The following is a 141,988-nucleotide window of genomic DNA, read 5'->3' on the forward strand; positions in this document are numbered from 1 at the left end:
AACCATGAAAGCAGAGGGCAGAGCTGAAGCTAATGCCTTTTTACTATGGTATACAGATCCCTTACTATCTGACAAGAGGGGCCAGTGCTTCCTTAATCACCTCTTAAGTTCCATAACCCAAGATTGGGGTCTGTCTCTGGAACTCTGCTAGACTGTTAGACCTCTGTGCCCTCTCCTAGGATGCAGTGCATTCTAGGAATCTGCACACTTGCTGCTGCTTCTGTTTTTGTGAGATGCCTTTACTTACCCATTCCACCAGTCTTGATGTGTATGGTAATGACATTTGGCCTTTTTGCCCAAGGGCAAGACTTGGCTTTTGCTTTTGGGAGGTGGGACTTTTAATGTGCAAAATTACCCAAATTTAAGAAAGATATTCAAAGATGCAGGATGGCTCTTTGAATATATAGAATATATAGGATATATTCAATGATGCCAAGATGGACAGATATGTACTACCTCTAGTAAATGTTAATTCATAATTAATTTCCCCTTTGACTTCTATACTGGTTTCTATTCCTGCTGATTCCGTCGTCCTAGGGTAGTGGGTTTTAATGACAGGCAATGGGCTTGTGTCTCAGTTCTGTTACTACCAAAACCATGCAGCCTTAGGCAATTAGCACTATCTCTTAGAGTTTTAGTTGTCCATTTGTGAAGTAAGGAAAACTAATAAGGCTTATATTCAAGGAAATTGTTATGATTAAATGAAAAACAAGTCAACACATAATAAACACCCCGGAAGTACAAGCAATTCTTATAGGAAGGCTTCAAGGAAGGGAGTTCTATCCTGCTCCATTTTCTTTAGGTCTCAGTCTGATGAAAATCTTCTCTGTTCTGTTGCTAACACTCACCCTAAAAACTCAGTCCCAGGGACAATTTTGGTAAATTTGTACTTCATCAGAGGAAGGGTGAAGAGGAAAGGACAGGAAAAACATGTAAGGCTCATGGATGGCATTGCACTCATGAAGACCACAGCTAGACAGCAAGCGTCATTCATTTGAATTCCAAGAGTGCACAGCAGCACTGTGCCTGGCAAAGTGGGTCTTGGGATCGTGACCCTATGTTGGATTCCAGCATTTCTTTTTCCTGGTTGTACAACTTTGGCCTTGACCCTTGAGATCCACTCATTTGCTTATTCAGCCAGTCACTCAGTTGACAAAAATTTATTGATTATCTACCTGTGACAAATCACAGACCAATGTAAATGATACAAAGAGCTTTTTAAGGGAGATAGACATGGTGGCAACTACTCATGATTCATGGATGCCTGCAAGATATAGCGATGGCACAGAGAAGATTCAAGTCTACCTGGATGGAGGGAGGACTAAGAGCTGTTCAGAATAGAAATGTTGCACCTGAGTTTTAAAGACTTAATCAGAATTTTCAAGACAGAAAAGTAGGAGAGGCACATTCCAGACAAGGAGAAAAGGCTTGTACTCTACAACAAACTACTCCTGCCATGTGGCAATCAGAGGACCTAAATAATCATGAATCAGATTTTTTTTAAATACGAAAAGCTTTAACAACAAAAATTCCATATCATCATCAAGAACAACCACCACTGAAGTAACAATAAGCTGTTTAGGTGCACAAGTCCAGCCCAGGCAGAATAGGTGTTCTCTGTATTCAACAAAGTTTCATTCTGGGAGAGGATGTTGAGTCATTTTGTCTAAGACTATGGAGCTCTCACATTCCCACTGTCAGTATTATATGTCAATGAACATCATACTGGAGTTCCGGGTCTTCAGGAAAAGCTAGATTTTTAGGGTGGGAGGTCTAGAAAATACAGTAATTGCTATAGTATAATAAAGTCAGAAGGGAAAGAGTGGGCTACATAAACAAAATTATAAGCTATAGCATTAATATAAATATTTATGTATATGTGTGTGTATATATGTGTGTGTGTATATACGTGCATATACATATACATATATGAATGAGTAAACCAATTATGCATAGGTAATGTTTTATTTAGCTCATACTGCCATAACAAAATGCTATAGACTGGGGGGCTTGAATAACAAAACACTCAATTCTCATAGCTCTAGAGGGTTTAAGTCTGAGGTCAGGATGCCAGCATGGTCAAGTTCATGATGAGGGCCTTTCCTTCTTGTTCACAGATGGCTGGCTTCTTGCTATATTCACACATGGCAGAAGAGAGAGAGAGAGAGAGAGAGAGAGAGAGAGAGAGAGAGAGAGAGAGAGTACTACAGTCTCTTCATGTAAGAGTACTAATTTCACCATTGGAGCCTCATCTAAATTTACTTAATTCTCAATGGTCCCTCCTCTAAATACCGTCACACTGGGAATTAAGGCTTCAACTGGGGATTAAGGTTCTGACATGAATTTTGGAAGGACACAAACATTCAGTCCATAGTAGTAAGGCATAACTCAGGATAACACAGAGAAAAAATAGAAAGTGCATCCCTTCTCACTCAGGTGGGCTACAGCATGAGAAGCAGAGACACAGCCAGCAGAAAGCATGTTGTAGTTTTTGGTTTTCCCTCTTTATAAAGTGCACTCTGATATGAGGCCTCAGAAACACACAGCTACACATAAGAATGCTGTGGGGGTGAGGTGGATGGCATTCTGCATGGAGCTGGAGGAAAGCTGTAAGCCCAAAGAAATCCCGCATGTCACCTCTTACCAGATGCCATAGGAGATGGCTCCAAAGCAGTGGGAGGAAGCTTGAGAGGTGAGTAGGGAGCTCTGCTCTGTGCTCTGATGCTCCCCTGTATCCTAGTGAGTAGGTTCACATTCACTGAGAGGGCCAGAGGACCAGAGCTGCATAGAGTCAAAGAGGCCCCAGTGTGCAAAGATGTCATAACTAAGTAAAGGTGGATGTAGTAGTGAGGACCAGTATTCCAGTTCAGAAGGTTTATTGGCCTAAGTCATATGCCATCTCAGTGCTCACCAGCCTAGAAGCTGAGTAGATCAGACATATTTTAGCAGAGACCTGCGAGGACCTCAAATCTCACTACTTAAAATTGGCCAAGGACCAGCAGCATCAATATCAGCAGGATCTTGATAGTATGCAGAGTCCTAGGTGCCCCCTCACACCCTTGGGATCAGAATCTAAACTGTAACAAGATACATAGGCAAGTCACATCACACTGAAGTTTCAGAAGCACTGATCTAGAAGACACTGCATGGATCCAAGGGCTCTGTCTTACCTCTATAACCCACCATGATATCACATACCAGCCACCCACAATAGGAAAAACTGAGCTCTAACCAGAGACTCAGTTTAAAGAGACTGGGTTGGACCCAAACTGACAACACAAGATTAAATCAGAGGTCAAAAACTGTGAAAGGGCATTTTCTTTATCCACTTGAGAGTGGTTGAGTCAGTCTCTAAGCCCTGTCATGAAAAGATCAGCCTATTTGGAGGGTGCACAGAGCCTGTTTTCCTGATTTTGTTTGCTGATTTTCAATAGTCATGATTCTTTCTTGGTCAGGGAAAATGAACATGGCATACATTTTGTGTTTTCTCATTTGCAGAGTCATATTCTTTGCTTCTCATTATAGCCTTTTGTGCATTTGACTTTTTCAAATCATCTCTCAATGAGTGGATACACAGCTCTGTGACATGCAATAGTTTTATTAATTTGCATGGTGAGAGACAGTTTAAAGCCTGACTTATTTTTGGTTTTGCCTTGGGATTTCTTCCAGTGTAGACATGCCTTCCAGCTGATAGAGGAGGCTGGCAAAGTTCTCTCCCCTTGAAGAAATAAAGACCCTTATGATAAAGAATTCATCTTAAAGGAAGAGAGTAGAGGTCAAGGAAAAAGCATTTTTTAATCTCAAAGTATATGGTAAGTCTTGAAAATGAGGCTTCTTTTGTTGTAAAGGAGTTTCTAAATTCTTTAGCCCCCATTCAATAGACTGAGTGCCAGGCCCCCGTGGGACTTGATTATGCTGACGGAGGCATAACTCAGGATCTGACAGGGGACAAAAAGGCCAGCTTTTCTGCCTCAGTTGGTTTAAGGATAGTGAGAAAGGGTCAGAGGGAGGGGTTTCATTCTGACTCCTACTTCATCAAGGAAATGGGGGCCCATCAGGCACAACTTCCTTTAACTTCCCAGCATTCTCTCTATATTTCTATGCATCCATGGCAACCTTTCTCTTGTCTCAGAGGATGCAACGTCACACCTTTTGTAAAATATCTGTGCCCTTGACCTCATCTCTTCTCACCTCTTGTGGGACCTGATACAGGCAAAGAGAAAAAAACCTGTCCTCTCCCCTCCCCAGTTTAGTTGCTGGGAACCTGCAAATTAAACTAACAAAAGCCAGATTAACAGGACAAAGGTGATACACTTTTATTAATAATTATGTACACCGCAGTTCACTGAAAACTCAAAGAAGTGGGTAGACTTGGGGACTTATATACAATTTCAACAAAAATCAGGGAGTTTGGCCTTCAAGGGACAATATATATATTTTGTCTATATATATCATGGGGAAGTGACTAGAAAATCCTGGGGAAGTTAATGGAAGAGAAAGGTTATTTGTAGTAGTATCTGTTTATGCAAACTCATTTTGGGGTCAGCTCTCCGTCTCTGGCGATCAGAGTTGCTCTTTTTTTTTTTTCCTGGTGTTGGGGAGGCCAGCTTCACAAAGGGAAATTTTATGGCCCGGGTTTAAGCAGATAAAAGGGGAAGGCAGAGAACTCTTCCTGTATCTGTTGATTCTGTTTCCTTCAGCTCAAAATAGTCCTATGCCAAAGTGGGGTAGAGTGGTGTGGTAGATTCTGACTCCCTTCACCCTATCAAGTACACCCTCCTTCTCTCTGTCATGGCTGCATTTCCACCTGTCAACACTTTTCCTCCCTTCCTGCAAACATGTTCAGGGTTTTCTCATCTCAATGATCCTTCCATGAGCCCTTCCGTATCCATTCACAGTAAAATTCATGAAAGGTTTACAGGAACACTTGTTGCTTTAGGTGTTGAGGGTATCATGAGTGAATAATAGAGATGCAGTCTCAGTCTTCTTAAAATGGATATTCTACTGTCTCCATTCTCCTCTAGCTACCATTTGATTTCATTTCCTTCTCATCTAAACCTCATGGCAATCTACGTTGCCTGCTCTTTCTCCTATAATGTCTTCGTAAGTTAGTACCATCCTATTTTCCAAACTAGAAGCCTAGGAATTCATCCCAGCTTCCTCCTGCTCCTCATCCCACATATCAGCAAATCCAGTTGATGAGTCTTAAATTTTAAAGAGCAATTGCTCTCCCCTTCATCCCTCCCACTATGTTTCCAGACTGGCTTTGGGCATCCTTGGTTCATAAGTGGTCATTATAATTGGTCTTCCTGTCTCTGGTGACGGCTCTATCAAACCCGTCCTCTAGATGGGGCTGTAGAGCTCAGGCTTATGCTGTCATCCCTCAGGGACTTCATTTTCTACAAGATCAAGGCTGGGTTTCTCAGGGGAGGGTGTCACATTTTTGTCACCGCTTTCCCTGCAGCCTCACCTCTCATCACTCCCAGACTTGCTGTGTGCATTTGCAGGTCTCCACATACAGTACACTTGGTACGTTTATGTCCTTGAGCTTATAACTGCTTAGAACACCCTTTCCTGGGGCCTTTGTCCACTGATACCTAACTAGATCTGCCTGCAGAGGCTCCCAACTTTATTCTCCAAGGCTCAGCTTTTTGTTTCTTATTCTTAAAAGCCTTCTCAGATGGTCCTCTTTTCTGGAGGAAAGGATGGGATGGTTGATCTTCTTCTAGCTTCCTGTATTTGTCAGCCTTTTGTGGTTGTGAACAAAATATCTGACAAAAACAGCTTGGAAGAGGAAATGTTTATTTTGGGGTCATAGTTTCAGAGGTTCAGTCCATGGTTGGCAAATTCCATTACTCTAGGCCCAAGGCAAGAGGGAACATCGTGGCAGAAGGGTGTGGTGGAGGAAAGCTGCTCAGCTCTTGGTATCCAGGAAGCAGAGGGAGCGTGAGGAGGCAGGACAAGGCATATAATCCCCAAAGGTACACCCCCAGTGATCTACTTCCTCTAGCCACACACCCCCTGCCTACAGATACCACCCAGATATCCATTCAAGTTTAATGGATCAGGCTACAGCTCTCATAATTGAATCATTTGACCTATGAACATTCCTGCACTGTCTCACATAAGCTTCTTTTTTTGGGGGGGGGACACCTTATGTCCACAACACTTCCATATTGGCAGTTATATTATTTTGTAACTCATTGTCTGTCTTTTACATGAGACTGTGACCTCCTTTATAAAAGTGATTGGTGCATGGTGAGTACTCAGTGTTTGTAGAATGAGGTGCCAGGTTAGGCTTACCCTGAGCTTTTCTGTGATTGGATGAGATTCCCTGGACAACTGACATGGGTCCTTGTCCTAACTGAGGTGTTATCCTCAAGTATCACTGGAAGTTTACTAGCTTCTCCTCCTCCAGAGGAGACATTAATGACTCTACCGTAGCCTTCCACTCACTGCCCCATTAAGTCTGTTCTGTGGCGGGAAATTAGCTTTACTCAAGGCTGTGAGAGAAATCCCATGGTGCACAGTCATTATCACTTGTCCTGATCTTTTCCCAGAACACTTGCTTCTCTCTCCATGTAGACTACAATGGGACATTTAAAGGTGAACTCGGGGGTTAAGCAAACATACGAAGATACATTTAGGAAAGAGATCCTCTGTATAACATGCCACTGAACCTTCATTGTTTAAGACCTAAAGTTTTATTTATCCCCTTATCCAACTAATTTTTTATATAATGTATATTTACCAATAAATCATCTTTTTAAAGTCACTACACAGGTTTACTAAGGTCACAGAATGATGCTTCTTGACTATGGGTGTCATGGAGGTATTTCAGTCCCTACAATGGGGAGGAGGTCTGCACTTAGATGTTAGGCAAACTCATCTGATGAGGAACACATTCTCCTTGTAATAGCACAGATACAAATGGCAAAGCTGGAAAGGGCCTTAGGAATCAACCTAAATTAGACAGATGTAGAAACTGAGTGCTGTGTTTTGGTATAGTTTGAGTGGCCCTAAAAGGTTCATGTTCTGGAAGCTGTATCCAATGTGGCAATGATAAAAGGCAGTGGAACCGTTGAGAGGCAGGGCCCAGTGGAAGATAAGTGGGTTATTGGAGTCCCCTGGAAAGAATTAATGTAGCTCTTTGGGGGCTCCAGTTAGTTATCACAAGAATAGGTTATAAAAAGATTGAGCCTGGCTCCTGAATCCCTCAGGTTTCCTATCTCACTATGTGATCTCTTCTGTACATTCTCCCTTCATTGTGACACCACCTGCCATTCAATCCTTACCAGCTGCTGAACAGATGAAGCTGTGGATCTTGGACTTTCAGTCTCCCAAATTGTGATCTAAATGAATCGCTTCTCTTTATAAAGTACCCAGCCTCAGGTATTTTGTTACAGCAAGAGAAAATGGAGTAAGGCATTGAGTCTATTAGAGGTTTAAGTAATTATTCCCATATGTTAGTCTGTGGATGATTCTGGGTAGTATTTGAATGTCTTGGAAAAACGGTTACAAATATGAATTCCCTGTTCCCATTCTACTGGCAGGAATTTAATCCAGGTATAGTTTGGAAATCATCAATTTCAGTGAGTTGCCAAGTTATCCTGTCACAGTCAGGATTGGAACATGGTTCCTCGGCTCTCTACAGCACAACATTTAATTTACTTCCATTTACAAAATAATAAGTAACCCTCTGTCCCCTTTCCAGTGAGTGCATGTGAGACCCTCACTCCACCACACAAATCTCTTGCTGTTCCTCCCAGCTGTGTGATGTTCATAAATTAGATAAATAAATCATCTTTGTTTACAACCTTTTAGTTTATAAAATGTTCACAAAGACGAAACTAAACTAGAGCCTTTTAGCTCACATTAGAGCATCTGATGGTGGATCCCATTCCATTAACCTGCATCCCTTTGGGATTCTTCATTTGCCTAATTGATCACCCTTCCATCTGAACTCCATTCAGTCCTTATTTCTTTATCTTGTCCCTAAACAATATCATGGAAGACACTGTCAAATGTCTGGCTGACATCCAAAACCACAATATTCAACTTTTCTCTCAACTCATAGGCTTTTAAAAAAATAATGATAAAACTGTTCTCTATTTCTTAATATTCTCTCTTTCCTTTTCCATCTCTCCTAATTTTCTTCATACCTCTCTGACAATTGCTTTCCTAATTCATTGTTTTCTCCCCTTCCTATTTTCTGCATCTTGGTTTCTATCACTTGTATGTACGCACACCATTCTGTATCCTCTCATCAGGTTTCTCATTTAAACCAGTGATTTCAACCACATCTGTTTGCTAATGACTCCAAGACTACCACCTCTCTGAGCAATACGTAGGTCCCATATTCTCAGCCACACCCAGATGTTTGGTATAGCTGTATACCAGAGATGCTAGTCATTTTTGTCTGCAACATCACCTCCTTCTGTCTTCTCATGTCCCAAGCTGAGTAGATCACTATGTGTCTTCATCCCTTGGGCCACAGCTATTTTGACTGACCGATACAAGCTGGGCCAATCAAATTCCCTTGCCTGGGAATCAATGTCCTGTCAGTGGGCCCTAGAAATCTACCGTGAAATGGGCTTGGGACCTTGTCCTGTTGATAAATAAACAGAGAAAGCAAAGACATAGGGAGACTTCAGAGACAGGAGCAGACAGGAAAAGAGAAGCAAAGAAAAGCACAGCAAGAACTCAGGGAGAGACGGAGGGGTGGCTGAGAATTTTCTAGTGCCAGCAGGACTCTGCTCTATTAATTCTGATGCTCTTGTTATTCTTAAATAAAATTAATCATTCATTTCTCAAATATGATTTGACAACTTATTTTATGTCAGAAACTTTGCTAGGTGTAAGAGGTATTTTTTTTGAGTGAGATAAACACATTCTTAGACCTCATAAATCTACATTTGAATGACTCTTACAGTAAATTTCTATTTACTTGCATATATTTGAGTGAGTTTGTTTCTTACAGTTCATTGATTCATGATTAGTATAAAACTGAATTCTTAATATAGCCCAGATCAAACTTGTCTTCCTCACTATGCCAACTCCTTTTCTACAGAGCCCCCAGTCTTGATGAGTAGTGTTACCACACTACTGCCCAATTTTCAAGCCCAGAGCTCATAGTTGCCATTTATCCCTCCTCTTCCTCACAACCCCTCTGGTCCATTACCAAATGCTTTTAATTCTAGCTCAAAATGCCCTTCCTTTTAGATCTTTCTTTTTATTGTGCCTCAAGCTAGATATTTAAAACTTCTCACCTGCAATATTTCAGCCACTTCTGTCAGGTCTACCTGCTGACCATCTTCCCTTATGGCTAATCTTCCACAGTGTCACTGGATCCCTTCCTATGATCCACATAGGATCCTGACACATGCCTCCTAAACACATGCATTGGCTCCCCACTACTCCAAAGGCAATGAACGTTCAGACTCCTCATATAAAAGACTCAACTTGACCTGGTCCAAAGTTCCTCTCCATTGTTTTTCTCCCATGATTTAAATTCCAATGATTTCCAATCAGCTTAAACAGATAGCATTTTTTGAGGCTGTATTTTTAAATACACATTTCCTTTTGTTTAAAAAGGCTCTCCCTGGGTCTCTTCTTGACAACTCAACTTTTAAGATCAGTTCGAATATCATCTCTTTTGACCCAGACAAAACACGTTCTCTCAAGGCATCTTCCACTCCTCAGAAAACTGGCAATCTCATCAAGGGTGAGAAGAGATAACAACAACAACAACAACAACAACTATGACTTTTGGTCACCAAAGTTATCCCATTGAAACCATTGACTCAGACAATGAGGCAGGAATGCATCCCATTTCATAGATGATAAAAATAGGCTGAAAGCAACACATCAACACATATTCTGACCAATATTATGTGGTCAGTCAAAGATAGGACCCAGATTCTAGAGCCAGAAATTTTAACCAAACCTGGTCACATAAAAGATCTGAGCCCAGATACTTTGGGAGTTCTGTACACATTTTGTTTGGATTTCATTTCAAAACACATTTTTAGTAATTTAATTTAAAATATATATTTTTTTAGGAACCACCATTTGACCCAGCTATCCCTCTCCTTGGTCTATAACCAAAGGACTTAAAAATAGCATACTATAGGGACACAGCCACATCAGTGTTTATAGCAGCACAATTCACAATAGCTAAACTGTGGAACCAACCTAGATGCCCTTCAGTAGATGAATGGATTAAAAAATGTGGCATATATACACAATGGAATATTACTCAGCAATAAAAGAGAATAAAATCATGGCATTTGCAGGTAAATGGGTGGCATTAGATAATATAATGCTAAGTGAAGTTAGGCAATCCCAAAAAACCAAATGCCAAATGTTCTCTCTGATATAAGGAGGCTGATTCATAGTGGGGTAGGGAGCAGTAGCATGGGAGGAATAGATGAACTCTAGATAGAGCAGATGGGTGGGTGGGAAAAGGAGGGGGCATGAGGTTAGAAATGATGGTGGAATATGTTGGTCATCATTATTCAAAATACTTGTATGAAGACACGAATTGGTGTGAATATACTTTGTATACAACCAGAGATATGAAAAATTGTGCTTTATATGTGTAATGTGAATTGTAATGCATTCCACTGTCATACATAAATTTAAAAATTAATAAAAATAAATAATCTAAAAATAAATTAAACATATTTTTTAATAATTTAAAAAGCTGGGGGTTGGGGCTGTAGCTCAGTGGTGTAGTGCCTGCCTCGTACGTGTGAGGCACTGGGTTCAATCCTCAGCACCACATATAAATAAACAAATATTTTTTTTTAAAGTTGATTGAAAGAAAATTCCTATGACATGAAATTAATTTACCATTTGACCATTTTTAAAGTGTGCAATCCAGGGTTTTTTAAAATGTTCAAAGTGTGCTGGGCAAAGTGGCACACACCTGTAATCCCAGTGGCTCAGGAGACTGAGGCAGGAGGATTAAAAGTTCAAAACTAGACTCAGCAACTTAGAGGCCCTAAGCAACTTAGCAAGAACCTGTCTCAAAATAAAAAGTACACATAAGGGCTGAGGATATGGCTCAGTGGTTGAGAGACCCTGGGTTCAAACTCTTGTACCAAAAAAAAAAAATTGTTTATAATGATGCATACTATCACCAACAGCTAATTCCTGAATATTCCCATTACTCTCAGAAGAAAACTCTGAAGCTCCTAATTCATCCTCCTCCTGACTCCTTGGTAGCTATGTTCTTTCTCTATGGATTTGCCTATTTTAAAAATTTCATATGAATGGACCTTTTGTGACTGACTACTTTCCATGAGCATAATGTTATAAAGTATTATCCATGTTGTAGCATGTGTCAATACTTCATTCTTTTTATTGTTGGAATAGTCCATTATATGGATTTATCACATTTTGCTCATTTATTCATCAGTTGATGGCTATTTGGGGATGTTTGGGGTTTTGGCTATTATGAATAATGCTACTATGAACATGTATGTATAAATTTCTGTGTAAGCATACATTTTCAATACTTTCCAATATATACCTCGGGAAAAAAATTGTTGGGTTGTGCAGTGAATCATTCATTTGCATATTTGAAGAATATGCAAATTTTTTTTCAAAGCACTACATCATTTTATATCCCCACCAGTAATAAGTGAAATCTCAAATTTCATATGCTCACCAATGTGGTATCATTTTCTGGTTGATGATGATAGCTATTCTAGTGGGTAGGATGTAGTATGTAGTGTCTCATTGAAGTTTTTTACTTGCCTTCTTTTAATTCTTAATGAGCATCCTTTCATGTGTATGGCCATTTGTATAACTTCTTTGGAAAAATATCTGTTGAAACTCTTTGTTCATTTTCTGATTGGATTATTAGTCTTATTATTGAGTTGTGAGAGTTCTTTATGTATTCTGAATAGTAGTTCCTTATCTGATATATGCTTTGTATTTTCTCTCATTCTATAAGTTGTCTTCTCACTTTCTTGATGCATTGAAGTGTTTAATTTTGATAAAATTCAACTTATCAATTTTTTTATCTTGCTGCTTGTGCTTTTGATAGCATATCAAAGAAATTGTGACTGAACCATAGATCATGAGCTATGCTACAGCTGTTTCCTTATAAGAACTTTATAGGTTTATCTCTAACTTTTGGATTGATCTTTGATCTACTTTAAGATAATTTCTGTCTGTGGCTGAGTTCAAATCATTTTTTTTTTGCAAAAGAATGGATAGTCAGTTGTTCTAACAGCATGCATTGAAAAGACAGTTCTTTAATATTTACTGATCATATATGTATAATTTATTTCCAAACTCCCAATGCTGTTACACTGATGTATATATGTATGTCTTTATTTATTTATGCCAGGACTGTATTTTTTTGGGGGTGTGGTACCAAGGATTGAACATCATATCTCTCTACCTTTAGGTTTTGTGATTTTCTTCATAAGGGTCATGTACATGGGCTTATTCCCCAAGTTTTTGTGTGTCCTATTACATTGTGAATAGGACTATTGTGTTGTTTTTCTTCTCAAAATATATTCTCACTGATTTGCAATAAATATTTCAATTTATAGTTGTCTGTACCTTGGTGTGGTGAGCCGCTTCTGCCGTTTCTGCAGACTATGGTCGCCATTACGAGATGGCGCTGGCTCCGCTGTGGTATGTGACAAACAACTCCTTATCTGAGAGAGTTGGCACATGATTTTTCACCACCCTGTGAGAGAGTTCCACGCGGCAGCTTTGCATTGGGGCTTGGGATGCTTTATTAAGGCTGGGAGGGCATCCGGGAAGAGGAAGAAGAAGAAAGAATAATAAATATCAAGGGACCTGAATAAACTACTGAGAGAAGATTTCGGAGTTGCGTCTTCCTTGCGGGCAAGGGGTCGCGACACCTTGGTAATTTTCAGTGGATGCTTTGGAATGTTACATGCTCTTATTTGCATGTTGTTATTACGTTGTGTCTTCATTTCCATTAATGTATCTCTTTTATTTTCCACTGAGCCACATCCCCAGCCCTATTTTGTATTTCATTTAGAGATAGGGTCTCACGGGGTTTCTTAGCACCTCACTTTTCCTGAGACTAGCTTGAAATTTCGAGCCTCCTGCCTCAGCCTCCTGAGCAACTGGGAGGACTGGGTTTTGTTGATTACTGCAATTTTATAGTAAGTTTTGAAGTTGGGAAGTGTGAGCCCTCCAACTTTGTTCTTATTTAATTAATAATGTTAAGGCATATCTAAATCTTCTTCTAAAATAATTTTAGGGTAATATGTGCTTATGTTATACAACTTAAATTTCTATTTAATAAGTTAGGAAAATAAGGGAGAGGCTTATAACTCATTGTCAATCTACTATTAACCTTTTGAAGCATTTTCTTTCAGTTTTACAAATGTGTCTACATGTAATACATATATTCATATATAGAGAAACAGGTACATAGTTTTGTAGCTTGCTTTTTTCTAGATAGAATGATGAATAATTTTACATGTCTTTAAATATTCTTATAAAATGGCATTTTACAACTGTATTTTGTTATATGGGTGTTTAGTTATTTGTTATTATCTTCCAGCTGGTCATAAAGGCTATTTTGAGTGTTTTCCTGTGATATACATATGTTTATCATATCACGTGTATACGTGTGTGTGTGTGTGTGTGTGTGTGTGTGTGTGTCTTTTTGGGCATCTCTAGTACATTTTGTAGAAAAGATATTTAGAAGTAGACTTACTGTGTCAAAGCCTATTTTAAGACTGAATTCTGTGACTAATTCTATAAAATTCCCGATGAAGTATATGAATTCTAAGTTCTTTATATACAGATGCAAATACTTACCAGTTTTATTTGTACAAATTTTCTTCTTCTTCTTCTTCTCCTTCTTTTCCTTCTTCTCCTTCTCCTTCTCCTTCTCCTTCTTCTTCTTCTTCTTTGGTCTGTACTTAATTTTGATCATTACTTTGTTTGAACTTACAGATTTTCCATTAAGTAAAATCTTCTCAGTTTTTCCGCTTTGTATTTTCTTTAACTGCTTGCTTTTAGGTTTGGAATGTCCTTATCCACAAAGGAATGACAAAGATACTCATCTCTCTCTCCCTTCGGGTTTTGTTGTGTGTGATCTCACTTGGACACTTGAAGCTTACTTTAATGGTGTATCTTCAGGAGAGATCTAACTTGATTCTTTCCTAAAAGCTTAGTCATTTCATTTTATCTACTAGGGCTTCAAGTTCACATCTGGAGGCCAATCTGCATTGATCAATCTTTCTTCTTGGGCCTTTTGGTCTTTTAATGTGCACTTTGCCTGTAGAAGAGCTTTATCATTACATTGTTAAATTTAAAAAAACCCATTGATATTTGGGTTTGGATTGTATTAATCTACAAATTCATTTATTTTCAAGGATCATTTTCCTATCTCAAACATCTTCTCTACCTTTAGGAACCTCAGCTAGGTTTTGTGATTTTCTTCATACAGGTCATGTACATAAGCTTATACCCAAAGTTTTTGTGTGTCCTGTTACATTGTGAATAGGACTATTGTGTTGTTTTTCTCTTCAAAATATATTCTCACTGATTTGAAATAAATATTTCAATTTATAGTTGTCTGTATCTTGGTAATTTTCAGTGGGTGCTTTGGAGTGTTACATGCTCTTATTTGTATGTTGTTATTACATTGTCTCCTCATTTCCCTTAATGTATCTCTTTTATTTTCCAAATATTAATGGATGGCTTAGAATTTTAAAGACAATGTTGAAACCAAAGACCAAATATTTTCTCTGATAAGCAGATGCTGATCCAAAATGGGGCAGGGGGAGAAGAATGAAGAAACTTTGCATTGTGCATAGGGAAGTGAGGGGAGGGGAGGGGGTATGGGGATGGGAAGGTGGTGGAATGAGACTGACGTTATTACCCTGTATACACGTATGATTACATTGCTGGTGTGACTGCACCATGTACAGCCAGAGGAATGAGAAGTTGTGTTCTATTTATGTACAATGTGTCAAAATGCATTCTACTGTCATGTATAACTACTTAGAACAAATTTTTTAAAATTTAAAAAAGAAAAAAAGGCAGTATTGAGTCACAGGGGGGACAAAGAATATTTTTATCTGATTCCTGTTGGTAATGAGAATGATGCTAGTGCTTATTTTGCTGTTAAAATAAATATCCTTTTTTATGTTAAGGAAGCACCCTTCTATTTCTGGTTTGATATATATATATATATATGTGTGTGTGTGTGTGTGTGTGTGTGTGTGTTTACCAGGATTGAACTCGGGGCACTCCTTAACCACTGAGCCACATCCCCAGCCCTTTTTGTATTTTATTCAGAAACAGGGTCCCACTGAGTTGCTTAGAGCCTCAATAAATTGCTGAGATTGGCTTTGAACTCAGGATCCTCCTGCCTCAGCCTCCCAAGCCACTGGGATTACAGGTCTGCACAAAAACTGTGCCTGGCAAAAGATATTTTTAAATAAAGAATTAGGGTTGGACTTTCTTATCATCTTATCATTGATCTTCAAAATAAGAACACATTGTTTTTCCTTCCAACAATGGACAACATGTGTGTGTGTGTGTATGCATGTCATACTACAAACCACCTTTATATTCCTGGGGACTATTTTACTTGGTTGTAGTGTATCAATTATTAAACTTCCTCCTGAATTTTATTTGCTCATACAGTATTAGGGATTTTCCATATCTGTATTCATAAGAAAGTCTGGCTGGCATTTTTGTTGCTGCTATTTGTTGTTATTAATGTCATCTCTTGATACTGCTGCTTTGTATTTTCTCTGCTCTGAAATAGCTTGGGGTGTTTAGATTCATCTAGTGCAGTTCCTTCTCTCTTGTTCCTGTGGATCATACTCCCCATCTCAGGTTTTCACCCCCTTTCCACCTAAATTTCTGTGTGGGACCATGGGAAGTCCAGCGATGAAATGCAGGCTGACACTGTCTGCCTGCAGCCAATGAAGACCGTGTGTGTGTGTGTGTGTGTGTGTGTGTTTCTCCAGGGTCTAGCTGTAATGCCATAAAAGGGTCTCAATTCACCATCTTAAAGGTGCTCACCAAAGCACCATGTCAGTCAAGGGGGTGATCTAAGTCAAGCACAACAATTGAGAAGGCAGCCAACGTGACCTGACAGATGCTAGATCACCTGCCTCAGGGGAGCTGCCACTATAGGGGTCCCATTGGAAAATCTCCAAGGAAACCAAAAAGTCCCATGTTAAACGGTCCAACGACTGTGCAACCAGCACATAGAGGGTCCTGCTGCCATATTCTGCTGTCCTGGGCAGGGAAGATAACTCAGGTTTCAAAGGTCCCTCCACCCTTCCCCAGGACCTGAAGTTTGAGCAGAAAGAAGTTACTCAGGTCTCTTTGCCTGAAGTAGGGCAATATTGGAGGAAGGAAGAAGTTTAAAAGAAGTTTATAGTTTTGATATTACTCTGGATGGAATTTTAATTATTTAACAGTTTCAGGAGAACTCTTATTTCTAGAAAGCACCCAGAAAGCTGTGAATCTACTAGAACTCATATAAGGAGGAATGAGCAGAGTTAGAGGAGGTTGTGATGCGTGGCTTAGCATGATACATGGCTGGCTCCCATGGGCTCAGCCTAGTGGCCAAAACAGGGTCCCAGATGGGCATTTAGAGACCCACCACTGACTGGAGCCCTTCTTTCTTACAGTCACACTCAGGAGTCCCTACTTCATTGTGCTCTGAGAGGTGCTGATGACACACAGTTTAACCCAAATCTTGGACATTGTGATTTATACTGATAAAGTCTTTAGTTGAAAATAAATGGCAGGATAAGGAAAGACATAAAAGAGTGCAATTAAATGACTCACATGGGATTATGGCAAAAACATAAAAAGAGATCTAGATGCCAAAATATATTTAGGGCCAAGTAAAAATATAATTAAATACCATAATAAAATTTGTGGGAATAATGATTATGAAATGTGACATTTTTTACTTTAAACTGGGTATTTTTCAATGTTCTATTAATTGAACTATTTATTACCTTTTAAATTGGAAAATAATTTAGGTCCTTGATATAGTCATGTGACGTTTGATGCATTTTTTTTAAAGCTATATACAAGGACAAGTGTTTGTTTAATAAATTCCCAAATTCCTTAAGTACAGTAACTTAGAAATAAATTATCTCCTCCAGTTATCCAAAATTGTATCAAATCATTTGGGAGACTTGAGATTTCTTACAGATTGGTTTATTTTGTGTGTGTGTGGGGGGGGCAGTACAGCATAATAGAAAGAAATATGATCAGTTTAAAGATAATTCTCATATTTGTCAATGATGTAATTTAGTACTTATGATTTTTCTTTTTAAATTTTTTTCCTCTTATTGGTTCTTTTTAATTGTATATAACATTAGGATTCATTCTGGCATAATTATAAAAACATGGAATATAATTTGTTCTAATTCATCCCCAGTATTTCCCCTTCTCCTCCCTTCCTCCCACTCCCTGTTCCCTTCCCTCTAACTCTACGGATCTTCCTGCTATTCACTCATTATTGTGTTTTTTGTTTGTTTGTGTTTGTTTGTTTGTTTTACTTAGCGTCTTGTGAATGTACATGATGGTGGGATTCACTATGGTATATTTATATATGTACACTGGAAATTTAGGTCAGATTCATTCCACTGTTCTTTCCTTATCCCATCCCTTCTCTTTCACCTTTAATCTCTTTCATCTACTTCACTGACCTTCTATTTTATTTTTTTACCCCCCTCCCTTATTTTGGATTAGCTTCCTCTTATCAGAGAAAACATTCAATCTTTGATTTTTGGGGGCTGGCTTATTTCACTTAGCAGCACTCATGATTTGTCTAGCTGTGAAGTCCATATTCCGTATCTGAGGCTGGGTCCCCTGGCCACAGCTCTGGAGACAGGATTTAGGTTCAAGTCCTTTCTTGGGAGGAGAAACCAGGAAGTACTGTTATGGAATTGATTAAGCAAGACAGGGAAAGGAAGGAAGCCTGCACATGGCATATTCAGGACCAATTTTCCACTGTGGGCTGACCCACTGGGTGCCTCTGAGGACAGCAATGGCCCCATCTCCAGTTGGTTTCCATCTACCCTCTCAAGGAGGTTGTTGATTGAGAGCTGCTGGGCAAGAGTGGATATCAGTTCTCCAGTACTTTCCACGAGTTTATGTGTCAAGTATCTGGAAACAGAGAGTTTTTAGGCAGTGAAGCACTATGAGACTTCCTACAAGAATGGGGAGTTCTAAGGTATGTACAGAATCTTCAATGTTCTGGAGCTGGATTTGGGAGATAGAAAACTGTAATGGAGGCTGAGGTTGTGGCTCAGTGGTAGAGTGCTCACTTAGCACATACAAGGCACTGGGTTTGATCTTCAGCATCACATAAAAATAAATAGATAAAATAAAAGTATTGTGTCCAAGTAAATATATATTAGAAAGCTGTAATGGGAATATCACAACTGAGATAAAACTGTGTTCAAACTGGATCTGCACCTGCTCATCTATGACCTTGGGCAAGTTATTTACCATCTCAGTGCGTCAGTTGCCTTATTTGTAAAAAGAGATAATAATATAGCTAACTTTGTGGTGTTGCTGTGAGGATTGAGCCCATAGAGGTGAAAAACTTTAAAATAGTGTTGACATATTGGGTGCTATTTATTCACATTCATTAGTTGAGGATTCCAAAGTAAATTAGCAACCTGTTTCCAACAGTGCACCTGTGGTAAACAGCTACTATTTACCTCTTTTCTCCTCATTTTCATTAATGACAAGGGGGTAGCTGTTTATAGCTTTAATACTTTTAATAAGAATTTTTAACTTAACATGCCATGTGCAGTGCTGAGTAATCAAGTCAATCAAAACACAAAGTCTATTTTCTATTCATACATAGAAACATATACTCATCATTTTGGGAGAGCATTTAAATCCCTCACTGGAACATGTTTTGATGAAGTTTAGTTGAGCTTGTTTTTCCTTAGAGTTATACAACACTTAGGCACACTCCATCCCAAGGAAATCAACCGTAGAAGTCTCTTTGCTTCTCTGGCATCTCTGTAGCTGCCTTCTTTGCTACTTTGCACACAAGAATTTACAAGCCTCGCTGGCATGTCACATTATGGAAAGGATATCTATTATTTATATGGAATATTAATTTAATATGATGGTACTAAATCACTTTTCAAAGTGATCAAGAGGGAGGGAGGAAAAAGGTTAAGAAGACTCTGTGGACATAAGACACAAATTTAAAACAGAAAAAAAGAAGACCCTTCTAGCCCCAAAATGGCATGTTTGAGTGGGTTTTAAAGCTCTTTCAACATGCCTTGATTCATCAGTTTTTATTCAAACACATTTCCATGTATGTTCTTTCCCCCAAGAAATGTAGCAAATACAATTGGAAGATCTGAGTTGCTTCTGCTGTTTCATAAACAACCATTTAGTTTTAAAAACATAAACAAATAATTTGGAAAGTGGAAAATTTACTGTTTCACACAAAAAATTTTATAAGCTATCTCCCTAAGTATAAAATTATTTCAGGGAATTTTATTTTTTCTGCTAGCTTATCCCTATGTATTTGAGTCCATGATTTTCAAGGGAGTCTAAAAAATCTTTTAACAAATTGCAGGAACTTCCTGGGATGCTTTTTAAAAAGCAGCCATTTACTATTCTTGCTTGATTTGGAGGAATTCAATAAAATCTTTTTTATGTACCCTATTTATTTTCCTAGACATCTAAATTTTTCATGCCTGCATGCTCAATAATTCAAGTCGAGTTTAAAATGGCCAGGTTTTACTTTCCATGGATTATCCTTGGGGACTGAGGGTTTAAAAGAATGACAGCCATGAAAAATCCCAGGCCTCCCTCCAGCTGTGCATACAGAATGCTATCTCTACCAAAAAGTCACCTCTGCCTGCTCCACAGCGAGCATCCCAACAGTCATTGTAAATCACGGCACATTACACACCTAACTTTAGAGCAACAGGGCCATCTAGACTCCAAATGTGGAAGTACTGAAAAGAAAAATCTTTTCTGGAATTCATTTCCAGAGCTTCCTTGTGCTCTGGATATTGAGAGAGCAAAAAGGAAGCTTGTATATGACCAAGTTTCTTTAACAAGCGATTGGAGACAATACAACTGCATGCTAACTTTTTTCCATAGAACACATTAAATATTAACTCTTAAGTAGTTATGAATTAAGGATTTTAACTAATAAAATTATATCATATGAAAGTTTTGTTTTAAAGATGCATATATTCCTGTTATATATGCAAACATTTTATTCAACCTAAAAGTTCAACTTCTTCTTTTGGTTTTGGAAGAAATGAGAACATTTTCATGGGACCTTGAAAGTCTTATGTGCCTTAGGGACTGTACCTAGAGGACAATGCAGCCCAGCCAGCCCACACAAGGGAAATGAAGGGTTCAGAAGCCCTCCCTCCTTTATGCTTTTAAAATGTACTGAAAGGTGTCCAAGCATGCTCACCAAAGGACATAACAGATTTCCTTGCATTTTAAGCATTTGTTTCACACTTTAATGTTTCTTTTAATGCATGGTATAATAGATGACACATTTAACATTATAGCACTGATTCTCTTGTTCTCTAAAAGCCTTCCTTGAATTAATACTTCTCCTTTAAGTATGCAACGTCTAAGAACGGAGGACATATGATACCCTAGCCATGATCAAGATCAATGGTCACCCCTCTCGAAACCATTCTCTCTACCCTCCCTCTCCACCCAGCCACATAATAAGAGGTGACTCTTTTGCCATTTGTTACCCAGTCTGGGAAGTCACACAGCATCATCACTTCTGCTGTCCTTGGTTAAAGCAGTTACAAGCCCAGTCACATTCATGGAGGAAGGACAAGGACACATTGAAGGAGAACATGTGGGAAGAGGAATGTTGTGGTGGCCACCTTTGGATAATGAAGTCTGCCAAACGTCCTTCCACAACAGCAAATGATAGAGGGTTGGGATCAGTTCTAAAGGGAAGAGGGTAACAAGGGTGATGAACAAAGAGAAAGGGCCTTTTGCCATTTGCTAATTCAGTTGTGCCACAATCACCCCTGTAGGGGGCAGAGCAGCTGTCTATGTAGCTTCTTTAAAGAACAGAGAGACACACCCAGGTGCCCACTTGTCAACTTATTTATGAAAAGACAGCGCAGCCAAGATGATCTTCTCAGTCACCTGGGACATAAAAGCTCTTTTAGGGTGGTTGTGCTATTGTCAGCCCTAGAACCAGATTTCAGGTGCTCCCATCTTGAGGGCTCTTTCAGAGAATTCTAACACTACCTGTCTTGCTGTTGCCAATTGTGTCCTATGTTTTTCTGTTTCCTTTTCCATAACATCAAGAGTGTTGTTTTGGTTAGGTTTCCACCACTGATCTGGTCAGCTGTACCCATAGGTGGGCTAAGAGCTTCCAGACATCTTCCCAGAAGAAGCTTGAGAATGCCCTTTTCCTGTGCCTTTCTCCTGGATTTTATCTATGATGTTGGGGCACCTGGGAGGAGGGTGAGAATGGGAGCAGTCAACCTTCTTTGCTCATTTCATGGGTGGTGCCATAGAAAATTCTGTTAGCACACTGTTGGCTGCTGAAATTTTTTTGAAGTTGGATTTGCAAGACCCCATGTGAGATGCTACTGTGACTCTAATCAGCTCTCATGGGCATCAGTGCTTCGGGAAAAGGCTTCTATCCCAACAGATTTTACCCCATGAGCCAACAGGGATCTGCTGTCATTTAGCTCAAGGTGAATTCCTTTCTCTGTCTATAGGAGATGGTTTCTTGAGATTGGTCTCAGGGTGAAAAATGGATAGAGAAGAATACAATCTTTGAGGGCAAAACACAACTCAACGTGAAACAAGTTCTTCACCAATGCAACCACTAAATTCCCTAGCATCTTTTGCTCTCCATATTTGGGGGAGTCGATCATCTGTCCTGTAATTGCTATCCTTTGGCTCATTTGGCTCCTGAAGCAAAGAATTGGGCTTTGAATGCAATAAACACAGAGCTAACCCAAAGTCTTTTGACAGTTCTAGGCTCTGCTGTCTTGAAGATCAGACTTTAAATGAAGTCAGTTCTACAGGGTCTTTGGCCCCAGGGCAAGCCAATGTATCAAACTGGACATTTCTGCAGCACATAAGACCTTCATCTCCTGCACCAAAGTAAAGCGTGCCTCATGCACCATCACCCACAGTGGCTAGTGAGCTGTAGTCCTGCATAGATGTGCTATGGAACAAATACCCAATGTTCTATATGGACTGGTCAGGCTGTACTTTAATGTTCACCCAAAGATAAATACATTTATGGTGACCCAGAAAGAATGCAGAGGAATGTAGAGAAAGCAGTCTGCTTTTTAGATGCATAAATTAAAAATATAAGCACAGAAATGGATTTTTGAGAGTTGGTATTTACTTTATTTTTTTCAATTGTCATTTCTTAAAATCTAAAGCAAATGACGTTTGGCATTTGTTACCCTGTCTGGTAACAAATGCCGAAGGTCATTCATTTGTGATTATGATAAACATAATCACTCGGGGTAAATGTAAAAATTTCTAAAAGTAAAACTTTACTATGTATCTGTTTTATTTCTAACACCTTAGTTCTTGATGCTGAAAACCCCTACACATTATAATATCATTCAGTGAACACCAGTACCAAGATTAGATCATTGGGAATTTCAAATATTCCATAGTCGAGAATGGGGACAATCTGCCGAGTAAAAAAATGCTCAGAACTTGCATTATGTGTTTTTCACAGGAAAGCTAATTATTAGAGGAGGCTAAAACTTGGGTTTTCCCCACCCCAGAAAGTGGATGCTGGCCAGTGAACCCATACGATATACTTCCTGCCTTCTCTTCTTGGAAATTTAAAGAATGTTTGGCTTCGCAGAGAGTGTCAGAAAACGGAACTAACAAATAGTCTTTATTAATAAAGGATGGGCTTTTCCTGACAGATTTTAATCGTGACTACGCACGTGAATCCTTTTAAAGAAATTGCTAGGGGCCTGGGAATTTCCAAGTCCAACTTCCGTTAGCCTGCAGCCTGAGCAAGGCACACATCTGTTCCATAATTGCACAATATTTCGAATCAAAACAAACTCTTCCACGGAAGAGGGTCTTGTTGTTTTTGGCTCAGGTTACCCTTTGCGTTGTTGACTGTGTCCCTTCTTCATTCCCGGAGGTAGCGATGTTACCGACATTTCCCGGTGTCAAGATCCGCGGGAATCTGTACTGCAGCTACCCATCGCGACCACTAGATGGCGAGAGAGGACCGAACAGAGGCCCAGGCGGCGGCTCCGTTCGCCCTGCAGGGGGAGGAACACTTTTGTCTCTCTGCTTTTTCTTCCTGCCCCTTTGTTTGACTTCACCATTTTCTGTCTCCCTTTCTCTCTGCTGTAGTTCCGTGGCTCGCCTTTCATCAGGCACCTCAGTTCAAGGAAAGTCTTGTCTCCGGCTGCTTAGGCTGGGATCGCTCCGGGCTCTTGCAACGACCCGGTGGTCCTGTGCCAGCTGCCCTGCTGCCAAGTGTAAGCGTTCACTCCCGGATCCCCCGAACAATTCTTTTCATATGTCATCTAATCCGTGGCCAGGTGCGCATAGCTCATCTTGAGTCTACTGCTCAGCTCTGCATAACTTGGGGGACGGTGTTATGTCTCTGCAGGTATTATCACAAAACAGTGAAATAAAATGAAAACCGCTTCAGATGATGTGACGCCGAATAGTCAAATATTGTAGTCCTGTGATACTAGATTAAGAGAAAAAGAAAATTATATTGAGGGGGATGAAGAATTTACAATTCCTAGACTTGCCATCTCTCAGTATTGTACCAGAACTGGTCCTTCATTACAGGGAGCCAGAAAGAACAGAAGGTGCTGGAGAAAGCCCTTGGCTAACTATCCTAAAGAGCAGAGGAGTTTTATTTTATAAAAGACTTAACAACCTGAGATACCAAACCATGGAGAGGCTGGAGGAAGAGCTGCTGCCAGACCTTTGCAACTCCCCAGTGGAGAGCAGTGGGGAAGGGTCCCACAAGCAGAGGCGGCAGAGGGAAATGGGGTCTCCCAGGCCTCTTTTCATTGCAATTAGAAGTCTTATGATCCCCTGGAGGCAGATGGGAGCCCATAAAGTTAATAGGATTTATGTTCATCTAGAGTGGGGAGAAGCCACGGCTGGGTTCTGTTTAGGAGGGTGTCCACCCAGCAGAAGTCTCTCTCTGGGACTTGGACCTTCCAAAGCATCAGAAAGAACCTCAGCAGGTGCCCTTCATCAGGACTTCCACCCTCTGTCCTCACCCTCTGAGGGATCCCAGACCAATGAACACCCAGCCCCTTCTATGACCTTTGAAGAGAGGTTCCCAGTGCCTTAGGCTAGAAAATCCCTGGGCAGTCTATCCAAGGCTTAGTATTTGGGCCTGGAATGGACACCTCCTAAATTCTAAGAAAACACAGTGCCTGATAGAACCATATGATGAACACCCAAGTGGATATGCGAAAAAATCCCTGTGCCCCATCCCACATGTAGGTGGGACCAATTAGACCAAGATGGGTTCAGTTTTTCATCTCACCTCTTTCAGTGACCTAGTAGTGTGATTTAGGACTGAGGAGAGAGAGGACCAAACTCAGTTGTTTCAGTTGAACTTCCCTGTGAGTTTTCGGGTCCAATGAGGGTATGAACAGAATCCCAAAAATATCTTTTGAAAGCCCAAGCACTGAGCTCAGTAAGGGATCCAGCCAAACCAAAGTTCCCTCCCTCCTGGTCTGTGATCCTGGAGTTCACAAAGAGTCTGCCACATCTGAGCCCCCTGAGCATGCTGAGAAGGGTTTGCTGCACCTGGCTGGGGGCAATGGACCATTGTTTTTCAGCAGCAGTGACTGCAGTGGGCCTCCTTCTCACCCCTGGAGCTGGCCCTGTGCCATCGCCCTCAGAAGCCAGGCAGGCTTTTGTTCTGGATACTTGTGGGGCGGGTTACACAGGGAAAGTGAGGCTTGGCTGGAAGACTCTCTGTGGCATGCCCCAGGTTTTCCAAACTCCCACAGTCAGGAAGCAGGTTCCAGCTCTTTCCAGACCCCTGCCTTCTAAATGGAAGAGCTGCAGCAGCACCTCGGGCTAGGCATGCATATGCTAGAAGCTTTTCTCTTAAAAGGGAATTGTTAAGTGTCTCTTTGGAAAGTCAGTAGGGTTTCCTAGGAGATTCTGACATGATGTACTTAACAAATAGAGTGTAAAAAGATAGTGGGAGAGGCCTCTGGTCAGGGAAGAAGGTAAAAGGCATGGATATGGGGACCAAGAAGACCTGGGTTCGAGTCTTGGTTCATCCTCAGATCTAAGTGACCTTGATAAAGCCAATTGATCCCTATGAAGCTTCTCATTCCATTACCCTTTGTCTTACCCTGACTAGTCCAACATATTTTGTAATTTGTGTGTTTGTCAGGAGAAAAGGCCACAATAAAAACTTGGAATTATAATTATCATAATAAGGGGCTGGAGTTGTAGCTCAGCGATAGAGAGTTTGCCTAGCACGTGTGAGGCACTGGGTTCAATCCTCAGCATCACATAAAAATAAATAAATAAATATAATATAATTATCATAATCAGAATTAACTGAGCACAGTGCTCAGCACTTTACAGTAATTTCATTTAATCTTCAGAACACTTTTGTAAGGAAGGTATTGCTTCAATTCACAGTTTACCAGGGAAGATACAGCTTTAGGGAGATTGCTAAAGACTTAGAATGACCTTTCTAAAACTAAGACTGGTTGTGAAAGTCCTTGGTTTAAAAATCCAATTATGGATTTATCTATAGGCTGAAGTACCTTGTCCCCTCCTTGGTGTAACCCTTCATGCTTGGTATCTAACCAGCCATCTGATTTCCTGACTCACAGCCCACCTCTGACCATACCTGGCCTTCCATGGTGACTGAGGGGTTCCTGCACCTCTGCCTTCTGCATGTTTTTTTTTTTCTCCCTTTTGCTCCTTCTCTGCCTGGTTAACTCTAACAGCACTTCAAGGTGAGACTCAAGCAACCTTTAATCGAGAGAGTACCCCCCAAGCATAACTGAGAGTCTGACCCCAGCAAGCATGACAAATGTCTGCTCAGTTCTTTGTCCCCACTCTTAGGTAGTAGCAGGTGATGTGTTCTTTATCTTTGTATCCTCAAGGCCTAGCACAGTCCTTGGCACATAGTAGGTGGTCAAAAATATTTTTGAATGAATAATTAAATTTTAAACAAGGATAGAAGTGAAAGGAAGGTAGGTTTGAACTCTAGTTAAAGAACTTTCTAACAGAGCTCTCTGTGGGTGGCAACTCCAAAACTTAAAGAGATGATAAATTCTAAGCTAAAAAATCCATGATCTACAAAATCATCATTAGCAGCAGCAATAGCATTTATGTTCATTGAGCACTGGCTATGGACCAGCTATGTGCTAAGCACTTTTTAAGTATTATTTTAAATATTGTAACAAGCAAGCAGTATCCATGTAGCATTAAACATTAATGCCCCCACTTTGCAGACCAAGAAGTTGAGCACAGAGAGGGTGAGTGCTGGTGGTCCAGCTACCTGGTGCTCTGACTGCAGGATATTTTCCATCAGGTAGGCAATGAGTATTAACAGGAATTGGTAGGGAGAACTTGTGGTCATTTCATATTGGGAAAAGGTGGTGTCCAGTAAAACTCAATCCTTAGAGATTCTGGAAGTCTTGCACTGGAAACGTGTTCACTTCCTAGCTCAGTACTTCCAGCTCATTGGCCGTAGCATGTTCTTGGTGGGTAAATACCTGCTAACACATCTCAGGTCACTGGAGTAACAAGGAACCCAGCTGAACAAATGCTATCCTGTAACAGTGATCCGTACCCTCTTTCCAGATCAGCTTGCCAATCTAATTCCATGTGATCATCCCCAAACAATATGTTCATCAAGTCACTTCCTTTCTCAAAAGGTTAACTCTAAGTCTTTAGCCTGAAATGTAAGAGAAGTCCTTTTGCTGCTGTTACTCTGGATTCTCCCCTGCTGCAGCTCTTCTGCAGCTGGGAGTCCAGGCTGCCCCAGGTCTCTGAGCATTCCACGTACACCCCTTGTTTTAGAAATGTTGATATATTCTGCCAAATTATCTTAAATATGTGAATAAAAATCACTTTGGAAAACTTATATATATTATCACTGGCCCCAGAGTCTTTCCACTCTCCACTTGGCTAAGGAGTGCCCAATCATTTTAGGTCAAGAATTGCTTTGAGAATAGACCCTCCTGGGGAAGAGGTGCACAGATAGCTGTTCCCCCAATGGATTATAATTTCAGGAAGTTCATAGACATCCTTCCCATACTACTTAAGGACCCCAGGTTAAGAACCCTGAGAAAACCAAACTCTTTCATGCATAGCTAGGGGAGAGGGTGTCAGAGACTTCATGTATTTCAGGCAGCCTGTGAGTGGTGGAGCTGGGATTTGTACCCATGTTTTCTGACTCTTTATGCCTGTGTCTATTTTTAAGGATTCTAATGAGGGAAATTGTATTAATTTTACTATATACCACAATACATTAAACATGCAATGCCTATCTCTTGTACTTTAGCATTAAGATTGGCTTCAGCAGAATTCTTTAAATTTGTGCCACACTGGCTAACAGTGGTTGATACTTTCAAGAAAAGTCATTAAATAACAATGACTGCAGAGTGTTAATTATAAGGTAGGGAAGCAAAACCCCATTAAACAAATAAACCAGATACTCTACAGTTGGGAAAGAGTGACAGCATCAATAGTTAGAGGCCACACCAACCCAAGAACTTAAAACTGAGTAAGACAATCAAAAACCATGTATGGCCGGGTTGCAGTCTGCATCAGCTGGGCATTCAGAATGAAGCCCATGAAGTTGTCAAAGTGAAAGCCCACAGGAAGAGAAATCATAATTGAGAATCATGGAGGTAAAGACCCACATAATTTCCACTTTCCACAATGTGATTGAGAAATAACATCCTTTTTCATAATAATTGTATACAAAGTAATATATTTAACCCCAAACAAGGGAACAATAGCAATTCCTTTTCATCATACAAAAATTTATTTAAAATGTACAGGATATCAATTCCTCTCAATGTCTTTCTTATTTTAATTAAAGCATACGAACATTACAGTGACATAGATCATTTGTTTACTTACTCAAAAGGAGATAGAGATGATAGAAAATCTAAATAGACTTAAACGTCTGTCAAAATGTTTAGATTGAAGTCATAGACAAAATGATACATGCCTTCAACTTATAGCAACCAACTCTTTTAGTTTGCCAGGACTGAATATTTCACATTACAGACCAAGGTGGTTATTTATTTAATTTAGTTTCTTTATTTATTGAGATTTGACTTTTTTTCTTTATTTAGGAAGAGAATCAATGTTGTTAATTTAGTAGGAATACATCATTTATTATGTATCAGCCATAATAGTCAACAACTAAAATTCCCACAGTATACACATACTACAATTAAGAGCTCCATTAAACATGAGAGTATAGGAGCAAACAAATAATAGAATAAATTCATTTAGTGGAATTCTAAAAAATATTACTGAACCACAGGAGAAAAGGAAATCATTTAAGAATGGTTTAATTTTATTCTGAAATGTTTATTGTTTCTTTTTCTTAGCTAAGAGAGTGCTGAGATAGAAGCTTGGGAAGGGGTGTCAGAATTCCTGGTACTATTACTAATTCATTACTGAATAATATTGGACAAATTATGTAAATCCAATTTTGTCTTGTATGGATCTTCTCTAATATGGTAGTGAAATTTAACCTGTAGCAATATTATGAGCCTGAATTTGTCTGCTAATGAAAGAGATGTAAACAACAATAAAAACAAAGGTGAGGAAATGTGTATTAAATTCACACCTTGCATTTCTTTATGACTTATAGCAATATTTAATATATATTGTGATTATCTCAATTTTATCCAGTGGGTGATTCAGATCATAGAATTGACCTAAGTTCACTGTGCTGGTATGTAAAATTCGCTGTGTTTAGATTTCTTGAGGCCTTTGAGGATCTGATGACAGCTAAATACCCTCGTCTTGGGTTGGGGGGAACATACATGGGCATGTGTTCTTTTCTAACTCTTCCAATACCTGGGACAAATGGGGATCTATATACTTAATGCCACAAGATTTTTCCCTTATCTTATCCACTCTCACTCTGCCCATAATACACTGTTTCCCCCATTATTGCTGATATCACTCCTTTAAGTTCTTCAGAAAAACAGAAAGCTAGATGGTCAAGTTCAAATTGAGAGTTTGGGGCCTATTTGGAGTCACTCACTGGAAGATGGTGGCCTTCCTATCTAAGGCTTCATCATGAGGACAAATTTGGGGAAAAGGTTTAGAGTTTTTAGGCAGGGGATCCTGGGTTCTAGGAGCAGAACCATCAGCCAAAAAAACAAAAACAAAAACAGAGATAACAGTCTTGTGGTGGTCACACTCCTTTGACCCTGGAAAATATGTCCTGTTGAAAGAGGCATAGCCAGAGCAGGCCACTCCAAAGCATCCTTTGTGCCTGGTCTAAAGACCATACCATATATGCACATACTCAGTTCTTTCTTTTGACAATTTATTTAAATTTATTTTAAACAGATACATAAAAATATGAAAGTTTTATATACTTATGGGGTACTACATGATGTTTTCATTCATATATAGGTTATGTAATATTTAAATCAGGGTAAAAATATGTATCTCTTCAAGCATTTATTATTTCTTTATGGGGACAACATTCAAAATCTTTTCTTCTTGAAATATGTAATACAATATCATTATTAATTAGCACCTATTGTGCAATAGAACACTAGAAGATATTACTCCTACCCAACTACACCTGTGTTAGTCAGGTTTTGCCTTGCTGTGTCCAAAAGACCTGACAAGAACAATTTCAAGAAGAAAAGTTGATTTTGGCTCACAGTTTCAGAGTTTTACTTTATGGTTGGCTGACTCCACAGCTCTGAGCTGGAGGTAGGCAGAACATCATGGCAGAGGGCATGGCAGATGAAAGCAGCTCAGGACATGACAGCCAGGAAGCAGAGTGAGGGGTGGGGGCGGGGTGGAGAGAGTACTCCACTCACCAGACACAAAATATAAACCCCAAAGGCACACCTCCAGTGATCAATTTCCTCCAACCACACCCTACCTGCTGACTGTTACTGCCCAGTTAATCTATGTTAGTGGATTAATCCATTGATAGGTTACAGCTCTCATAATCTAATCATTTCACCTCTGAACTTCTTGCATTGTCTCATCCATGAGCTTTTAGGAAACATTCACACCAACCTTTCCTCATCACTCCCTCTCTCCTACATCCCCTGGCCTCTGTAAACCACTATTTCACTGTCAATTTCTATGAGATCAGATTTTTTAGATTCCACGTATGGGTGAGATCATGTGGTCCTTGTCTCTCTGTGCCTAGCTTATCTCACTTAACACAATGACCTCCAGTTCCATCCATATTGTCAGAAATGGCAGGATGTCATTCTTTTGTAAAGCTGAATAGAATCCCATTGTGTATATGTACCACGTTTTCTTCATCTACTATCAGCTGATGGACACTTAGTTTATTTCTATTTCTTGGCTCTTGTGCCTAGTGCTGCAACAGATGTCTCTTGGACATGCTGATTTCACTTCCTTTGGATATATACCCAGTAATGGGATTGCTGGATTTTGTGGTAGTTCTATTTTTAATTTTTTAAGGAAACCTCCATATGTTTTCCCTAATGACTATACTAATTTACATTCCTGCCAACAGTATGCAAGGATTCCCTTTTCTCCACATCCTTGCCAGAACTTGTTATCTTTTGCCTTTTAGTTAATAGCCATTCTTTCTGAAGTGAGGTAATATCTTATTGTGGTTTTAATTTACATTTCCCTGATAATTAATGATAATGAGCATTTTCTCATATACCTGTTGGCTATTTATATGTCTTCTTTTGAGAAATGTTTGTTTAGATCTATTGTCTATTTTTAAGTCAGATTATTTGTACTTTTGCTATTGAGTTTTTTGAGTGTCTTATGTACATATTCTGGATATTCACCCTTTGTCAGATGTGTAGTTTTTAAATATTTTCTATTCTGTAGGTTGTCTTTTTATTTTTGATTGTTTCTTGGAATCTTGTCCACAAATTCTTGCCCATTCCAACATCTTCAGGTGTTCCCCCAGTTTTTTATTTTTTATTTTCCTAGTACTCTCATAGTTTTAGGTATTACTTCAAATATTTAATTCACTTTGAGTTGACTTTTTAAGCTGGTGAGAGATAAGGGTCTAGTTTTATTCTTTTGCATGTGGGTATCCGATTTTCTCAGCAGAATTTATTGAAAAGACTGTTCTTTTTCCAATGTGTTCTTGGCACCTTTGTCCAAAATTTGTTGGTTGTAGGCGTGTGGGTTGACCTCTTTTCTATGTGTTCCACTGGTCTATGAGTATGTTTTTATGCCAATGCTATGCTGTCTTGACTGCTACAGTTTTGTAGTATGTTTTAAAGTCAAGTAGTATAATTCTTCCAGGTTTGTTATTTTTGCTCAATATTGCTTTGGTTATTTAAAATAATTCTATATACTACTTCTGAGGTTGACAACTGTCCTATAGCTTTTCCATTGATCGCAGTTTAGGAATTTATGATCACTTAAGGATAGCTGTAGGGCTGGGGTTGTGGCTCGGTGGTAGAGCGCTCTCCTAGCACCCTTGAGGTACTGGGTTTGATCCTCAGCACCACATAAAAATAAATAAATAAAACAAAGGTATAAAAAATAAAAAGAAAATTATGACATTTTGAGCCCAGTCAATAATTTTTTTAAAAAAAATAATAACTGTAAAATCCATATGTATTGCTTTAAGAGATAAAATCCTTTTATGTTCAAAAGAAATCTTATTAATTTGATACATATTTTCATTCATTTATTCATCCATCCCATTTATCAACTTATCAATAAATGTAGCAATATAATAGATAAATGTAAGAAATAAATAGAAAATGCTATAATAAACAAATGTAATAAATGGCTAAACTATCAACTGTGGTAGGTAAAAACATCATTTCAAGAGTTTCCTTGAAGTTACCTTAGGACCAAGGAAATACCACTCCTAAGTCTATACTCAAAATATGTCTATTTGAAAACTTATAAAAGTTTGTCCCCAAAGTAGAAACAACCTAAATGTTCGTCAACTGATGAAAGATAAATAAAATGTGGTATAATTATAGTGGAAAACTTAACAATAAAAAGGAATGTAGTACTGACACATTCTATAAAGTGAATGAATCTTGAAAATGTGATGCTAACTGAAGGATGTCAGGTCCCAAAAGCCACGTACAGTATGACTCCAATTATACTAAATGTCCAGAATGGACAAAATCATAAAGACAAGAGTAAGGAGGCAGGAAGGAACGAGAGTGACTGCTACTGAGAAGTTTTCTGGGATGTATGTGAATATGTTCTGGACTTAGTTGTGATGGTTACTTATCTTTTAAATATACTAAAAACCATTGAATGGCATGATCAAAAGGGGTGAATTTTAAAGTTTTCCATTATACATTAGGGGTCCCCCCCATTGTTTTAAAATAAAATAGATTTAAAAAACAAACCGGGTCTCCTCCTTTCTTTGAGGAAGCCCATAGTCTGGCTCAACATGAGGCCTCTGCACCCTTTAACGCATGTCCTAGATCGGGTGCTTGGTTCCCCGTAGCAGGCCCATCATTTTATGCGTCCGGGTCTCCACGCGCTGAGCTCCTGAAAGGCCAGTAAAACCGGGGTTCCCTCTCCCAGAGCGGGTTTCCGGGCCGCCTGCCCGGCCAACTTTCCTGCGGCAGGGGCTCAGCACTCTCGCCCACGTGCGCGCGCAGCCGCCTGGGGCTCTAGGGGCTCCCGAACCTCCAGCGCTGCCTGGCGGCGGCGCGCGCGCACGGGCCAAACCGGCGGCCCAGCCTGTCTAATTTAAGTGGTAATTTCCTTCGGGGCTTTCACTCAAGTGCAGCCCAGGGAGAATCGTGGCGAAGAGCTTTCCGAGAGGAAATGTTACCCTGGACTTCCCGGAGAGTTTCGGCGCTGGGGAACTTTCCCTTTGGCTTAATGAGAGCCTCTTAAGAGCGGTTAATTAGCCCAGGGCAGGGGGCGCCCCCTCGCGCGGGCGCAGGGCGGGAGCGCGCCGCCACTTTCTGCTTTCTTCTGCAGCTGGAGAAGAAGGAGGTGGTGGCGAAAAGGAATTTAAATGTGGAGGTCGGGATGGAGGAGGGCGGGGCAGTGGGGATCGTATGGACCTAAGGTTTGGTCTTTCTGGTGGTCAAGAAGAGGTTGGTTTCTTTCCGTGGGGCCCATTACATTTATTATTATTATTATTTGGTTCCCCCTTTAGTCATAGGGGTGGGGTCGGAACTGGGTAGGGTGGAAAATATTTATCGATGCTGGGTCCAAAGATGACTGCGTTTCCATCACTCACGTTGCTGTAGTAATAGAGGCTCCAGCTTCCATCCAGCTCAGTTACTAATTGGAAGTCAGGGGTGTATGTGTTTGTAAATGGGGGTGGGGTTCTAGCACAAGAATGTGTATTTTAACCATTTTATTAGGTAATTATTACCCAAACCAAAATTTAAGGTATGCTGGACACAAGGTGCCTCCAGTTGAAGAGTTCACACTGGACACATCAGTCACATCTTGACGGGCTAAGGGATGTTCAAGAGGGTTTGAAGGAACCCAACCAGCACAAAACCAAAAGCCAGCCAATACTCAAGAGCAGCACAACTGAGAAGGACTGGGTCAAGAATACCAACTCTTGGTTCAGTTTATTTATTTATTTTTTTTTACAAATTAGAAAATCAAAACTGTCACCTGTCCCCACCTCCATGCAATCACAACTCCAATCATTCACTAGCCTCTGAGTGCAAGTTTGAATCTGGGGCAGGGTTGATTTTTGTCTCTAATAATAGCAGCCCTTGGGCTTGCACTCCGGACCTGGCTAACCATCTGTCCAGTGCATGGCTGTGGCGAATGGCATAGGAGGCTAAGTCCACTTGCTGCTGTTGAACTTGCCTTTGCCTGAGCTATTGAAAACTGTCTTCTGTGAAGTCCCCTTTGTGTCTGATGTGTCCAACCCATCACCCATCACCCTGACCCACAAAGCAACCTTCAGAACGAAGGATACTAGGAGGAGAAAAGCTTTCCTGTGGGAAAGAAGTACTTAATAAATGTAGTAAACATTTTAGAGAAGACAAACTGAAACCTCAGGCTTCAAGTAACCACAAAAAGTTCTGAAAGGATTTTGCTTGCTGTAGGTGGATGACTGCAACTCATTGTTCAAGCACAGTTTAAGCTCAAATGTTAAGCTTAACTGTAAATGAGGCTGAGCCCATAATAAAACTGAGAGCCTGACACAATGTCTGAGGCCTATGGAGCCTGTTACCTTCCTTTATGTTTTCTAGGACTCATTAACTATTTAGCTTTGTTTTCTTCGTGAGGTCTTTGGCCTTATTGCTCTTGCATTTGTGTTGTTTTTACTTTTTAAAATGAAACAGCTCATAATTGTTGTACAATTGATTAAAGAGATTGGAGTGGGAGATTCTGATTAAAAGGTTTATATATATATTTAAAGATGCAGAGGTGAGAACTGTAGAAACAAAAATAACAATAAAAAGCACTTGCAGAAGGAAGAAGTTTAGAATAAATGAACTAAATTCTCCCCCTTCATACTAAGGTGTGTAGAGATAATATCTCATGTTGACAGATGGAGAAAAAGAAGGTAAGGCTCTTATCTAGATTTATGGAGATAAGGAGATAAATGCTAAAAGAACCCAAAATGAACAGAAGAGGTAGAATAAGGGGTGGAGGTGGAGAGCAAAGGGGTAGGAGGCTGCTGCTCATCCCCTTAAATTCTGTCCTCATTGATTTGTTCCCACACATGTGCATTACTTTAGTAGTTTTTTTTTTTTTTTTAAAGCAAGAGACAAAAAGAAAGGAAAACATGGTGGGAACATAAAATTGAGTCAAGAATTAGGTTTAAAAACACATCTCACATTGCCTCACACATTTGCTGCAGCTGGGCCACACATTTGGCTTTGAGCTACGCAAGAGCAACTGGAAAAGGGACCCTTGATCAATCCATTCATAATATTCTCAAGATGAAAACAGACCGATTGTTTGGGAGAATTTTGGCTGTTGTTTGCTATTAAAATGTCAGAGTGAGATTTTTTTTCTGGAGTTCTTCCTAAACAAGGCGGATGTGATTATATTCTCAATAATATCTTCGAAATGTGTGGAATATTGGTTTTCTTTTTTTCCCTCTTGACTATTTCTCAACCCAGATTGCTGGTGTCACACTCAAGTGCAAGTTAAATAAACAATTCCATGGGAACGCAATTCCTGATGGATCTAGGTATTGATTTTAGAATATTTGGAAAAGTAGATTTAGTTTTGTAATAACAGAATTGTTACTTTTAATTTAAAAAAAATTGAATTTCTCTCAACTGAACTATGGAAAGTTATCAGGTGACTATGAGGTCAAAACTGTATTTTCTAATGATCCCCTAGATTATAGCTAATGAAGGTTGTCTGTTGAAATAGATCTATGTACCCTAACAGCCAATCAAATTGAGAGATTTTACATTTGTATTTAGCAAACATAAGAAGTGTTATAAACAGGGCTGGGGATGTGGCTCAAGTGGTAGCGCGCTGGTCTGGCATGCGTGCGGCCTGGGTTCGATCCTCAGCACCACATACAAACAAAGATATCCGCTGAAAACTGAGAAAATAAATATTAAAAATATTTAAAAAATTCTCTGTCTCTGTCTTTCTCTCTCCCCCTCTCTCTTAAAAAATAAAAAAAGAAGAGTTATAAACACAACTAAACACATGTACCCACATTTTCTGTGCCTATCTTTGTGTTCTTTCTTTTTAGAACATTATAGTTATACATAATAATGGGATTCATTTTGACATATTCATAAATGCATAGACCCTAGTTTTCTCTGTTTCAATCTCCTATACCCCCTTTCCTCCACTACTCTCTCCCCTGATTACAGTTCTCTATTCTATTGCACTTCCTTCTACTTATTTATTTATTGGTACATTATCATTGTATATAAAATTGGAATGCATCGTTGTATAGTCATACATGTACCCTGTAAAATTTGGTCAACTTTATTCCCCAGTTCTTTCCCTTTCCCTCTCTGCTCCATTCTACTTGGCTATCTTTGTGTTTTATGCTGTCTTCTGGGTGCATGTGCTGGGATCAGTCTTATAGATGAAATGTTGCATTTCTGGTACTTCAGTAATTAGGTAACATTGCAAAGAAACTCAGATTTAATTTTCACACTAACAATTATGGTTTGCTTATTACAAAATCAGTATGTTTCTTAAAAGTGAAAATATATTAAAATAGAGCAATTGTTGATAGCATCAACTATTAACCATTTAGTGATTTTTTATGCATATATGTATATAGCTTAAAAATGAAATAATATGGTTTATAGACTTACATTCCCCTTGGTATAGTGTCTATCTTTCCAAATCATTAAATATTCTTGCAGAAAATCTTTTTAAAATTCTACATAATCCATTATTTTAGTGTGCATTTGGGGTGCTTAGCCATCCATTTTTAAAAACATGATATAGAAACACAATTTTTAAGGTTGAATTGTTAGGCTCTTTAATATGCTATTTCCCAAAGGAAAAAATCTGAGAAAACTGAAAGAGATTCTAAATAGGATTGGAATACTTCCAGGTCCTGCTTGATTTATATGGGCACAGTTTAAAGGCTTCAGTTACCTTCCCAATACTTGGCTACTTTCTTCCAGTTTTGAGAGAAATTTCATGGTGATAGAGTTATGGCTTATTAAAATATCTTAAAGACTTGACTATAGACCCTGAAATAGTTTCTTTCGATTACATATTTTTTAATGATCTTGGTTAGGGAAGATGTTTGTTTAAAATCACCTGTATTTACAAATCTCTGGTTCTCTTTCCCTTATTTTAACACTTAGATGACTAGAAAATAGAGCTTCCTCTGGTTGTTAACCCTCTTTTACAGTGGTTCTCAAATTTTCTATGGATCCTGGGTGTTTATAAGCTGTATTGAGATGTTTTCTCACTAAAATTCAATAATATGAATTTTCAAAGTTTCCAGGGGGGGAAAAAAAAGTTACCAGACAGAATTTTCTCATTTTAAAGTTTTCACTTTACAAATTTTATTTTAAAATTTTGGTGTTTGCTCCAGCTTGTCTCCTTGAGACTACTTACAAAACAAAACAATCTTATAAACAAGTAATAAACGGATGGTGATGAAAGATGGGAAATTTTATAAGGAATCTGCCGTCTCTAGTTCTACTATTTTCTATCATGGGCATGACAAATTATGGTAGACATATACATAAGTCTACGTCTTCTTCTAAGTAATCTTGTTTCTGGATTCCAGTTTTTGTAGCAGAACTGAGTGTATCAGCGTATCCTGGTGTTCCACAAAGAGTAATGGCACCACCTAGGTGCTTGGCCCTTTACACCTGAGAACTAATACTGAAGGTAGAACATAAGCCTGCCAGCCCTCAGTGAATTACAGCTCTGCTAAAAATTCATGACTTCTGCCAAAGCCCTTCTCCAGAAAGTCCTGGCCCACTCAGATAAAATGCTCCAACTCATGTAGAGTGTTTTGCAGTAGCACATGTCTTTTCTCTACCCAAGGCTTTAACAATAGCACTTCAGTTGATGGACTGCTTCCCTGTGCCAGCTATCTCCCTTCTCACTGGTTGACTGGGGCTCCCTTTCCAATTGTATCCACGGGGAATCGAAGGCATAGAGGATAAGAAGCTTGTCTGAGGCTGCAAATCTTTAAGTGCCACTTTTTGAATCACTTTCCTTTATGGTTTTTCTCTGAGGTGCACCCAGCTCTTGTCTGAATGTGGTAGTACAAGGTACCTGATACCTCTTGAGTATGAGATTTAGGGAATAATACCTGACAGGAGAATCAAGAGGCTTTTTTGTTCCTTGTTACAGGTAAGCATAGAATTAATAGCTGAAGAATACTTTTTTGGGGGGTACCAGGGATTGAACTCAGGGGCACTTGACCACTGAGCCACATCCCCAGCCCTATTTTGTATTTTTTATTAAGAGACAAACTCTCACTGAGTTGCATAGTGCCTCACCATTGCTGAGGTTGGCTTTGAATTCACAATCTTCCTGTCTCAGCCTCCCAAGCCACTGGGAGGAATATTTGAAGGACAAGGCCAGCTGCGTTTTTGAGGCCCCACTCTGCTTCACACATTAACCTAGTTCTGGGCTCCGTTTTTCGCACCTACTTGCTTTGACCTGGATAAGTTCTATATTCTTATTGGGTATAAATTTACTCATTAACAAATTTTGGGGTTCCAACTATATTAGGGCTTAAGACTCTCCCAAATCCAACTTCTCTGACACTGCCCATCACCCCAGTGCTCACTCAAGCCTGTAGTGTGTGTGTGAATCTTACCATATTTTCACAAGCATCTCAGTGGGCTTACTTTTAGGAGTCTGCGGAGTCAACTGTGAGGCACTGTGACCTAAGGTCATTTGTCTCACCCACACTAACAGTGAAAATTTGCAAAAACATGACTGTATTTGAGATGGGCCTCTGGTCTATAGTGCCTGGGTCCAAGGGTACCCCTCATTGCCCAGTTCAAAGCATACCCTAATGCACATGATGATCCCAGTGTGGCTCTTTCAAAAGCCAAATGCCACTGACAAAAAAATGGGAAAGCTTCTCTTATTTTTATTGTGTTCCTGGTCATTCCAAGAGTCATTTCCTTTCCTTTCGGGGAGATAAAGAGACATATATTATGTGGGCAGAAGATGCTGTGTTCTGGTCAATAACGCAGGCCACAGAGGTCAATGGCTTTAAGCCAAGCCTGGCTGAAAGCTGCCATAAATTTCCAAAGGTGGGGGAGGAAGATTTAGAGACTGATGTACACTGGCTGAGAGGAGGAAAGACAGTGGGCATAAATGGCCCTCTAAAAAGAACAGAGTATCAGTCCCATAAAATCCTACCATGGTCTATATAGGGTCCTTGGAATGGGGAGAATTCTGCCCACCCAAGTTTTACTATGCAGCAGAGACAAATAAAAAGATCTGAAAATAAATCTCTGAGGTCAGCCCCATCCCTTGAGCCCAAAACTTGCTGCCTTCTCTGATTTTTCAATTCATCAGCATCTTTAGTGTTTTGAGCTCACTTTAGGCCTTAAGGCACAACCCACAGGACCTCCATTTTGTCTGGCCTTAACTCGTCTGTCTCTTTTTCAAGGTTGCTTTAGGCATCACCTTAGTATAGATACATTAGATATTCAGACTTATCCAGCTTTCACAAAACACCTGCTTTTGAAAGTCATCACATTTATTTACCAGCTTTTGGAGAGGACCCAGACTATGTGTGCATATGTGTGGGCGTACATGTGTGTAGAGTGAGAAGGGGTATGCTGTGGAAATGAGGGGTAGCTTCATCTCTTCTGACCACATCTGATTCAAGTTCCCATCATATAGCATTTATAATTTCACATTTACTAGAAGCACATGATGAATCATTTCTTTAAATAAAAACTATTAAGGATATTGTTCATAACAAGATATTGAATGAATTTGACTGCCACAAATTTTGGTTTCCATTCCATGAAATACATGATAAACACAAAAGAACTACTAATAAGGAGTCATTACTAGGAAATTTAATCTCCCAAAGGATACTTGCTTGTGGCTGTGTGTTTGTGTGTGTGTGTGTGTGTGTATATATATATATATATATATATATATATATATATATATATATATACACACACACATATATATTACATGATTATGAGTACAATGAGGATTTCTCTCAAAAGATAAAAAATGAAAATGTACTGATTTTAAACAAAATATAATTACTTTAGGGGCTTAAAAAATCTTATCCTATATTTTATAGTCAATATAATCAGTATGACTCTTCTCTTTGGTTGGCAATTTGTAAGCTTTCCCATACCTCTGAATAGTTTTCCAAGTCTTATGCATATTTTATCTCATTTCGTCCACCCTCTGAGAAACTGTAACTCAGTCAAAGTAAATATCTTGTTCAACAAATTTCAGCAGTAGAACTGGGGAAAAAATAATAGCAAACCCTGATGTTGCATTTGTACGTGGCTGAGTCCCTGCTAAGCGTATTATAAGTGTGAACACATGATCCTCCCAATAAATCTCAGAGATGCAGGCACTATTATCATTGCCATTTTATAGATGAGAAAACTGAAGTACAGAGAAGGTAGGTAATTGGCTCAAAGGCCAGTAGCTGATCCTGGGTTTATGTCCAGGTAACATTGAAGTCATGTTTCTTCTAGGATGAATTTGAAAAGCAACTGCATTTTTGAGTCACAGTTTGGGCTGAGGTTACATTTATATGAGCTACCAAAGAATATAGGAATTTCCTAGGGGAGAGAAAATGACAACTTAACATGGTTAAGTAGCCCATTGAGTTTTTAATTCATCCTAACTAAGACAGTTGACTTGTCAGCTGAGTATTTAGAAGGCTGTATCTATAATCAACTCCCCTGGAGTGTCCTAAAGCCCCATTTATGCCCACACAGCACTCTGCCCAGGAAGATGTCACGGCCTCACAAATTTCCTCTGTACTCCCAAGAAGAAATCGGATGTAAGGGAAGGTGAAGCTCTTTGTGTCCATAACCAGGTGGGGTGCCCAGGTGTTTACAGCACACCCCGGGAACTGATGAAGCAGTAGAACTTGAAGTTATAAATAAAATTTACTATCCCAAGTGAGCTTTCTAGAGAAATCTAGAAATCAATATCAGGAAGTGAATTAGAAATAGAAAAGATCCTTTCAGAAGATGAAGAAATTTTTGGTCATCCACATGAGGGTCTTGGAATATTAAAAAATGAAGAAATGCTTAAATATGGTTTCCACAATTATGGTGTGTTTTAAATGATGACATTTACTTGATTAATGCTTTTAACACATACCCGAAGTACAATGCACTACAAATGTGCTACTTTCAAAATAATTACAGGACATATAAAAATATTAATTTACAGTATTCCATTGGGGGAATATTCCATTAATGGGACCCTCACTTTGTATGATGAATGCCTTCTTTCACTGTATTAAAAAGAACAATTAAACCTGGGCTTTCATGTACTCTCTCCTAATTACTTTCTACCCTGGAATAATTTTATTCCAGAGTCTGCTATTCTAGCTCTCTTTCATAACCTGCTCCCTGGAGGAAAGTTGGAAGAGGAAGAACTATTTATTTTCATTATATTTCAAAGGTCCCTTTTCATTAGCTCTCTTTTTCACCACAATTCTAGCAATCTCCTTATTGTTTTACAGTATATACAGTGTTTGAGAGCCTTGCCATTGCCCCAAACACACCATTAGTTGGAAGCAAAAATCGTACTAAAAAAAAGCTCCTGAGTACATTTATTCCTTTTCTCTGAAATTAGGTAGAACACTTTATAGATAGTTTTCTGCTGATCTATGTGTGTGATATATATTTTGGCTGACCCAAGACACAGAATAGTATTTTCAACATTCCACAGTTTTGTGGGTGTCTCAAACAAGAAAGCTGCTATCTTCTCTTTAAACAATGTTTAGCCTACTTTTGTTACTGACATTTGACAGTTACTACATCTTTACTTTTTATTCATCAAAAATAGGTTGAAAACACTTGGTGTAAGGCACCAAGCTAAGAATTGGCAACACAAAACTGATTTTTAAATCTCTGTTCTTAAGGACCTTAATCTGACTCTGCATTTTCCTAACAACTTAAACAATAGATGATTTGAAGGAGGAAGAAATTGAGAAGGAAAGAATTTCACCAATCAAAACAAATACGACTTAGAAATTATTGATTAATATAGAGTTGAAATAACTTTTAGATTACGATATGATCCTCTTCCCATTTGTAGGAATGTATTTCAAGATAGAAATACAATTTTCCAAAATTCTTACCCCTTTGAATTTTATGGGACGGTGCCATTCTGAAGCTTTGGAGCTCTTTTGTTTCTGTCAGACCATGAGGCATAATGCGTACTTACCCCAGTATCATGCACATGCAAGTGGTAAGGGTCTGGAGAGGCTGGAATCTGGAAGCCTTATTTCACTTACATTTGTCTCATGAATCTGTTTCTAGAGGTGTGCCTAGGGAACTATACATACAGTTGATAATTATAGGGCAAAAAGACAATTTTGAACTGCTCAGGCTTAAAAAGACAGATTTCCATTTTAAGTAAAAGATTGTCTTCTATTTGAGCTCCCGCTATAGATCCTCTCAGTAATCTCTCTAATCTTGGTGAACTGGTCTTTCTTTCCACACATCCCTTTTATGCATACAGAATGCTCCTGATCAGTCAAATCATACACATATAATGGAGCTGCTCTTCTTTGAATTAAAGAACCAAGACGCCAAAATCAAAAGATTAGCAAGTTCAATACAGCATTGAGTTGTCACATATAAAAAGACATTAAATTGCCCATGTGACTGGGATAATTTTATTTGAAATTTTTCTAAATCAGGGACAAGATGCCTTTGCTGCATTAAAGAACATGTTAGCAGGACCAAGCTCTTCTAGCACAAAAGGGAAAGGAGGAGAGAAAGGAGGTGGGGACAGAGGGAAAGAGAGAGTGCAGGGAGCACTGGGGTCAGAAAGAGAGGGCAGATCTGGGGAAATAAACTCCCTGAATTACGTGACTACCTAGTCCCACCATAGCTGTTTACCAGACTAAACTTCCTGAGGCATCTCACATCTTTGTTTCCTTTTTTCTTTTCTATTTTCAATGATACACAGAGCTCAAATTAGAAGGGAAGAAGAGTCATTTCCCCTATATTGTAGAGCTTGGACCCGAGAATAACTTTCGTTTAATCTAATGCTTAGTAAATTCTAGGCACCAAGTACCCTACATATATCATAACATGGAATCCCCACATCACCCCCTTGGTGTAGGAATCATTGTCCTTGTTTTAGAGATGGAGAAATGGAGACTCAAGGATCTCACAGGAAGAAGCAGAGTCATGATTTCTCAAAGCTCACATCCTGAGTTCCCAGTGCTCAACTAGTTGCTGGTAATTGAAATGGAAGTTTCTTCTGATTACTAAACGAATACACTGGTTTTACCAATATGTCCCTCAGGGACTTGGACACGAAGAAAAATCCATCTTTTCCAAAGAAGATTGCCATACCAGCTGTAACTGTGGAAGTAGCCTGGTATTTTAGGGATCCCCTGTGATCTGGGAACCACCTCAAATAGAGTGGAGAAGATTGCACCCTAAGGTCCCAATCAGTTGCAAAAGTAAAACTGCTAGGACTTTGGATTTTCAAGTTTATTGTGGTCAGTGGTAAAAATTGGTTACCACTGTCTGCCTGCTACCCCTTGCCCCCTCTTAACCCTCATTTAGTGGTTAATAATTGGCCACAAGCAAAGGCGGACGTTCCCTCTTGCTGAAGTCTTCCCTCCCTTGAGTACTGCTGTTAAGTAAAACTGCTCAATAGTTTAAGTGGAGCCCTAATTAATGAGCCTGATTCCTGCCTGACACTGGCTCATTTTTAACCTGGTAAACTCATTAAACCTCTGCTCTTCATTTAGCCACGGGTGACCAGAGTATCATAATTTCAACTAAGTGCGCTCAGTGATTTAATGGGCCTTGAGTTTCCCGCATTCCCATAGTGTCCCATCTGAGAAGCTCAATCAGTATCCTTAGAAGTTTATTTAGTGCAATGACAGATCTCTCTGATCTATCCTGAATTCAACTGAAAGCTTTAAAGATGAATGAAAGCAAACCGCTGTCTCCACAATTTCAAACGACCCATTTTGCTTTAACCGTAAATCAGCCAAGGGGCCTGAAATGCAGACAATTTCCAGACAGACCAGGTCATCTCCTGAGTTAATGAGACAGGGCCTGCTCAAGAACAGTCCTTACCTTTACCAGCAGATGCCAGCACTTCCTTTTCCAGGAGAAGGAAGGGCCCAAGGGTTTGGTCTCCACTCCACACATTCTGAAATTTTAAAATAAAGGCAGATTCAAAGCATCAAAGACAAACAACATATGGGCACACGTGCATGCCTGTGCAAACATACACGCGTGCACAAGAATGTTCTATATCTGCTCTCATTCCCGGTTTCTTCCCAGTCCATCATATCAAAGAGAAACATCAGAAAGAGCTGTTTCCTCCTTGTTACTACTATGTGGTTTGAATGTGTAGATATATAAAAAAACTGCTTCCCTCTCCCAATATAAAAGAATTTTCAAGAACTCAAACAGGCCAGGGTTAGCTGGTTCCTAATTTTAATGGGTTCTCATAAAACCCCTGTCAATAGCAAGCTCCCAGTAAGTGTTTTATAACAGTGACAGCTTTGCAAATACTGTAACATATGTAACTTGGACTGGGTCAATACATGCAAGGGAAATCAGACTGCGAGATGGTCGAGCTGTTCATTTTGGCTGTCTTTACAATCAATCAGCCAGACCAACTGAGCCTGCAGTGATACTCACTGAGTATTGAAAAAGCTAAAACAAATGGATTGGCTATGCCGTCTGCCAAGGCCCACTCAATAGCTACAACCTGTGTCAAGATACAGATGGGTGTCATCTTTTGAAAACCAAAGTTATTAGGAATAACTCCCAGGTCCATGAAAAAGTGAGCCTGTATTTTGCCAAAAAAAAAAAAAAAAAAAAAAAGGAAAGAGAGAGAGAAGGATTGGATTATTTCAATAAACTTTATTGGGTAGATTTTTCAGACTGACCCATTTCAGAAAGCCAGTTTACAGGCTTTGGTGCCAGGCCACAAACAATAATAATTTCTACTCCATCCTGGCTTGCTTTTCATTTTCTTCCTTAGGTATCTTTTGCTTTTGTATTTAATTTAGAAGGGTGTAAACAAGCAATTGTCTCAAAATATATTTCTCAAGTGTGAATATAAAATTCTAAGACAAACAAACAAAAATTCAAATTCTAGAAGTGAGATATAGGACCCCATAGCCCTTTCTTTTAACCTGCACAAGTGTATGGATTTATTCAGCTCCCAGAGTTCCTCATTGCATTCTCTACTTCCAGCCAACTCATCCATGACTGCAGGAAAGATAAGTATATTGTGTGAGTTGTCTAATCCAAATGTCTCTGAGTTGCTTGCTAGGATTAGGCCAAAATGTTTCAATAAAAATGAAGGCTGTCTCTCAGTCTTTGCCTGAACTTGACTCAAATCACATTTATGTGGAATGACTTACCTTCACATTATTTTCTTGGGGGACCTCTTCTGCTTGTAAAAGAGATAAGAAAACAAAGTTGCTTATCAACATTTCCAGTTAGAAAAAATAAAAGGAGTACTTAGGCAAAATAAACCTTTTTCAAGGACAGTACTTCCAACTTCACTGAGTTTCCTCAAGGATTGTAGAGATTGAAAAGTTCGTGGGCCACTAAATAAATATAAGTAAAGAAAGAGGAGGGATTTCAGAAATGTATTATATCTATTATTTATCATTCTGAGCTACTGATCTTTGGGGTATGCAAACGTTGACTGACCCTTTCCACTTTGTCAGAGCTTTGGAGGAATCAAATTAAGGGAGGGGACTCAGTAGTAAAGTGGGGTTTCCTAGACACAAAGAAACACATGTGAAGGTCAATCACAGAAGAGAGAGGAAAATGTATATGCACATATTAGGAGGAAAAACAACAAGATATGATGAAATAGTCAAAGGCTTCCATATCACTGTTTCAGAGGCCAGGCAGTAGTCTCACCAACCTTCAATCTTTCCTTTACAAATTTTTTTGGCAGTAGGATTTCCTGAGTTTTAACTGAGTGGGGGTCCAGTTGTGGAGACTGCATTTCTTATCTTTTTTGCAGCCAGGTGTAATCTTATGACCACATCTGGCAAGTGCACAGTGCACACAAGTGAAGTATAACTTCTGGTCATATCCAAAAATGGAAGCTGCTTACTTTTCACTTTCTCTTTCCTTCTTCTTGAGGAATGTATATGTGGTGATAGTTCATTATCAACCATGTGGATTAGGGCAACCCCTAATGCATGATGAAAAGAAAGAAGGCACTTGGATCTGGAAACATCCCACTCTCCTGGACTGTCAGCCTGCTTAGACCTTTATGAGAGACTATATATATATATAAAAATTAGACTAGATATATAAAGTTCTTTCCCTTTATAGAAGAGGGAAGAACTTTACTGATCAATGAGTGGTTCTTAGGCCAGCGGCAGCACCTGGGAGCTTACCAGAAACAAAGAATCTCAGATCTGTTGAAATACATTCTGCCTTTCAAAGACATTTTCATCCAGATAATTTGTGGACACAGTAAAAGTTGAGTAGTGTGGATGGAGTGGTTAAAAACATACATTCTAGAACAAGATTGTGGATTCCATTCTAAATCTGTGACTTAGTTATGTTACTTTGGGCAAATTACTAAAACTCTCCATGATTTGAATTTTCTGTAGAATTGAGGATATTCATAGTTCCCTCATAGGGTGGTTAGAAGGAGTATACCAGTTAATATATATAACCGGTTGGTATAAAGCTATAGAAGAGCTTGCTATTATTATTACTATAAAAATTAACTGCTACTTTGTTTAATTCATTTGATCTCTGATAAAGCTATTAAATCCAGGTCTTAATAATTTCCTTCTCTGATAAAATAATGGATCTGGGTAACAATTTGGAAAATGGGAGAAATTATGTCAATTCTTATAATTAAGACAACTGTCTTGGTTCTCTCAGGATGATATTACACTAAAATTAATTCATAGTCATCACATATACACTAAGTATGTACTATGTGTCAGGTATTTTTCTAGTTGCTGGGGATGCATCAGTGAGGAAAACAGATAATACTATCTGTTCTCACAAAACATATATTATTGGAAGAGTGGGGAGTGGTTTGAGATGGGGATTATCTATCTAGGTTTATTTATCAAGTTATGGTTTGGATGATGATTTCTAGTTACTAGTTTGAAAATTTTAAATACCATAATAAGAGGAAGTAAAAAATTGATAGATACTTCTTGTGGCCTATGAAATTGTGATTACAATACAACTTATCCAAGGCTAGCAAGGTTTCTGCATAACAGAGAGACATGGTGACCTCAGGGAATCAGCATTTCAAAGCAAGTCCGAAGAATGTTTGAAATAAAAGGCCCTACTAAGTATGGAGTGGGATTGGTCTCTAATTAAGCTTCTGATCAGTCTCACCTATTTATTTTTTTATTTATGTATTTTAGTCCTAGGGATTGAACCCAGGGTTGCTTAGCCATAGATCAACAATCCCAGCTTTTCTTATTTTTTTATTTTGAGACATATTCTTGCTAAGTTACTTAGGAGCTTGCTAAATTGCTGAGGCTTGTTTTGAACTTGCAATCCTCCTGCCTCAGCTTCCTGAGTCACTGGGATTACAGGCGTGTACCACCATGCCCAGACTGAGTTACATATTTATAATTACACCAATATCACATTATATTGATTACTATGGCTTTATGATAGGTCTAGAAATGATATAGTGCAAAACCTCCAACCTTGTTCTTTTTACAAAATCATCTTAGATATTCTAAGTTCTTTGCCATTTGATATCAATTTTAGAATTTTGCCATTCATTTCTTTTTAAAGCTCACAAGGATTGTAGTTGGTATTGCATTTAATCTATGGATCATTTTGAGGAGAACTGGGAGATCTTAAAAATATTGTTTTCCAATCCATGAACATGATATATCTCTATTTGTGTATGTCTTAAATTTCCTTTGGCAAAGTTTTGTAGTTTTTACTTTGCAAGTCTTGCAGATTTTTGTTGAAAATATTTACAAATATTTTATTTTATGATTCTATTACACAAAGTTTTTTGAATCTTATTTTCTAAATTTTCACTGATAGTTTATAGAAACAATTTTATTTTTATATATTGATTTTGTATCCTGTATCTTTGCCAAATACATTTGTTTCTAGTAGCTTTAGACTTCTTAAGCATTTTCTTTAAACATGAATATGTTATGTGCAAATAAAAAAAATTTGGTTCTTCTTTTCCAATCTGTATTCTTTCTTTCTCATTCCTTATTGCATTGGCTACAACTTGTAGCACAATATTGTACACACACACACACACACAAAAAAAAAAACAAACTAAGAGATATGGTTTTCTGTTATTTATTTATTTATTTATTTTGATCATTGTGACTTAAGTACCCTGATTAGAACTTGGAGAAGAAAAAATGATGTATTTTGAGCTCTTGGTTTTAGAGGTTGAGTACATGGTTAGCTAGCTCCGTTGCTGCTAAGGTGCCAAGGTGACTCAGAACATCATGGCAAAAGAAATAGTGAAGGAAATGTGCTCATCTCATGGTATCCAGGAAGGAGAGAGAGAAAAAGATGAAGAGGAGGAAGAGGAAGAGGAGAAGTCCATATTTATGTTATGGATCCCTATTTCCCCTGAGACATCAGCACAGTCCTGGGGATACCTGTATTATAATTTAAGAAGCTATAGAAATAAGATAAAATACATGTGAGAGATTAACCAATAACCCACAGCACCTAATGATAGGAAGGAAGTAATGTGAACATATAATGTATGTGAACATATAATGTATGGTCTTAACAGAACATTTCTGAAACTGAACATGTGTAATGTCAATGGTGATGTTGTGAAAACAGGCATATACATAGGCAAGCACATACATATGTTCCCTCAAGAAGGATTGAGAATCATTGATTTTTTGAGAATTTAGCGCGACTGTGCATGTGTTCCCTCATACAACAGCAAAGTCAATATTATGTGCCTCTCTGGTTCTAAGAATATTAAAATATTTCTGTGGGTAGGCTTTGAAATCACTCTTCTGGAGAAAACAATGCAACTGTGTTGTGTCTCTTGCAACTTTGAAGCTTCTTTCAGTGAGCAAGAGTTTCCTTCCTCCTTCAAGAGGTAGAATCAATGTCTGTTTCTTGGGGGAGGTTCTGTTCTTTAGCCCACGTCCATGAGAAGAGAACTAACACAATTCTGTCAGTTATTACCACTTTGTAAACTAGCAAACTGAAGTCCAAGCAACTCAAACAAAGTCATGCATCTAAATGGTAATGCTATCTTCATTTTTACAGGGAAAAGGAGGAGGTTGCTGTCTCTTTTTATAGTTCAGATCATCATTCTAAACATATATACATTTCTAATCCTGGGAAAATTATTTCATTTTTCTACATTTGCAGTTAACCCCTTCATCAATTCTAAGACACTGGCATCTTCACATTATGCTCGCTCTGAAATCAGGACGTGTCCTATAATTATCACTAATTACCATTGGCTGCATTGTTTTCTGAAGAGCAATACATAAAATTCTGTGAATTTTAATAGTTAATGATATCTTAAATTTAAAGAGACAAAGTAATTCATCTGTAACTTAAAATGGTAGTATTCAGGTTGGAGTGCTGTAAGCTTCAACAATAAACTTGGATTGTAGGAAGTATGGAAGAGTGAATGAATACAAAGCTGGGAGGAGAGTAGGAAGTCTCAAAGTATCAGTCTCAATTTTATTTTTCCCTCGTGGGGAGGTAGTAAGGATTTTTATTATCAAAATAAATTAAGAGAGCTAGGAGTGGTATATCCTAGTTGCCTGTAATCCCAGCAGCTTGGAAGGCTGAGACAGGAGGATTGCAAGTTCAAAACAGCCTCAGAAACTTAGTGAGGCCCTAAGCAACTCAGCAAGACCTTGTCTCTAAATAAAGAATAAAAAGGACTAGGATTATAACTCAATGGTTGAGTGTCATTGGGTTCAATCCCTAGTACCAAAAATAAACAAACCAACAAATAAATAGATATATAAATAAAAATAAAGTAAATGAAACCCTAGCAGAAGACACAAATAAATTAACTGTTCTTTACTATGGGAAAGCCAGCAACTTATTTAGATTAGACACTATCCCAAACAAAAAAAAACCAATGGTATTTGATATAGGTTTCAAGACATGACCAAACATGTACAAAGTATACAAAAATAAAAAGTAATTTTCCTATTTCCTTTTTTTGGAAGGATATGGATATGTGTAAAGATATGAGGCTCATTTTGGGCAGAGAACACTTTTACACAGAAAAATCTTGATTTTCTCCAACCTCCAGGTTTTAGGCATTGAGATAAAGAAAAAAATCAAAACAAGATGACACTAGTTTCATATGAGATTCAAAATTACAACCTAAACATAATTACCATCTTCTTTACTTTAAAAGAGTTTAACACCCTTTGTTTTATACCAAGCCAGTATTAGATTTTCTTCCTTACAAAGTTTTCAGTCTAGTTGAAATTAATCTGATATCATTTTAAAATGCAAGAGAGAATACAGAAGACTAGTGTTTGTTCCATGTGACACACAGAAGGGAAGCATCCCTTGGACATCACTGGCCCAAGAGGCACCACTTTAAGAACTGGCACAGGACAAATCGATCCACTAAGTCTATCAAAAGGCAAGGGGACAAAGGTTTCAGCAGAGAGAAGGAGCTGCTGCTAAGTTTGGCTCTTCATTGTATCCAGATCTCAAAATAATTCATAGGTCCCCCTAATGAACAAAGCCAGAAGATAGTATCAGCAAAGTGTCAAGAGGGCTAAAGCTATCTTAACTCATCAGTGAACACCCCTAATCTGCGATTTGTTGATGCCCATACTGATAGTGGTAAAGGCATCAAGAAACCTGTTTTTTTTTTTTTTTTTACTCACTTGCTATAGACTGAATATCTGTGTCCTCCCGCATTCAGGTGTTGAAACCTAATCACCAATGGGCTGAAGATTGGAGGTGGTACCTAATGATGATTTAGTCATGACAGAGTAGCCTCATGAGCAGGGTTGGCGCCCTTACAAAGGAGCACTCCCTTGCCTTTTGCCAGTGAGGCCTCAGCAGAAAGACAGCTGTCTATGACCAGGAAGTGGGCCCTTACCAGACATCCCGTCTCCAATGATTTGCTCTTGGATTTCCAGCCTCCAGAACTGTGAAAAATAAATTTATATTGTTTATAAGCCACTTAGTTTATGGTGTTTTGTTTTAATAGCCCAAACTGACTAAGAGAACATTATTTACCAAGTAATAAATGATCAAAGTTTTTCTCTGGGGGTAAATGATACAAAATGTCATAGATCCCCTACTAAGGTGATTTAGGCTGAATTTAAAGCAGAACAAAATGGCTTTCTCCCTGTAATGAGGATACGTTTTGCACTGAGGTCTCTTAAAGTTCAGTTATGTCTACATTTAGTTTAATGAATTTTTAAAATTATAACTTTCCTGTGTCAGAGTCAAGTTAAAGCAGCAGAGAGCAAAGCACCCTTTATCCAGAATCCCTGGCATAGAAGATCTCCAGAACCCAGTAGTTATGAGCACATTTAGGTTTGAGATTATGGTCTGTGGCAATCATTTCTTCTCTTCTACCTTTGGGTTGTTTATATCATGACTTGAAGGTTGCCAGCTCCTCAGCCATTCAGGTGGCCTGTACACGGCATGGTCACAAATCAGTTTAATGGAGGAGGGCTTCTGGGCCCCATTGTGGGCCCATGAGGAAAATCCTCCAGAATGAGACTCCTGGAGGGATCTTGGGTCAAGGAGGATCCATTTATCTGAGGAGTTTCTGTCCTTATCTCCACTTATAAAAACCATGTTGATGGGATTTGGGGCCAGTTAGGACTGTGGAACAAATCAGAAGTGAACCAGCCTCTTGATTTCTGCTTAGGGGAGAAGTAAGGGAAGCTGCTTAACAGCATACCATTCAGTCTACTTCTTTCCTTTTCTCTCTCCATCATGTGGCTGTAGTTTGTGAAGTGCCTCTTCCACTCAAAGCAACTTGATCTCAGTGGAAAGATTTTATGGGGTATGCAGCCTGCATATCTCAGCCTTTCCTGTTGCTCAAAATGTGAATTCTCTCCTGGGTGTGTTTGTGACCCGAGAATTCATGGTGAGGTAGTCTAGCTCTATTCTTCACCACTGGGAGCTTGTCCATACTATCAGTGGCCTAGGGTCATGGCAAGTGGCACACATTATTTTCTCCTGACTCCACCTTGGCAAGGTACTGATGATACCTTTTTCTGGGATTTCTGGCTTTCAGGGGACATGCTTCCAATGTTGGATGAAAGGTGGTTATGGCCTTAAAAAATGAGGGTCCTCGAGGGAATTGCCATAGCTCAATGTCTAGCACTACATACATCATGCCTGGGGACACACTAGGCACTTTGGGTTGTCCTGAATCTATTGAAAGACTGGGATCCAGATTCTCTTGAACTGAATCTCTAAAATCACAGCGAAATGATGTGATAATTATGCTAACAGATGTTAATAAGGAACATGTCCATCTTTTACACATCTTTTTCAGGGAGTAAAGCTCCCTGGAAAATTCTACCCTGAGGTCTATTTCTCCACAATTGTGGGAATGCTTGTGGTCCAACTTCCAGTGCTAAGTAGGCTCTCCTGAGACACTGTGGCATGGCCAGGACCCATAGTGTCAGTGGTGCCATGCTGAACACCAGTCATATCTGGAATTCAGGCACAGGCTGATAAGCACAACTGGCAAAGTGATATGGGGCAAGGTGCACTCTCTGAGCCTCAGTTTCTCTGTCTAGACAATGACAATCAACTACCTGCTCTCTACCTTATGGGATTCTTGCTACATCAAATGATCCTTGTTCTCACTGGTCTTCTGAGTCAATGGGAATATAAAATCAATATGGGAAACAAAAGACAATATGTGTGAAAATCATGGTATAAATTTTAAATAGTGATTTTTAATTATAAACGCAGGGTAAAATATCACCACGTTGTTATCATCTTTGAGGTCCTGCTCTAATATGATTCTTTGGACTGTAGTGTTAAATTATATGCATACACTATAAATATGAACTTTTTTTGTATGTGTGTGGTAAACTCAGAACCCCCTGACAAAAACCAAGGGTGTATGGTAAAGAATTAGAAATCAGTATCCTGGTATATTGTGGGCTTTTCTCCTAAGACCCACACTTTGCTTTTTCTTCCTGCTAACCCACCTCTCATTGGAAATGTCTATTAAAAAAAAAAAAGTGAGTCCCATAGCTCAGAGCCAGAGATAATTGGCAAAACACTGGAGGAGAATCAGTGATGGAGGGAGGGGGTGAGAGAGTAAAAGAGGGACCTGGGAATTGGAGAGTAGAAAAGACAATGCACAAAGAAAAATCAATCCTCTCGAATGTGGCATGTAGAGAGAAAGAACCAAGCTATAAAAATGGAAAGTGGAGACCTCAGATTCAATCAATTGGATGCCAGGTGGACATGGCTTTAAAAAATGAGGCTATTATCACTGAGGTTCATGTGACAGAGCTTAGGTGTAAGAGTCAAGTGATGATCACTCTTGTCCACAATCATAAAATAAAGTACCAGGGTGATTTATCAGTCTGCTTTTCTCATACATCCCAACTTTAAGAAGTGTCTATAAATTTGGATCTCACCTTTAAAAAACTCTTAGAATGCCATTATAGATAAGCCCAGTTTCTGGCACAAGGGAGGTATTCAATCAATGTTTTGAATAAATGAATTGAAAGAATGCAAACCTAGTTTTTATGTTTTCATGTTGAAAGATTCAAGACTGAAAAAGAATACATTTCCTCTCTCACTTTGGAACATGAGTGTCTGATTTTTTTTTAATTCCTCCAGTCTAGGCAGAAACAATAATAGATGCCCCTTATTGAACAATCACTGTGCTGGGCTGTATTAAGTAGTTCACATGGTGCCATTCAACCCCTGCAATAACCTGTGAGCACGTGATTATCCCACTTTCAGAGTGGGGAAAAGGAGATGTATAGGAGATATGCTTAGGTCGCACCACCCAGCCTGAGGTTAAGCAACTAGCCAAAGGTCACAAACCTAGTTAGTAGGGTCCAGGTTAACCAGTTACATATTTTCTTTAGTAATTATATTTTTATAGGAAGGGCACAAGGAAGTGGCTCAAGAATTATAACTACAATTTTAAGTTCTGAATAAAGCATGTTCGTTGAGGGTAAGCTACTGGCAGTGACACAGAGCAGGGGCATTTGGCTGCTTTTGAATGGCAACCAAGGCAAGAAATGCATCTTATATCCTGACACTTACTCTCTTTCACTTTCATACACACACAGCCACACACAAATATATACCTAACTGAAATAAAACTTTCACTTATCAATGCTTATTGTCACTATGTGGGATGCTTATTCATATTTTCTTTCCCCCTCCCTTCCATTCTATTCTACTTTGGTACTTTAAGTGCTGTTTAGGAGCTACCTATAATTGATTTCTCTAAGCACTTAATGGCTAGTGGTCCCACAGTTTGGAAACCACTAAATTAGAAGGCAATAAAGGTGGTGAAGCAGCTTGGACTTTTGATTTAGCTGTGGGGCTTGCATCCAGGGCTTATATTATATTAACTATAAAAGACAAATCATGCAACATCTTCTTTGCACTCCAGTTTCTCATCCATAAAATGGGATAATAACAATTACCTCCAAGGGTGATGGAGAAGAGTGAGCAATGAACACAGGCACCTACCCTAGTACCTCGTGTGTCTGCCAGAAGTACAGTGGCAGCAGGTGATCAAGGCAATGCAGTGCTGGTCAGCACTAACCAGCTGTTAGACAAGTCACCTAATCTCTAAGCTTCAGGTTAATCCTGTGTGAAAAATGGGGACACAGTAGTATCTACCTCTGTGGCTGCTGTGAGATTAAGTGTGATAATACATATAAAGCCCTTTGATTTGGTGCTTGGTGTTTATTAAGTGCTTAATAAATTATCATCTATATTAGCAACTCAACAAATGTCTTTTACTATTATCCAACACTGTAGAACTAGTCTGGAATTGTCTAGACCAGGTTATAATATCCATTTCAATGAGACAAATTTGGGGTTGGAGGTGCATGTGTGAAATCAGAATTGTTCTGTTTTGCTCATTGGGATTTTCTGGAGGCCAAATCAAAGTTGGCTGCAGCAAAGAAAATTACTTTAATAAAGAAAGGTTAGGTCCAGGGCTGGAGTTGTAGCTCAGTGGTAGAGTGCTTGCCTAGCATGCACGAGGCACTGGGTCAATCCTCAGCACCACATAAATGTAAAATAAAGATATTGTGTCCACCTAAAATTTAAGAATAAATATTAAAAAAGAGAGAAAGATTAGATCCAAATTGAATTTCTTCTCTTTGTTCTTCTTCAATGGCATTTCCACAAAACCTAATGTTTGGCTTGATAGGCAAGGCCTATTTTTATTGAGCAGACTTCATAAAAAATTTTTTAAAGTGAATAAAGGAAAAAAATAAAGAACATGACTTTACATACTAAGTAGTAGGAAATGAATTGAATTCTATGGAGGCAAACTAAAGAGTTCTATAGCATGGTCTTCCCCCCTAGAACCTTCCGTCCTTCCAATCCATTACAAGACAGGCACTAAGAAGACCTGATGCCTCATGGTATTCATGATCTGTGCAATCCTCTCCTCCTGTTGGGTGTGGGCTAAACCTAGTGACTCACTTCCAATTAACAGAATGAGGTAGAATTGACAGTGGATGGCTCAGAAACTAAGTCATAGAAAGCATTGTTAGCTTTGTCTCTCTTCCAGAGCTTTCTTTGAGAGAAACATGCTGTCAAATTGTAGCAGCTACTTGGAGAGTCCCATGTGAGGAGAAACTGAGGCCTCCCGCCAAATGCCACATTAGTGAGCTTGAAAGCTGATCCTCCAGCTCCTTCTAAAGACTATAATCGTCCTAGCCAATAGTTTGACTTCAACTTCATTAGATACCATAATCCAGAACTCTCAGATTACTCACTTCCAAACTCATGACCCTCAGAAACTGTGAAATAATAACTGTCATTTAAGATGCTAAATTTTAGGTATAATTTGTTATATCATAATAAATGGCTCATACTCTACCTTCCATCTTGTTTCCTAGAGCACCTCTGTGCTAGGTCAGTTAATTAATTATTTCTTCTGTCTTTCATTTCATGAACTTTTATAGACTACTTGATGTTTCTAGTAGAATAAATACCTTCAGATCCCAACTTGAAGGAGCTTGCAGTCTAATGGTGGATATACAGTGAGCAGGCTTATAATTAAAATGGTAGGAACATGCTAAATACAATCATGTGGTTTTGATAAGAGAATCTTGGGGACTCTGAGGAGGGAATGAGAACTTTCTGACCTGGGCAGAAAGATGAAAGAATATATGGAGAAGCTGGCACTTGATCTGAGCCTTTATACTAAGGTGTGAAGGTTTTATAATGGGTCCACTTGTTTGGACAGAAATATATTTCCCAGAATTCCTTTTCTTCTGTGTTTCTAGTTACAGTGGATCATAAGGATATATAAAGTGGAAGGAAAGCACAACAGCCATGACCAGGTGTATGCGTTCAGCTTGTTGAGAAAGCACTTTGGCTTCTGAGGGATATTCTGAGCCAGTGGCTAGTCCATCATGGCCAATGAAAATGAACTGACTAATCAGGATAAATACTGAAGTTGGGTCTTAGAGAGAAGTGACTGTATTCCTTTTACTAACCCAATCATGAGGACTTACTGGGGAGAAGTCTAAGTAGCTCTTGTGATGCTCTGGGTATGGAATGGGGGTCAGAGATACAACTATTTAGCAACTGGTACAAAAATGTTTTAATAATTAAATAACTTGCACTATCAAACTAATGCATTCCAGCTGAATGGCAGCTCTAAAAAATACACATGGAGTGTGTGATGAAGAGTGAGTTGTTTGACATGATGGGGACATTGGCTGGCCTGGTGTATGTCTGTAGTTTTAAACCTGTTACTCAATTCAATGGAATTGATTTATTTCTTTGGTGGCCACAGTCAAAACAGCACATTAATCAGGAACAGAGAGAAATATTAAAATATAGCAATTCCAGAGACCAGGATCCTGTCTTCTCAGTGAATTAGGGGTTAGAAAGCAAGAATTTTAGCCTTTGTCCTGCTGTTACACTCTGACCTTGACAAGTCACTCACCATGACACATCCTGGAACCAGAAAGTCATGACCTTTCTTGGGCTTTCCTCTATATAATTTTCTGGAGACCTGAAATGATTCCTTAGAACCATAGACCGTAAACCTTCATGTCTAGAGTGAAGAGGCATTTCACCCAACAATCCTGCTCTGCCACCTCATTGCCTTACCACCAAAAACTTAGTCTGTGGTAGTTATTTGATATGAATTGATCTATTCTTGCCTGGCTCTCTTTAGATAGCATCACAGAGGTGCAGTTTATCTCTCCTTTTGATTGCCTTCCTCTCCTAGCAGATACACATCTTACTGGCTAATCCTATCATACCTCATAATGTACCTTGGCATCTAGAGCTCTGCATACAGCAGGTGCCAAATAAGTTCTTAAAAGTTCATATCTCATTTTGGTAAATTTCACAGTTCCAAATAAAAATCAAACAGGACATTCTAAACTAAAATATTTAAAGGGTTTGTATTGTACATAGCTCTGTATCATTTCTGCCTCCCATCTAATAGCATGAGTAATTGGGAATACAGTTGGATCATGCCCATAGTTGTGTTCATGCCCATACTAGTATTTGTGTGCATTTAATTAATGGTGTATAAATTAACATTTTTTTGGTTTCAAATGAAAAGCCAGGCCCAGTGGATGATGAGTTGGTGGTGTAAATATAAAATCATTTTGGCATCCTCCAAGCCTTGCATATCCCTTGCATATCCCAAAATGCTTTAAATATTCCTATCTTTAGAGAGTTAGGGAAGTTGGATTTAATTTGCTGCATCCTCACTAATAAAATGGTCACTCATTATCCTTTTGGAAGATGAGAAAGAAAGTTGAAACATTTCATCAGGGAAAAATAAAAACAGGAAAATGTTGAACTATGGCCAGAAAACAAGTTTCTAAATTCCAACAAAAAGTGGATATGCAGACTAAGAAAATGGTGGTGAATGAAAGTGATTGCTGAGAAAACAGAATTTCAAATACAAATTTTTTCTTCTCAAGCAAGTGAATAACTAGAAAACATTACTAAAAATCTTAAGGCTTTTGACAGTACTACAAGGCAAATTTTACCTCCTAAACCTGGAGACACACACACACACACACACACACACACACACACATATATATATATATATATATGGAGGTAGGTTTTTGATCCTTTCTGCTTGACTCATTTTCCTCTTTAGCACATATATATTTAATTGAACTTGAAAATGTTTGCTGTACCCATGGGTGAAAAAAAATTAACATATACATTTAGCCTGACCTTCTAAGGTATACAAGACAGAACAGAATAAGTGTTTTTTCCTCTCCAGTCTATTTCCCTGGAATTAATCATGAATTGTTCCACTGTTATTAAACCATTTTTCAATAGTTCAGCTCCCAGCATTAGCATTAATACATTTCTCCTCTCAGTACAGAAAGCAATTCACCGTTTTCTTTAACTCCCTTAACAACATCCAATCCTTCAATAAGTTCACTTGTTTATTTACACATGCAACCAGGTGTCTATAATTCTTAATTCTGAGTGCTTTTTCTCATTGCCAGGTAGATAAGATGTCTCCTAATCTATGCCAATACTCTTTGGTCAGAATTGGTCTTCTGAGCCCATATTTTGCCTCCTATCAATTTTCTTTCATAAAGAGCACTGCAGAAGCTTTATTCATTAACATTCTGAGTCAGTCCTCTGACGTGGGGGTGGCTCTAATGCAATTTATATTTAGTTCTTCCTGTACAGCAAGCTTTCCTATTAGCCCTGAGGATAAGTGAGCCAGTTGGAAAAGGTTTTGAACCCTTGGCAAATCTCATCATAAAATACACCAAAAAGCTATCATCTGAATGCAATCTTCATTAAACATTTCCGCCACCTGCTTGCTGGAGCTGCAGTGCAGCTCCACTCACAATCACGGTGCCGGGGGCAGCATTAGTTAACTTCGCCCGACAAATGTTAAACCTCCTTGTGTGTGTTCATTAGCACCAGGTGGCAAGATGCTGGCATGGAACTTTTTGAGTTGACTCACGCTTGTGCCTCATTGATTCAGCCAACGTTCTGAGCATACTAGAAACCCCCAAAAGGCTGGAATAGGAGGGATTTTCCTTTTTTTTACTTTCCTTTTTCTTTCTACCCCCAGACACTTAGAGGACAGTATCAATTTCTACTTTCGCTAATGACAGTGGAAAGAAAGCATTCTTTCTTAACCGTGTGGCATTGACCAAGTTGCTTAACACTGTGTATCTCAGCGTCCTCATCTCTAAAATGGGGTTCATAATTTTTTCTACCTTAGAGGATTGATATGAGCATTAAATGAGTTAATACAGATAAAACATTTGGAACAGAGCCTGGCTAGCTTTTATCCTCATTCTTGTCACCACCCTCATGTTCATTTTGCTAACTCTGCTTTACATTATTTATCTGAATACAGGGGAGACCACAGTGACTCCCGTGTACCATGGAGGGTGATTTGACTGAAGTGTAACAGCTTTTCTTTTTAAATCTACATCCTTGGAACATTTACTAAGTTCCAGCCACTGTGCAAAATGTTTTGCAAACACTTTTTTAATGCAAACCTCACACAAACCTAATGGGATACATAATATAATTCCATTTTATAGATGAAGAAATTGGAGTTTGAAGTAGTTAATTTGCTTATAGAGATAAGATCCACAAATGCTAAGAAGTGGATAGCCTCATTATATTTCATATTAATTTTGTTCTCAGTGTTATATTTAGTTGAAAACTAATTATAATGCGAATTTTTAGAGTTGAAATGGCCTTTACCTTCCATGTAGTCCACATGAAGGGGTTGAGGCTCAGAGAAGTTAATGAGTTCCCTCAAAATCACAGCCAGTTGTGACCAGCCTGGAGTAGGACATTTGCAGAATTCCCTGCTTCTACAATGCTTTGCTTTTATATTCATATTATTTTGCCTTGTTGATTGTGAAAATATTTGAACTGTTTTCTTGGAGCATGAATTTCTTCAGCAAGGAAATAATATATTTACATGGAAAAATTAATTGAAGTGAGAAGAGATATATTTGGAATAGTATTTTTTTAAAAAAATTAATCTAAAATTACACAGTTGCTTTAAGTAAGCAACATCCTAAAAGATGGCATTGAAGTCATAACCAAGAAGCCACAAATATGATAATAAAAGGTTTGCAATGCCTGTTTTACCAGACATTCTTCAATCCCATTTTCTTTCCAGTGTTTATAACTAGCACAGAACTGACGGAATTAAAAACAGCCTTTTTTCAGCTTCTCTAAGTCTTCTGTTTTAAACCTGAATTCCTGGGGGCAAAAGGGAATTCCCTATCCCTTGCTTCTGCCACCCCAGTTGCTGCTGCACACACAGGCGCAGGCATGCATGAAACACACACACACACACACACACACACACACACACTTCCTCTCCAAATGAAATCTACTTTGCTTTTCTCATCTATTCTTTCTCACAACTTCTACTCCCTCCCCTGAAACCTAAACATCCGAACTTGGCTCAATGACATTCTCTCAAGATCAAAGTCAAATGATAATTTCCATGAAAATCAAAGTCATTTCAGTCTCATTGCCTCTCTCACTGAAAGTCCAGGGTCTCATGCCAGTGAAACACTAAAATTCCACACTCTTTCTCTCCCAGATGAAATACCATGTCCCTCGTCCTTTCTTCTGGTTTTCTTCACGCAAACACATTACTGCTTATCTACAGAGATGTCTTCAGAAAATTTCAGCATCAAATTGGAGATTTAGCTCTTTAGTGGCACCTTCCCACTTTCTCCTGATTAAGCAATGCCTATGAGGCTTGAGGTAGAAAAGAGGACCAAGAAGCAAGGGGTTAGAAAGTGGGAGCACAGAGAAAGAAAGGAATCGGGGATGAAATGGGGGTGGTAAGGAGTTTATATTTAGTGACTCTCTACACGTCAGTTATCACTGTAGGTTTGAGAAATATATTCTCATTTTACACAAGAATAACCCCAAGTTCACAGAATAATTTCAAAATTTCAGGATCATAGAGTTTGTAAATGGCCTAGTTAAAATACCAAGTTAAGGCAGTCTGACTATGGAGTTCAAATTCTGTGGAAGAATGTGAGGTCAGTGACATAAATATGGGGACAGGCTCTGTGCAAAATCATGTTCCTTCCATTACCCACTTCTGTTGACTTACTTCACACATCTTCAGGAGGAACTAGCCATCGGACCCTATTCAGCACAAATAATGAGGCAAAATTAACTGCAAGCAAGCTCCAGTCTAGACAAGGACCCTGGCCTCCCATTCATGGAATCATGTATATGCTCAGGCAGCTCCTCTGTTGCAAGTAAGATGAGGAGGTTTGGATTTGCCCTTAAAGTAAAAGGGAATCCTTTCTGAAATCAGTGATGTTTTTTCAGGAAACCCTTCCATGAAGTCACTAACTAGCAAGTTAACTGATAATAGAGGGATATCAGATTTCCCTTTGTCTAAGAAGTCACCTAAGAAGTTTTGTGCAAATTAAAACAGTTTTCCTCCTCAAGAAATGTAAATATAAATTCTCTACTTAGTTAGGAAACACATTCAGAAAAGAAAAATATAGTGCTTTTCCCTCCTCTTATTTGAAAGGAAAATAGAGGAAGATATCAAATTCCTAAAACAGGAAATCTCCCTAGAGTCTACCTCCAGTAGGGAAGTTCATTTTATATTTTGCAAGTTTTATTAAGAAAAGCATTCAACTCTAATAAGTAGCTATTTTAGTATTATTCCTTGAATGTTAAATTCATTTGTTGAGAATACCATAATACCCTGGGATGAAGACTGGTCCCAATAGGAATTATGAACTATCATAGGGATTATGACATGAAATGTTCATATATCCATTATTAAAAATGAATCTGTTTTCTGTTGCTACTTTTCAGCCCAGGAGGGGGAAAAAAAAGAAAAGAAAAGAAAAAGAAAAAAATTAATCTACATATTCCATTTTTAAAAATGAACAAACCAAATCCTGCAGTGCATATTCTATAACATCTTGGCTTAGTATAAGACCCTGAATTGGTATCTGAATCAGCAAATAGCTTTTCTGATAAAGTAGGGAAAAGAACACAGGGAACAGAATAGGGAGAGGGCAGAATTAAACATTGAATGAGCACACTATCCATGCCCACTGTCATCTACCTTAGTCATGCTTTCCCAGTCCTATTCTGGGCTCAGCCTTATGACTTGCTTTGGCCAATGAGATATTACCAAATGTGGTACAAGCAGAGACCAGAAAAGCACTTATGAGTTTCCAGTTGCTCTTGCCTCTGTCATGGTCATGAGTTCAGGTCTGTGTTGGTCTTCTGGGGGTTAAAAGATACACAGAACAGAGCCAAGTCACCTTGGCTTAGACTATCTGTTTCATTCAACTTTCTGTCACTAGAACAAAATACCGGAGATAATTAACTTCTGTAGAGAAATGGTTTATTTTGGCTCATAGTTTGGGAGGTTTCCATGATCAAATGGCCCCGTTGCTTTGGGGCCTGGCAAGGCAGCATATCATGGCAGGAGCTTGTGGCAGAACAAAACTCCTTACTTCATGGACACATGGTGAGGGTAGCCTGGAGTCCTACTACCCCTTCAAGATAGTTCAAAAGTAAACACTCCCAGTGACCTAAAGACCTCCCCCTATGCCCTGCCTTCTACTCTACCACTTCCCAATAGTGCCACTTTGGGAAAAAATCTTTAACATATGTGCTTTTTGGAGGCATTCAAGATTCAGGTTATGCCCATCCGACACTGATCAATAATCAGCAAATCCCCAGAGATATAAGCAAGTCTGACTGACTCCAGAAGAATTGCTTAGCTGAGCCAAGATCAGCAAAGCCTCCTAAAACACCCACCATGTGCATGGATAATAAATGTTCCTTGTTGTGTGATTTCTGGTGGCTTGTTATATAGCATCACTGTGGTACTATATGACTGATAGAAAAGCTGCTGTAAGGAAATGGTTTCTACCTACCAATATCAAAATGTATTATAAGTTATATTACAAGTTCTGTGAGAACTGTAGTAGGGACATGCAGACAGTTGACCTATATAGTCAAGTCACTTCCAGGTAGGGGGAAGATTCTCATGTAACAGATAATATTATTCCTGGTAAAAATTACTCAGGTAAAAAGAGAATCTCCCCAAGTAGAAATTGAATCTTAAAGTATGGATCTCAGTCAAGTGGATGATATGACTGGGATTCTCCTGGGTAGGAGACTTTGTTTAGAAAGTTGTTTCTCTAGGGGGCCATTCAGAATTAGTTCTGCTGTATGGAGACTGAGCAGGAGCTGAGAGGCTGAAGGACCCAAGAGATTCCTCATGATGCTGCTGCTGATGATGATGATAATGATGTTAACACTGACTGAGTAGGTTGCTTACTATATCCCAGGTACTATACTCAGCTCTTGGTGTTTATCAGCTCATTTAATCATTGTAACAACTCTATGAAGTATTTATTACTTGTCCTCCATTTTATACTTGGGGAAACTAAAGCCCGGAGCATTATGTGACTTGCCAAGGACAAATAACAATTAAGGAAGAGATCTGGGTGGTCACCAATCTGGCTCACAAATTTCCATGCCAAAAGGTTTGTGGAAACAAACAGCAAACAAACTGGTTTACGACCAGAACTTTATACTGTAAGTTGGGTCGATGATGTTCCTTATTATCTGCCCCTGCTTGGTTGCACATATTGTCCCACCATGAGGCTAAAATCAGGGTGGTAGCAGGAAGAGAACTGACAGAGAGACTTAAAGGAGGGAGGGGGAAAGGGAGCGAGAAAGGATAAAATATTGATATAAATGCAAAGTTGGGGGACAACTCTTAGTCGTGGTTTTACCTGGTGCCCACTTTGCCCAGGAGATTCTGTACCGTCCTAGTTCTATTTCCTTGGAAGCGCTAGGTTTAATTTTATCGAAGAGAGTGACATTTTCTTACATTTTGTGCGTGCCAGGCATTTTTTTTTTTTCTAAGCTCTTCACACACATTATGCATTTGGATTCTAATAACCACTCTCCAAAGAAGAAAGATGTTTTCATCCTTCATTGTAAAGATCAGTGCTGTTTAAAGTGTGGGCAGACTTGAGACTCTTTCCAGTCTAGGATGAGATGATATAGAAACTGAGAGTAGGTGTTTAGAAACTATTAACAATCAGAAAATTGTTCTGCCTATTGAATATAATAATCTAAAAAAAATGAGTCTACATTTTTATGTGTCTGTTTCCTATGTCATTTTCCTGGAAATTTACTTTAAGGTATGTTACAAAAATGTTTTTTCTCAAATGGATTGAAAATTTTAAAAATACAGTTTGAGAAGCACTGTTCTAGATAATGGAATTGAGGCTGAGAATTATTGTGTAACTTCCCAAAGACACTCATTAAGAGGCAAGGCAAGACTCAAATTCAAATCTTAAACCAATTCCCATCAAATCTTTATTTTTTTTTAATTTGTAGATGGACACAATATATTTATTTATTTATTTTTATGCGCTGCTGAGGATAGAACCCAGTGCCTCATGCATGCGAGGCAAGTGCTCTACCACTGAGCTACAACCTCAGCCCTCATTTTTTTTTTTTTTTGGATTAACATGAATGTCCAATTTGATTAAGGCTGTGCCTGCCTATTTGCCTATTTAAATAATAATGCTAAGCTTGAGGTTGGTGGGTGGGAAAGGGGGAGCACTGGGTGTTTCTGTTGATGATCAGGTCATTACAAAGCATAAAATAGAACTTGAAAAAATCAGAACAATGGGTCTGGGGATGCTCAGTAGTGGAGCCCGTGCTTAGCATGTGTGAAGCCCTGGGCCCAATCCTCAGCAGCACCACCGTAATAAAAATACATAAGTGATGCTACATGTGTGCTCCTGCAGAGGACACAGCCGCGGCAGTTGCCCAGGAGGTCAATCCTGCAGCATGACTTGGAACTAACAGCACAGCCCTCTCCTTGCTCCTTTAGCAACTCCTTCAGGGAGCAAAATAGGAAATACATAAAATTCTCATCTAAGAAAAATGGTCTAACAGATCCTACATTTAGGGAAGCAGTTCATTTTGTGGTTTAAAATTCAAAGGAATTTCTTTCTATCATCTGTTAAAATAAAATCATGCTGTGATTACAGCAAGGAGCAGAAGATAGGCCTGGGCTTTGGAGCAAGACACACTTGGATGTGGGTCCTGCCTTTTCCATTTTCTTGCTCTCTAACTTGGCATCGTGCTAATATTTCCAAACTTTTCCCCATTTGTAAAATGTGAATAATTCATACTTCATGGGACTTGGGGATAATTTAATAAGGTAACTCATCTAAATGACTTTCATGAAAAATGAAGTACAAGGATAATCACATTAGATACCCCCAAACCAGATGCATTTAACCAGCTTGTCTGATCCTTTCCACTGCTGCGGATGTTCAGTTTCAAAATAATTAGCTAACAGTCATGTTTTTTTAAATTCAGCCAGTAGAGTCTTTTTTTTTTTAAATGAGGAATAAAACAAGGTTATTCTACTTAATTTTAAAAATTGAATAATTGAATTAACTGAATGATTTGCCCACTTTTGTTTCTAAATGGAGTCTAATAATTTAGAATGATAGTCCAGTTAGTTTATCATACATTGAAAACTGGCTTCATTAAATTTTTAATTTACTCACTTTTATAGATTATTGATAACATTATCTCATAAGGCTGTTGGGTGAGTCAGATCATGTAGCATATGGTTTCTGGTACGTGATAAGTATTGAGTAAATTTATTTCCCCCTTATTTTACTTTATTACAAGTGCCACAATTTTTAGGTCAAGGCAACCTTATAACATCTAATTATATCCAATGAGTACTAATTTTGTAGATTTTTTTTCCTTAAGACTTAATAGAATGAAATCATTTCTACTTGGAAGGTAGAAATATGGGTTCCAATGATATAAAGCTACAATAATTTTGCCATGAAACCCTAGAGTGAAATTTCTCCAAATGAATGACAATAAAATCTCTATGAGAGTGGATTTCCAAGGCCTGAACTCCGAGTTTTTGAAGTGATGTGGAGGCTTTGGCATTTCCTTAGTAATTGACCCCTAAATCGCATCAAGTGCACTTGTACACTTGATCGCTTTGCCTAGCCGTTTTTGTCTTTAACCATCCCAATGTTCTTTTCTGAACAAAACACAAACCTGTGCTTCAGAGCATGAATTGATTTTCTTTTCAACATTCAGAGGGTCTGGAGTTCAAAGCCTCTTTCATGAGCTCATCGGAGGCAACACTGGAAATGATTTCCAAACTCCATACAGGATTAGTTAGAAAACTATCTGGAAACATTTGGTACCTTAATTTCTACCATTAGGCTGTCACTTGGGTTGAATCTACAGATTCTGAGATCCTTCTAGAGCACATATTAACCAGTTCACAGGACTATTTAAACATGAAATGAGATGAAGAATCACTTTCCAATTAGCAACAATACTCAAAGGCTATATGAGGGTCAGATATGTTACTCCACAGGATGCTCATATTTTTATGGTTCCTTCATGGTCACCAAATACTGCCACAGTCAAATGCCACATATTCACCAGGTCAGTATCCTAAACAAGAAGGAAAGAGGGAAGGCTTTGTCATATTTTTCTTTCATTTTATCAGGCAAGAAGCCCCATGCCAGTAGATATACCTAAAGTTTTTATTGGCTGAAACAGCATCACATGCTAACCCCTAAATGAGGATAATGGAATTGCCAGTCTCAGGCAAGCAGAAATAGGGTTTCCATGATTGGCTTAGGCCAAAAGAACACAAATGATCTGAGTTAAAAGTCTGTGATATTGAGACTCTTGTTTCAAAAGCCCAGCTCAGCATTTTTGGTCTATCTTACTTGTGGGCTTCCTACTTATTCCATATGGATTCTTCCATTTACTATTCCTTGGACATTTGGACTATGCATTTTGGTTTCCTTCCTTCAACATACTTATTTCTACAAAGGAAATGTGACGATATCAAAAAGTCCTCCAAGTATGTGGAACTCTGATACATGAATTCTTACATGTTCATCTCCCTCTCTGTGTCTCTCATGCATCCAAAACAACATGGAATTGTAGGGAAATACAACTTGGAATCAGCTGGACCTGAGTCCAAGTCAAGGCTCTATCAAGTCTTGGTTTGACTAAATTATGAAACCGTTTTACATCTTGTTTCTTCATCTGCAAAAGAAAGACAGGTTTAGTAGAGGATTAAAAAGTTCCTGGGGGGCTGGGATTGTGGCTCAGCAGTAGAGCGCCCCCCTAGCATGGGTGGGCCCTGGGTTCGATTCTCAGCACCACATAAAAAAAAAATAAAGGTATTGTGTTGTGTCCATCTACGAAAAAAGATTCTCTCTCTCTCTCTCTCTCTCTCTCTCTCTCTCTCTCTCTCTTTCTCTCTCTCTCTCCCCCTTTAAAAAAAAGTTCCTGACATATAGAAGGCATACAAAAATAAATGATCTGTTTGGTTTTTATTTCCATTATCATGCCAGACATCTGTTCCTATGGTTGCTTCATTTCTAAGACTGAATCCAGCTCTTCACTTGGCTTGTTTGAGATGGAGGCTGTTTTTCGTTGTTGTTATTGTTTTGGGGTGTGTGTGTGTGTGTGCCTTTTCCTGGTTTTAATCCTGTAGTCCTTAAGGACACATTCATTGCTTCCAGTATTCTGTTATTTGCCTTTTAATTTTAACACAGCTATAGATTAAAAGATGCTCAAACCCCTATACCCCAGTCTGAAATACACAGCAACAAAAAATATTTTGAAAATAAAAAAAGAGGATCTATCTATTGAACATACAAGAGAGGGCAATAATAATCAGGGAAGCTTATTACTGCCCAACAAAGGCTGGCCACAAGGCTCACTGCAATGAACAGCATAGTCCCTGGCAACATGACTAACAACAAGGGTAGTAGAACCGAAAGGTCATTAAGATCCAGTGTGGCACAAGACAGTACAGAAGCAGGGATTAGGAAAAAGCAACAGGTCAATAGAGAGGACTTGGGCACAACCCAAGGCATGCTGGTAAGTGAACTGTGGAGAAATGTCCTAAAAATCCTGAAGATATTTGCATTCTGTACATTTTCTTTAAAACATGATGAAATATGTATAGTCAATTGCATTTGTTTAATTTAGGTGCAATTTTCAGTGTAATTTTTTATTGGTATATGTATGGTTATGGCAATTATTTATTTATTTTATTTTATTTCAATTTTGGATATATCAATTCCCAAAAGAAGTCAATAGTATCTCTGGAATATCCAAGTTGGCTCAATCTGGAGCTTCTGAACTGATTATCCCTACCTAGATTCACCTGTGGCCTGCCCACCAGAGACTGGGCAAGGTACAGCGTCTCACACAAGCTTACCTGTTCTCACCTCTTGTGAAGATTGCATTCAGAGCTTAACCTAGGAGCCAAGCCATCAGATGCTTCTCGGCTGGACAGATTGGCCACTGATTTCAAATCTTTGTGTTGGTGTTCCAGACTGTCTACTTGGATTCCACACATGCTAGTGTCACTATGCGCCTAACCTTGGCTAGTCTAGATACTGGCTCTCTGACCCTCTGCATTGCCTGACAAAACAAATGTTTTGTTTTGATTTATTCTGTTATGATTTGATTGTAAGACACAGTCTTCTATCTCTATTCTGGGGAGAGCTGCTCTTATAGCTTTAAGGATAACATTTCTTCTGGCTTCAAGTACCATAATGCAGTCCTCTTTCTATCACTCTCAGGCTCCAGACTTCTCAGCCCAGTTTCTTTTCTGACTTCTGGTCATCAACTCATCCAGTGCTTTAAGGACCTTGCTCTGAGGTCTCAGTTTACCTCCAGGTCTCATTTCCAGCTTCACACTCTAAATTTGACCTCCTGGTCCGTCAGTCCCAGGTATCATGACCTGCCTCCCCAGATCCTGAGCTCTGTTTAAATGCAGCCTCCTCTTTCCAGTAGTGAGAAAATGGAGAGTGGAAGAGAAGGAGGCAGCTTCCTAGCACTTCCTTACTTTCTTGGACTTCATAGTCCTTGAGGGCAGGGCCCAACATTGAGAAGGTGAGGACAAAGCTCTGCAACCAGGTGGTGGTTTAGAAAACTTCCCCTTTTTCTGTCATTAGTGCACTCAGCTCTCTGTATCCTTTAAAATAAATACAACTCCCAGATTCAGAACATGATTGCTTTCTTCTGTAAACTGCAGAAAGTAGCTTTAATTTTATGAAGTTAAGTAATAACAAACTATTATTTCAGGCATTTGAATATTCTTTGTTAATATTTTGTTAATTAATATATACTCTTCATGCCAACCCTGTGAGGTGTCATTTTTATTTCCACTTTACTGAATAAGAAACTAGGAAAGAGAGAGGCAAAGCAACTTGCCTGAGATTACAAATAGTTGTCAGACAGAATTCACATTTATACATTCTGTCTCCAGGGCCTGAGTTCTTAACCATTATGCCACATACTTCGAGATCTGTGTTGTGGCACTTGGTAGAAATATTCAACAAACCACAGAGGATATGCAAGTTATGGATTTTGATGGAATTTTCTTAAAAATGTTTGGTGGAGATTTAAAAAATATTTTGGATATAAAAATAGTTATTTTCTCCCTTAATCAAAAGGAAGATGTATGGAGAAGTGTATTTAAGTCCAATATGAAGCCTACAGTGTAAATTTGGTTGTGTAGCCTACACTATTACGGATGTAAGTGTGCTTCGGAGGCCTTAAACCGAAGGAAAACACTGGGGGGTGGGGGTGTAGAAGGGTAGGTCTGTGATACTGTTTCCAGCGTCAGCTCTTCTCAGCAATACTTCTTTTAATGATTATGATAGCTAATAGCGGTCATAACTCCCCTTGTATATATGTAGTACTTTATGGTTTATAAAGCACATTTATATGATTTGCTTTCCATTTTGTCCTCCCAGTAGTCATTTGCAAAATAACAGGTCAAACAGCTCATTTAATTTAAAAAGCAAACTGAGGACCAAAACATTTAAATGACTTGTTTACACCACACCAGTAGTGATTGACAGCATCAAGATTAATTCCCAAGCCACAACCCTGAGTCCATGCTCTCATGACTAGACCATTATCAGGTCTCAAACACTTCCAATATCTGGAAATAAAATAGAATAGATGAATAATCATGGAACCCAACAGTCTCATGACTAATTTAAACATTACTACAGGAGTTTTCATCTTTAGAGTCATTTCATGTCACTGTGAGTTTAGACCTGCTCTTCATGTTATGGCACACACTCCCCTTTCTGTTAAGTAGAAGACATAATACTGTGAGTTAACAAATGAGAGGTGAATAAGAGAAGGTATTTTCAATGCAAAAGAAAATGAGATTATCTTTTGGACTATACAAAGAAAGCCAACAATCAAGAATAGGACTCTAAATAGGAAAATGGCAAAGGACTTCAAGGAAAACTTTAATCACAGGGAAATTAAATGATTAGCATTTGCAGAAGAATTCCAAACTATTGGAAATGCACTATCCTCTTCAGTTTGGAAAAAATGAGAGAACTGCATAATGCCATAATCCTGTGAGGACTCAGAGAAAGGAGTCGCATACACTTCTCTCAGCTAGACTAGCACAGTCATTCAGAAAAGTAGTCCTTGGTGAAATTAACATATGTGTACTTTATACCCAGAAATACTGCACGTGGGTCTAGAGCCCAAAGAAATCCTCAGTCAGTTCCATAAAGGAAGAGGCATTGGAATATGTATTATTATCAGTTTGAAGATTTAACTTTAATGAAGATGAGTAAAATGTGAGTGATATGCTCAATAACATATGATGACTTAGCTAAAATCAATAAATAGATCTAAACAGTAATAGGAGGAAATCTTAGGGTTGAATGAAAAAAAGAAAGATTTAAAGTTTAAATTCATTTATGTAAAGTATAAACACACTCACAGATGGCATTAGAAATTATCAATAGAGCTAAATTTAATAGATGAAAGTTGGCTAGGAAAACAGGATATTTATACAATCTTAAAATATTCTCCCATAAATTATTTATTAGTCACAAAGAGGAGAAACTTGATATATATCGCATAATCAAATGACAAAAATATCCTGAATTTTAAGGCCAACCTATATCATGGGACCCTAAAATGATGCACTAAAAAACACTATTAACCTAATGTTATTCCTGTTCAAAACTGAAAGACAGTTTATAAATTAATTGTCCCATACTCTTCAAAAGTTTCAATGTCATGAAATCAAAAGCAAGAATAAGAAACTGTTCCTGACTGAAGGAGGTTCAATAAAAATGAAAAAAAAAATAAGTATAAAGAGTGATCCTGAATTGGATCTTCCCAGAGAAAAATTGTAATAAGGAAATATTGGAAAATTGAGTGAAATTTGAAAAAGGATGTTGGATTAGATACAGTAATGTATTAATGTCAAATTTCTGATTTTGATAATGGTACTGTTGTTATGTTAGAAAGTATTCTTATTCTTAGAAAATATATGCTGATATATTCATGGGTAAATCTCTGAGGGATAGGATTTGACATAGGAATAAAGGAGAAAAATAATGAAATAAAACCAGGGTGGGAACTTGCTTGGGCTGCTTGACATTGGTCTTAGGTCATAAACTAAAGAGAATAGTGGCCTTTCCTCTCTGCTGAAAGTTTAGAAGATGAACATAGAGAGAGACAGAAGCTCTTTGCACAGATAGTAGTCTGAATGTGCCTCTGGGCTATAAACTTGGAATTGACTTACTAAATGTTTTCCTTTCCCAGGCATTTCAGGCAAGTAGCTGGACCCTTGATATTCCCTTGCTTTGAGGATTTTAGCAGGGCAGAGAGCAGCAGCTATTTGAAGACAGCTATATCTCCCGTCTTTTGTAAAAGCTAAACCCAATGAGATTTAGCTGAGGAGTACATTTAAGGATATTTAGAGAGAAGACAGAGAGAGTTCACTTAGAATAGAAAGGTCAGAGAAGAAAGAGGCAATCAGAGTAAGTGGCTCTGAACATGGAGCTTCTGGCCCCATCACACGGTCCTATGTCCTAATGGGACCAGAAAAGATCACGTGCCTAGGATAACAGGTGTCTCAAAGGTGGACAGATAGGTGATGACAAGGAGACCTCCCTGATAATAAGGTTCTGGGTGAGACCCTAAGAGATTTGCACAACCCCTTATTAATAACTTGCATTTCCTGCTGGGACAGGTAGGTGGGTGCTCAGAATCATGTTTAATTTGATTGCAGAGACTAAAAAAACTGACACTCTTGGATTTGCTGATTAAAATTCTAACCTGCCTCAAATGCATGCTCCTATTTATAAAATCACCATATACTAAGCTGGTTTTCCAACCATATAACTGTATAATACCCTGTAAAATACTATGTCACCCACTTGTATCATATGATCATTTGATGCCATCTTTAGCAAAAGGATATATGAGACACTTTTCATTATTTTCTTAAGAAGAGAGGCTTAGACAGAAAAAGCAGCAGTGCACTTTTTCTCTGAAATCACCACTAGTTGTTATCTTTAGCTTGCTCCAAATGCCACTTTTTTTTAAGTTAAAGTACATGTCACTCTAGTAGATAAAAGAAATATGACCCTAGTGTAACTTCTATAGTCTCAAGAAAGCTAAGGTGGGCAATAATAGAAGAGGGAAAAAAAGAGATGGTATCAGTGCAGCTAACCCATGTCATTCTTTCCAAGACAAATTTAAGGAAAGGAAAGGGCATCAGTTTTATTCAAAGTATTTAGAAATTTTAGAAATATTAATTGTTCCCCATCTTCCCCTGCATGAAGCAAAACAAAAAAGACAGATATCTACATCTAAATACTTAATAGTGGGGCATTGAAGCAGATAAAAATTAATCCTATGAGTTGTCAGAATTGAGATGAGTGAAAAGTTATCTTCTTGCTAACCGAGTGGCTGGGGAGGGAGAGAAGAGGAAAATTAGACAAGGTAGAGAGAGAAAGAGGTAGATGGATAGCTCTATTGAATGTAAGAGACAAGTTTTTTGACATGCTAAGAAAAATGACTATGTTCTGGCAGAGGAAAACTTTTAATATCAGTCTGGATCTAGAGTGTCAACAAAGGTTCAGCTATGCTCTGTGGGCTGTGGTAAAATGTGTGCATGATCTTTCTCAAGTGTTTAGAGAGCTCTTTGTCTATAGGCATGTGAAGAACAGAGGGGTGAGATAATGAGTCCAGTGAATTGCAGGTAACTGAAGCGTCTTTTTTCCTGGCAGATTTCCAGTAATTTGAATTTAGACCCGACCCAAGAGCCTGTGCTGTCTGTCATCCCTGGAATGGTTTATTATTTCTCAAAACTTCCTTGTACATGTGAATCACCTGGGGTCTTGAATAAAAATGCAGATTCTGGTTCAGTTTGTCAAAGGCGATGCCTGAGATTCTGCATTGGTACTATTTCCCAAGTGGTTTCAATTCTGCTCTTCTTCAGACTACACTTTGAGTAGCAAGAGGCTTGAATACACAGTCACACGTACATAATATATCCAGATATGCAATATGTACATACACTAATTTAGACACGTTGGGTACAAAGGCATTCATTTATTTTTCATATAGACACATTTTGAATGCATTGTCTTAGGAAAGGCACTGTACACATACAGACACGCACACACAGGAAACTCAGTAGGACTGATCTTTACAAATGGACCTTAAAAATCACAAAAGATTTTTTTTTTTGTTTCGCCAATGCATTCCATCATTCTCCAGCATTAATCTCTATGATGACCTTGTTCTCCGAGAGCAAGTTCTCAGTTATAAACTGACTTTAGAATGAGCAGTTGCCTACCTCATGTTATTTATGTGTGGAAGACAATCCCAGTATCCTAAGGTGTTTCTCTTTCTTTGTCTGAAATTCTTAAAATTGTTGCATAATATAGAGGGGAGAACATGAATGTTGAAACCAGGAGGACTGTGTTCAAATGTTGACTTTGTCACTTACAACACAACTCTAACCTCCTTGAGCTCCAGTTTCTGCATTTGTAATATGGAGACAGTAAATTGTCCCACTTGGGGATGGCTAGTCACCCCTCATTCCAATATCTATTGTAGCTTGATTGCCTGCAAAGGACATGGAAATGAAACTGATTCAGTACCTGGGGTGGGGTGATTCTGCATTCTAACAAGCTCCAATTAATACTGATTATGTTGGTCTTGGGACCATTCTTGAAGAAAAAAGGTAGTAGGATACTCTAGGTTAAAGACATATCAGCACAAAGGTGCTGGTGAGAAGCAACAGGGCAGGTTTTAGGAACAATAGCAGCTCAAATGGTTGTGGTGTGAAGTGCTGGGAAGGAAATGATGGAACCCCATGGGAGAGTTGACAGAGTTAGAGCAAGTGAGAAGTTCAGGAAAAGACATATGTGCCTTTTCCTGGCAAATAACGGACACTCAGAAATGGCTCATTTTCTCTACCTGTGTGGTTTAAAATTTGACCAGTTAGAAATGAATAAAAGGAATACTTAATGTGAGAGACATGGCAAGATGTTTAATTTTTCTCAAAGCCCAACTGTACTTAATTCATGGACTTTTCCAGATGGAGAAACCTCCAGATGTTTATTTTTACCTGCCTTAGAGGTAGAAGTTCATCCCCAGGCTCCCACAGATATGCTGGAACCACTTCAGACAGAAAGCCAAGTAACCTACCAAGATAAAAAATGTCGAGAGTTAAATGAGATAATATATGCAGTTCCAGCATCAGGGGTAAATCTTTTCAATTTGAAGAAAGAGGCCCTGTCTGTATTGTGACTTTAATACTTAGGACTTTAAATAATGAGTGTTTTATTGATTAAGACTGTATATCTCCCAAAAGAAAACATCTCCAAGAGGCTGACACTTGTTTTTATCATATATCTTTCATGACAAATACCTCTCAAACCAATGAATAGACCCTGATGATGTATGAAGATGAGGAAGATGCAAAACATACAAGTAAGGAATTATTTATTTATTCATGTTTCAAAATGCCAACAATAGATACCTTAAAAGCAAAAGTATGTTGAATGTCCCTAAAATGACCTTAAATGTATGCAGCCAGCTGGCCCTGAGTGCATACCTTCATTATTCAGTTATTCTTACAAAAAAACCCAAAATAATAAATTGAGCACTTAGGATGTGTCAAGCATGGTTCTAGTCACTGATGTACAAAGAACAAAATAGTCTCAGACTTCAAGGTTCTATTAATAATGCTGCAGAAACTATCTGTAGTATTTTGCTTCTCTTGTGAAAGAAATAAGACCTAAGTAAATATAACAAATGTGAGAGAGAGAGCAAAATATTTAATTTCACTCAAGGACTGAACTATTTAATTCATGGACTATTCCACATGGAAAAACCTCCAGATGGTCCTTTTACCTGCCTGCCAATTCTGGATGTTGGTACATGAAACATTTGCTGTAACACTCTTGGTAATTTTTGGAATCTCTTAAAACAAAATTATATTTTTAAAAATCCCCTGTGTCAACAATTGCCACAATAAAGCTATGTGAAAAGCAATTTCCAAATGCAGCCATAGGTAATCTCATCTAGGTTTGTCTTCCCTGGGTGACTCTTCTCTAAGCTGTGTCACTGGCTGCACTGAATTGGGTTTGGGTCTACTCCAAATGTGTTCATTCTGGGTCTGGGCTAATAGGACACCAGCTACCTAGGAAAAGTTGTTTTCAAGATAGTGGAAATCCACATGCACAGACACATTCTGGGTTACTATGCTTGCATGATGTTGCTGACAACAAGTCATGTGATCAAGCCCAATGTCAAGGGAAAGGGAAATAAACTCTTTCTATTTACCATATGACTAAACCAGTACATGGTCAAGCCCAACATCAATGAAGGATGCAGAAGGAAGGGGTGCCTATTTTTAAAGTATCTGAAATCAATGGAAGAATCTGAAAAAGATACCCCAAAAGACTGCAATGAAAAAAAAATAGTGCAGTTGTCTTATTCTAGCTTGGGGAGGGTAAGTGTCTGGGAAGATTTCATAGAGGAAGTTATATTTGTGCTAAGTCTTAAAGGATGAGGAAGTGTTTGCCAGGTGTCCAAGACAGGCAATGGTGTACAAGGTAAAAACAAAAATAGAACGTGCAATGGTACCAAGGCCCAAAAGAGCTTGCTTCACATTGGAAAACAAAAGCCCTTCCTTGTAGATGGGAGTGAGAGTATATCCATGCTGTTGGTATGGAGCAGGAGATGTGAAGCATTGGCAGGTACCTAAAATGGCAGTGGATGAACCTAGAGAGGTGAGTAGAGGCAGTTTATGAAGGTCCTTCAACATCATAAATATGAGTTTGACTTTTACTCTACAGAAAATTAGGAACAATGGAAGGGTTTATAGCAGTGGTATGATTTGAGATGACTGGTGTTTTGGAAGATCACTATGGTTGTAAGAGAAAGAATACATTCATGGTTTTGGTATCGGGTTAATGTTGTGTTAATCAGCTTTCTGTTGCTGTGACAATGCCCAAGAAAGTCAACCTAAAGGAAGAAAGATGTATTGTAATTCAGAGTTTAGAGATTTCGCTCCTTTATCACTTTACTCCATTGCTTCTGGGCCCACGGTGAAGACAGATTATGGCAGGGAGCATGTGATGGAGCAGAGTGGACTACCTCATGATGGACAGGAGATGGGGGTAGCGGGGAGAAAGGGGAAGAGAGAGGAAAAGAGAGAGGTGGTGGAGGAAAGGGATGGGGACAAAATAAACCCTCAAAGCCCTACTTTGAGGGGAACTACTTCTTCCAAATGGACCCTACCTCCTAAAGTTTCTGCTACCTCCCTAATCTATCAATAGGCTAATCGACTAAAGGTGTCAGGTTCTCATGATCAGTTACATCCCCAAGGCCTCATCTCTGAACAATGTTGCATTGGAAACCAACCCTGTAACACACAAGCTTTTGGGGGACATTTCAGATCCTCCCTAAACAGAGAGTGTTGATTCCAAGAAGAAGGAATGTAAAATTGCAGTTGGCCTGGCATCACTGGTGAACTCTACCAAACAATTAAAGAAGAATGAACACCAATCATTTTTAGACTCTTCTGAAAATTCAAAATGAGAGAGAAATGTGCAACTCATTTTATGAGGCAAGTACTAACCTGATACCAAAACCCTGACAAAGACACTAAAAAAAAAAGGTACAATCACAATATTACTTTTGATTGCAGAAGCAAAAATCCTAAACAAAATATGAAAGATGGGGAAAAAAGAAAATCCAACAACATATAAAGCTATGATGAGGTAGGATTTATCCTTATAATTCAAGGATCATTCAATACAAGAAAATAGATCAATTTAATACTTCACAATAATAGAAGGAGAGAATAGGCCTCAGAATCATTACTGATGTGGAAAAAGCATTTGATAAAATTTGACATCCTTTCATGGAAAAAATATACTCAGAAATGTAGGAACAAAACAGAATGTTTCCTACATGATAAAGGACATTTGTGAACAAGGTAATGTTAGCATCATACTCAATGATAAAAGACTGAAATCTTTCCTCCTTAGATCAGGTATAAAATAAGGATGCCCACTTTCATCATTGCCATTTAACATTGTATTGTAAGTTTAGCTGAGGAATTATAGAAACAGAGAAATAAAAGGCATCCAAATTGGGAAAAAAGAAATAAAACTATCTCTAACACAGATGATCTTATAGATACAAATTCCCAAAGAATCCCCCCACCAACCCCATACTTACTAGAGGTAATAAATGACTTCAGTGAAATTTCAGGATGCAAAAAGTTCAGGATACAAGAAAAACAAACAAAACTCTTTCATATTTTCAGTATAATCATTATGAGAAACAGTATGAAGTTTGCTCAAAAAAAAATAAAACTACCATATTAGTCAGCCACTACTGAGTATATATCAAAAGGAAATTAAATCAGTATATCAAATAAATACTTGCATGCCCATATTTGTTGCAGCACTACACACACTATTCAAGAAAAGGAACCAACTGAAGGGTCCATCAATGAATGAATGGATAAAGAAAATATGGTCTATACACAATGGAATATTATTCAGCTATAAAAATGAATAAAGTCTTCTCATTTGAAAAAAAAAAAAACATGGGTGGAACTGGAGGGTATTGTGTTATTCATTTGACACAGGCCAAGAATACAAAAAACAACTACTGCATGTTCTCACTTATATGTAGTAGTTTAAAAATTGATTTCATAGAAGAAGAAAGTAAAATAGTAACCATTAGAGATTAGTAAGAGTAGAGACAGTGAGGATGGAGGGAGGTTGGATAATGGGTACCAAAATACAATTATAACAGAGGAATAAGTTCTAATTTTCTACTATATAGTAGAGTGCTTAAATTTCTGAACAATTTATTATATATGTTATAAAGTACTAGAAGACAGGAATTCAGAGAATCCTGAAACAAAGAAATGCTAAGTTTTAAGGGAAGGCTAATTATCCATATTTGATCATTACATATTATATCCATACATTGAATTATCACAGAGTACCCCATAAATAATATATAATTTTAATATGTAAATTTAAAAAGAATTTTAAAAATTACATTTTTCATCAGAAATGACCAATCTGAAAAAGGAACTTAGAAAATAATTGCATTTATAATTGCATGAGAACAAATATAGTACTTAGAAATAAGTCTAAGGGGGTAAAAACCTTGTACCAAACACACCAAAACATTGCTGAAAGAAATTAAAGAAGTAATATATAAATGGAAAGATATACTATGCTCATGGATTGGAAGACTTAATATTGTTATGATGAAAATAATACCCAAAGCAACACCCATGTGCATGCGTGCATGCGCACGCACACACACACACACTCACTCACTCAAGGCAATCTTTCAAAATTCCAATATCTTTTTTGAAAAAAAAATAGAAAAACTTTTACATAAACACATATAGAATTGCAAAGGGCCCCAAACAGTGACAACAAAATTGAAAAAGAACTTGGAAGACTTACATTTCTTGATTTCAAAATTTAATGCAAAGCTACAATAATCAAAATAGTTTGGCACTTGCAAAAGAGAAATATAGACCAATGAAACAAAATTGAAAGTCTAGAAATAAGCCCAAACATCTATGGCTAATTGATTTTTAACAAGGGTGCCAAGACTGTTCAACAGGGAAAGAATAGTCTTTTCAACAAATGGTCCTGGGACAATTAGATATCCATACTCCAATGAATGATATTTTATCCCTATCTCACACCATATGAAATATTTAAGGAGATGGGAAAGAGGAGCATATGTGAATTCTCTGTACTTCCTGTGAAATTTTCTTATTTTAATCTAAAACTGTCTTAAAAATAAGTATAACCAAAAAACATATAAGGTATTAATGCACACTACTAGAATAGTTAAAATAAAAGAAGGTAGACAATAACAAGTGTTGTTAAGGATTTAGAGCATCTAAAAATCTCACACATTGCTCTTGAGAATTGAAAATATACACCCACTTTGGAAAACAGTTTGGCAATTTTTTATAAAGTTAAACATACATTTACCATATGACTCAGCAAACCCACTTCTGGGAATTTATCCAAGAAAAATAAAAACATATGTCCATAAAAAGACTTGTTATGAAATCTGCATAACAGTTTCATTCACAATAGCTCAACACTAGAAACAAAAGTCCATCGACTGGTGATGGGACAGACAAGTTGTTGCATAAATGTACAATGGGAGTACTATTTAGAAATAAAAAAGAAATGAATTACTGATACAAACAACTTATGTGAATCCTCAAAGCGTTATTATAAATGAAAGAGCCAGAAGCAACACCTTATGCTAAATTATTTAATTTATATAAAATTCTAGGAAAAAAAAAAAACAAAACAAAAATGTATTGACATAAAGCAATTTAGTTCTTGCTAGGGGCCAGAGTCAGAGAGGTTATTGACTCTAACAAGAAGCAGGGGACTTTGAAGGACAATGGAAATGTTGTAAGTCATGATTACTGAAGTGGCTATGTGATAATTATACACTTGTGAAAACTCACCAAGAGGTACACTAAAAATTGGTAATATATATAAATTATACTTTGAGAAATATGATTTAAAAAGCATTTTAAGAAAGTCAATCATTTAAACACAAGAGCTAATACTATAAAACTTTTGGAGAACATAGGAGATTATGACTTTGGGTTTGGCAATGGATTCTTGGATATGATACAAAAGAAAAAAATAATAAGCTGGACTTCATCAAAATTAAAAACTTTCCCCCTCTTTTTGTTGATGCATTATAATTATGCATAATAGGAGGATTCTTCATGCCATATTCATACATGTACATAAAAGTTTGATTTACCTCATTCCCCAGTACCTCCCTTTTCCCAGCCCATCCTCCTTCTTCTTAAAAACTTTTTTGCATCAAAGGATATTATCAAGAAAGTTAAGAGACAACCTATAGAATGGAAATAAATATTTTCAAATCATATGTCTGATAAGGGTCTAGTATTCGGAATATATAAAGTACCATTACAAAATGACAAAAAATAATTTTTTAAAATAGGCAATGGATTTAAGAAGAACTTTCTTTAGAAAAAACACATACAAATAGCTGATTCGCTTATAAAAAGATTGTGAACATCACTAGTCACTCGGTAAATATAAGTCAAAACCACAACTGCCTGTTACTTCTACCCCTAGAATGGCTATAATTAAAAATTGGGAAATAACAGGTGTTGGTGAAGATGTGGAGAATCTGGAGCACTCATACATTGCTGGTGGAAATGGAAATGGTTCAAAAGAGCCTGGCAGTTCCTCAAAAAGTTAAACACCAAATTATCCTATGACCTGCTGATTCCATTTCTAAGTACCTACCCCCAAAACTACAAACAGCTAGCCAAGCAAATACATGTGCCCACATGTTCACAGCTGCAGTACTCACAATAGCCAAAAAGTGGAAACTGGCCAAACATTCAAAGGATGAATGGATAGACAAACTACTGTGTATAGGTACAATGTAATGTCACTCCCCCACACCAAGGAATGAGGTACTTAGTCATGTTACAGTGTAGAGGAGCTAGAAAACATTATTCTATGTAAAAGAAGTCGGACCAGATGTTGTATGATTCTATTTATATAAAATGTCCATAATCAGTAAATCCCATAGAAACAGAAAAACAGACTGGTAGTTGTCAGGGGATGGGGGAAGAGGAAATAGAAAGTAACCATTTGATGGGAATGGGCTAATTGTGGGGTGTGGAAAATTTTTGAAATTAGAAATGGTGGTCACACAATATTGTGATTGTAGTAAATGCCACTGAAATATTCACTTCTAATGGTTAATATTATATCAAATTCAACTCAGAAAAGAAAAAAAAATTCTTCAAATGATGCTGAGACTGGTGAAAGATAACGAGGTTGAACTGCACCAGAGGCAGTGATAAAGAGGGGAAAGAAGCAGACGGTGAGTGAAGGGCCGGCCGGTGGAGAGAGAGAGAGTTGGGGAGGAGTAAAGGGGTGCTGAAACTTCTCCCCTGGAAGAGCTGATGCTCTATTGCTGCAGATGAGAACATGGGAGGAAGACAGGTTGGGGTGTGGGAGCAATGTATTCATTTGGGACTAGAGAATTGGAGGTGCCTGTGAAGGTGTGTGGGTAGAGCTGAGTCAGTCGGCTGGACCTCTGACCACTGGAATGTGGTGGAAAAGAAGAGCTATAGATTACCCTGGTGGACAGACCTACCTAGTAAAACTCCCTCCTGAATCAAAATATTGCCTTCCTACTAGTTCAACACAAGATCCTTTTGGTAGATTCAGTTTTGCCATTTTCATCGACTAGTGAAAACTGAGGATTCTATCTTAAGAATCCATGCCAGAGCCAGTTCTTTTAACATCAGCCTCTCGGCATTCCACTTGAACAGCACATGTGCCTGCATATGACAGCATATCTGGTGGATTGGCCTTCCAGGGAAATATATCTATTTCATAAAAGTCTCTGCAATTCCAAAAAGTTAGCCAGAGCAGGTTTCAAAGCCACACTTCCTTTGCTGTGGGGCTCCTGAAGCAGGGACACCAGCTCTCTAAATATTTACCACCCCCACTATGTTCATGCCCCGTAAGCTTCAAGTTTGGAATCCACCAGAAATGTCAATTTCATCAGAAATAAAAACACTGTTGTGAAAGTGTGCTAAAGGCATTCAAGAACTCGAGAAAGAAATTATGAATGCTACAGATAGAGCTATGTAGTCCCATCTGGAAAACATTTGCTAGGGCCCAGGGAAGGATAGATGAACTGCAGGTATGCATCCAAATGTAAGTTTTTCTCCCCTCTTCTTGAAGCCCATTCTCTCTTGGGCTACTCCTTAGTCTTCCCAGAGAAGCTACCTTATAGACCTGCCTTTGCAAAGTTCTCCCATTCCAATTTATTCTCTTTCCTCTTTTGTAGCTGATTTGGGGCCACACGGCCCAGATGGTCAGTCTGGGAACAGACACAGGCTTTTTCAAAGATGCAGTATTGATTCCCTATAGACCCACAATGACTTCTTTCTTCTACCTCTTCTTACTCCAGTTCACAAGGCTTTTAATCCCCACTGAACACAGCATGTCAATATGGGTCAGAGGATGGGCCACAACTCAAAATCAACTGTTCTGATACAGGAAGCTTCGCCTGGCACAAGCAGTGTTCCATTAAGCAGGGTCTGGTGCCATTGTCTTTTACAAGGCTCTCACCAGCTGGTCTTGCTATGCTTGGCTAAGAATTAGACAAGGGAGGGAGGATCTGGCTTGAATAGGAAGAGAGACAAGGGCTGGCTTTAAAAGGTGACACCCTAAGGACAAGCTCGAAGGAACAGGGAATAGGCAATGTCCCCCACAGAGTTGGTTCTGCTTTTATGGAAGAACCCAGACAGGCAAGAGAGAAACAAGCTGACACATGCTTCTGTGGCCCGCAGACAAAACCAAAATCCGAGGAGCACTGAATCCAGTTATTTCCATTGCACGTGTCCTCCGGGGCTGCAGAGCTGGGGAAACCTCCTGGGAGGATGTAAAATAGAAAAATTTTGGTTAAAACTTTGATTTTCACAAGAGGCATGTGTAGCACAAAGATGCTGATAGCTATTACATTTTTTTCTGGGAAGTTAACTTTTTTAAACATTTAAAAACTAAGTCATGCTATAAAAATAATACTAAGATACATCTCAATTGTACATATTAATTATAATAAATATTTATTGGTATTAGTCCATACCTGTTAAAGTAGAATTCATCAACCATAACAGCTTATAAGGACGCAATTTTATAAATGGTTGGGATCACCAGCTCTAGAATCAATAGATCTCTGCCACTTGCTAACCAGGTACCTAGGAAATCTTTTAATCTCTCTATGCCTCATTTTTCTCATTTGTAAAATGTAGAGTGGGGTTGATAACACTATCTACAGTCAAAAACAATAGGAAAAACATTTAGCCTAATGCTGGCACATAAGCAATTACTTCATAAAGGTGATGTATTATTATTGTAACTACTGATTTTTTTTCTTTTCCTTTTTTTTTTTTTTTTGGTACTAGGGATTGAACTCAGGGATGCTTAGCCACTGAGCTCCTTTTACTTTGAGACAGGTTTCACTAACTTGGTTAAGGCCTCACTAAGTTGCTGAGGCTAGCTTTGAACTTGCAATCCTCCTGCTTCAGCCTCCTGACCCACACCCAGTGTAACTACTAATTTTTGATGATTTAGAGTTCTCATAAGAATACTAATCTTTTTTTTTTTTTTTTTTTTTTTTTTGTCCTGGGGATTGAACTCAGGGGCGATCAACCACTGAGCCACATCTCCAGCCCTACTTTATATTTTATTTAGAGACAGAGTCTCACTGAGTTGCTTAGTGCCTCACTGTTGCTTAGGCTGGCTTTGAACTTGTGATCCTCCTGTCTCAGCCTCCCAGCTGCTGGGATTACAGGTGTACACCACGGCGCCCGACAATTTTGCACCTAACCCAGGCAGTCCTTTTTGTTAAAGTGGGCTTGAATTTCTAGTATCCTCATGGACTATGCTTTATGCTAAATAATCTTTTTTCTGGGCCTGGTCCTCCTGTTTCTTAGTTTTTGCTTCTGGCATGTTATCTTATATAGAGTCCCTCCCTTTGCTGCCTGTAATGGGATCTCTCTGCCAACTAAGAACTCTTCTTCCCTCACTCACGAAGGAACCTAGAAAATCATTTGTGCTAAATCAGTAGGTTTACATTTCTACCCAATTCTAAGTAAGCTGACCAAGGCTTCCAGAGTGTCCTGTACAGAAAACTTTGTGAGCTTTATGACACTTATTTCAAGATGCATAGTAGCCTCTTGGACAGAAAATGTTTTCAGTACAAAAGCAGAGACTAGTAGTGTGCAGAGAAGAGATAGAGCATGCAAAATTATGGAGAGCAAGGGCCTGGCATGTTGAGAAGGAGGTAGATATTTACTGTAGCTGAAACACAGATAATGAGACTGGAGAGCTGAGGCTAAGTTTTTTAGTGTTAGTACCAATAAAAATGACTGAAATCAGAAGCATTTTCAATATTGTAGGTGCTGTATTGTGTTGTACAAGCATGATCTCTTACCATAACCCTATATCATCTGTAATATAACTATGCAAACTTCATAGATGAGGAAACTGAGTCTTAGAAGGACTAACTAACTGTCCCAAGACCTGTCAAGGACTATTGGATTCCAAATGCTGTGCTTGTAACCACCATCCTATACTTTGCCCTGAGAATTAGTGTTTATGAAAATTGTTTTGGTGAATTGTGTGGACAATAGGAATTCATGAGATGTTTTAAGTAGAAAAGTATTATGACTAAATTTATTTTTAGGACAGTAAAATGATAAATTATAGAGGAAAGAGACTAAAAGTGGGTAAGACAGTCTAGATATTCAAATTAGACATAAGAAGGATGTAAGCTAAGGCAGTAAAGGTGAAGAGGTGGGTCAGGACTCCAGAGACATTTCTTAGGTACAAGCAATAAGACTTCATGATCATCTGGATGAGGAACAAAGTAGAAGTAGGGTAAGTCACCTGGGTTTCTAAACCAGTGGATTGTATGGCCCCTATCTGTGTTGAAATGGCATATCTTGTTTTTCCTTCCAGGAAACAGAAATATTAATGTTATTACTTAAAAGGGGGGACATCAGCAAGCATGATTGGGCAAAACAGAATTGTTTGGTGCAGGACTTTTCAACACCTTGAAATGTTATTGTGTACTGAAACTCTCCAAGGGTGTAACACCATATGCTTTGGAGTGGGGCTCAAGAGAGATGGCCTGGAGATAGAGGTTTGTTTTCTTCATGAGACATTTAATGACAGCCTTTCTATGTTTGCTAAGTGTTTGATTAACTTAATATGTGTTGCTGAATAATATAATTTAAAATTCTGAACCTGGGGGCAATGCATCATGAGGTAGAAATGCAAAGTGGGTAAAAATTAAAATGTATCCATCTCTGGGTAGAAACAAATAGCGCTACGTACAAACTGTGACATCCAATTCAAATTGGTTAGCATTTGGAACCATTGGAATGAAATGTTCATCAACAGAATTAAAACAAAAAAAAAGTCGGAGCCAAGATTTGGTTAATTATTTCACATGCCCCTGGAAGACTCAGGGGAGCCCAGGACTTCACTGGAGCAGAGGTTCAAAGGTTCAGAGCAAAGTCATTTCAGTTGACTGGGTACTTACTCATCCCACAGGAAAAATCACCATGCTGTTGTCACATCAGCTGCTTGTACATTGGCAAGAATATGCTCCCAGCTGCTCAAGTGTGTGGTTTCTCTGGTCATACAGTAAAGTACTTGTGACCTTAAGTAACCCACAAGGGTTTGAATGTCAAAGCTGGAATCCCCTTCCTTTCTGGGTTTCCCTTCCTGGGAACCTCAGACCAATCTGTTGACCTATCAGTTTTCATCAGTGTGGCATAGGTGACCACTCTTGCTATTAAAGACCTGCAAAGCCACCCAGAGCCACCGTGGTTCACTTAGTCAGCAACAGCCTCCAAACTAATGGCAACCTCATTTTTTTCTTTAATATTTTAATTTAACCTTAACACATGCCAAGTGTGTTTTAAATGTGTAATAGATGTTAACCTTCAACTCCAAGGCAGCATAATAATTATTCCTATTTAATGAATGGGGGAAATGAGGCACAGGAAGGTGAAAACAACTACTCAAGATCACACAGCCTCGCATAATAGAGATTCTTTCCACCCAAGGTTATTTAAAAATGGATTACATTACTTCCAGCAAAATTTGCCAAACTTCATCCACATACTGCATATCCACATACGGACTTAAATATTTATTTAATGTATATGAAAAATGAATACATTTTTGAAACTTTAGCTTTTCTTCAAAGAACATAATATATAAACTCACAGAATTGACATAGTAATTTTTTCTTCTAACCCCATGCAAATAAATTCATAACAGTTTTAAAAATGTATCCTTGTCCTTCCTAAAACACATTATCTAACCATCCTTGCACACTTGCTTTTCCTCTGAACAGCTTACATCACAAACTATAAAGTTTATTTATAAACTATTTATTCCAACCATTAAATATGTGCAAACATTCAATACAATTAACGTTTATTGGGTATCTGCTATAGTGTTCAGGGCAGAGGGCCTTGTTAATACTTCACTCCATGTCACCTCCTCCAAGAGGCTGAGCCTGATAGCCAGAGCCCACATGGATGCCCGCCTAGCCTGGGCGGAGATGGCATAAGGTGAATGTCATTGCAGGGTAGATTGCCCTGTTCTCAAATTATGTCTTCTCTCCTGGAAGAATGTTAATCCCTCCTGAATATTGTCATTATATCCCCTGTCACCACTAGTAACAGAGCCTTGAACTTCATGCTCACTAATTAATAAAGCACAATTATTAATGCCCACAGTGAACATAATCACATGGTGAATAATATAAGGCTGCTCAGCAATCATGGTAGCTCAATAACTATCTTTCAAAGACACAGTTACTGAGCCCCCACAATTGTTGGGCATCCTTCCATCATTATCTTATTTGCTGGTAATTAATCTTCCCAGCAGCCCTGTATGGTAGGAAACAGGTGAAAAGAGGCCGAGTCAATTGAAGAAGTTCATGCAGCTGACAGGTGGCAGAGCTGGGAGAAGAACTGAGATCCAACTGACTCCAGGTGAGCTGCTCTCTCCTCTGCAGGAGCCTACTGCACTCAGCTTCTAGTGGAAAAGGACACGTTCAGAGGAGTGAAAATAATCTCCTGCATTAGGGAAGACACTATGATTTCTCATTATCTCAAAACATGAGTCTTCTGCTGCCAATTACTAAATTAAAAGACAGTAACAAACTGTGACCACTGGCAAGAGGCTCTGGAAAGAAAGCTTCAACATAACTAGGGTAATTACTCACCCACACAGCAGATCCTGTGGGCAAGAGTTGGTGAAGACCACACTGTCATCCTCTGCTCTGACTCACAGTTCCCAGCTAAAACACAGCCAATTGGTTTATGTCCCAATGGATTGGACACCCTTGGGTCCAGCAGCTGCAGGGTTGTTCATCTTGGCTCATCCACGGTGGATTAACAAATCATGACTGGGAGGGATTGCTGACCAGACCCTTGACAATGTTCAAGCCCCACTTAACACTCTCAGACTGAAAGCCAGGAGCTGGCATGCCCAACCTCAGGGAATGCCCAACCTCTGAGGGCCTCCGCCTAAGTGAGCCCAGAGCGCTGGCTGCCACCTGCTGACCCGCAGACACTGAGGCTCCAGGTGCTGAGCTTCAGCTGCTCTCCCAGCACCTGGAGCCCCTTTCTATAGTCTGCCATGGAAGCCGTCTATGCTGCAGAAGCCCTTCAGTGCGCAGCAGAGAGGGTTAGTTCAACCTAGAAGTCCCTTCCAACAAGCAGGGAGGGGGTGGATTTGAGGGATCTGTTTCCCAGAGAACAGAGATTTCATTAATTAAAAATAACTAAAAAACCCCCTATGCCATCTTGAACTTCAGTAGGAGTAAATGCAACACAACTTGGGGAATAGTGAGGGGATTTAACTCCTGTGTGAACTAATATTTTAGGTCTTTAGGGTTTTTTCTCTATGTAATGATGATTATTTCCTTTATGTAGGGCTATTATGAAGCTTAAGGTTTGAAAACTGGCCCATTAGTTCTCAACAAGTATTGACTCCCTTCTTTTATTTTTTATTGCATATCCTTTATATGTTGAGACCAGAATTTGGTATGTGAATCTTAACACAATTAACAATTACAGTCTCAGCCAGGTGCATGGTGCACACCTGTAATCCCAGTAGCTCAAGAAAGCTGAGGCAAGAGGATCACAATTTCAAAACCAGCCTCAGCAACTTAGACCCTGAGCCTGAGTTATTGAGACCCTATCTCAAATAGATAAATAAATAGGAAACCAGGTAAGAATGCCTGGTGACCAAGGTCTTTTTCATCAGGACACTAGGTTTTTTTGAACAAACCCCTTCCTCTTAAACAAGGAGTGCATAAGAATGGTAATAGCTAATGTTTATTTTGTCAGATGCCAGACAGTCTTCAAAGCATTTAACATGTGTGAACTCTTTGCCTGTCTTTACAGAATCATTATCCTGCTATAATCTCCATTCTGTAGGTGAGGAATTTGAAGCAGATTCTCTAGCTGTAAAGTGAGGGGGCTCATATGTGAACCTAGGCAGTGTAGCTCCAGTGTCTGTCCCTCCACCGCCCATCACTGTTGCCTACTGTTCAAGAGATGGTTTACCAATTTGATACAGTTCTCAGTCCAGGGTCAAGGCCTCTCTGCTTTAGAGATGAACAGACACACGTGCTTTGGTGAGCTAACCTCTTGGAGGCCACGTGGGAAGACTGTTGAATTGAGTTCTTTGGGTAAGGGGAAGGAAAAGTGGAAGGAAACCACCACCCTCCAACTTTTGAAAGAGATGAGTGCCTAAAGACAGGTGTTTCAGAGACACAGAGCTGGAAGAGTAAAAATAGCAGAGGCTTGTAACTGATATTGCGCATGGAGTGGAGGAGGGGGAAGAGAGAGGCAGGAGAGAGGAAGACATCCAATCAGCACACTACCTATTATAAGCAAAAGATGGTGTAAAAGACCAGAAAGCAAACTGGATGTGCTTTTGAGAATAAGAACTAGAGGGAGCATACAGCCTTTTCCTCAAGACTGGAAGAGATATCCAGAATTTAGTCTAGAACAGAATCTTTACTAGTTCTTCTTGATAATATTTATAATCGGATTTTGATGCTGGATTCTCCATAGTCATATTAGACATGTGGTTAGGGCACCAGCAAAGCAGGGGCACAGAAAGAAAAGGTAAGAGGGAATTGATAAAGAAGATTCTGCAATTCCAGCTTAGAGTTAAGCTTTATGTCACTTTGAAAGATGAATTTGTTTTACAATTTGATACTGTTCTCATTTTGACTTTCATATGGGAGTGGGGGTGGGTACCATCATCTTTCAGATTATAAAGATCTTAAAATCTTAGTCTTTCTGTCTTTGGCAGAAAGGGAAACCTAAGTCACCTCTGTAGGACTGCTGATAGGAAATGGCACAGAGAAAGAAATGTGCTGAATTGAATGATTGCAGTTATCAAAAAACAGGAATATTACAAAAAACAGTTGAGAACCTGTTGGGAAAAAAAAAGCAGTTGGGAACCTGGCAGATAAACTTCTTGTCTTCACAATTCTGCCCAGGTTCAGCTCTGTTTGGCTTTTACATGATGACATGGTTGGATACAAGCAACACATTGTATCTGCCAGTGAAAACACTAATTGAGTACACGGTTAATTTGCGTCTGTCTTTCACAATAGCAGGAGCATTTATTTCCCTCCCAACTTCAGCCAGATTTGAATCCAAATTTTATCAATAGAAGATTTATCATCAATTTTCCCTGAATCTTTCCAACAGACCCTCTGAATTTCTTTTAGTTTATATCTGGCATTCTCCTCATTTTCTGGCAATAAATAAATAAGGGGTAACCTTGGGGGAAAACCATACCATAATAAAAATTATAGTGGTCTCAGATATTTAGCACTTACTCTGTGCCAGAATCCATGATAAGTAATTTACATTTCATTATCTGAACTGATATCAAGACAAAACAAGAAGGGGTGCCTTCATGATTGTCTCCATATCAGTGATGAGGAAACTGAGACTTAGAAACTCGAAATGGGATCGAGATCCTGGCAGATGAACTCTCAGTCCCTCTCACCTGTAGGTCACATGGGCTGCTGTCCTTCTAGAAGTTTGGGTCTCCCACTCAGGAAGTAACATGGCTAGAACTGGCCCACACAACCCCTTTTTGGAACTCAACTTCCTCTTGACAGTAGTCCTTTCTGAACTTGATCAAGATTCACTTACAGGTCACCTCTACCTTCTGTGAATTGGGAATGCATTATAAATGCCAGGGCCACATTCATTCATTCTAGCTAGCTACAGCACTTCTTTTCCTGAAGACAGGCTATTTTCATCAGGATTAAAACAGCCTTCGGCAATAAATATTAAAAACCACCCAGTGAAAAGAACAGCTTCCTCAGAAGCTTATGAGGATTAGAATTTTTAAACAGGCCCTGCTTCATATGACCACCCCTCTTCTCCATCCCTTTGTGTGCTCCCACATGGGTGTGCTTTCAGCATCAATCAGATTTGGTGTTTTGCTCAAATCCGTTCTTACTAATTGCCTGCCCATATTGCTGCAGGCTCTGGATAGAATGGACAGGGGGAAATAGAACCTTACCCCTTCTCTCACCCCTGGGGGGATTCAGATTTCTTGTGCTTGATCTTTGTTGGTGGCGAGATGAAAATACTTGCTATACATAGCAGCTTTCCTCCTTCATGTCCAACGGTTTCCCTGATGATGGGGGACCTCAGTCATCCTCTTTGTTACAAAGCCACCCACAGAAAAATCAAACCAGCAAAAGCCAGGAATAAGCTAGTTCAGGCTGTAAGTCTTGTGTACGGTGATCTAGCAGAAAGACTTGGGGAGGTTAATCATTTTCAGTACGGATTGTGGTTCTACTGCTTTGTGGTGTAAGATGGTGATCCCCAGTTTATTCATTTGTAAAATGATGATGATAATACCTACCCATAGGGGTTGTCAGGAGAATTAAAGGAACTATATAAAGTGTTTAATGCAAAGCTTGGCACAGGGGGATACTCTGTGCCCTGTCTGTCCACTTCCTCCCTTCTCTGGCTGCCATCCTGAATTGTAGGTGAGGTATTAGTTATCCATGTTCAGAAACATCCCCAAAGACTTGTGGTTTCTGCATTAAAAACCACATTGGCTGTTCCCAGCTAATTGGGTGTCCTTGGGTCTGAGTTTCTCCATATGAATATATGAACTTGGGATTTTAAAAATGTAATACAATAATTATATTCTTGGACAAATGGTACATTTTCTAGAAAAGCACAGAGAGTTCTTTCAGCACTTGGAGCTAGTAGGAATTGCTTGATATATGGGTAGCAACTCACAGTAACTAATGATTTACAATAAATACTTCAGCAAAGAAAAGTCTGGGTAAACTCCATATTTCATCCTTCTGTCAATGAGCTACAAAAAGGTTTGCATCTTAAATCAACTGGTGGTTGTACCCCAGAAGGATGTGGTCTAAATAGATTTGTGTGACGGGGCAATTTCTCATCATGGAAAGGATCTCTGCTGTCATTGTGGATTCTCACTAAGCAGCCAGTGAGTGAACAGTTATGGAATTACAGAGCTGATCTCCTGCCTGATGCCACAGTGTTCTGAGACATAGTCACAGAGGGTGCTCATCAGGGAGACTCAGGAAACCCCAAACTGTCAGCACCCACGGCTGGAAAGATGACATACAAAGGGGCTTATTTTCTATCTCTTCATTCTGCTTATTGGTAGCAACTTTGACAGGTGGAGGGAGACTATGAATAACCCCAGTGCAGGACCCTGGAAACTGAAGACTGTGGGAAGATGCAGAGACTCTAGTTTGGGGTCGACAGACCTAGGTTGATATCCCAGCCCTGCTACTCACTGTGTGATCTGGAACAAGAAAACTATTTCTTTGATTTGATATTTTTTCTAGCTGTAAGATGGTGGGGGCCGGGCAATGATAATTACTACTTAAAAGATTTTCAACTCATGTGCATGTGAATGTTATTATATCACCTTATATTAATTATGGTTAATCTTTATGAAGTGTTACCAGGTGAAAGAAGCAGTGCTAAGCACATTAATAGCCTTTGCTCACAATTCCCCACTTCTATATAAGGAAACTGAGGGAGAGAGGGCTTAACTGACTTGCCCACACAGTGAGTATAAAGCTAATGCAGCAGAAGCAGGATTTGACCTGGGTAGGTTGGATCCAGACTGCCTTATAACTGTTAGAGGGAGGAAATATACCCCCAACAGAAGCTTATGGAGTCTTTCTGTGCTAGATCTCATGACACAACATATGGGGACTCTATTCTCAAAGAGTTTATCCAGGTTTGCTGGAGAACAGGAGAGACGCCTCAGAAGACAAACAGCACTGAGTATAGACTGACGAGCAACCAACAAGAACTGCCATAAAAGCTCAGCAAAGATTGCAAACTGGCTCCAGGACACATGAATCCCTTCTCTAGCAGCCTCTATATCTGCCACTTTTTGTCATTCTTAAATATCACTGTTATAATGTTAAGAATCTGATTTTGAAATAAGGATAGATATTGGTTTTGGCATAAACACACACACACACACACACACACACACACACACACAAAAGGAAATATAGATGCCAGAGAAACAGTTAAATAGTAAAAGATGAGATTCCCTCCCCCATACACCAAAAAACAGTTCATGGGAAAACCAGAATCACTGTTGAGACAGGAAAGTTATATATGAGAAGGCTTGGGGGAAGTAGGGAGGGAACACAAGTTAGAATTATTGTGTGTGTGTGTGTGTGTGTTTTTTTAAATTTCAGAAGGGTTACCTGACCCATGTAGATAGGATGAAGTATATTATCTTGGTGTCCAAGAGCAGAGGGCACCTTTTTGGCCTGTCTCTCCCCATCCATTGCTCTTATGGCCTCACCCTCACTTTTAGATAAATAACAAAGAGGAAGTGTGGTATTACATCTTGTAGGTCTCCAAGGAGCAAGATGAGGGCCGGTGAAGCAGCCTTTTGTTTCCATGGGTGAAGCCTGCCTTGCCCCTGTATAAGATATTTTGTCCTCCTATATCGAAATGATGAGTGGGGTGAAGGGTGTGCCATTCCTTCCCAAAAAGCTGCCTATTTCCATGTGGGGAGCTCTATGCATGCATTACAGTGCACCCAAGGACCCCCAGATAGTCATTCCAGGTCTGCTTGGGGAAGGAGAATTCTTTCTGCAGATGGAGCCTGGATGAGGTGAAGCTGCCTAGGAAGGGAAAAGCCCATGGAGTCAATTAACTTTCCTTTCCTGATTAATTTATTCTTTCCTAATCGGACATGCTGAGAATAAGCATAGCTACCCCCAAGATATCAAGACCTGGCCTTCTTTTCAGTTAATCACATGGGAATTAGAAATAGATCCACCGTGCCACTCTGAAAACAGGCAACTCAGTTCTCCCCGGGATAGAGGGTTGAATTGGATATTGTGGTAAAAGAAGGATTTAGTGCAGCAAATCTGTATAGGAGAGAAAATGGTCACTGCAGATGACATATGGCAACCCACCAAATGATGGAACACGTAACGCACACTCACCTTGGAAAACCATACCTGTGACAGCAGCAGAATGATGCTTCCAAGACTATCATCCAGCAGTTAGCCACATATTCACAGGTCAGCCAGAATCCTCTCCTGCTCTGTCCATATGGTGAACACCTCATTGTAAGAAAGAATGTACCATGATATGACAAAACACTTTGTATCATGAGTTTGTTTATGCCAGGGTTTGAACCCAGGGGTGCTTAACTACTGAGCCACATTCCCAGCCCTTTTTATTTTGAGACAGGGTCCCGCTAAGTTATTAGGGCCTCACTAATTTGCTGAGGCTGGGTTTGAACTTCTGATCCTCAGCCTCTTGAACTGCTGGGATTATAGGCGTGCACCGCAGCACCCACCTTCATGAGGTTTTATATAGAAATTGTGGGCTATTGAAATATCCATGACTAACGAAATTGTGTTTTAAAAATAAAAATAGTATGAACCCTGATATTCATTGAGATGTTAGCAAGAAGACAAGAGAATACCACCTAAATGTTCAGAAAAAAAGAGGTTTGATTAAATAAACTATGGAACGTCCACTTGATGAAATGTATGCCAGGAGTTGGTGAATGTTTCATATAAAGAGCCAGACAGTACATATTTCAGACTTTGCAGGCCATAGGATTTCTGTCACAACTGCTCGTTTTGCTGTTGTAGCATGAAAGCAGCCATAGGCAATACAAAAATGAATGGATATGGCTGTGTTCCAATAAAACTTTACTTACAAAACAGGCAGTGGGCCAGATTGGGCTGGGAAGAAATAGTGTGTCAACCTCTAGTACCAACATTAAAACAATGATTGTGTGAAGTAACATTCAATGAAAAGTAATATGATGATTGTGAAGTAACATTCCATGTTTAATGAAAAAGAACACGATTAAAAAAAACTGCATATCCTTAAGAATTACAACCTGTGTATCTGTATATGTCTGTGTCTACGGAAAAGTCTAGAAAGAAAGCATACATACTAGTAGCTAGGTTGACAAGCCAGAGTTCAGGGTGATTTTCTTTTCCTTGCTCTGAGATAGATTTTCTCCGTCTTGGTATTCTTTCATATACATAATGCTGAATGTATAAATTAGATACAGATACTGACTCCTTCTGACCAGGCCTCTGTACCAAGAATGAAAAGGAGCATGGGTTATACTCATGCAATCTTCATTTGCACAATAGCCTTTTCTCCCCAAATCTTTCATCTTTACCTTTGGAGGTTTCCTTCCATTGGCCTAATACCACACAGGGGCAGGACATTTTTGTTGACCAGAGCTCAGCTGAGCCTATGACGACTATGTTGGTTGGTTTTTCTAGGGAAACCAGGCAGATCACTAAGCACTTAAGAATCTGCAGTGGGGAGAGGGGAAAAAAGGGATATTCTTTAAGAAGGAAAAAGAACAGTGCTAACTCTATATTACCCCTGAATCCTTCCGGTTAATAATTGAACATAAGCTACCATGAATTTGTGTATGAGACCACCTGCTTACAGGACTCTCTTGTTTTGTTTTGTTTTATTGAACTATGGGGTGGTCTCCATTAGTGGATTTCACTGGGTACAGATTTAGTCAAAACCATTATTATATTTAAATTTGTTGAGCTGGAGTTTTATAAGGGATTTATCCCCAGAGGAAATAGACTTGGTTTTGTATATGTGTTCATTTCAAAATACAGTGTCTTGTCTCATTAAATCCTAAAGAATGAAGGATTATAACAAAACAAAGCAGGCGCTGCTTTTATTAAGCAAGCCCAACAATGTGCTGTGAAGACGATGGGTTTTCTTTTCGTCCTTTGGGACTTCACAACTGAACCCGAGTTAATGTAAAGGGAAGATTTCTGAATGAGACAAACTTGAAAACAATATAACTTTTTTTTTTTTAAAAAGAAGAAAACATAGTTTTTCTCTCTTTTTGTAGAATCTGATATTAAATGAGAGATCTTCTCTTTACTGCTTCAATCTGTTGGTTATTACAATGAAATAATTTCCCAAACTATATCTCTAGTTATCAGTTGTCATAGAAATAGTTGTGCTGCATCCAAATTTCAGCATTAAAACTTTACAATAAAATCCATAGAGGGAAGAGTGCTTGGAGAAAAGTCTGTTTAATTTTAATCTGTATGCATCTGATAATCACCTCCAAGAGAATTGGTTGCCCTTCCTTTCCTCCACAGTTGATCTGATCTCTTTTCATATAAATTGTTGGACCTAAGAAATTATCTCACTGCACAAACTGAGACAAAGACATTCAACCACCTGGCAATTTCAAAAGAAAAAGGCTTTAGGAAATAATGATAATTAATAAACATATTGAGGGCTTGCTCTGTGCCTATTACTGTTCTAAGGCCTTTATATATGTTAGTTTGTTCAATCTTTACAGTGACCCAAAGAATAGAAACTGATATTGGCCAATTTTACAGATGAAAAATAAGGTCAAGTGTTTTGCTTAAGATCACGATGTTACTAAATTTCTGAGCAAAGAATTAAACTCACTTTTCTGAGACTTTTGTTAACTAGCCCTCTATGCTGCCTAACCAAAAGCAAAGCTCTTGATGAGGAGCAGTGGGCGCTCCTAAGTACACCAAGGGAGAGTTCTCCCCAAAGAAGTTCTATTAAATGCAGAGGGAGGAAAGTAATTTTACATTGTTTGCAGAATGTGAAATTATTCTATGAAACCAAGGGCCATTGAGTTAACCAGGAGCTAAAGAGAAAGTGAAAATGAGAAAAACACGAACAGTTAGAAATGTCCAAGAACTTCAAGATCTTATACCCTGCTTCATTAAAGAAAAAAAGAAAGGAAAAAAATCTTAAGGCGTTTATCATAAGAAAATGATCTGAAAGATGGAGGTAGAGACATACTGTCAGCTGGTAAAAGCATTTTAATAATTCCTCTTAGGAAACCGTGTGTGTGTGTGTGTGTGTGTGTGTGTGTACACACATGTGCCTATACACACATGAACATAGTCACCCTGAAGTGTCCAATATCTCTGGTTCAATAACAGACTATATAATATATAGTAGAATACAACATAGGCACATACTAGACTACATTTTTCTGATAGTTTAAAACATGTTAATTAATGAAATAAAAACATATTCTAATTAGCTTCCCTATTTATAGAACATATTACTGTAATATTTTATTAATGACTCAGGGTAATCATCAGAACATCATGTATTATTTTATTTTTAAATCCTGTTATATTCTAATAATCTATTCTAATTCTATTCTGCTTTAGGTCTTATCTGTAGGGGATCCTCTGCTCCTATATTACATGACATCAGACAACTTTTTGAAATCTAAAGCTGAAATTTTAGGGATAATTTATGCAGTGACCAGAAAATACCACATGCTGTGTAGTTACAAAGACCTAGGATTGACACTGACTGTGTATTCTTATGTAAGTCACTTAACTTTTATGAGCCCAAGTTTTCTCACTTATAAAATGGGAACATATTTTATGCCTTCCTAAAAGCACTGTTGAGAAGATTAAAAGGAAGCACCTTTCAGGGACCTGGGACTCAGGTCAGTGCTTAGTGAGTGGAAGTTGGTTTTATTATATCCTCTTCATTTTGTCAGCATCCTGATTTTCTACTAGTAGTGGCGGGTTTTACTCTACAGTAAAATGCCAATTCTTAATTAGCTGACTCGATTATTATGTGGGGACTGAGAAGTCAGATGACAGCTGATAAAGTACACTAGAAATATGCCCTTAGTACGAATAAATAAACTCTGCAAATAAAAGGCATAGTTTTCCTGAGATCAGTTTTGACTGCTTAAAAATCAGACTCCCTGCTCCTGAACTGTGTTCTGGGATCTTGAACAATGATGATAAACAGAATGCCTGGCATGCTGCGTTGAAAAGGATGATACATATGAGTCCTGGATCACTGTGAAGGAATGCAGTGATTAATTAGTAATGTCTCTTTTGTGCCAGGGAGGTGGGCAGGGTGAGGCATGTGGCACAGGTGCCACTAGGTTCTCAAGCTTTCCAAATTAGTTATCTTTATATAAATGAGATGTGTATACATGTGTGAATATATCTGTATGTAAATCCATATATGCGTTTATAAATCCATTGATGTGCCTATAAAATATTCACTTTATTGAAATGTCTGAATGCAGTGTGGATTCCAACATGACAGTTTTAAATTTCACTAACTACTCTTCTCAACAGTTACACCAGTGCTCTCTTGAGCATATTCCATTACATTTTGTTAAAACTTAAGTTATTTTAAAACGAATTAGTTCCGCACAGTTTGAAAGTTGAATCCCCACAAGATTACAAATCTCCTCTCCTGGTCTTCTTGTAGTACAGGCTTGGTCAGCATTTTAAGAGACCTGAACAGGTTTCTCCTTTAAATCCTCTCTTCTCTCTCTCTTTTAGGTCTGACTCTGGAACATCACATCCACTTCTGGGTCTCTGCATCCTCTGGGAAGGGGAACTGGGAGAAGGTGACGGTCTCTGAAGGGCTCTTTATAGTGGGAGGCATCTTTCACCTCACTCCAGCTTGGTTTGGTTCTGTCTGCCACGGGTGGCCTCTGCATTTGGCTAGTCCCTGAATGGCTTTGGGGGACAGGAGTCACCTTCCCCTCACTACTCCATTGCTGAACAGTAACTGTGTCAACCATTGTCTCCCACCACAGTTCTACACTTCCAAACCGCTCACCTGATAGGGCAGTCCTCACTTGATAGCACCTGGGCAGTACCATGGCTTCTGACTCATGCACTGGAGCCAAGGAGAAGTTCTTTTATATATCCCAGTGAGTAAAGTAGGTAGGAGTTTACTCCTATCTTTCCCCCAAGCACACTGCATTATGGGCCAGCTTGTGATCTACAGAGATCTCTGGGAAGAAGCCAAACCCTAAACTCCATGTTCACCCATGCCCTGAACTCCAGAGGATGCACTGAGTTCTCCCTCTTACTTCCCCTTCACTCTCTGTTCCATGCTCAGAGGAGAGCCCAGAGGAGACCCTTTAGGATTCTAGCTGAGAAGAAACATACAGTTGGGGTAGGAAGATGTTTGTCTCCCTTTATTGGGAATCCTTTAGTCTCCAAGTGATTCTTTTTTATCCTTCTTTATGTATTCCCTGGATACCAAAAGATGACATAAATCCAGTGTTTCCTCACCCCCACCCCACCACTCCACACTTTGGATACCAAAATCTGGATGCTGACATCCCTTAAATAAATGTTATAGTTGCATATAACCTACACTCATCCTCCCATATTCCTCAAATCATCTTTAGATAATTAAATTATTAACAATCCCTAATTCTTATAATGTGGACCTAGAAAAGCACCCTGAAAAGCTTATGTTTTGAAAGTGAGATTTCCTAATGCAGGAAAGTTCAGAGATGTAGCTTTTAGGCAATGATGACAGCTGTAACCTTATCAATGGATTAATCTATTTGATGGATTAATAATTTGAATGAGTGATAATTATAGGCAGTTGTTGGAGGAAGTAAATCACTGAGGTCATGGCCTGAATTATGTCTGTTGATGGCCTCTTTCTCTCTCTGCTTGCCACATTCTGAGTGGCTTTCCTCCACCACACCCTTTCATCATGATGTTCTGCCTCACCTAGGGACCAGAGCAATGGAGTTGGCCATTTACAGACTGAACCTCTGAAACTATGATCCCAAATAAACTTTTCCTCTTCTTTTCAGGTATTTTGGTCACAGTGACAAAAAGCTAATACACTAATACAATGTAAGGGCTATGTAAAGAGTTGCTATAGTGTATAGTTTATAGTATAATGACAAGAAAAAAGTCTGTACATGTTCACTACAGATGCAATATATTTTAAAATATTTTTGATCTTCACTTGGCTAAATCCATTTGTGCAGAAGAAGCCTTGACTATGGAGGGCCTATATGTTGTATATGGTTTATATACAACTGTTGCTCTGCATTCTGGTGCTGGGGCAAACATCAGCAGCTCAGACAATCAGAAAGAAAAGGTAGACATAAAGTAGAGGGGACAAGAACGTGCATCAGTCTCTCACCACCTCTAAGTTTCCTATTTCTAAAATGGGGAGTATTGTAGAAGCTGGTGACCTTTGCCATGGACCACACATACATTTGTCATTGGAGCTCACTGAAAAAGGAGATCAGATGGGAACCTGAAGATCTGTGAGCTGGATTGCTGCCTTGTACTTGTAAAATCAGTTAAATATGCTTGAGTGGCACCTGAAACTGACTTTCTGAGAGAAAACATGGCTGCTGCTTCACTTCTGCCTTCTGATTCTCATGCAAAAGTCTCTGGTGGCCAATTGTCCCCTGAAGTACTAAGAAGGGAATTCTGGGAAACAGCTCCTGCTTAGCTAGGCTGACATACTATAAATATCCCACAAGGCCTGGGACTGCCAACTCTGGTGATTCCCGCAGTCTGTACTCACTTCTGGTCTTCTCATGTAAACTCTGACCCGGGTAGGAACTGGATGGTGGATAGTGACCGCAGGGCTAACCTCTTAGTGCTTCTGGATGGGATCAAGTGTAATTTTTGAGAATCGTTTTAAAAAGTTGTATGGGCTCCTTCACTCTGCCTATTCTCAGCTTTAGGTTCCAGTTACTAATTCTAAGTTCTACTCAATGACCCAGATTATGTAAGATTGCATTTTAAATAAATCTTCAGAAAGAAAAAGGATCAGTGCTAAATCATCCTAGTACAGGATTAGCTATGTAAGCACTTCTTTCTATCATCACCTGAAAATATTCACAAGTACAATAGCTAATTTTAAAGTATACATGACAATTTTACTAATTCAGATCTGTACCATAGATTGGAAAATCTAGGCCAGTGCTTTTAACATTGAGAGGAGTATAAAAATAATATCAAGTAGATCCTTATTTATCTTATCCATTTAATCCATTTCCTTTCTTAGAAATATCATTTGAAGTTAACATTTCACACTATTTTTAAGTTTGATTCTATTATAGTATTAAGGAAATCAAGATGCTTTCAATGAGATATTGTTACTAGGAAAACCATGAAAATGTAATATAGACTATATTGATTTATACATGCAATATCTAACTTGTAGAGTTTAGATTAGAAAGACACACACTCAGATTATAAGTGTAGATGTATAATTGTGAAACTTATGAAAAAGTTTATAAGGTTAAATGAACTGCCTGTAAAATGTTCTACATTGACTTCTAAGTGATTTCCTGAATATGTTTCACTTATAATTGATGTTCCATTCACCTGCGTCCATCCACTACCAAAAAGTATTTGAGGCAGCTGATTTTCTAGATTTAACCTAATCCTATGCATAATTCAATATAAATAAACTATAAACTATGTATGATTTATTTTACTCTTTGACTAAAGCTGTGTAAATATTTTCTCTAAGTACTAAATATTTCTAAATCATGAAAAATATATTTAAATTCAAGGACTGATTATTGAAAGTAACCGGAAAGAAAATCAACTACACACACACACACACACACACACACACACTTAGAAAAAGGTACAGGAGGATACACTCCCAATTGTTGACAGAAATTCTCTCTGAAAAGATCGAGAATACAAAAGTAAGAAGGAGGTGCATAGTTGTGTATCAGGAGAGATGAAAATGGGCTTCTACTTGCAATTTTTACAAAGCATATGAACTGTTTTGAGTATGTATTCATGGAAACAAGATTTTAATTAAAACATAACAGATTTTAATTGTAAAAGGCATGGATACTGAATAAAAGTAAATTAAACATTCATAACACTGTATGCATATTAGTCATAATAATTAACTTTTCCATTTTTTGGCATGGAAAGATGTTTATCATATATTATTAAGTGTTAAGAATAAGGGTGCTAGGGCTGGGATTGTGACTCAGCAGTGGAGCGTAGGCTGGACCTGGGTTCAATACTCAGCACCACATAAAAATAAAGGCATTGTGTTGTGTCCATCTACACCTAAAAATAATAATAAAAAAAAAAAGAATAAGGGTGCTAAAAATCATGCTTGGGGGAGCTGCAATTTTGTAAGATATGTATCTACTGAGAACGTACATGTGGATTTTTGCATATGTGTATAGAGGAATTGCCACCAGGGTAACCCATACATTAAAAATTAGCATGATCATCCTAGGTAGAGAGAAATCTTTCTCCTCCTATGCTTCTGCTTTTTCTTCATCTTCTCCTTCCCATTGGCTACCTCCTTCTTCACTTTCTCCTTCTTCTCCTGTCCTTCTTTTTAGATATTTTCTCCTTCTTCTCTATGCTCACTTGTCTTTATTTCTTTAATTGCATTATTTCTCTTATAGTTTAAAAGCTATAAACATAAAAAAGGTGACAGGTAACTGACAATAATCATAATAGGATTTAGAGGATCCACTACATGCCAGTTATTTCATATACATAATTGCACTCAGTCCTTCCTACTCCCTCCACTTTGGGTCTTAAATGACCTGCAGATGTCCATGTGGTAAGTAGAGGCTTGGTGCCCAGGATGGTGCTACTGACAAATGATGGGACCTTTCAGAGGAGGGGCCTAGTGAGTAGTTCTTAGGTCATTAGGGATGCGCCCTTTAGAGGATTGTGGGATTCTGGACCCTTTGTCTTTCTTTTTGCTCTCTAGATCCCAATGTAAATGGTTTTGCTCCACCATGAACGCCTGCCATGATGTCCTGCCTCATAGCAGGCCTAAAGCAATGGAGTCAATTGATCATGGAGTGTAATCTTCAAATCATGAGCCACAATAACCTTTTTTACATTCATGGGGGAGGAGGAGGGGACTAGGAAAGACAGTAGAATGAATTGAACATAACTTTCCTGTGTTCATATATGAATACACGAATAGTGTAACTCCATACCATGTTCAACTGCAAGAATGGGAAGTTAGACTCCAGGTATATATAATATGTCAAAATACATTCTACTGTCATGTATAACTAAAAAAGAACAAGTAAAAATTTTTAAAAAATAAGTTAATCATTTCAGTGCTTTGTTACGGTAATGTAAAGCTGACTAACACAGTACTAATTATTACCACTTTAATATTTATTTATTTATTTATTTTAGCTTTCAGCGGACACAACATCTTTGTATGTGGTGCTGAGGATCGAACCCGGGCCGCACGCATGCCAGGCGAGCGCGCTACTGCTTGAGCCACATCCCCAGCCCCTTATTACCGCTTTATACATAGAAAAAAGTCCCCATAAGTCTTAGAAAGTGAGTGACTTGCTCAAGTTCTTACAGCTAGAAAAAGAAATAAAATCTATTGATCTTCAAAGCCCTGGCTCTTTCCTCTATATCACAAAAAGGGGTATTAAGACTTTTATAGTTATTTTTTAAATTTGGGAAAGTTAAGTGAAAAAATTGAAATTCAAGAGCCTATGAAATTCAGTATCATTTAAATAAGAATGTATGAAAGAGTACTTCCTATATGACTTTTTTTTTCACTAGTCTTTATGTTTTACTTGTTCCCTTGAAAAATTTTAAATTGGAAGTTTACCCATCATGTACATGCATAAACTTACCACATATTGTGTGGTATACACACACATACAAATACAAGACCAATAGACTGAGATGAACACCTTCATATTAAACAAGTAATCATCATAATACAAATAATAGAACACTTTTCATTTTTTAAAGAACTACATAAATTGGAAGGTAAATGTAGATAGTATATGTGTACAATCCATATAAATATTAATGTATAATAATTAACATATATTAAATATATAATAAGGAAAAATTTATATATGAGTATATGATTTTATATATAGAATTTTATATATTTACAAATCTCTATATATCCTTATACATCTATAATATATATATATATATATTCATACATATAGCCTAAGGCAGATATTCAAAATGCTAATAATCTAAATAGACCTACAAAAGCCACAGCATCAGGAGAATGAACTTTAGAATTTCTTGCTCTGGAATATTTTCCATGGGGCAAAGTCTATTAGGTAAAAGAAAAGAGACAACACAATTTCACAAAAAATCATACTATAGTACCAAATAGGTTTCCAAGCACATGGGCTTAACATAGAACTTTGTCTATGCCCCATGCTGTCTTCCTTTGTATGCCTTCCAACCCTGCCTTCCAGACTTCACCTCAGATCTCCTCTATGCATTGAGCTAATCCTAATAGGCATTTGTTAAGGTTTAGATATTAGGTGTTCCCAAAAGCATCCTGCACAGGCAACGTAAATGGAGTTCCTCTCGGTGGAAAGGCTGGCTGGGAAATAAAAGCTAAGAAAAACAGAAGAACGAAAAAAAACCACAGGACACAGAAAGTAGTTTCAAAAGCGGGGGCAGAACATGCAAGCTGATCAGACTGATGGAGCTTCCATATTCTGGCAAAATGGAGCCCTTGCTTGCTTTATTTATATCCAGGGACATCAAAGGCAAGGATTAAGGTTTCAAGGACAGAGCCTGGCTTCATGGTGTCTTGCAGTCAGCAGGTTGATTGACATCTTGGCAGGTCACACCCCATCTCAGGTGCTGTGTAGGATCTCTGGCAGAGCTTGAGGGGGGGGAAGTTCACCTGCATTAGGCAATCAATCCCCTTGAGGGTGCCACGGGAGGTTCCCAATGCCAGACTTATCCCCTCCTTAAACTACTATTGCAACATAGTCCACACACAGCCCACGGACAGCTCAATACTCATGTGTGAGACAATGCAAGAAAGTTCAGAGGTGAAATGATTGGTTTAACCTAATCAATGCATTAATCCTTTGACAGGGTAATTGGGTAGTAACTACAGGCATGTAAGGCATGTAGGGTGTGGCTGGAGGAGGTAAATATTGGGGGTATGCCTTTGGGGTATATATATTGTTCTTGGTGAGCAAGCACTCTCTATCTCTCTTTCCCTCTCTCTCTTTCTATCATCCTCCGTCTCCCTTTCCCTCTCTCTTTCCTTCCTGCTGTAACTTCCTGAGCAGATTTCATCTGCCACACCTTTCTGCCATGATATGCTGCCTCACCTTGAGCCCCAAGGAATGGAGCTAGCCTTCTATGGACTGAGAGGTCTGAATCTATGAACCCTCAAATAAACTTTTCCTCCTCTAAATGTTCTTGTCAGATCTTTTGGTCACAGCAGAAAAAGAAGAAAAAAAACTGACTAAAACAGCATTTCTTATTTTACATCTGGCATTTCCATCGTGTTATTATTAGCATGGGAAGCCACTGGTCTTTTCTGAACCAGCTTCTCTTTCCACCACCCTTTCAGGAGCTGGAGCAAAGCAGCTCACATCCACATCCTGAATCTCAGTCACATCTGCATTCATTGGCTGAACTCCAACCATGGTCCAGACTTACCTAATTCTAGTGATGTCAGAACAGAAGTAGTCTACACCCTCACCTGTTTCTCCTACTGTGTTATCTAAAATCATGATTCAATTATTCTTCATTTTTCACCTAAACCTGGTACATTTTCCCTTCTTCAGTGTTCTACATTTGAGGAATCTTTTCTGGCCAATACTAAACTTTCCAACTACTGCTCATGTCAAAAATTTCTTTTCTCTCTCCAAAAAGCACATCTTCTCTTATATCACCTATCAAGTATCCTTTCACTACACACCACAAAGATGAAGGTCATTTCTGAATAATAACAATATCCTTATCATGCATCAGGCATTTTTAAGGCAATTTATAGATTTTAATTTAATTTCTATAACATCATTTAGAGATTAGTGTGTTACTAGCCACAGTTGATAGACAAGGGGACTGAGGCACAAAATAATCGACATATTGCCCCAAGCTTCCACATCCTGTAAGTGGCAGAGGCAAGATTGAAGCCAAGTCAATCTGGGGTCAGGGTCTGTGTGCTCAGTAACTGCACTCCCTCCCTCTTCCAATCCCTGTTCTTGAACTCCTGATACTACATAGACGAATGCATATGCTGACTGTGTCACACACAAAAGGAATTGTGACAACCAGGTTATGTTCCTAAAGAAGAGGTCTCGAGTTGCTTCTCTCTCACCAAATTCATTCTGGATCCTTTGTCCTGGAACTTGACAATAAAAAATGTGAGTTGACTGCTACTAAAAACAAAGTCAAACAAACGAACCCAGTCCTTTGCTATTATCCTGCCTTGAATGGTAGATGTCTACTTGAAAAGTCATCTATTTGCTAATAAGGATAATCACAATACAGACTGGAAAGGGATTTTAAAAGTATGTGGTGAACTATCTATGTGCCATGCATTATTCTTGGTATATTCACCTGCATTAACTTACTTGATTCAAGAACATGAACAGGGAAAGCTGTGGCTATGAGAGGATAGAGATCTGGAGCCAATAATAGGAATGATATAGAAACATAATATTAAATTTAAGTGGGGAATTAATGCTCCCATTACTAACAGAAGGGAAAAATGACATTATACATCTATTGCCATTTAAAGATACTGAGCAGTCTAAAAAATCTGACCACTCAGTTATGAAATCTACAACAGACTGACCCTCAAATCACACCCACTCTGTATTGTTTCACAAAAGACTTGAGTGAGGACATGGAGCAAAATACACAGTCCAAAGGTTTGACATGATCCATTTGATCTGATATCAAAGTGGTGCAACAGAATGTAGTTAATAAGATCAATACACAAAGGATGGGTTTCCCATGCTTGCTTTTAAAGATTATTTCATGCAAACCACTCGGCATTTCCATGGAAACATAAAGGGAACTCTGCAGTGAAGTGAGCAGGAGGTAATAGAGCAAAGGAAGAGAATTAGCAGCCTTGGTTACTGTTAATAATTACCTGGGTAGCAATTATTGCTTTTGGAAATTGGACAATCTTTTTAGCTGTCACTCATTTGTGACCTCACATACCACTTGGTTTGGAAACCAAAGAGTTGGGTTCATTTTATTTACATTCAGAAAGCCCCCTGCCAACCACCACCAATCCCAAGATATGTCAAAGTACCTTTTTTTTCTTTCTGATTTTGCTAGAAAGAGTACTCACATGAGAGAAAAAGCCCAATCTGTTTAGCTTTAAGGTATCTAATTTTTAAAATTGGCCCAGTCTTCAGCTCCTAGTGATTTTGTTCAGGCTTAGAGAAGAGATAGCCAAATGCCTAGAGAAGCAGCTGTTCCTCAAAAACAACCTGGAAAGGAAAACAATTGCTCCTCTGCCCCCCCTGCTCCCCACTAAAGGAAGGCAAATGGTTCAAAATCCTTGTCTTTTGGTTGTCTCTCTACTTAGGAATATATTTCCCAAAAAATTAAGGCCCTGTGGACATCCTAGAGCCATGGAACTTCTGTTCTGGGAAGGAACATGGTGCTCAGGAAGCTTTGCAAAAGAAAGAGTCAAAAAGGAAGACAGAACTAGTGAATCCAGCCTTTAATTAGTCGCATTTCCACGGAAACGCTTTCCCATTTTTCCAGTTGTCTCTGTAAATCAATTTAGAGCTACTTGGCTTAGGCTCCAGGCAGACAGAGTGGAATCACAGTCCTTCAAAGAGGTGTGAGTTTCTCTCATTTATCATCCCGGGGGCCGCTTGCTTCAAAGCCTAGTTGGAGGACTACTTAAAGAAAAACAAATCCAAACAAAACGGAACTGTGTCGTCTGGATTTGGTTGAAAATCTTGAGAATGCGAGGCAGAAAATTCCAAGCCCAGACCTGGAAAGCGATTTGCGAGAGACCTCACAAAGGGCTTAGAAAAAATAAACAATCCTGAAACTCACATCCACAAACACACATGCATACAAGCACAGGGACCGGAATAGAAATGTGAACTTTATTGGAACCCACATTTGGCACAGGAATTGGTTTCCTGGCTTTGGCCTTCAGCAGTAAGGCTACTACTGAATTTTTGACAAGACTGCCAAGCTTGACAGCCTTACTACATTCACTGGTTCCCACTCAGCCCAGTAAATATTTAAGCTCTCTATGGCTTTGAGAATGTGATTATGTGATTAGAATTCATGGATTCTCTGATAAAGAAAGACTGGATGTTTACAAATTTAGAAAGAATATGAAATGCACATTCATGGATATGTGTTTCCAGCTCTGAGGATGAGCCGGTCACTGATTTTACCCACTACTAAAAGGAAGGAGAAGTTTTAAGGCCAAGAAGAGGTCTAGTTCCAAAGCTTGAAGCATTGGTGCCCAAAGAGATTTTGGACTAGTGTTTTCAAGTGTTTTTCAGTCTGTGGACATCTGTTGACTTATTGAGAAACACCTAAGGGGCAAAGAAAACCCTTGCAATTCAGCCATCTGGTCATCTTCTGGTTCAAGCATCTGTTCTTCTTTACCCTCTTCCCTAGACCACCAGGCCAGTGGCATTCAATGTTTTTTTTATCTTCGTCTATTGTCAGAAATATATTTTACTATGTCACCCAGGATATTTGCAACATTTTCATAGATATGATGAAATAAGTGTTGGGGAAATAATACTTACCCCAAGTTTATTTCAGTATTTTTAAATTCTATTCTGTTTTCTTTTCTTTAATGCTTGTCATGACTCAGTAAATTATTTTTATGTCTTACTAATGAATTGTGTCCTGCTGTTTGAAAACACTGCAGTAGAATGTATTAACCTTAAGGGCAATTCTAATCACTCTCTATCCCAGTTCCTAACACTTGGTCACTTGATAAATATTTTCTGAATAAATGAGTGGTGAGTGAACAAATGACCAAGTCAAAGTTAATATTCTATGTTCAGTATATAAAACAAGAATATTGGTCAACCTGGATAAATCATTTAATTTGCAAATTAATCAGGAAAGATACAGTCACAAAAGAAAAGGTAAATGTCACCCTTCAGTTGGTGATATTAGATAATTTGGTGAACATTATTACCTGCTCATTGGTGGTAGTAGTAATAACAACAATAATAGCTATGACCATAGTAATAATAATGACTCATACTTTTGAATCAGCTGCCATGTACAGTTGATAGTTTCTGTTCCTAAAAAGCTTTGGCTGTGACACACCTCTCAGGCACCTCCTGATGACCTGGAATGACAAATGGCCTGCAATTCTAATATTGGGTACAATTATAGTCTTTGGCTGGTCTTGAAAAGTAGAAATGACTTCTGGGCACTTGGGAACAGAGAAGAGGGGAGATAGAAAGAAGTAGAAAGGTGCCTCATAAGTATTACATAATTATTCAGGCCCTTTTCTTTTGTACCTAATGGAAGACACGATACTTTCCTGTGGAAACCTCACCATGACAGTATGGGAATATAACATACCGGTAAGTATATATTCTCTAGTCAGAAGGATTTGTTTTCAAATCCTAACCTATTGCTATTTCCTCACTGTGTGACATTGGTCAAGTTGCACTTTATCTATTTATTTGTTTGTTTGTTTATTTATTTTTGGTTTCAGCAATAAAATGTAGCTCATTTATGATCCATATCATCAGGCCATTTTAAAGCAGAGATCACAAATGCAACTGCCTACAAGGTCCTGGTGATAACTTAAATAAATGAGTTGAGGGAATAACAATCAGGAGTGTTGTGAACTGTAAAAAACAAAGCACAAGCTCCTTTAAGACATTCAAACTTATATTTTGAAAACACTTTTCCAACCTTACAGACCAGATTTGCCTGCATGCCACCAGTTCTCAATTAAATAAGACAGTGATCATAAAATAGTTCTTACAGTGCCTAGCACATAGTAAGCACTCCATAAATTGAAGCTATTGTTAGCTATTATTTTACCACATTTTAAAAACCTCTGGAACTATTTGCAGATTGTCTTTAACAGAGGGAATAAATGGTCTCAGAATCACTTTGCATGCCTCAGTTAATGGTATCATTAAAAGTAAACGGGCTTACGCCAATTTTGTGATATAATAAGTAGAGAAGCCTGTAGGCGATTTTCTGCAGATGAGAGAATATGAATACACTCATGTTTGGTAAACCAGAAACATCCTTGGGATGCAGGGAAACCACAGGGAAGACCCCTGGGCCTACACTTTGGGGAATTCTCCACCATTGCAACCATGTGTAGCCAGGCAGTTGCTAGAGAAAGCAGAGAAGAACAGATTTCTGCCAGCTGGTATGCAACTGCACCTGCCTGTCCCTTTTGAGGCAAAGGAGTAGAAGGCTTTGGGATCAGCTCTGGGTACAGTACTCATTTCCTCCACTTGCAACACATTGGATGAATTTAACCAGTCTGAGCTTCCAGTGTCTTTCATTCTGTTAAGGATGGTGATGCCTCAGCATGAGTGGTTCAAACACTACTGGGCCGCTTGAGACAGACTCAGCACTTACCTTTCTTTCTCCGCATTTCCTGGGAATGATTTTAAATTGTCCTCCCCCTCCGTTTCTCCCTCCCTCTTTTCCTTCTCCTTCTTTTTCTTTCCAATACCTCTCTGATTTTCATGTGTCTAAAAGTAGAGGCAGGACAGAGTCAAAGTCTCATTTCCCCTGCTTGTGCCTCAGCCCTCCACCCCCTTTCCCGATTAACTCCTGACCCAGATGGCTTCCCACCCTTCCCTCACTCCTCTGTCCTTCTTAGAAATGTGCCCTTCTGCTCGGGCTTCCAACCCCCCTCACCGAGTCTATCACGCTTACTAGAAAGCTCCCTGAAGGGCAATAAACCGTCCTGTCAACCCCAAGCCCACCTGCAGCACCTCGAGTATACATCCTCTTGTCCGGCCTCCTCCTTTGATTCCGGGTTTTGTAAATCTTTTACCACATGTTGTCAAAAGCCTGGCAGATCCCCCAAATCCTTCCTTGATAACACTCATTCTCTTTAAACAACCTGGCAGCACTTTTAAGTGAGAAAAAGCCCTAAAATAAAATACACCATGTTTAGTCTCTAAGGTCATTTCCTGGCTTTGTCCCACAGTTTCTGTTTCCTCTAACTAATCACCAAGCGACAGTCCTGGATTTATCGTGGAGGCTACTTGAAAGTTTGAGTGAGCCTCTCAGGCCAGACTGCACACCCTCCCCATCACTCTTTCTCCCACGTCCCGGCCATTTATCCTTTGCTGTGATTTAGTATAGGAACTTGAGGTACATGTAGCAGGAGCCAGATCTTTGTCACCAAAGTTATTTGGAAGGCAAAGAGGCCAAACAGCATGGTCGCAGAGCTGAGCACTGTGGTTCTTACAGAGCCATGGGTCAAAGCCTAGTCAGGGGACCACAATCATCCATGTCCCAGGAAGAAAACGACAATGGAGCTATGTATCCATGTTGGCCCAATTGTAATTCATTTTATCTCTCAGTTGGTACCAATTAATAATAATACCTAACATTTTAAGTATTTGCATGGGGAAGTGAGTTGTTTGATTTCATTTACTATTCACAACAACTATGTGAAATAAGAACTCATTTTAAACAAGTCTTAGAAATGCCACAACTCAGCATTGCAATCCAAGTCCATCTGACAGCAGAGTCCATGTCATCGGGACTACTCTTTGTGGGGATGTGCTGCACTTGACCCACAGTGCTGATTTTGCAATGTTGAGTGATGACCGATCTCAAGGAAAAATAATTATAGTCAAATTTACTGAGCACTTAAGAAATGTCAGGCAATTTTTGAGATAATACACAGGTCATTGCATTTAACCCTCTCAAATCGTAGAAGTGGTTATGTTTGTGTGCTTCCTTTTACAATTGTGGAAACATGAGTCCATGCAGAATCAGAATTTGAACCCAGCAATATAATTTTCAACCCTGATGATAGGTAAAATTGCTGGGAAATGGGTATTGGGAGGGTGGGCAATTGGTTGGGGAGGGGGGAGGTGAAACAAGGAAACAGTTGTTTTACAGAGTAACAAGCCCCAGTCCAGAGTTACGCAAAGGGTGCTCTGGGATCATAGACAATGGGCCTGCCTTTAACTTGAGGGGTTTTGGATCAACATCACAGAATAGGTGATATTGGAGGTAAACTTCAAAGGAGCAGAAAATTTACCATATTATATTTTTTAATGGGAGCTCTCTGAAGTGCACATTTAGAAAAAGAGAATAGCATGTGAACAGGCAAACAACACCATGCAGGACTGAGCACCATGCACTGGTTCTTTATGGCTAGTGGGAGGGGGCGTGGCATGAAGTGACTTTAGAGTGGAGCAGAGGTCAGATTTGAAGAGCCTTTTAAATTGCTTCATCACATTTGAAATTCATTCTGAAAGGTAAAAGAGGCTGTGAAGGGTTTTCAGGAGAGGAGTCATGGGATCACCTTTGTGATTGAGATAAATCACCGTCTATGGGGTAGACCAAAGGGTAGTCATATCAGAGTTCTGGGGAAAGGGGAGCAGGGAAGAGCTCTTGCCCTTCAACCAGGCAGGAGAGTGCAATTGCTGCAGCAGGAGACTCCAAATATCAGACAAGGAGGAGGGTGGGGACAAGCTGGCTGGTACACAGGGGGAACCAGTCTTCTGGACCTCCTCATGTTTCCCACACTCCTGTGTTCTTTGGCGACCATACCCATGACTTCCTGCATAAACCCTACCCTTTCTGGCTCCATGTGTATATGCTGAATCCTTTATCACTGATGATATCATCTATAGAATTCTCCATATGTACAGGGAATTGTTGTAAAAAGCCTTACAAATATTGACTCAATTTATATAAGGTAGTTACAAGGTGGGTATTACCGTAAATACAGTTTTATAAATGACAAAACTACTAGTAACTATTAAGTAAAGTGAGCCCTTTTAGGAAACTACTGGGAGAGAAGAGAAGGGGGAAGCAGCAGATGTATTATGTCTTAGTATTTGAATCCATGTAGCTCTGTGTTGACTTCACCCAGTCATAACCCCCACCCTACTCCCACCAGCACTTCCTGCCAGAGGAAACCCTTTCTGTGAGGAAAATGTATTTTAGACTGCTCCATTATTCCTTGACCTCTACACAAAACATCATGGAGGCCTTGAGAATGCCTCTCTGCCTTCAATAAACATCAAAGAATAAAAGCCATAAATTTTATTCAGAATATACAGAGAGAGATATGCAAGCACAAATTTTACAAATAGAGAACAATATATTCATTTATTAAAATGCTAAGAACTTATTAAAATGTTTTTTAAACTAAAGACTAAGACTAATAATGAATTATAAATGTTTAAAATTAATTAACAATAATTGTGAGGCAATGATGTACTTTTTAATCAAAATATCACTATTTTGATAGCGACATTTATGATAGCACTGTTTGAGAATTCACTGAGATGAGATTCTCAAAGGGCTGCCACAAGATTGATCCAGAGAACTGACTCAGGAGACATCAGTTTCTCCCAGTTTCCCAAGTATAGAGCTTCAGTCTGAAGACTGGCCTCAGCCTCAATCCTGAAATTTTGGCACTTGTAAACAGACAATCTGGGACTCAGCCACAGGTCATCTCTGCTGCTCTAAGGCCAGTGGTGTGCTGGTAAATGCTTAACAATCAGGGCTCCTGGAAGGAAAGGGGAAGGGGAAGGGAGGGAGCCCAGCCCTGATCTGTAGTGTGCATCAATTTTCAGAGTGTAAATAATCCTATGATGACTGATTTAAAGATACCAGTGTGATATCAGAGAACACAGAGTTGGGAAGAGATGTGCACAAGTGGATCACATGAGCAGTGTCTGCTGTTTCCAGCACAGGTGTCCCTGGGGAATTCTGACTTTGTATCTAGTCCAGTGAGCTCTTGCCCTGCTTCTGAGTCCTGATTTATACCTTAAACAACCTTCTATTAACCAAGCATCTTATAGGTTTATTCAGAGTTACCCGGACTTTTAATTAATTAAAGCTTTGAGTGGGAGTTGAGGCTAGGAGATGCTCTTGTCTCTTTCAAATGGGAGATACTTCAATCTAAATTCCCTAATTCTCCCCATTATGATGATTTCAAATCTCTTCACTGTTTAATTAACAGGGAAGGAGAGCTCTCTTGTATATTTGGCCCAGAGCAATTAAACCACCAGCAAAGTTTGCAAGGAAAGGAAGGATGATTATTTAATTAGAGGTTAAATAATGAATTATTAATTATTGAATTGAGTTAGTGTTCATTAATTAGTTTATAAAGTGCAATAATTACATCTTTTGTGTTTTAATATGGAACTGTGTTTTATAATTATCTACTCAGTCAATTATGTAGCCATTAGCATTTTGCCCAAGGGTCATGTTACCACTGTTTTTTGTTGTTGTTGTTGTTGTTTTGTTTTAGTTTTTTTTTTTTTTTTTCTTTTTTGGTTTTGGGTTTTTGTGGTTTTTTTTTTCTCTGCAGACTTCAGGCGACAGAGAATACGGTAAATGTGTTCTTTCACATAAATTGTTTCCTGTTTATAGTAAAATGTTAGACAACTTGGGTCACTGAGTGCCGAGTCCTACAGTTAATGCAGACATGAGGGCAAAAAATTTTGCATCATTTTTAGTAAAAGAAATTCTGTCCACAGCAAGAATGTCTTGCTGTGAGTGAGGTGGTGGTAGGAGCTGGTTGCAATAGGGAACAGGAAAAGGCCCTGCCAAGAAGAGTAGGGTAAAGTTGAGGCAGAGTAAGGACAGATGTGGGACAGATTGATTCTGTGGAGATGGCTTTCAGTTGATTCTGAACCACCTTTCCTCATTCCCAGCAACCCATCCCAAATTAAAAATGACAAGACACAATTCTGATGTCTTATAGTGATATTCTTTTCTCTTTGGGGGATCAGAGACCCCTTTGAGAATCTGATGAAAGACATTCTCTGAATGATGTACACACAACACTTGTACAAAAAGGTCAAATGCAATTTCAGAGTTCATTAAGGAATGAACTCCTGAAGTCCATTAAGGAACCCACAAATTTGGATTTTCTGAGTTTGGAAATCTGCATCTTAAGCCCTTAAGGGAATTTTTAGAAATGTGAGCCTATGGTTTTCTAGGATAAAAACCTTTCTTAGTATTTCAGAAAGAACTTGAGAAGCATGATAAAGTGAAAAAATAAGAGTATTAGGCTCAAGCAGACATGGTGACAACCCATGCTTCCCCATTTCATGGCTGGGCATGTCATTGAATTCTTCTGAGCCTTAGTTCTTCCTTCTGTAAAGTGGATATAATACCTCATTTGTAGGGTTACGAAGAGAAATACATGAAAAAGTGAATTGAAAAATGTCGGTTGTAAGAAATATTTGTGACTCACCATTTAGTTTTTAATAGACAAGAGAGAGATTGATAGAAACAATTTGGAACTAGGAACAGATTTCTCATCCCAGAGGCTATGAAAAAAATTGAACATTTGCTAAGGAAATGCCTGATTTTTAGTATTTGTTGGCAGCATAGTATTAAAACCTTGATCTAATAGGTTACAAATACCCAGGCCAATAAGGAAAAGCATTATTCTGAACAAATTAGCAAACACCTTACTTATGTAGGTATTTTTCAAACTAGACTGGAACAATGAGGACAAAGCTGACCAAAGGGAGAAAGTCACATACACTGAAAAGTTTTACCAAAGATCTGGAAAGAACTGAAAAAGCCTCCAAAGCACTTTCAGCTCTACACGGCTGTCTGTATGCCTGGTTGTTGACAGGACCCATTCCTTACTAAATGGTTTCAATCTGGCTAAAATCTTTTCTTTATGGTGGAATATTCTTCACGTTCTGTGACAGAAGTTAATGTAAAAGTGTAAGACTTGATTTACACAAATTGTCTTTGGGAACTATATCCAAGATGAAGTGTGAGATTCTTATATTGATTTTTATCATCTTTTATTAAGGCACTGCATCACATTTGCCTTCACCTCATTCTTTAAGATATCTTACAAATAAACTTAGTTCCTAGAAGAAATGTGCCTATTCCTAAGCTCTTTGGCCTTTTAAAATTCAAAAACTAGTAGATACTGTTTAAGATAGAAGTAGCCTTGATCCCACAATTGTCTGTGAATGCTCAATAGGGGAAATAATCTCCATTTAAAGGACTGTATTTTACAAAATTATATTGGTGAACATGGATGAAATTCAAACTGCATTTCCACTATATTGTTACAATATCATATATTGTAACAATTCTTAAGTTTAAAAAAAATTCATATACATAGATGGATAGTTAGATAGATTTAATGTATACTAGAAAAAACATTCTATCCTACCTGTACAAATTGAAGAGGAAAAAGTAGGAGAAATTAATGTGATGGCACTGAAGACTAAGGCTTGAGTCCTCGTTTTGACTTTTATTGACTCTGTAAAAATCATTTAAACTTTCTGAGTATCCACACACTTACGTATGCAAACCCTTAACTTGATGCCTGGATTGAAGTAAGTACTAAACTCGTTAAATGAAATGTGATGATTGAATAAAACAATATTTGTAAAGCACTTAGAGCACCCACCCTATAGAAAGTACTCAATAAATATTAGCTGTACTGTTTTGCCAGTACTTTTCATTTTGAATTGCTGAAAACTTCATGAAGATGTATAGGTTTGCTAAGAATATGCTAGTTCCTTTGGAAAGTGGAGGCTTGCAATGAAAAATGAAACTGCAGAAGAAAAGCTCTCTTCAAATTTTGAAGGAGACATCTTTCCACACTTCTGAAAGGTTTAAAGACTGGTGGTGATGCTGGGTTTTCTCTCACCCAATTTCATGTCAAAATAGCTGCCTTTCCTTTCCTTGAAAAAAGTTATCAATAACAGAGCAGTTATTCTTTACTGGAAATGGCTAAGATTATAATTTGGCTCAGGTAGGAGTGAAGAAAGGGAAGGAAGAAGAAGAGGAGAAAAAATGACTCTTATTAAGGTCATTGAAAAAGAATTTGAAGAGGAAAAATAAAGTACAGCTGTAGTGAGAGATGATATGTCTAAGAATTGAGTGATTCTGTCTGAATGGAGGAAGTTTTGAAAAGCAAGAGAAGTAGATTCATATGGCCTGCACACCATCTCCCAGAGGCTGTACCACTTAAACTCTGGAGTAAGGATGACTCAGCAAAATGTAAAACATGGCTCCATAAGGACCATTTACAAGCAGGTACCTATGCTTTGGGTGATGTCTAAGACAGTGGTTCTCAACTGGGGAGCAATTTTACCCACTAGAGGATGTTTGGCAATGTCAGGGGTTGTTTTTGATTGTCTTAAGTTCAAGACTCTGGGAAGAAGGAAATGAGAAGCAACGGATGGGTGATGTTACTGGCTTTTAGTAGGTAGAGGTGGATGCTGAGGATCACCTCACAGTGAACAACCCAGCCCTTCCAAACAAAGAATTATCCAGTCCAAAATGTCCAATGTCTGGAATTTTAGAAACCTGACCAAATGTGACTGGTTTTAAGATTGTGATTACAATTACAATATTATCATTTTAAAAAGTGAGGTCTAAAAATATTAGAACTGGCAGAGTTCAGAGAGAAACTGATAATTCTCCATTGTCTGGCAATATAAAGGTTGGATCTTCCAGAATTTTGGTTCTTTGGGTTTATCTTAGTTCTAAAGTATGGCTAACTGTTTTAACATTGAGTCTCCCTAAAATATTCCTATGGGATTTGAAACAACAGTTTCAGAGATGGGCTTCCTGCACTTGAATTCTAGCTTTGCCATTTGCTAGCTTAGACAAGCTACTTAAACTCTGAGCTTGAAGTTCTTCATCTGTTAGGTGGAGATAAGAGAGGAGGCAACCTTTATGAGAGAAGAGAGAGGGACAAGCTAATCACAGTCGAGTGCTTGGCCTAACACCTAAAATAGTACTAGTGCTCCTTAAATATTTGCTATTGACCTTTTCATTGTTTTAATTGCTTTCTCTCAGATGACCCGGGTCTTGTGTCTAATACCCCAGAAAGGACCTCAATTGTTCCTTGGATACTTCTATGCCTGACAGATGTGGAAGGCCCAAGACTCTCAATGCAGTGCTCTTTGCAGGTGGCCCTAGGAATAAAAAGTCAGCACATATTGCAGAATGCAGAGCATGAGCCACTTTTATCCAGGGTGGTTTCTTTCTCCTGCCCTTTTCCTGTCTGTGATTTTTTTTTTTCCCAGTAGAGTCGATAAAAGTGCCAAAAAAAAAGCTTTTCCATGCAAGATAATATCAGGAATTGAACTAACATTACCAGTAGCCTCATTTGCATTTCACAAATAATAAGCAAAAATGGATTGTTGGATTATAAGCCTAATATTATAGTGCATATATAATAGAAGGAGTAAAACTGCATAGAGGCAGAAAACAGTTTCTGCTACTAAGGAGGCACAAAAGAGAAGTCAAGAAAGGTGCTAGAAAGAAAGAATCACACTGAATTTGAAAAAAAAAAAGTTACATAAAAATTTTTAAAAAGCAGACTCAAAATGTGTTTTTTAAGTAAGAAAAATGGATGGGTCTTAAATGGAAATGGAAATTCAACATAATCCAAAATGTCACAGAAATAATGGGCTAAGGGAGAACAGATGTTAAAACTTAAATTAAAAAGGTGTGGGTGAAGAAGAAAAAGAAAGCAAGGGGAAAATATAGACAGAAGGGGAGAAAGGAGGCAGCATGGTGTGATGGAAAGACACTGACAGAGCCAGGGTCTGGCCCGAGTCTTAGCTCTGGTGTGTCTAGTCCGTGACGTACACAAAATACTGATCTTCCCTGGGCCTCAAATGAGCCCCACGAGGGCTGAGCTAGATGTATTCTGTTATGTCTGAGACACTCTGGGCCTGTCCTGGCTAACTGCTGGGGTATAGGGTAGATCATGGGAGCTGGAATCTGGAATTGGGCCTGCCTAACAGGGTGGGACAGCTTGGTGCCAGGCTGAGAGAGGCAGAAGGAATTTCTAGAGGGTGCAAAAACTATGATGGGCACTAGGGGGCTGAAGCCGTGATAACAACATTTTCCCCATAGGTGGCCCAACTGCAGTGATGGAATTTAGGAGCAGGTGAGACAAGCAAGAGAGTTGGCATTGTGGAAATTGGCAGCAAGGCCCATATTCCTGGATTTAGGTTTGGGGACATGTCTCTGCTCCTCAGGTGTGACACCCTCACAGGACAATTTGGAGCTCAGTGCTGGAGACTTAAGAGGACTCAGAGAAAGAAGATAGGCATCCAGCTGTAAGAACTGAAGAATGAGGTAGATATCCAGTCACAGAAGTGAGGACACGAGAAGGCTCCTCTATCAGGAGACAGGCAGAGCTGCAACCATAGGGAAGAGATAACAAGGATCAAGTTGGCCAGTCATGGGGACGCTGAAGAAGTTCTCTCAAGCTCTGATATTTATTCACCCAGTATAAGCAGAAGTTAAATGCTGTTCTTATTTTTTAATACCTTTATTTGATTTGTTTATTTATTTTCTCGTGGTGCTGAAGATCGAACCCAGTGCCTCACATGTGCTAGGTGAGCACTCTACCGCTGAGCCATAACCCCAGCGCTGTGCTTACTTTTGGTCAAGTCTTATTTCCTCCTTTAACAACTTTGTGATATTGGATAAATAATTTAACATGTCGACTTTCCATTGTAAGATAAGTAAGAGGGACTCTCTTAAGGTTTTTGTAAATTATGTAAATATTTTCTTGATACAGTATCAAGCACAAAGGATATGCTCAATCAATGATGCCATCATCATTCATTCATTCAACATGTACTCAAAAATGTACCATCTTAATCTTTACTCCTCACACTTCAGATAGAGCCCTAATATCCAGAGTATACAAAGAACTCAAAAAATTAGACAATAAGAGAACAAACAACCCAATCAACAAATGGGCCAAGGACCTGAACAGACACTTCTCAGAGGAGGACATACAGTCAATCAACAAGTACATGAAAAAATGCTCAACATCTCTAGCTGTCAGAGAAATGCAAATCAAAACCACCCTAAGATACCATCTCACTCCAGTAAGATTGGCAGCCATTAGGAAGTCAAACAACAACAAGTGCTGGCGAGGATGTGGGGAAAAGGGTACACGTGTACATTGCTGGTGGGACTGCAGATTGGTGCAGCCAATTTGGAAAGCAGTATGGAGATTTCTTGGAAAGCTGGGAATGGAGCCACCATTTGACCCAGCTATTCCCCTTCTTGGTCTATTCCCTAAAGACCTAAAAAGAGCATGCTACAGGGACACTGCTACATCGATGTTCATAGCAGCACAGTTCACAATAGCAAGACTGTGGAACCAACCTAGATGCCCTTCAATAGACGAATGGATAAAAAAAATGTGGCATTTATACACAATGGAGTATTACTCTGCATTAAAAAATGACAAAATCATAGAATTTGCAGGGAAATGGATGGCATTAGAGCAGATTATGCTAAGTGAAGCTAGCCAATCCCTAAAAAACAAATGCCAAATGTCTTCTTTGATATAAGGAGAGTAACTAAGAACAGTGTAGGGACGAAGAGCAGGAGAAGAAGATTAACATTTAACAGGGATGAGAGGTGGGAGGGAAAGGGAGAGAGAAGGAAAATTGCATGGTAATGGAAGGAGACCCTCAGGGTTATACAGTGGAGGAGGTAGAGAGAGAGGAGGGGAGGGGAGGGGAGAGGTGGGGAGGGGGGAGGGGGGAGGATGGGAAAGGCAGCGGAGCACAACAGACACTAGTATGGCAATTTGTAAATCAATGGATGTGTAACTGATGTGATTCTGCAATCTGTGTATGGGGTGAAGGTGGGAGTTCATAACCCACTTGAATCAAAGTGTGGAATATGATATGTCAAAAAAAAAATGTACCATCTTGAAAGTCTATGTCAAGCAAGATGTAATGATTTTTGTCGTTATTTTAAAGAAACTATGGTGCTCACTACAACAGAAACAGGTTTGTGGGAGAAATTGGGGAGTCATTTTGTTCTGGGGAATGTGGAGAACAGCTGGAGAAGCTCATACTGGAGCATATAGTGCAGAATGATTCCAGCTTTAGGGTGGAAAGGAAGCTGGTTAAGACAGAATAACATAGCAAATGTTATTTGCTGTTGTCAGGACTTCTAAGCAAGATACCAAAGGACCTTGCCAGCTCCGTCCCAATGTGCGTCACCCAATTCTTTTGAATTCCACCAATGACTAAAGCATCAATTCCTTAAAATGCAGGAATCTGAGTTCCATTTGGTTCTGCTTCCCCAAGATCCACTTTCAAACTCATTCTTTGTGGCTACATGAAAATACATGAAGTAAATTCTGAGGTTCTAAGTGGTTCCAGAACTATCCAGGATTCTCCAGAGCCCTGGTGGCTTCCACTTGAAAGCGACAGTGTAAGTAAATGGAACCAGGATGGCTACACACAGTTGTTTTCTCTTCAGGGAAGTCAACCTGGGGACAAGAAAGAGGAGCTCCCCTGAGAGTCAACACGAGGTGCTTTCCATATGCATTTTGTAGTTCAGTCCTCTCCAGGAACCTGAGAACTGACCCTGTGTCCACTTGTGGTAGATGAAGTCTAGAGGCCTAATAATTTTCTCTGGGTCACCCAGTCCATAAGAAGGGGTGACTGGGGCTTGTGTGTATTTCTTCTTTCATTTATAAAGCAGCAGTGCCTCCCCTCTGTTTCATTCCAGTGTAATCTATGCACATGTAAAATAATTACTTCTTCCTGTAGGAAGTGTCAGTCCTCCAAGCAAAGAAGAAAAGCCTGCAGCATATGTTACCGACACATGTTTTCACTAGTCCTGTCTCTGTTCTGCCTGCTGTGGCAATCAGCTCTTGCAAATACTGTCACTTACCAAATACAAAAAGCATGTGAGTGCCCAGCCAATGGCCTGGGATAAACACAGCCAGGCTTTCTGACTTGGAACATCCACCCAGAACAGGGGCTTTGTTTCAAAAGAACAAAACAAGTCTTGTATCATCAACATTACTGGTGGAGGAGAGAGAAGGGACAGTTAGGGTAGGGGAAAGACATGGACTCAACCCAACAAACTGTTTCAGAGTCTGCCTGAAGGAAAATTGATAGATTTGATAGTGGGTCTGCTCAATCCAGCCAAGCTAAAGATGGGTAGGGCTCAAAAACACGGCTGGAAAAGTTGGTATCTGGCCAAATGGCTAAATAGCCAGTTGGGGGTCTGAGAAGCACATGCACAGAAGGGCTTTGAGCTCTGCCTCTTGGCGGGATGCCCACCCATCAAGTTCTCCCAGAGGGGGGAGTTGGTAATGGGCACTCCTAATCCTAGAAGCACTTGACAGGTAGGCTTGTTGGCGAGACCCCATCCCCCACGCCCCCAACCCCGCCTTTCAGGTGCCAGACTGCACTGTGGCTGCACCAACAAGGGACAAAGGAGGGGAGGCTGGCACCTGTAATGGGGAGCCTGTCATCTCATGGCAGGGAATGTGTTTGGTGTTTCCTGGTCTGGAAAATGTGGCACATGGAGACACTGTCCATGGTGGGCAGACTGTGGCAAGTATTGGCTGGGGTCAAGAGAGCATAGTTCTGGGGATCTCTAGTCTGCTGCTAGTTCAACACTTTCTAGAGAGCAGGTGCTAGGCACAGTTACATAATAAACTAGAAAGAAATGATGGGCATGTATGGTTCTTGGGCAAAGAAAAAGAGCATTTAGAGATAGAGTCACAAGAGAAATCTAAACTAAACTTACTCCCCTGAGGACCTCTGGAATTGCTGAGGAGACATCTAGGATTCTGTTCATACAAGGACATGTGAACCTTCTAGAAGAAGCAGGAGAGAGGACTTTGGGAACTGATGTAGATTTTACAATTCATAGAATTATGGTTCTTAAACAAGAATGAAAACCACAGTTGTTAAACCTTTGGAAACAGAGCCCAGGGAGGATGCCCCCACCCCCTGGTAAGAATAAGATGACCCTGGGCTTCCTTCTGAGTCCTAGGCCTCATTGATGAGGGACACGCTTAGGTAACTTTAGTACCCTTATTTCAGTAACAGGTATATAGGCTAAGCCTCAGCATAAGGGCCTTTAGGGCCACTTCATTTGCGAAAGAAACACGATTGATTTAGTTAACTTTTTCCTTGCTGTGACAAAAAGACCTGACAGGAACAATTACAAGAGGAAAAGTTTATTTTGGCTCACAGTTTCAGAGGTCTCAGTCCACAAATGACTGACTTCATAGCTCTGGGCCCAAAGTGGGGCAGAGAACATCATAGTGGAAGAACATGGCAGAAGAAAACAGCTCAGGATATAGCAAGGGGTAGCAGAGAGAACTCCACTCACCAGGGACAAAATATAAACCTCAAAGGCTTACCCGCAGTGACCTATCTCTTTGAGCCACACCCTACGTGCCTACAGTTGCTACCCAGTTAATCCATATCAGTGGATCCACTGATAAAGTTACACCACATACTCTAATAATTTCACCTCTGAAAATTCTTGCATTGTCTCATGCATGAGCTTTTAGAGGACACTTTATATCTAAACCATATCAGATCCTAAGCCACCCCAGAACCCAAGTTTGAGCACTTAACATTGGGAGGCAGAGTTGTACTCAGGGCTGGGGAGGCATCTTCCATTTGTTTTGCTGGATCACAGAAGACCAGGTGACTGGAATGAAAAGTCTGAGATTCAGTCCTCACTGGGTTATTAAAAGGGTTGCATATTTCCTCTCATCTACTAAAATGGGAACAAAAATTATGCAGTGATACAGAAGATCATTAAAAAAATGATGTATAATGATAAAGACCCAAAGAAATGTAAATAATTATTTTTTCAGAATGAGAATTCTAATTAATCCATTTTATTTATTTATTTGTTTATAGGCCCAATGACATCATGCATACCTTAATTACTAACTCATTAAGCTTTCTCTTTTAGTCAGCTCTGCATCTCTGTGATCAAAAGACCTGAGAAGAACAAGGTAGAGGAGGAAAAGTTTATTTTCATCCATAGCTTTTTGGTTCAGTCAGCCTACTCTGTTGCTCTGGGCCCAAGGTGAAGCAGACCATCATGGAAGAAGGCTGTGGCTAAGGAAAGCAGCTCAGGCTATGGCCAACTCGAAAGAGAGCTCTGCTCACCAGGGACAAAATAAAAACCCCAAAGTCTCACTGCAGGTGACCTATTTCCTCCAACCACACCCTACCTGCCTACAGTTCCCATCCATATTGGTGATTTAATGTACTGATTAGGTTGCAATCTCTTATGATCTAATCATATCACCTCTGAAAATTCTTGCACTGTCTTATATATGAGCTTTGGGGGAACATCTATCTCTAATCTGTATCATTTCCATAATATCAGTGAAGCAAAAATTACCCCAGCCACTTAAACTTGCTTGTTGTTAGCATGACAGAGTACTGGGTGGGCACTTGGCTTAAACAGACTTCAATCTAGTGTGCAATATTTATCTGATATGTAGCTGACAACCTCTTACAGAGACTTCCTGAGGGCAGGAACCATCTTTTCCTGACCAGTTTCTAGCTCAGGGTCTGATACAGAATTAGTGATCAGTGCCGCAGAATGTTAGAGTCTGTAAACAAGTCAAAATAACACCTGGCATTTTGCCAGGGGAATGTTAGAGTTCGTAAACAAGTCTGGATGGTGCCTGGCAAAATGCCAGAGGGAGTGGTTTGAGAAGTAACAAAAGCGAGCCATTAAGTGTGGAGATTCCTGATTGGTTGACTGCTGTATCAAGTTTATGTTAATTAGATAAGCTGTGTGGAATGTATATATACCGCTCCTGTCCTGCAATAAAGGGCTTCCACTCCTGCTGTATCAACGTACACAAGTTGTTCGTCACCCCCCTGATTATTTTGCTGCAGCTGGACTGCGGCAGATCAGTATATCTTTTTGAATTCAATAAAATTTATCAATTTAGTTGCTTTTTATAATTTCTGTGTGTGAATCATTCACTCATGCATTTGGCAAAAATTTGTCAAGAACCTGCTCTGTGCTAGACCCTGTGTCATGCACTGGGTATACAATGCTTACAGCCTAGAAGGAAGACAGACATCATCCAGTGGTCACACTAATAAGCATATGACTGCAAAAGAAGCACAGATTGCAAACCTTCCTATGTGATGGGAAGGTGTCCCTGAGGAAATGGAACTTAAACTGAAATTTGAAGGAAGAATGAGGATTAGAATGTTTAAGACAGACATTAAATGGAACATTTCATGTGTTACTATGTGCTACACACTGTTCTATTGCTTTTATATGTATACCACTTTCATTTTCACAACCATGGAATAGAACTTCTTTTGTTAAGCCAAATTATAAGAGAGAGAAAATCAAGGTGTGACTGGTCAAATAATTTGCCCCAGGTCATAGAGTTAGTGAATGATAGGGTTTACACTTGATAAGCTGGCTCCAGAGTCAGATCCACACAATATGAAAAAATAGCTTGTGCAAAGGTCCTTTGCATTAGTAGTAACTAAGAATGAGGTCTATTCACACTGAAGCTGGCTAAGCTAGCTGCCATCATATCAAAACATCTTTCCGAAAAGCTCTTCTTTCCAAAGAATAATTCTGGTGAGCATGATGTCTTCCATCCTGTTCCATCTGTAAGGCACCTGCACAGTACTGACACACACATGCTTTTTGGAACCACTAGGATAAACAGCCCAAAACAAGTGAGTAAGGACAAGTGCCCACTGTATGGAGTGGTCAGCAAATATCTCAATGAGGAAGTTTGTTGACATCCATCTTACACAATACCTAATCACTTCTAGAAAAAGGGAGAGCAAAGAACGGAACAGACTAACCCAGTGGTTTCTCTGTTGCATCTTGTAACTGCAACTCACAGAGTAAGGAAGTACTTAGGCGGACAATGCCCAGCCTTCTGCCAGAATGGCAACACCAAGGGGTTTTTCATGGGCACTTAAAATTGGTTGTCAACAGAAATGCAAATTGAGCCCATCTTTGTCTTGAAGCCATATGTCCTCTGGGATAGAAAACATTTTCCTGCTGAGACTGTTGTTCAGAGTTTACTTGGTTACATCTTGAGAGCACACTGTATGGAAATCAAGGGGGGGGGGGGGCAGTAAAAGGACAAGGAGAACACCCAGAGTCACAATCTTCAGAAAGAGAGAAAAATAATTTGCAAGCTGATAAGCAGCAGATCACCTACAGTAATGCAAGGAAATCTACTTTTCAGTGCTGGCTGACCACGATTTCACAGTGGCATTGCTCATTGCCCATCATTCCCAGAGAATCTCACTTGCTGCTTGATCTCATGTACTGCCTTTCAATTTAATTTTTTTTTTAATTTGTATATGACAGCAGAATGCATCACAATTCTTAATTACATATATAGAGCACAATTTTTCATATCTCTAGTTGTATACATAATATATTCACACCAATTCGTGTCTTCATACCTGTACTTTGGATAATAATGATTATCACATTCCACTCATTAATTATCCCATGGCCCCTCCCTTCCCCTCCCACCCCTCTGCCCTATTTAGAGTTCCTCTATTCCTCCCATTTCCTACTCCCTATCCCATTGCCTTTCAATTTTCAAGCAATGTTTTTCTCTCTGCTTAAAGCAGTTTTTTTTTGTTGTTGTTGTTGGGGTTTTTTTTTTTGTTGTTGTTGTTGTTGTTGTTGTTTTACAGTAAACCCCCAGGGTTGTTCCATGAAACAACAAGGAAGACCAGGTGGAGAGCCCTTGTTAGAGCTCAGAAGGGGCCCAGGTCCATCAGAGTCAAAAATGACTGGAGATCCAGAACAGCATCCCTGACCTGGAATCACCAAGGAGTAACACGGAGGCCCAAGGGCTCAGCAACGTGGCCATGCACTGAAGAACACAGCTCTGAAATTAAATTGCCTGAACTCAAATTCTAGTTCTGCCACTTTCTAACTGTACCAAGAGTTCACTTAATCTAACGAGGCCTTTGTCACTCAAAAGTGTAAGAAGGAGGGCAACGAAATTCACTGAGGAAATGCTTATAAAATACTTACCATAGTACCTGGCTAAAGTTAAAGTCAGGTTAAATTATTAAAATAAAGGGATAAAAGGCAGGAACTAGAGCTGTTTTAATTAGTTTGGGCTGCTAAATGAAATACACTGGGAGGGCTTAAATAATAAACATTTGTTTCTCTTAGTTCTAGAGGCTGTCAAATCCAGGGTCAAGGAACTGGCAGATTCAGGGTCTGGTGAGGACACACCAGACAGCTATATTTTTAGGGTACCTTCACATAGCAAAGGGGGAGCTGGATTTCTGGGATTTTTCATTTATTACAGTAATAATGTTAATCATGAGGGCTGTGTCCTCATGACCCAGTTACCTCCCAAAGGATTCAACTCCTAATCTCACCACCCTGGGAGTGGGATTTCAACACACAAATTTGGGGGGAACACAAACATTCAGATCATAGCAGGAACCAAGGTTAGAGTACACTGTATAGAAATCAAGGCGGGCACTAAAAGGACAAGGAGAACACCCAGAGTCACAATCTTCAGAAAGAGAAAAAAAGAATTTGCAAGCTGATAAGCAACAGATCACCTACAGTAATGTCAGAGGGGCATTGCTCATTGCCCATCATTCCCAGAGAATCTTACTTGCTACTTGATCTCATGTATTGCCTTTCGATTTTTTAAGATATTTTTTAGTTATAGGTGGATGCAATATCTTTTTTTTTTTATTTTTTATTCTTTTTATGTGGTGCTAAGAATTGAACCCAGTGCCTCATGCGTGGTAGGTGAGGGCTCTAACTCTGAGCCACAAGCACAGCCCTTGTCTTTTGAATTTTAAGCAATGTTTTTCTCTCTGCTTAAAGCAGTTTTTTTTTTTTTTTTTTTTTTTTTAACTCCCAGGGTTGTTCCTTGTGGAACAACAAGGAAGACCAGGTGGAGAGCCCTTGTTAGAGCTCAGAAAGGCCCAGGTCCATCAGAGTCAAAAAGGACTGGAGGTCTAGAACAGCATCCCTGACCTGGATTTTTTAATAATAGGTAAATGATAGTAAAAGATAGATAATAGCAATGGTAGACCAATAAAGTATATAGGTTAGCAGTTAGGTTAAAGTAGATAATATGGGAAATAAACATAGGTGGGTCAGAATCATGGGACATACTTATTTCAGCTTGATTACTTTGAGCAGAAAAAATCCAGGACCTGAATACAAGACACTAAATTATTAATAATGAACACCACTAATTGAGCATTACTACATGCCAGAAACAATGCTAAGTGTTTTAAATAACTTGTTTAACTATAGTCCCTATAAAACTTTAGTTGTTGTATCCTCATACTGCCTAGCTCAGTGCCTGGCACACAGTAGATGTTCACTAAATATTTTTTGACTGAAATATTTTGAGCATTCTAAGGTTGTCCCTTTTGAATGCTTGGCAATTCCAACATGAAGACAATATTATCAGCATTTGACTTTTAACCACCTGAAGCATAGTATAACATGCATATGGGATCAAATCTGTTACAAAGATCTGTCTACATTGATGAAAAAACTTTTCTACTTTGGCCTAGATTAAAGGAAAGCAGCAAAAAGCCAATAATGTGTCAAATGGGTTATTATTTAGAGAAATTGCTTTATGTTTTTCAGGCACACAGAGCTAGACTGAAAAATATTCTTCTTGGCACATGTATAACAAAGTAATTAAAGGAGTCAACATTCAAAACAAGGAAGTGAAAATCTGAAACAGGCAACCAGACAAATAAAACAAGAGAACAGCTTCAGCTGGGAAGGGGAAATACCAACTATTAGAGCTGTCTCTAGGAGGCCAGAAATGGAATGCTTTATAGTAATTCCTCCTAGTACATTTCCCTTTAAATAAGGATCTCAATATTTCTAATGTGAACAATTTTATATATATTCAAGCTAAGAATTAAAACTTTTCCCAGAATAATTTAGGCCCAGGATACCCCCCAAATCTTATTATAACCATTAGGTAACATTCTATCAATACCCCCACATGCTGAGTCTTTGGGATCTCTTTCCCATTTACAGGACACTTGCCATTAAAAGGCAACTCTATGTGATATAAGATACTTCCCTGGGAGTATCTAGCAAAAAAAAAAAAAAAAAGTGATGTTTATTGTTTCAGAACTATTATATCAGTCAGTCAACAACTATATGTTTGAACACCCATGAAAATGTTCATATAATTCATAGTATCACTTCTCACATTAAGTTTTTTGATAACTCCAATGAACTTTTTTCCTTGGAACCAAAACATCTAGCTAACTCATAGTTGAACAGTTACCATTTGGGGGCAGTGCATAGGGAGCCACAGTCACTCAAGGGGATAACTACATACTTTAATTCACTCCTAAATACAATCACTCACACATACAAATCACAAGATTTCAGTCATGATCCAACTAGAAAAACAGAAGCCATCTTATGTGTTTACAAAAGAAGGTATTTAATCCAGCAGGCTGGTTACACCAGACGATTGAATACTTAAGAAATCACATAGGAAAACAGATTAGCAACCCTGAGATTAGCAATATCAGGAAGTTGTTGTTTCCCATAAACTAGAGGAATTAAAGGAGATTGGGAGAACCCAGAAGCAGACATAACTGAGTGAAAGCCAAGAATACTCTGCATCTATTCAGAAGGAAGATGGCTCCCAACACAAAGAGAAAACGAAATAACAACCCAGCTTCATTCTTCTTTCTATTTATATTCTTGCTGATGTTTTCCCATTGGTCAAACCTAACAAGAAACAAGTTAACAGAGGATTTGGGAAATAGAGCTTTCAGATGTTAGTCACCCTGTAGAACTGACAGAGCAGGGAAAGGAGTATGAACTGTATCTGGTTTTGATAGGCCAAGTGCTAGCATGCTCCCTTCCTCCCCAAACTTGATTCCAAGATCAGAATTGTTACTGAAGCTAGTTGAACCAATGAAAAAATTAGTAAGGCCAGCCACTTATAAGATAATTTTACTTTTCAAGTCTACTTGACTCTAAAAATCTAGGGTGTCTTTCAATTTGATCACGATACATTATAGAAAAAGATGGGAGACTTGCTATGTGTTAGGGTCTGTGTTTGATGCTTTTCAAACACCTACCTTTATCTTTATATCAATTTCATAAATTTATTATAGGGTGCAAGGTTATGCATATCAATTCACTCCACAGATGAAGAAACTCAATAAGGTGGCTACATTGTCTAGGATATTACAATAAGTAAATATTGGAGCCTGGTTTTATATAATGGTAGATAAAGTTAAAATTTTCATTGACAATATGCAATCTGGATACACCTGATATAAAGCTCCGTCTACTCAATTGCTTTTTATTCTGCTGTTTTGATTGGAAAGAGAGGAGGAATGACCTGAACTAAGGAATATTATATATACACATGACTTTCAAACTAACAGAAAAACTGAAAAAAATATAAATTAATTTAGAACAAAAGGAAAAACAATATGAAAAAGAAGTAACATTAGAAAACACATTGTGAGATGATAGATTTAAACCCCAATATATCACCGATTCTATCAAATTAAATGAACTAAAAGTACCAGCTAAATTATAAAAGATTATCAGATTAGATAAAAATACCAATTTGACTATATTCTGTTAACAAATAAATCATAGAAAACAGAATAAAGAAATAATAGTAGGGGGCTGGGGATGTGGCTCAAGTGGTAGCAACTCGCCCGGCAATGCGCGGGGCACTGGGTTCAATTCTCAGCACCATAAAAATAAAATAAAGATATTGTGTCCATCTAAAACTAAGCAACAAATATTTTAAAAAATAAGAAAAAAGAAATAGTAGTAGGAAAAGGTATACTATGCAAACACTAACCAAAATAATTAACAACTATATTAATACCAAAAAAAATTATTAAAAATAAAAAGGATCATTTCATAATGATAAAGATTGAATCAGTATCAAATATTAGATCAGACTAAGTTTTATATATCCAACATTTTATGTTCGAATATATATATTATTTTATAATACATAAAGAAAAACTGATAGAAGTATGAGAAGAAACAAGCAATCATTATAATACTAGAACATTTTACATATCTTAGTAATTGATAGACAGCGAATCAGGATGGATAGAGAATCTGTGAACAGTATGTTAACAAACTTGACATAGTGGATGTCTATAGAACAATACTGCCAATAATTGCCATAGGTGTCTAACCTAGTGGAGCACACAGTAAGCCTACACTAAAAATTGCCATATATTGAGCCACAAATTAAGACAAAGGCATTCTTCAACTCTATATTGTGGGTTTGAAGTTTTGGTTTTATTTATTTATTTGCTTTGGTGTGTTTTTATTTTTTATTTTTTCCTTCCCCTGTTTTCTTGTTTTCATCTTTGTGTTTCATTTTGAAGACTTTAAAACATGTATGGTCATCTTTGGTAACTTATTCTCTTAATACTTCATAATAAAACACTCCAGATTTAGTATTAAGCTTCAAATATGGGAGGCAGGGCTTTAATTCTTCACTGGGGATCCCACTCTTTTGTGGTCTTTGGGAAGGTTCAGTTACAGTGAGAAGAATCCTTCAATCCTTGTTTTCTCATATGCAAACTTAGAATAATTGTTGTTAGCTCACAGGGCCATTGTAAGGGTCAATGAGATAATCCATATCACTTCCTTAACATGGTTCTTGGCATGTTGAAATATTCAATATATTAGATATTATTATTCAAAGTTTTCAGGTACTCTTGGATTTCAATATTGTTGCTTCAATATGTTCACAATCCCCAAATGTATATAGGCAAGCATTTCCTTACCATGCCACACAGATGTATATCAGGCATATTGAGATTACATATCTCCATAAGGGCACCACCACCTTTACAGTTGCTCAAACAGGAATGTCCTCCCACTCTTTATCTTCTTTGTGCTTGTCTTTGGCCTTTCTCCCCAACCACCACAGAAGCTGCTAGATGGCAAAGAAGTTTTCCATCATCTTCTCTGTGGTTAAGGAAGTTGTGCCCCTGCACTGTGACTGAATCACTATATAAAATACACTAAGGCATTGAGATAAGGAATAATTAGATCCACTTAACAAAGAAAAATGGAATTCACTTAGCACTGAAGTTGTAAGCCTTTATTCTTTAAAATTGGAATTTGTTTCTAACTCTTTAAACTTCTATTTGTTTTTCTTTCTTTCTCTTTCCCCTGTCTTTCTTCAATCCATCTTTATTTACTTCCAGATAGAGCCCCACTATCCATTTGGATTTTGTATCATGTCCCATTCCCCTCATGATATTTGCTCTACCTATTCTTCAATTGCCATGCCCTGACTGTCATTTCCTGGGGTTCTGGGCATCATAAAATATCCTTGGATTCTTCACAACAGACTGTTGAATTTGGAAATGTAGACTCTCATTCAGATATTTTTGGCTTTTCCTTTTGGACTGCACTGTTAGGCCTTTGGGGCTTCATATTGTTTATTCTTGGAGACTTCCTGGAGCGTCAAAATGGCTTAAAATGATTACTATGCTATGCATTGGCATAGATGACATTCAATCGCCCTACACTGAGCAGAATTTCAATGAGTTTTGTGTAAATGAATTGAAAACATATGGATTTCATCCTTCTTAGCTACCTCCAGTTTTTTAAAAGCAGGAATTCAGGAATTGTGTTTTGCTGAATTAAAATATTGAAGCTGAGACATGACAAATCAGAGTGATACTGACTTTTCTCTTATTCTTGATAGCCATCTTTGGTCTAGTATCATCCAAGTTCATGATGATGTGTTCGTTAATTTCTGCTCCACTTCACTCTCTTCTTTTGCCTTTGGATTTTCTTTCCTTAACTATAAGTCCCTATTTATCTCTCTCCTTGCCCCCATACATCTGTCCTAGAAATAGTTACTTATGGACCACTGCCATGCCCTACCTGTGTTCATAACCTGGAGAGGGTGACCTGACCAGGGAATTCCAACATGATGTGAAAGTGCCACAACAGAGGGCTCTGACCTCTGTTTTGTCTGTTTCTCCCTGCTCTATGACCTGAAAGCTTTTGAGTCCCCTCCCAAAATTCTTATGTTAAAACCTAATATCCATTGTGACAGTGTTTGGAGGTGGGGGTTTGTGGGAAGTGATGAGGATCTGAGAGCAGACCCATCAGAATAGGATTAGAGACTATACAGGACACCTCAGAGTTCCTTTGCCCCTTCCATCTACGAGGATACAATAGAAAGGTACCACCTTGAAACCAAGAAGGCAAGGAGCAGGTCTTTAACCAGACACTGAGTCCACAGGTACCTTTATCTTATACTTTCCAGCTTCGAGAACAATAAGAAATAAATTTTGTTGTTCCTAAGCCACCTAATGCATGGTATTTTGTTACAGCAGCCTGAACAGCCTGAGACACTCCCATCTGAATGTTCTATTACCACATTGGCTGCTTTCCAATCCCCTATTGTGAAAATAACTTTAAAAAAACTCCATCTGGTACTGCATATGCAGGAAAGGTTTGATGCTTTACTCTCCTTGACTCATCTCCATTGTGGAATTGCCAGGTTCTCTTTGGGTACTCTTAGGCTGCCTCAGTTTTCTGTAGGCCTTGAGAGAGCAGGGCCAGCTCCTCATAGGGCATAAGCAGTACTAAATTCCCCAATTGCATAGCACAAACTATGTGGCCATGACAAGACAAGATAGATAAAATTCTATTACAATGACAAAACAGAACCAAGTATTGAATTACCTATGTAGGTAGATATCTGTAATAGATACAGTCTATAGGACGGTTAGCCACTTTTATTAATATCGTCTTCCCCATCCTCACAATTGCATGAATTTAATGACAATGTCCCAATCATACAAAATTCAGGAGGTAATCTTTTGTTTTTATTTTACTACTTTGGTGAATTAGTGTCATTTGTGTTCATCTGTAACACAATTTGAAGCATTCTGCCAAAAAAAAAACAACAATATAATTATATCAGTTAAGAATATGCCAAGCAAGAAAGGAGATATTTTAGGGGCAGAAACATTACAGAAATGAACATTCACATATACTCATGGATTCACAAAGATCTTTTCTGTCAATCTACATATCTCCTTTGTGCACCAAGACCTTAACATACCAGGAAAAAAAAATAGTTAAATTATCTACTGATCAAGTTCCCTTGTAAGTGAGTAAACAAGGAGATGATACTTCTGCTGAATTCCCATTATATGATTTACTAATGGAGGGAATTTTACAAATTTTAAGTCAAACTGAAAGAAGAACACATAGTATAAGACAGAGGTTGAAGAATGTTTAATTTTAACATTTTATCTAGTCATTGTTATTGATATTAATTGAATATAATTTGTATGACAACCCTTTAGTAGGGGGGCTGTTGCTATTTGTGATTTATAGGTGAGAAAACTGAGGCATGACAATATTAAGTAATTTGTATGTGGTCATACATTTTAAGACCCAGAGCTGGGGTTTGAACCTAGTCATATCAGCTTTGTAGTCCATACTCTTCATGCTCCACTCAACAGTTGTGCTGTGGTAGATGTAACCCATACGTAGACCATTTAAAAGTTTAGAAATTGAGATTTAGTATCCAAATTCTGAGAAAAGCCAGATAGACATGTTATGCTTCACATAAGTCATGTGCAAAATGTTAATAGTACCTACCACATAGGAAATTGTGAGATTTAAATTAGTTCATATGTTACTAAGAGCATGATATTTTATAATAGTACCTATTTTACCAAAATGCAAAAGCCAAACTGAGCACTGAATATACACACTCATTGATACTCAGATAGCTGGCTAGACTGATGATTAAATAAGCAAATAATAAATGATTGTATCTCCCAGATTTCAGAGGAATGAAAAGAGATTCACCATTAATGAAGGAGATCAAAGTCATTGTTAAATGAGGATGTGGAACGAGAGATATTGCTGTGTCTATCTACCAAATGCAATCTACCAAACACAAACTTCTATTCCTAGTTCTTTGAATGACTAACAAATGTTTGTATTAGTCCTTAGAAATTCTCAGCTGGGTAAGGTGGTGCACACCTATAATCCCAGCAGCTCAGAAGGCTGAGGCAGGAGGAACATGGGTTCAAAGCCAGCCTCAGCAAAAGCAAGGTGCTAAGTTACTCAGTGAGACTGTGTTGCTCAGTGGTTAAGTGCTCCTGGGTTCAATCCCTGGTACCAAAAAAATAAACAAATAAATAGATAAAATAAAGAAAGAAAGAAATTCTCAAAGTGTCTGGACTTCCTGAGATCACACCCTTTTCTTAATCAATTAATTATGAAATAAGTATTCAATAAGTACTCATCATATCCAAAAGTTTTCTGAATTTGGGGGAATTCCCTGTTTAATGTCTCAATGGAAATCATATTCTTTAGCTTCAGGCAACCAGAGCAACAGTGCATTCCTTGAGGTCAGCCAGCTCAATACCCCTTTGGCCTTTGAAGCTAGATCAGGCAGCATCAAAACCTGGGGATAAGACCGGGGGTGTAGCTGAGTGCTAGAGTGCTTGCCCAGCGTGTGTAAGGCTTTGGGTTCATTCCCTAGAACCAGGAAAAAGTAAATAATAAAATAAAATACTTAGGGATAGGTAGATGCAACCATATGGCTGAGTTCTAGAGATGGAGTTTGAGAGGAAATGATATGTGAACCTCCATGAACTAGAATGACACTAATGAGCAAAGGAACTCCATTTCCCTCTTTTCCCCCCTTTATGAAATTGAAAAAAATAAACCTATCTCTACTGCATTTCATTCTGTAAATCATTAAAAATTATTTTGAGTGAAACATTTCCCTTAGCTCTTCTTGGATAATGTTGGAAAAAATTATCTCTCTCCAGAGCATTAATTTTATTTTGAACTCACAGTGGAAGTTAAGGACATAATAAAAATTCCAAGTAATATTTTGTTCCCTTAATTGAACACTAGGAGAGTGAGTGAGTGTGTGTGTGTGTGTGTATGTGTATGTGTACGTGTATGTGTGCTCACACATATGATAAATATATAAATATAACATATATCATAAAAACAGTCACAAAATTGGACCGTAAGGTTCATGTTGTTAATGAATATCCCTCTAGATTACTCATATTATTTCAAATGTTATCATTTAAAAAATACAGAATTTGAGAAGGCAATGCTTATAGCCACTTATACATTATTAAATAAATTTTTATATTTATTAGTGACCCAATTCCTGCTCTTTTGATGTACTTGACCAAGCATTTTATTTTACTGGCATAAACTTGGCACATCCAGCCTGTCAATAAAAGAGGCTGTGTCTTCAGCACCTTTTTCCTATAATGTGATAGGTTTGTCATGTCTATTGAACTTTCCTAACCAAATGTTAGTTATTTGTGAGATTGCGGGTTAGAGTTGGGGCTGTGGATAAATAGTGTAAGGGAAGCTGGGCCTGGTCGTGAATGCTTGTAATCCCAGCAACTCAGGAGGCTGAGTTGTTCAAAGTCAGCTTTGGCAATTTGGCAGTCCCTGTCTCAAAATGAAGAGTAAGAAGGGCTGGAGGTATAGCTCAGTTGTATAGCATGCCTGGCTTCAATTCTTACTACTGGAAAAAAAAAAAAAAAAGTAGAAGGAAAACTTATTTGCTTACATGGAGATAAAAAGCCTCCATTTTTTTTGTATCAGTCCCATAATCCAGACAATGAAAACCTATCATACACTTGAATGGATTACTTGTACCCCCAAAATATATTCATTTCTTTTTGTTTGTTTTAATACTGGAGATTGAACCCAGGGGCCCTTAATTACTGGGCTACATCCCTAGCCTTCTTTTTGTTTTTATTTTTTATTTTGAGACACAACCTTACTAAGTTTCTAAACTTGAGTTGCTGGATCACAGACATGTGCCACCATGCCCAGCACCATTTTTTTTTTTTCAGAGTTCTATATTTCTACATAGTAGTTGGGTTCATCCCAACAAAATCATACTTACATGGAATTCTATTTCAGTTCATGATCTCCCCCTTTTTCTTTCCCTTTTTCCCTCCCATTCTCCCTCTCCTCTCCCATTCTCCTTCCTCCACTCTGCTTAGACTTCCTTTTGCTCGACTTTATAATGACAATTCACATGTGTACAAGTTTCATCAATATTCCAGATGCAGAGGTGGGTGTCTACTAGAGAACGGGACAATTCATTTCATTTGTTTAGTACATTACACTTTTTAAAGCACATTCTACTAACACTTAAGTAGGGATTATGTGACAAATGAGAAAAGTGAGGTTCAAAGATACTGACTTGCCGCAGGTTTTTTTTTTTTTTATATAAATTGTAAGTTTCAAAACCAGGAAATGAGAGCACATCATCTGATTGTACTCTGGGTAGAATATCAAAGAAATTCCCACATAATTTTCTGTTGAATTTTGCAATTATCCTTCAAAAGTCTTCACCTTGGCAAACAAAAACTTTTAAATAAAAACTAATAACATTTAGAGCATTGACATTTAACATTGAATCTACTGGTCAGAAACTTCCTGACTCACAACTAGAGATTTTTTTAAATGATAGAAAGAGGGCTGTTAACATGTTGTGATGTTCTTTCTTTCAGCCATAACTTTTCTTGTAAGTTTATAGTTATGGTTTAGCTTTGGAGTACAAAGCAGTAAAATTTAATTGAATAGAAGTCAGATCAAGGTCTTTCAAGTTGGACATAATGTGAGTCACACAAATAAAGAAGAATAAACAATATTTCTGAAATTCAGCTAAAAAAGACCCTAGTGGAAAACATAATCATTGATTTATAAAATCTCCCCACCGTGAAACATATTTTGTGTCACTACATGGCAATAAGTCTATAACTATTATTGAGAATGAAAACTATACCATAAAACTCATATCAAGAGGCTCAAAACTTATGCCCTTCCTTTCCAACCCAAGGTAGGGGCAACCAAATACCCCAAAAATATTTGGGAGCATCTCAGATTTTTTTCTATCTTAGAGCAGAAGAAAGAATGACTCTCCTATATAAAATCTCTTACCAAGTCAGATTAAATATGTTAAATTTAATAAACATAAAAATGCAGTTTTCCAGCCTGATTGCCATTGTGCTTTAAATCGAAGTCTTCTTTTTCTGATAAAAAATATGCATCACTCTGATGACTTTGGAATGTTTCCAAACATGACTTTGATGTTATATTTTGCCTCATGCTATTGTAGTGGTAAATTTTTCTCCTTACTTCTGAGTCAATGCTGTCTGACCCTGGAGTTAGTGAGTATGCTAATTGTCATAGTATCAAAGCCAAGATGATCTAGTTAATTTGATAGGCTGAATAAAATTAAGATGTCCACTTTCTAATCCTGGAATTTATAAATATGTTCCCTTAAAAGGTAAAGTGGGACTTTGCAAATGTGATTGGGTTAATCACATTTGCAAAGTGAAATGGGGCCATTATCCTGGATTATCAGGTAGACCCCATGTATTTACAGACTCATTAAGAGGAAGCAGTAAAACATTTAAGAAGAAGTTCAACAATAATATAGACATGAGCAATAGTATTAACCATCTAAACCTAACAGATAATATTCAGTCAACAACAGCAGAACAAATTCTCCTCATGTACACATGGGGTAGGTTCTGGGATGGATCATATACTAAGCCACAAAACAAATCTCTATAAATTTAAAAATATTTAAATAATACAAAGTCTCTCCTCCAAACATGATAAGAGTAAAACTAGAAATCAATAACATAAGGAAAAATGGAAATGCATAAATATGCAGAAATCAAACAAGACACTCTTAAATTGACCAAAAAAGAAATCACAAGTGAAATTAGAGAAATATTTTGAGATGAATGAAAATAAAACACAGCATATCAAAATGCAACATATGCAAAAAGAATGCTCAGCGGTAAATTTATGGCTAGCTGTAAACATTTACATTAAAAAAGAAGAAAAATCTCTTTCAAATCAATAACCTAATTTTTCACTTCAAAGAATTAGAAAAAAGAGCAAACTAAATACAGTTTGCAAAAAGTATTAAAGAGTATTAGAGGGGGCTGAGGTTGTGGCTCAGTGGTAGTGTGCTTGCCTAGCATGTGTGACACTCTGGGTTCGATTCTCAGCACCACATACAAATAAATAAAATAAAGGTCCATCAAAAACTAAAAAATATTAAAAAGAGAGTATTAGAGTAGACCTAAATGAAATAGAGACTAGGTAAACAATACCAAAAAATCAATTCAATCAAAAATTAGTTCTTTGAAAAGATCCACAATTTAACATGCTGGATTGACTAATAAAGGAGAGGGAGAAGATGCAAATGACTAAAATTAGAAATAAAAGTGGTGCTATTACTATAGAACTTATAAAAATTAAAAGAATTATAAGAGAATTGTATGGAATTACACTAGGGACAATTGTAAACCAAGAAATTGGATAATTTAGATTAAATAACAAATTCCTGGAAACACAGAAATGATAATAAAATTGGCTTCTAAATAAATAGAAAATATGAACACATTTTAAAACAAAGAGTGAACTACTCAACAAAAGAGACCAGGATGGTGGCCTCGCTGGTGAAATCTACCAAACACTTTAAGAAGAATAACATCAATTTTTCTTAAACTCTTCCCAGAGTAGAAGAGAAAGGAACACTCCCTGCTTCATTTCATGAGGTCAGCATTATTCCTGATACCAAAACAAGATAGCTGCACCACAAGAAAACTATAGACCAATAATTCTCATGAATTATTGAAAAGACCCTTAAAAATACTATCAATCCACATTCAGAAACATATAAAAAGGATTATTATTACAGACCAACTGAGATGTGTCCCAGGAATGTAAGTTTGACTAATATATAAAAATAAATTAATATGCCATTGTAACTTAACAAAACTTGCATGGCCATCTCAGTAGAAAAAGCACTTGACAAAAATCCAACACTAAATCATGATTAAAGTCTCTTAACAAACTACGAATAGAAGGGAACTTGCTCAAGTTGGAAAAGGAGATCCATGAAAAATTTTTCAGCTACATAATACTTAGTGGTGAAAGATTGAGTGCTGTCTACCTAAGAAATTAAAGGCAACCAGAATGGAAAGGAAGAAATAAAAACATCTTTATTTACAGGTAACGTGGTCCTGTATCTAGAAATTATTATACACACACACACACACAGAAACACACACACAGACACACACACACAGACACACACACAGACACATACACACACACTGCAAAAATACTAAAATAACCTTATACACATCACAGGATACAAGACCAACATACAAAATTCAATTGTATTTCTGTGAATTAGCAACAATCAAAAAGTAAAATTAAGAAAATAATTCAATTTTAAAAAATGAAACAGATTCAGATACTTAACTAAAAATTTAACAAAAGAAATTCAGGATTTGTACAATCGAATCATAAATCATTGCTGAAAGTTAAGACTATATCCATGAATAAAGAGACAGTTCATGTTTGTGGAGTGGAAGATTAAGGGATTCCTTGCAAAAATTGACAAAATAAGTGTAAAATTTAACTGGAAATGTAAAGATCTAGAACAGTCAAAATGCTTTTGGAAAAAGAAACCCCAAATTTACTTATTTAAAGCTACAGTGTCAAGATAGTGTAATATTCACATAAACATAGATTTTGGACCAGTGGAACAGAATTTAATCTAAAAATAAACCTTGTGTTGATACATCAATGATTTTTAACAAAGTTGCCAAAACAACTCACTGAGAAAAAGATGGCCTTGTCAACAAAGGTTGCACTAGAAACATATACAAAAATTAACTCTAAATTGATGATAAATATCATTGCAAATGCTAAAATTTTTACATTTATAAGAAAACCTAAGAGAAAATCTTTGTCAACTTTGGTTAGGTGAGGCGTTCTTAGACATGTTGCCAAAAGCACAAGTGATTTGAGGAAAACCTGATGAATTGGATGGTGTCAAAATTCAGAGTGGTTCAAAAGACACTGGTAAGAAATGAAAGGACAAGCCACTGAGTGGGTAAAAATATTTGCAAATCTTATATTAGGTAAAGAACTTGGCAAAACGACATATATGTATGGCTATTAAGTATACTGAATATTGCTAGGCTTTAGGGAAACTAAAACCAGGATGAGTTACAATCACACATCAACTAGATTGGCTTGGATTGAAAAAAGAAGGCAATACCAAGTGTTGTCAGATATGCAAAAAAATAAAAAATAAAAACCCAAAAAACTGGACCCTCATAAATTGCTCATGGAAATGTAAAATGGCACATCTACTTTGCAAAAGTTTAGCAGTTTCTTACAGTTACACATTAATGAACCAAAGAACCCAGAAATTCCACTCTTGAGAATCTACCTGAGAAATGAAAACATACGCACAGACTGGAACATAAATGTCTCTGGAAATATTAATAACCCAAGTCTGGAAACAATTCAAGTTTCTAGCAAACTGATGGATGGATAAATGAAATGTGGTATACCCATACAATGGGATACTTTTCAACAATCAAAAGAAATTGAAAGATTGATACATGCTAAAACATGAACTTCAAAAACATGAATGGAAAAAGCCAGATCCACAAGGCTGTACACTATGATCCCATTTACATGAAATGTACACAAATGCAAATTTATAGAGATAAAAAATTAGATGAGTGTTTGCTGGGGCTGGGACTGTGTAAGGGGAATTGTTGCAAACAGATTTGTGAGAATTTGGGGGTGATGAGTTCTAAACTCAGATTATGCTGATGGTTGCACATATTTATAAATTTATTAAAAATCATTGAATTTACCCTTACTTATGCTGTATAAATTATAGCCTAGTAAAGTTATATAATTTTTTAAAAGTTTTTAAAGGGGGAAAATAAACAACAAAAAAACCCCATTAAGATTTGGCTATTCTTTATTCACATAGCCTGCTGTGTTGACTTTTACTGTAGTACTTGATTATACTCTTCAAATCAGCTGCCTAATTCTCTGACTTCCCCCATTGGAAATGTAAACGTAAGCACAATTAATTTGATAACCACTCTTTACTGCCCAGGACATTAGATCTTTAGGTGGGGTGTTGATCAACTGACATTTCAAGCACCTGGCACTGGAGCTGAAAGCAGAAACGAGAAAGAACCTAGGAGATCAGGAACTAAAAGGAACAGGATATCCACATGATTCCACGAAGATGTGAGCATCCCACTGTGATGACTATCAGTGTGCCTGTCAGTCACCCTGGGGCAGAGAGGGGCACCAGCCTAGAGGGGAAGAGGAGGAGAGGGAAGAAAGGGACAAGTGAGAAGACAGAGCAGAATGTTGGCAAACAACCTTTGTTACTGACAGTCTCTATTATTCCCAAAACAGTCTCCAACTGATGAGCTGCTAGAGACATATGAGGGGCATTTGTCTTCAAATAAACTGAAAACATTTGTTTCATGGCCCTAGAATAGTGACCCATAGGAGCATAGTATTGCGTTTCATAGCTTTGGGAAAACCAGAAGAGGACAAAAGGGGCAGGGGTTCCAAAAGGAAATGCCTTCTGCCAAACTGGGTGGGCCCACTTCCTCTAGACACACTACTAAGGGTGGGACTGAGGGAGGTCCTGCCTCTGGTGGCCTCCAGGACTGGACAAATGACATTATTTGTGAATGAAAGTTCACTGCAACGTGGAGGGTTGGGACAGGTTGCCCTCTCACCCAGATGTTCCTGGAGTAGGTAGGGGACACTAAAAGGATACTAGTCCCACTATAACGTGGGTGCATGAGGATGATCTTGTGGACTGGATGGAGAAATAGCCAAAAAAGGAGGAGGTAATGCTTACAGGGAGCTAATGTTTAAGGCCCAAATTACAAACTCTGTGAAATCCTTCCAGTAACCCTATGGTATGGGTACAATATAGCTACTTGAGGAAACTGAGG

The 141,988-nt window shown here is 38.5% G+C and overlaps 1 long non-coding RNA gene across 1 annotated transcript; it reads left to right on the forward strand.

Moving 5' to 3' along the window:
- The first annotated feature begins 18,021 nt into the window (after positions 1–18,021).
- LOC114104448 (uncharacterized) lies at positions 18,022–102,639 on the forward strand. The gene is made up of 3 exons (XR_003584846.2): positions 18,022–18,223; positions 97,914–97,981; positions 102,555–102,639. It is a non-coding gene; the product is annotated as an uncharacterized lncRNA (long non-coding RNA).
- The last annotated feature ends 39,349 nt before the right edge of the window (positions 102,640–141,988 follow it).

Source organism: Marmota flaviventris, chromosome 13, assembly GCF_047511675.1.
Source record: "Marmota flaviventris isolate mMarFla1 chromosome 13, mMarFla1.hap1, whole genome shotgun sequence".
NCBI lineage: Eukaryota > Metazoa > Chordata > Mammalia > Rodentia > Sciuridae > Marmota > Marmota flaviventris.